A 141,807-nucleotide genomic window follows, 5' to 3' on the forward strand; every position below is an offset into this window, starting at 1 on the left:
TGGGCATCGCCGCCCTTCTTCTTGTAGTATTTCTTCTTCTCCTTTCTTCTTCCCTTCTTGTCGTCGCCCCTGTCACTGTCACTAGACATAGGACATTTTGCAATGAAGTGACCGGGCTTACCACACTTGTAGCAAACCTTCTTGGAACGGGGTTTGTAGTCCTTCCCCTTCCGTTGCTTGAGAATTTGCCGAAAGCTTTTGATGATTAGGGCCATCTCCTCGTTGTCGAGCTTGGAGGCGTCAATTGGTTGTCTACTTGTAGACTCCTCCTTCTTCTCCTCCGTTGCCTTGAAGGCCACCGGTTGCGCCTCGGAGGTGGAAGGCTCGTCAAGCTCGTTGATCTTCTTGGAGCCCTTAATCATGCATTCAAAACTCACAAAATTCCCGATAACTTCCTCGGGGGTCATTAGTGGATATCTAGGATTCCCACGAATTAATTGTACTTGAGTGGGGTTAAGGAAAATAAGAGCTCTTAGAATAACCTTAACTACTTCGTGGTCATCCCATTTTGTGCTCCCGAGGTTGCGCACTTGGTTCACCAAGGTCTTGAGCCGGTTGTACATGTCTTGTGGCTCCTCCCCTTGGCGAAGACGGAAGCGACCGAGCTCCCCCTCGATCGTTTCCCGCTTGGTGATCTTGGTGAGTTCATCACCCTCGTGCGCCGTCTTGAGTAGGTCCCAAATCTCCTTGGCGTTCTTCAATCCTTGCACTTTGTTGTATTCCTCCTTGCTTAGGGAGGCAAGGAGGATGGTTGCGGCTTGGGAGTTGAAGTGCTCGATTTGGGCCACTTCGTCCGTGTCATAGTCCTCATCCCCTATTGATGGTACCTGTACACCATACTCAACAACATCCCATATTCTTTTGTGGAGAGAGGTTAGATGAAATCGCATCAAATTACTCCACATAGCATAATCTTCACCATTAAAAGTTGGTGGTTTGCCTAATGGGACGGAAAGTAAAGGTGTATGTTTAGGAATGCGAGGGTAGCGTAGGGGGATCTTACTATACTTCTTGCGCTCTTGGCGCTTAGAAGTGACGGAGGGCGCATCGGAGTCGGAGGTAGAAGTTGATGAAGTGTCGGTCTCGTAGTAGACCACCTTCCTCATCCTCTTGTGCTTATCGCCTTTCCGATGCGGCTTGTGGGAAGAAGATTTTTCCTTCTTCTCTTTGTGGTGAGAAGAAGATTTCTTCTCCTTCCCTTTGTTGGAGGAGCTCTTCTTCTTCTCCCTCCTTTTGGTGCGGGACTCTTCCGATGAAGTGCTCCCGTAGCTTGTAGTGGGCTTTTCGCCGGTCTCCATCTCCTTCTTGGCGTGATCTCCCGACATCACTTCGAGCGGTTAGGCTCTAATGAAGCACCGGGCTCTGATACCAATTGATAGTCGCCTAGAGGGGGGGTGAATAGGGCGAAACTGAAATTTACAAAAATAATCACAACTACAAGCCGGTGTTAGCGTTAGTAATAATAAATGAGTCCGCAAGAGAGGGCGCAAAACAAATCGCAAGCAAATAAAGAGAGTGACACGTGGATTTGTTTTACCGAGGTTCGGTTCTTGCAAACCTACTCCCCGTTGAGGAGGCCACAAAGGCCGGGTCTCTTTCAACCCTTCCCTCTCTCAAACGGTCCCTCGGACCGAGTGAGCTTTCCTTCTTCTCAATCAACCGGGAACAAAACTTCCCCGCAAGGGCCACCACACAATCGGTGCCTCTTGCCTCGGTTACAATTGAGTGTTGATCACAAGAGCAAAAGAGAAAGAAAGAATGCGATCCAAGCGCAAGAGCTCAAAATAACACGGCAAATCTCTCTCGCTAGTCACTAAAGGCTTGAGTGGAATTGGAGAGGATTTGATCTCTTTGTATGTGTCTAGAATTGAATGCCTAGCTCTTGTAAGTGGTTAGAAGTTGGAAAACTTGGATGACCATGAATGTGGGGTGGTTGGGGTATTTATAGCCCCAACCACCAAAAGTGACCGTTGGCTGGAGGCCTCTGCTCGATGGCGCACCGGACAGTCCGGTGCACACCGGACAGTCCGGTGCCCCTGCCACGTCAGCGTTGCCGTTGGATTCTGACCGTTGGAGCTTCTGACTTGTGGGCCCGCCTGGGTGTCCGGTGCACACCGGACATGCACTGTTTGATGTCCGGTGCACCGGTATGGGCAGCCCTGACGTCTGTGCGCGCTGCGCGCGCATTTAATGCTGCGCAGAGAGCCGTTGGCGCCGCAGAGAGCCGTTGCTCCGCTGGCACACCGGACAGTCCGGTGCACACCGGACAGTCCGGTGAATTATAGCGGAGCGGCTGTCGCGCGAACCCGAGGCTGATGAGTTCAGGAGGCCGAGCTTCCTTGGAGCACCGGACATGTCCGGTGCACACCGGACAGTCCGGTGAATTATAGCGCGCCGGCTTCCGAGAATTCCCGAGGGCGAAGAGTTTGAGTCTGAGTCCCCTGGTGCACCGGACAGGTACTGTTCACTGTCCGGTGGCACACCGGACAGTCCGGTGCGCCAGACCAGGGGTGCCCTCGGTTGCCCCTTTGCTCCTTTATTGAATCCAACACTTGATCTTTTTATTGGCTAGATGTGAACCTTTTGCACCTGTATAACTTATACACTAGAGCAAACTAGTCAGTCCAATATTTGTGTTGGGCAATTCAACCACCAAAATTATTTAGGAACTAGGTGTAAGCCTAATTCCCTTTCAGAAGGTTCCAAGCCGAGTAAGCCACTGGAGCACCAACGTTTGAAACTTTACCCCTGAGGATCAGTTCGAGTCGGCTTACCAAATCAACAGAAGGAATTCTCCTATTGGTAACTCGGGTTGAGTCGGCCAGCCCTCGGTAAAGATATGCCGGATAGGCCCTGTCTTTCAGCGGCTGAATGTTTTTGAAAACGAAATCTGTGACCACAGCTTCGGCAGTCAGACCTCTCTCTTTCAGTAATCCGACTTCAGTAAGCAACACACCTGCCTCGGCCACTTCTTGATCCGTGGGAGACTCAGTCCAACTCAGAGTACGAACGTCTGGCTGTCTTCCTGAGCGGGGAGGGAGAGAATTTCCATAATTATCAATTATAAACCACTCCAGACGCCAACCTTTAATGTTGTCCTTGAGGGGTATCTCGAGATACTCGGTCTTCCGCCCACGGCGCATCTCCAAACTGGCACCTCCGACCAACTGATGTTGCCCCCCCGGCCATCCCAGGACGACAGTGATACAGATATTTCCATAAGCCAAAATGTGGCAGCACGCCGAGATAAGCTTCGCAAAGGTGAACGAAAATAGAGATTTGGAGAATGGAATTAGGGTTCAAATGAGTCAGGTTGATGTGATAAAAATCAAGGATGCCACGGAAAAAAGGAGATATGGGAAGGCCGAGGCCGCGAAGAAGGAAAGGAGTGTAAACTACTGACTCGTGGGTATCTTCGGTTGGGACAGTAGTCCCGTGGCAAGCCCGCCAAGAACAGAGTTCCCGCGGAGGAAGAACCCCGATGGAGACAAGGCGGAGAAGCTCAGCTTCAGAAATTACAGACATGTGGTTACCTGCGAAGGGTAACTGGCTGTTGGGGTCGATTGCGGGGATCACTGCAGCAGACGAGTTCGCAGTTTTTCTCTTGGGCGCCATCTTGCTTCTCACTGGCGAAACAGAGTAGGAGGCGAGTGGCAGAGAAGATTCAGATGCGGAAATGCAAGAACTAGGGCACGGAAAGCAAAGGCGGCTAAAAGCGCGACTCTTAAGGGATATTCTTGAGCCAGATACCCTTTCAAAAAGTGCCCAGTCATCACCCGACGGTCATCTCCGAAATTCCAGCATGCCACGTGGATATCCGACAGTTATTTCCAAGAGAGCCGACGTGCCACCTCATCACTCGGTTATTTTCCTCAAAATAACTTGTAAAGCTGGCTATCATTCGGCGTTACCTCTAAAACGCCGACCACGTGTTCAATCACTCGGCATTACTTCTAAAATGCCGATGCCGACCTTCAATCACTCGGCGTTACCTCTAAAACGCCGACCACGTGTTCAATCGCTCGGCATTACTTCTAAAATACCGATGCCGACCTTCAATCACTCGGCGTTGCCTCTAAAACGCCGACCACGTGTTCAATCGCTCGGCATTACTTCTAAAATGCCGATGCCGACCTTCACTCACTCGGCGTTGCCTCTAAAACGCCGACAACGTGTTCAATCGCTCGACATTACTTCTAAAATGCCGACGCCGACTTTCAATCACTCGGCGTGTCCTCTAACGCGCCGACCACGTGTTCAATCGCTCGGCATTACTTCTAAAAATACCGACGCCGACCTTCAATCACTCGGCGTTGTTTCTAAAACGCCGACCCTGTATTCTGTCGCTCGGCATTACTTCTAAAATGCCGATGCCGACCTTCTATCATTCGGCATTGCCTCTAAAACGCGGATCTTGTGTTCGATTGCTTGGTGTTACTTCTAAAACGCTGATGACAACCTACACATCGCTCGGCGTTGTTTCTACTACATTAAAAGAATCAGTTCAACATTCAGGAAAAGCAACGACAAGTCATCGAAAAGGGGGGATCAACGATAGTTCTTCATTAAAGGGAAGTTAACGAGTTTACAAACCAACTCTTCACGAGTTGGTACTTCCCTACTTCTACTCTACATTATTACTACTACTAAACTACACTAATTACTACTACATTATTCTAACTATACTAAACTATACTAACATCTAAGAAGACCAGTGGCGTCTAGCCACTGGCCCTGCCCCTGCCGCCGCCGCCGCCCTTGGTGCTGCCCTTGCTGCTGCCACCCTTGGTGCTGTCCCTGTTGCCGTCGCCGCCGCCCCTGCCACTGCCGCTGCCGTCACCGTCGCCGTCGTCGTCGTCGTCGTCATCGTCGTCGTCGCCTTCACCCTCGTCGCCGCCGTCCGAGTCCTCCTCATCCGAGGAGTACTCTGACTCATCCGAGCCTTCGAGCCCGGAGCGCTCGACGGCCCGGATGTACGTCCAGACCTCCGCGGCTATCCCCTGGGAGTCGTCCGAGTCATCGGACGACGCCGGGGGAGAGACGGGAGCCGGAGACCCCTCGGACTCGGAGGAGAACTCCTCCTCCGAGTATTCCGAGTCACCGAAATCCTCCGATGGAGGAGTCGGCTCGCGCTTGCGCTTGTTGTTCTTGCCCATGGCGGAAGCAGACAGAGGGGAGGAAAAGAAGGCAGTAAGGAGCAGCGAAGAGATGTGGAGAAACCAGAGAAGCAAAGGGGTTATTTATAGAAGGGAAAGGCAACCGCTCACTTCTAACCGCGGTCACTGAACAGTCGCAAGGCATTCAATAAGCACTTCCACCCATCTGAAGACACGTCAGACGGCGGACGCCGTTTCATGCAACACTACACCCATTGGGACTCCAGTCAACAGCGCAAAGGATATGATTACACTAGCCGTCCCATCGCATTACTACTCAGAGGCAACCGGCTAAAACACTCAGCGTACCAAGCCGTCCCTTGCCCACACCCATTGGGGGGGGGACGCCCAGGAATTATCAGTATATTTTTCAAACGGTCACATCCGTGCAGGGCATGCAGTGAATACCTCAAGACAAAAACGAGATATCAGTAAGGATCAGAGGAAAGCCAAATATAGCCAGCAAAGTACAAGATATGGCCGACAGAAGCGACGTGAAGACTAGACAAAGAACGTCCGTCAAATGTCCAATCAATCGCAGAAGCAAATAAATTGCACTACCTAGCAAGATATGGATGGATTGCAAACTCGGCTGCTCAAGACAAAATATACGCTGACCTCTGCAGCAAAATATTGATGACATAATGCTGACCTCCAAAGCATAATGCAAAATAGCTTCATGCCAGTTTCCACAAGCGAAAGGAAGACCTTCGAATGGATTATCCTTAAAAAATCCATTTGAAGGTCGGGGGCTACACCCATTGGGTGCACCTCCGGTGCACCCCATGGAGTATTATTCTAAGCCGATATAGCGCCGACTTCTAAGGCGTAGAGCAAGACTGAAAAGACCGATCCTCAACCGAGATGTAGGAGCGCGAATGGAGATAACCTTGGGAAGAAGACCTTCGAGTAGATTATCTTCTAAAATCTACTCAAAAGTCGGGGGCTACACCCATTGGGTGCACCTCCGGTGCACCCAATGAAGTCCAGAGTCTTACAATCCAAAATGCCAGCCTCTAAGGCACAAGCACAAAACCAAACTTTGGTCAAACGAGTGATCAGAGCTAGAGAAGACAGCAGGAAGTCATTTTTTGGACCTTGGATCTTTGAGTTGATTACCTCTAAATCAACCCAAAGATCGGGGGCTTGTGGGGGATAGATATCCCCTGGGTCCACTAAAGAAGTAAAAGACCTCACGAAAGGCCCAGGGGCCCAATAATTCGTAAGGTCATTCTTTCGTGGGCCTAGGGAAGGACATCCAACAAAGAAAAGAAGACGTGAGACTGATTAGTGCAAACCCAGACGGCCCACAAACGTCGAACGAATGAATCGCAACAGAGACCCGACTTTCCCGCGCTGAAGCCCCCATGCAACAGAGCCATGCGAGGATAAGTCGGCGAGGGTTACGTAGGGATAAACTCAAGAGGTTCACTATCTTTTAGCTACTTGTTGTTATCATACTCACGTGTACTGCCCCACGGTCGAATATATAAGACCTAGGGGGCACCCCTTCAGAACGATGGCCCCTGTTCTACTTAGCCACACACATAAACTCTCTACGTCCTCTATCCGGAGGACCCTCTTGTAACCACGCTCATATACTCACCAGGACGTAGGGTGTTACGCACTTCTAAGCGGCCCGAACCTGCAAATCTTGTCTACTGTCCCTCGTGCGACCAGCACGAACCATTTTGCTACAGTCGTTGACACCGTCCTACTCCTAAAAACACCTTGAGGGGCAACCCCGGGTGTGCGGTCGGATCCAAAACACCGACACCTCGCAAACGGGAAATTGAAAGGAAAAGCATAACACTGTGGTATTCAAGTTGATCATTGGATCACTTGAGAGGAGTTGAGTGCAACTCTCGTCCGTTGGGACGCCACAACGTGGAGTAGGCAAGTTTTGTACTTGGCCGAACCATGGGATAAATCATTGTGTCTTCTCTGTGTTGAACTCCTTGTGATTATCATATTGTGCAAGATCTTCTCTCCAGCCACTTGGCATTAACTGTGCTAACACTTAATCAAAGTTTTGTGGCTTAAGTTTTGAAGTTTACAGGATCACCTATTCACCCCCCCTCTAGGTGCTCTCACCCGCGCAGATTGCGCGGCCGACCGTTGGCCCGGCCGACCGTTGGCTCACCGGACAGTCCGGTGCACACCGGACAGTCCGGTGAATTATAGTCGTACGTCGTCGGTGAATTCCCGAGAGCGGCCAGTTCGCTCGAGCTAGCCTGGCGCACCGGACATGTCCGGTGCACCACCGGACAGTCCGGTGCACCCAGACTGAGCAGAGTCTTGGCTGCTTGAGCCAAGACATTTCCAGTTGGTCTTTTCCTGTTTCCAGCACTTAGACACAATACATTAGTCTCTAAAACAATGTACTAAGTCTGAAAAACATACCTTTATCCTTGATTTGTACTTTGTCCACCATTTTACACTTAGGCACTTGTGTTGAACACTAAATCACCAAAATACTTAGAAATGGCCCAAGGGCACATTTCCCTTTCAGGTGCACCACCGGATTGCCCGGTGTGCCCATCGACAACAACGTCTGGAATAGTGGTTGGGGCTATAAATACCCCAACCACCACCATTCAAAGTCATCCAAGCTTTCCAACCTTCTCATTCAATATTAGAGCAAAAGCATACACTCTAAGACACAATCAAGACATCAAATCCTCTCCAAGCTCCAAAATCAAGTGCTTAATGACTTGAGAGAGTGTGATTTGTGTTTCTTTAGTTGCTCTTGTTGCTTGAATTGCTTTCTTTTTCTCACTCTAAACTTCTCAAGTGTTTTGCAAAGCAAGCGAGAGACACCTAATTGTGTGGTGATCCTTGCGGGGTCTTAGTGACCGTGTGATTAAGAAGAAGCACTCGACCGGTCTAAGTTACCGATTGAGAGAGGGAAAGGGTTCAAATAGACCCGACCTTTGTGGCCTCCTCAATGGGGAGTAGGTTCCTTGGAACCGAAACTCGAGAAACAATTCACCGTGTTCATTTGTGTTGATCTTCATCACTTGATTTGTTTCTTTCCTCTCCTATCTCTCTAAAGTTTCTTGCTCATATTGTGTTGAGTTGACTCCCAAAGTTATCCGTATTGATTGAGCAACTCATAGCAAGATGAACTATCTTCCGCACTCCGAACTCACTATTATTTATTTCTAACCCTAACCACGGGTGAAGTGCGTGTTCAAAGTTTATAATTTAGAGGTTTCGTCTATTCACCCTTTTAGACGACTTTCAATTAGTATAAGAGCCCAGTGCTTAATTAGAGTTTAACAACTCGAAGCGGAAGAACACGCCAATATGATTATTTAATAAGAATCAGTTTATTTTAACATAAAAAATACAAAAAATCGATTAAAAAAATCTGGCATTTTAGAGGCCCCACTTGCCGATTGCCGAAGCAGCCAGTCGGCACCGCAGCTGCACATTGCGCCGCACGCTCCGAGTGGTGGGCGCCGACTCCGTCCAAAAAGAGGAGCGTCTACGGTCCGCCAGCGAGAACGGGGGGAGAGAAAAAAGACTAAAAATATCGAGCAGCAGGGCCAGGCCAGGCCAGGCCCCAGGAACAGGCAGAGCAGCTCAGGCGCCGCTGCCTCTTCAAAGTCCTCCCAGATTTCCCCTCGCATCCGCCCCGATCTCGCCTCCAATGGACGCGGTGCCGCCCGCGCGCGCGGCGCGGCCCACGAGCCCGTCGCGAGCGCCCAAGGCGATCCGCAGCACCAAGCCGCGGGGCCTCGACGAGGACACCGCGGCGCCGCCCGCGTTCCCCAAGGCCAAGTCCCTCCCCTCCTCCGCCGCCGGAGCCGAGGCCTCGCTCCTCCACCACAACCACCACGCGGACGTCCCGATGGACGCCCGCGTCTGGGCGGGGCTCCCCGACGACCTCCTCGTGGAGGTGCTAGCCCGCGTGTCGCCCTTCCTCCTCTTCCGCCTCCGTACCGTTTGCCGTCGCTGGGAGTCCGTCCTCCACGACCCGGCTTTCCTCGCCGCGCACGCCGCGGTTCCCTCCCACGGGCCCTGCCTCCTCACCGTCTCCAGGGGCGGCAACGGCACCCACTCCCCGCCGCAGTGCAGCGTGCTCAGCGTCCCCCTGCACGCCCGCTACAAGCTCCCCTTCGCCTTCCTCCCCGCCTGGGACCTCTGGCTCGTCGGCTCTTCGGGAGGGCTCGTCTGCTTCTCCGGCTTCGACGGCGCCGCCTTCCGCACGATCGTCTGCAACCCGCTCACGCAGGCCTGGCGGGTGCTCCCCGACATGCACTGCAACCAGCAGCGGCAGCTGGTGCTCACTGTCGACAAGAACCGCCGCTCCTTCAAGGTAATCGCCGCCAGCGACGTGTATGGGGACAAGACTCTCCCCACTGAGGTATACAACTCCAAGGAGAATAAATGGTCCGTGCACCAGATGATGCCCGCGGCGAACCTGTGCTCGTCGAAAATGGCCTTCTGTGACTCTACGTTGTACCTGGAGACGCTCTCTCCGCTGGGGCTGATGATGTATAGAGTGGACGCGGGGCGTTGGGAGCATATACCTGCCAAGTTCCCACGGTCCCTGCTAGATGGCTATCTGGTGGCTGGAGCTCGCACGAGGCTGTTCTTGGTTGGGCGGATTGGGCTATACAGCACGCTGCAGAGTATGAGGATCTGGGAGCTTGATCATGGTAGATCAGTTTGGGTGGAGATAAGCCGAATGCCGCCCAGGTACTTCAGGGCTCTGCTGAGGTTGTCGGCGGAGAGGTTCGAGTGCTTTGGACAGGACAACTTGATATGTTTCACTTCCTGGAACCAGGGCAAAGGTCTTCTCTATGATGTTGATAAGAAGACTTGGTCATGGATTGCTGGCTGCGCTAGCCAGCTGTGCAATAGTCAGGTCTGCTTTTACGAGCCAAGGTTTGATACATCAATCTATTGAGTACGGCAATATGAAATTAATTTTATCGGGTTCAATATTGAGATGCCTGTGCAATGGCCTATTATCATGGATGTCAGATGCGTCAAGTGCCGAGATGGATAGTACTTTCGTTGAGACACTACCAGTAGCAGACTTGAGCTACGAATTTGCAAAATCATATCTTTGCTACAGCAGCTACCATCTGGCACTTCTGGATTACAACATGCAGAATGTTGCCGTTTTTCTACACATGGAGGTCCACTTGTTCCATTCCATTTTGTTATTTCTTGTAAATGATTCTAGGCCTGAAATGAAAAAAGGCATGCAGTTCATTGTCAGTACAATTCCAGTGGTTACTGTGGACTTAGCTCAATCTAGAGTCAAATTGGATATGAGATTGCATTTCTCTACTCAATTGATTTATGCACTACTTCTTATGATATCTTAATAACATCAAATTGCATCTGTTTTCTGTGTTGTCCAAGAAGCTCATTTGTCCTGTGTTCTGACATTACATTTGTACCCTGATTCTTCTAGGATGAACTGATTCATGTTGCTTTTAGCCTTTTACCCGCACCTGCTTTCTTGTTCATGCTCCTTTTTGGTGGCATTGCGTGGTTAGGTTGGGAATTTAATTATTTGAGATTTTTGCGCAGACAACATTGTATTTATATTGTGTACCAACGGCCCTTTAAGAGGAGTTTGGGTACTTTAGTATTGACCACAATCCACATGTGTTGAGGTAGATTGGGATGTAACTTAGTTTAAGTTACACCCCATTCCACCTCAACACATGTGAATTGGGTCAATACTAGAGTACCCAAACAAAACTTAATGGATGCATCTTATTCTGTATGGGTTACTGGTAACTTAGGTCATCTTGGCAAAAAACGAATTAAATCTAGTGGTTCACTTGTTTGGGTTGGTGTTGGATGTGATGTACCAGAGATGCTGTGTAGTTGTCTGAAACTCTGAATCATGCTGAGATTTCAGCATTGGTCCAGTGTGCATTCTTAGACAGTATAGTTAATCAGTTATGCCTTTCACACAACCAATGTATGAAACTCAATGACAAGTTTCATGCATCATGCAACCTGAGAACAATCACAATGTAATGGGAGCAACAAATGGACACCTCAAAGTAAACACTATGTATAGAAGCTGCAACTTCCAGGTTCAGTATGTTTATCTAACTCCCAAGCACAAAGCACAATCCCCATTTATGCAATGGTGACTTGAGTTGCCTTTGTAAATTGCAAAATTGGGAGTTATGGACAGATACAAAGCAATACAGATTCTTAAAGAAGAAACAGAACAAATTTTATCAGTGCTTACCTTAGTGGCTGCTAGCTCATTCATGTGAGGATGACATAAAAAAAGTGCCATAAACCTATAAAAGTGGATGTAGTGTCAGCTGGGAAATGTAATTGTCTTGGCAGGAATTCGATCAATGCTCTATATGGTTGATGAAGCGCAAACCTTGTACAGTGGTGAGTGCTGTCTATGTCTTACTGAGTCACCAGGTCATGGGTTTAAAGCAGTCTCTCCATTTTTGTAGGAGAAGACTTTCTCGGTTTATCCCTTCTCTAGATCCCACTCATGTGGAAGCCTCTGGTACTGAATCTGCCTTTTTTACTTTATATGGTTGCTAAGTGTTTGGCTAATGTGTCGAGATGCTGAACCAAGACATCTGACTATACTAACTGATGTGAACGGTCTGGAAGTTGAATCTTGGACATGATGTGCAGTCCTTTTCATGAGACAGGGTAGTGGCCGATATACAATAGACTGAACTCAAACTTCTTTATACAAGATACATTACTTCAACGCAGTGGAATATATCATCAGAAATCTTACAGGTCATGTGTTCAGTTCTTGTGTTACCAACATTGAGATGAAAAACTATTACGGTAAACATATCTTACAGGTTATATGTTCAGTTCCTGTGTTATTCCACTGGTGACTCAGTAAGGACATAGAGCATAAGAGGGAAAATATGTGTTCAGTTCTTGTGTTACCAACATTGCGTGAGCAGGTTATTTATGGACTTATGGTACCAAGGTAGAGATGGAAAATATATTGTAGTAAATGGCTTATGCATAAGATAGATGACGTTATGCAAATGAATCAATAAATCATGTAAAATCTGAAAGTACAACCCATGAATGGGAGACAATACCACCACTAGATGCATGGTTCAGCTCACAAGCGGAGGGGCTTATTCATCCAAGATCTAAGCAGATGGGATTGCAATTTGCAAACACCCACCTTTACAACATCAGCCTGAACACATTGCTGCTGCTTTGAACCACAGAGCAGAGAACTTTAGTGCACGCAGAAGCAGGACCAGATTGTGACCTGACAATATATACACAGATATCCAGACTTAAATAAGGGGATATTTGCTGAAAAACAATGTAGTTGTTTAGTACTGCCCACATACTTATCAAATTTAAAAAGGCCAAAAAGGAAAGGAAAAAAGAAAAAGAAATGACCATACAACGACGATGAGATGCAACTTTCTCTGGCAGCAAATCCTCTAATCAAGTGTTCTCCAGCTCCAGTTGCACAACAAGCAACTACGAATGGTGTACCAAAGGGTCCTTTGGACGAAGCCCAGCACCCAGAGCCAAACATAGCTGCTAACCCAACCCGGCCATCTACCTGCCAAGTGCTATGACATCAGCCTGCTTTCTTAGCACCAACAGTTCAATGGGATGTTGTCTATGCTACTGCTAGAGTAACATAAAGTTCATGAGAAACACACACTCATGAGTAACATACAGTGGCCAACAGACCTTCAGGGCAATACCACCACTAGATGCACCTGATGCTACATTTCCGTAGCTATCTACACAAATAACCCCAACAGTATCCGTTATGTGATCTGTATTGTCTCCCATGAATGAATCAATAAATCATGTAAAATATTGTAGTAAATAACTTATGCTTTTTAGAAGACACATAAGATTGAACATTGGTGCTGTTGTTCAAATCATGTTATTCTGTAGTGAATCCTTTATTTGCAGCTCACGCTTGGGAATTTGGTTCTAATATTCCTTTGTTGGAAAAAAAAGACTGTTTTTGGCATGACAGCACTATCTGCAGTGGGCCTCGTAACAGGAGTTATGGTTTATTATATTAATGTACCAGGGTTACATTGTGAGTAAACATGAATTGGATTGAGGAAAGATGGAGCATCCTCCAACCAAATACCATGCCGCTGTGGAGATTCTGAAAGGCATGCAATGGCAAAGAGTCCCAGGAAGTTTCTCACAGTAGCGAGGCCGACGATAATTTTAACAGACCACAATAATTACAGAAATGGAGCAATTCGTTTTTTCCCACCGAACATTTACTTTAGATAAATAATATTCAGGGTCAGAAGTCATACTTCTTGTTGAAGGATTATACTTAATTATCTCATGTTTCAGGTCTACTGGTTGATGTGTCCAAAACCTATGTTACCTATGAAAGAACACCGGGTTGGGAAGCGTTTGTTACCTAACATCCCCCCTCAATCATAACTTGCATAAGTTAAGATTGTCTCTGAACAGATCCATCTTCTTCTTCGCTAGAGCTTTTGTAAAACCATCTGCTATCTGGTCATTTGTAGAAATCACTCTCACATCTAGGAGCTTCCTCGCCACTCTTTCGCGCACAAAATGGAAGTCAATTTCAACATGCTTAACACGACCATGAAAGACTGGATTGGCTGTGAGATAGGTAGCTCCAATATTGTCACACCAGATTCTTGCTGTAGGGGGACAAGAAATTTTCAGTTCCTTCAATAGAGACTGAATCCACATCAACTCAGCAGTGGCATTTGCAATAGCTTTGTATTCAGCCTCAGTACTAGATCTTGACACGGTTGGTTGTTTGCGGGCGCTCCAGGATACCAAATTACTGCCCAGAAAAACAGCAAATCCCCCTGTAGAGCGCCTGTGATCAATATCTCCAGCCCAATCTGCATCAGTGAAGGCACTGACCAGCAGAGAAGGTGACTTTGAAATCTTCAACCCATGGTGAAGAGTGTATCGAAGGTACCTTAAGATACGCTTGACTGCTGTCCAGTGATCTGTTGTAGGTGAATGTAAATATTGGCACACTTTGTTCACTGCAAAACTGAGATCCGGACGAGTCAAAGTTAGATATTGTAGGGCACCTACTATGCTTCTATACCGTGTTGAATCATCAGGACCAAGGGGTTCACCATTGTGAAGGCTTAATTTTTCTGAAGTAGAGAGTGGTGTAGTGGTAGGCTTGCAATTTATCATACCAACTCGACTAAGAACATCTGAGGCATACTTTCTCTGCGAGAGGTGAATACCATTATCTACCTTCTGCACTTCTATTCCAAGAAAATAATGTAATGGGCCAAGGTCTTTTAGTGCAAAATCAGTTTTCAGATCCTTGAGCAAAGCTGAGACAACATCCTGAGATGAACTTGCTACAATTATGTCATCAACATATACAAGCAAGAAGATGGTGATACCTTCCTTGATGTAAAAGAACAGAGAGGTGTCTCCTTTGGATGCTTGAAAACCTAGCTGCAATAGTTTGTCACTACCATGCTCTAGGTGCCTGCTTCAGACCATAAATGGCCTTGTCAAGCTTGCAAATGTGGTGTGGCTACAGCTTGTCTTCGTAACCTGGTGGTTGCTTCATATATACATCCTCCTCAAGAATGCCATGAAGAAACGCATTCTGAACATCAAGTTGTCGTAGTGACCACCCTTGTGAAACAGCTAGAGAGAGAATAACCCGAATAGTGGCCGCCTTCACTACTGGACTGAATGTGTCCTCATAGTCAATCCCGTACCTTTGCTTGAAGCCTTTAGCGACTAATCTAGCCTTGTATCTATCCAGAGTACCATTTGCCTTCTTTTTGACCTTGTACACCCATCTACAATCAATAATATTTTTAATTCCTTCTGGTGGAACCAAGTGCCAAGTTTTGTTCTTAGCCAAGGCCTCAAATTCAGCATCCATTGCATGTTTCCAGTTTTCATCACCCAAGGCCTCCGCTAAATTTTGGGGCTCACTAGTGGCAGCCAAACAACCATACTTGATGTGTTGTATTGTACCATTCTGAAGCCGAGTACGAGGTCTCAGATCTATGTAACCACCTGCAGCTGAAGCACTTTCAGTTCCTTCCATGAGAGACACATGTTCTTCTGATTCTGAAGCACTTTGAAACGATGGTGAAGGAGCTGCAGTAGGTTCTTGTGAAGGAACAGCAGAAGAAAAAGATGTTGTAGCAGTTTCTGGTAATGCAGCTGAAGGTGGAGTTGATATGTTCTTCTCTCTTCTCTGGTACGTGGTAGTGATAGGTGGTTTCATATATTGTTTTGTTGCACTCTTGGGCTGAACCTGCTCCTGTTCATGCACTTGAAGCTCAGTACCTATCTCCTGCATTTTGACATCAGAGACCACACTAGGAACAACATCATCAATTGCATTAGCCTCAGTAACATCAGACAAAGTGTGATCAGCTGTATTAAAAATGCCCCTATTGTCAAGGTTGGATGAAGGAAATAAGGTAGAAGGCAAGAGATTAATTTGTGCTCTAAGACGTGCTCCAGCATTTGCATGAAGTTCAGCAAAGGGAAAAATGTGCTCATCAAACACAACATCCCTAGAGATGTAGACACGACCAGTAGAGACCTCTAGACACTTGTATCCTTTGTGCATATTGCTGTAGCCTAGAAAGACACATCTTGTAGAGCGGAAAGCCAATTTTCGAGTATTATAGGGCCGCAGGTTTGGCCAGCATGCACAGCCAAAAACTTTAAGAAAATTATAGTCAGGGGACTGTTTGAACAAGTGCTCAAGAGGTGTAGAATAATCAAGAAGTTTCGTGGGGGTGCGATTAATGAGGTATGCAGTTGCGGCAAAAGCCTCATCCCAGAACTTAAGCGGCATGGATGCTTGAGCAAGGATAGACAACCCAACTTCAACAATATGTCTATGTTTGCGTTCAGCAGGTCCATTTTGCTGATGCGCATGTGGGCAGGACACATAATGAATGATGCCGAGTTTAGTAAAGAAAGAATTTAGGCGCTGATACTCGCCTCCCCAGTCTGTTTGCATAGCAATAATTTTGGTGTCAAATAGGCGCTCAACCATGGTTTGGAACTCAGTAAATCTTTGGAACACTTCAGACTTATGTTTCAGCAAATAAATCCAGCTGAATTTGCTAAAATCATCTATAAAACTGACATAGAATTTTTTCCGACCAACGGACTCGGGGGCTGGGCCCCATACATCCGAGAAAACGAGTTGTAAAGGCTTGGTAGAGACACTTGTTGACACTGGATAAGGTAATTGGTGACTCTTGCCTTGTTGACAAGCGTCACAGACAGACAAACTACTTGACTCATTAGAACATATGATCTGATTATTATTGGCTAATTTTCGAATGATCTGCAATGATGGATGACCCAAACGATTGTGCCATAGAGATGGAGAGGACTTGATGGCGCCAAATGCCCCCCTCCAAGAACTGTCTGATGGAAGGGGATAAAGACCATCTCTGCATCTACCTTGAAGAAGAACCTTCCTCGTGTCCAGATCCTTAATCAAAAAATGATTTGGAAAGTATTCAAGTGAGGCATGATTATCAGATGAGAAACGATGAACAGAAACAAGATTTTTTTTGTGCTGTTGGGACGTGCAAGATATTATTGAGATGCAAGGGTTTAGTAGGGGTATCAATAACAGCATGACCAACATTGCAGATGTTCATACCTGCACCACTTGCAGTGTGAATCTGATCTGTCCCCTTGTACTTCTCATGAGTGGTCAGTTTGTCCAGCTGAGACGTAAGATGATCCGTTGCAGCTGTATCGGTATACCAATTTGTATCGACACCATAGCTGTGCATTGCTGCTGCTGCACTTTTGGAATTTGAGTTGGAATAGTTGTCTTCATCATATCGGTACCAGCACTTGCGGGCAGAATGCCCAGTTCTGTCACAAACCTGACAGGTTATTGTGTTACCATCAGATCTGTGCCCTCCTGGACCACCACGCCTTCCTGGCGCATTGCTGTTGCTGCTGCGACTAGGATTAAACCGGCCATTGCGACCCCGGCCACGCGGGCCAGAACCACCACGACCACGACGGGCAGCAACATTAGCCAATGGCTGGGATCCTCCATACAGCAAAGCCATCCTGCTCTCAAAATTAAGGAGTTGCGAGTATGCCTCCCCAACTAAGACAAAATCCTTCTGTGCAACAAGGGCAGAGACCACAGGGTTGTATTCTTCATCTAGTCCCGCAAGGATGTAGGAGACTAGTTCTTCTTCATCAATGGGCTTCCGAGCAGATGCCATCTCATCTGCAAGTGCCTTCATTTTTGTAACATACTCAGAAATTGACAAGTTACCTTTCCGAGTCATGGCCAATGCAATCCTGGTGTTGACTGTTCTTGCTCGGGACTGCACTGCATAGGTCTGTTCCAGCATGTTCCACACCTCCTGGGGCGTGGTGTAGGATGATACCTGACCCATGACTTCTTTGGACATGGAGGTGATGAGGAAGCCGAGGACCTGCTGCTCCAAGGCAGCCCACCGGATGTACTCCGGGTTGCTTTCCTTCACTGTCTTGTCGCCGTTCTTGACGTCGATCTGCTCTTCAGGCGCCTTGGCAGAGCCATCAATGTAGCCCTGCAGTTGTGCGCCACGAAGGATGGGAAGAACCCGCGCCTTCCAGAGCGCATAGTTCGACTTGGTTAGCTTCTCAGCTATAGTTTGCCCTAGCAAAGGTGTAGGTATAGCCATGGAGGATGAGCTTGCCATGAGATCTCCTGGCGTCTGCTATGGGCTGGGGGTGGCTAGGGTTTGAAGGAGGTGGCTCTGATTACCATGAAAGAACACCAGGTTGGGAAGCGTTTGTTACCTACCGTAGTAGGCCGCCTGTATGTATTTATAGGAGATGGAATACCATCATCAAATTACAAAGGGGATGGCGCCAGCAATCAATCAAATCAATCAAAACAGATTATGATTGATTGGATTCTATCTATAACAGATCTGATTGATTGCCTCAGATTATATCTATAACTGAACAGAACAGATCCTGAACAGATCCTTTCCTAACTGAACAGATCCTGAACAGATCCTTTCCTATCTTTCCACAGGCGCATCACCCTTTCCTTACTTTACAGATACATTCTTAATATTATCTAACAACCTATGCTGTCAAATTTGTGAAACTGCATGATGTTGTAAGCGAATCTGCGCTGATAGAATTAGTCCTTGGCTAAATGCTCTCTATGTTCTGTTTAGTTATCCACCGTCTCTATGATTCTTCTTTCCACTGATGACACGACTAATGACTATTTGTTCTTGTGATGACATCTTGTAACTGTCATCACAGTGTAGTTGAAATCACCTTTCTGACTATGCAGTGTAGGGTTACCTTTCTGATTGGAAGACAAAGAAGGCTTGCAGCTATTTTTTCTTTGTTCCCATTTGTGAAGCTGTCGCTGGAGGCGAGATGAGCTCATGTTACTGGTATTTTAACTGCTCCAGAACAGTTCCAACCTGTGATCTACTTAACCTGTATGCCTTGAAGAGTTTTGGAGACCAAGCAAACAAGCACAGATCCAAGATATTCAACAACAGGTAAGCATTATTTTTCCATCAAAGGTGCAACGTTTACACTGCTCACAGGTCACATCACAAGCTACAAAGAATTTTCAGCGACTAAGAAATTGCATGCTAAAGCTGGAGTATCTAACATCAAGCCAATATACACAGGCTGACAAACATTTATTATTAAGCATTCCCCTTCGTAAACATATAGCTAATAAACACGCGTAGCAGTTCTCCACACCGTCACTACATATGCTTGTGGTCCTATCTACCTGCTGGACATGGCTGCTGCAACCTAGATCGTTGCACAAGGTTGAAGGTGCCACATACGATGATATCTTCATCCTGTACTCACTCCATAAGCAAGCAGTACAAGTAGCACTGCATTTTTTTCTTCTCTGATGCGCTATTGCCCTGCTCAAAACTTGCATGAAGTGCCCAGCCGCTGCTTCATCCTTTGACCTACTGCTGCCCTTGCGCTCTCGTGCAGTGCCTCTTTCAGCAGCTCCTGGAATTTTTCGAGGAATACATCCCACTCATCTGCACTCATATCCGACAGCCTGACAAAACACATACTTGATGGAAGTTGTTCATCGGCACTCCTGTTCATTGCACTTTTTGAGGCATTGCCACTATGGCCCATAGCTTTGCTAGGAACGCTGGATGTATTCCATCCAGCATACAAGACTCGATCAGACTCGTTTTGATCTTCATGGCCATCACTGCCCTCGTCGACACTCTCGACGAGCTTAGACAAAGGGCTTCTGAAACTGGACACCTTGGAACCTGAGCCATTGAACCTCGGTGATCGCACTACATCACTGTATTCTCCTAGCATATCCACCGAGAACTGGAAATCGGTATCTTCTCCATGTTCAGCCGTGGCAGAGAAGGGCTCCCACTCTGCTACTCTCTTCCTGGCCTCCATACACATAACCTCCAGCTGGCTTGGTTCCTCCTCCATCCCTCTGAACTCCCTGGTCATCATCTCGCCTATCTCGGCCAAGCAGAGTCCGAAAGCTGCAGCCTCCTTAAGGAAGATTGTGCACAGGGCCAGTACATGTAGGCAGGCCTCACGTATCATCGGAAGTTCCCGGCGCAGCATCTGCACATCTTTCCTTGGATCAAGATTTCTGATGTACTCGAGCTCTTCCTCAGAGAACGGAATAGAAGCCTGAGCCCAATGGATCCACTCGAAGTAAGGGTCCTCCAAGTTCTCCGGCAAGCACATGCCATGATCAATTGGGAACAGCTCTGTCTGGCAACCAAAGCGGCCTGTGCCACCGTTAAGCTTCCTCACCAGCACATTGCCGGCGTGCCTGTCAGTGTTGAAAATCCGGATATCTAGTATGCCGATCCTATGAACAGCAGCGACAGGGAAGCTTGACGTGCCATGGTCGCTGGCGTCGAAGTCATGGGCTATGAACTGCTGGAACGAAGCAATCTTGCTGTTAACTTGCTGTTGCTGGTCATGAGCCGGTGCCAGGTTTCCTCCATTTACCGGGCAGTTTATGTTGAAAATGGAGTGTGTTATCTTCACCAGAGCCGTGGCAGGAACGTTGGCGAAGTTGTCATGGTCCAACAGGAACGCCGCAACCTCCCTAAACCCCGTCTCTCCCACTCGCACAGATCTCTTGAGGCCCGGCTGACCGAGCGCCCTCCCGACGAACCCCTTGGGATTGTTTGGCGCAAAGGGCTCCTCGTCCGTCGGCTTCACAATAGCAACCCTGTCGCCCAAGACGTTCCTGAAGTAGTACGAGCCACCAAGGCCGCTGCTAATGGGGACCGGATCCACGCCGCTCCTGATGGCAGTCACCACGTCGTCCACGAGGCGCTTCACCCGGGCACAGCTGCTGGAACAGCCGAGCATCTCAACCAGTCCGCTGCAGTCCTTGTGCTCGAAGTCCTTGGAGACGGGGCAGAGGCACGGGGTGGAGCAGCTCCGGTTGATGCTGTTCCGGGTGAGCAGCAGCGGCGAGTCCGGGCGTATGAAGGACAGGTCGTTCTCCAGGAGGCGATCGCCGAAGGTGAGCGAGGTCCCGCCGGTGGGCATGTTGAGCGCGAGCTGCAGCCGGCGCTTGACGGTGTGCGCGTTGTCCCCGCGGTCCAGGTCCATGCCGAGCACGCAGCCGGTCTCCGTCTGCACAAACACCCGCCGCCTCCCCACCGGCGCCGGGGTCCGCTGGAGCTGCTTGGCCTCGTCCCGCCGGGACGCGCCGAAGAGACGCCTCAGGAGCAGCGCCGGCACCTGGCTCTTGATGGCGCTGTCCAGGTTGGGGGACATGGTTTCTTCCTCTTCTTGGTGCGGGTGCGCGCGCCGCCGTGCGGGGAGGACGACGCCGTCAGGGAGAGGGGAAGGTGCGCTCTTGGTGCTATCATTGGATCACGCCTGCAAACCAACCACCACCAGGAGGATGAGGATGGGGGAAACAAAAAAAGAAGGCAAGAATCTCCACTAATCCCTGAAACAAACACGCAAAATTCACGACTTCCCTAGGAATCAACAGTCCGGAACATGAAAAAAAAAGCGGGGGCAAGAATTCAACCGATGCGAAGGAGAGACGGCAGCTCAAATCTCGGCGCTCACCATACGGGGGTAAGGTGCCGGTGGAGAAAGGGGGTAGCCGCGGGGACCGTTCATGGCGCGGCGATCGACGGCGCGGTGCGGCGGCAGGCTAGCGGCGGAGCAGAGCCCGGTCGCTCATTCCATCTGCGCCTGGCGGCCTCTACTGCATCTCCGCAGGCTGCCCAACGAATTCGGCCGGGCTCTGCTGTTTTCTCGAACAGCGAAGCTCATTTCTCTATCGCTTGTCACAAAGCCCCCTCCACTTCACACTAATCGAATTTCGAACGCAGCCGCACCCCGGCCCGGCGCCCCGGGCCGGCCGGGAGCCCGACCTGAAACGAGAAACCTACGAGGGTGTATCCGAAAAGGGACAAATCTGGACGGACACCATGATGGCGGGTGGGCCGCGCGGGCACACCGGATTGGCTCCCCGTGCCCGGAACGCGCCCCGTCCGTCGGTCTCCGGACGGACGGCCCCGACGAGGGCGAAGGGTTTCCGCGGACGGTTTCCTGTGACGTGCTGGTGAGACGGAACCGCGCGGAAAGGTCCGGAAGGGCAGCGCACGCCGTCGGATGGCGGATAGGGGAGGCAGCTGGGCCGTCGGAATCGCGAGGACGCCCGGCCCTCCGCGATCTGGATAAGAGCGACTGGGCCGGCGGCGTGGCTGGATGACGTGGGCCCTGCCTGCCTCCGCCCGTCCTCATGTTGATATATTGCTACTATATGTGGCTTTATTCTGCTGTATTTTACGAGACGTTTTTGTTTTTTTTTGTTTTGGTTAGATAAGAGATGGTTCGTTTCGGCGTCCATGCAGGGTGTGGAATGGATCCAGTTTGTCCCAGTTCGGAAATCGGAATCGGAATAGTGAACACAGATGAGATGAAGTTCCCGGATCTGTACGTAATATGAGCGTTCCCTTCCTGTAATTCTGTGTAGTGTAGGAGGCTTACCTGCTCTGTAAGCTTCCTTGTATTGTTCTACAAAGGCTTTAATACATTATACAGTCAGGTATTATCAAGAAAACAAGAAGAAAAGAAACGGATGGCTACTTTTAAATTAAGTTAACCCATGAATATAATCCTGTGGAAATGAATTAAATCTGTGTCCTGTTATTTCACAATTTCACTTCGTGATTGCCGTCAGCAGGGACGTCCGTTTGTTTTAGTCTTTGTGTGCAGGGAATTTGAAAGTTGAAGATACCCGTGAGGTCTGTCTTTTTCCTTGATGATGATAAAGGGTGTAACAGTCTCAGTCTGGATATGGTTTCGACAGGCATGTTCTGCCAAGCAATAATTAGGACAAGTGATCGATATTGGTGGTGCATAGTTTATGATATACTCTCTCCGTTTTCAAAATAGTGGTCGTTTTACCTCAAAAAATTATGTCTATATTTATATGGACGATTATAAATCTAAACATATATATATAACACATACATTAATTATTGTATGAATCCAGTAAAAAATAAAATAAATTTTAATTTTGAACGGAGAAAATATAGTTGACAACACCGCGACATTATCTGTGCCTTATGTGATATGTTGACATGATCTTATGTGATATGTTGACATGGTGAGTTAACTCCTATTTTTTTTACCTAAGTAAACATGTAACAATACTAACCAAACCAAACATGTAAAAAAAAGGTCTCTACTCGATTCCTCATCTAGCCCCCATGCACATGTTGCAAATTAACATTGTATTCCCATCAAACGAACTCTTTGATGGCTTGTTTGATACTTAAACCCTGAACCCTAAGGGCTTGTTCGTTTTTGCGTTAATCCATGTGGATTGGGTGGGATTGAGTCGGATTAAATCCATAGCAAGTCAAAATCCATCCCAATCCCACCCAATACACTTCAATCCACATGGAATATTAATAACCGAACAAGGCCTAACGTGGAGGAAGGCGGGGTCGATTATTTATGAAAATACAGGAGCCAAATTGAGGGTTTGGTTGAAGTTTATATACACCGTCACAATAAAGGCAGCGAAAACAACGTTAGGGCATGTACAACCCTATTTAAAATAGGGTCTCTTGATATGTCACTAGGAAATTAATTAAAATTACAAAAGACAAAAAATAGACTCTTTAAGAAGAATTTGTATCTACGCGATTCTCCATACACATTATCTCTTAATTGTATTTATGATTCAAAGTCTCAAAGTTGTACTATCTAGTCTCTTAACTGTCTCTTGTATTTGAAAACCATTCCAAAATCTCTAGGTTGTATATGCCCTTATACCTATTGCCTTGAGAACTTTTATGTACTATCTCACCTCTAGATTAAAACGGTGAGAAAACAAATCCTCGTTCCTTACAAAATGATTCTGTACAACCTTCAGTTTAATTGACTATTATTTTGGTCTATAAACTCACTAAAAGATTCAGTTGTATTGCACACTTTTTTGTACTCCTTCCGTCCTATTTATGTTTTGTTTGAATTTTTTAACAAGTTTGATCAGATTGTTTTATTCAGTTTTATGTGAAAACATGAAAAAATTAAAACCATATCTAAAGTGTATTATATGTTAAACGGTATCATATTAAAAGTTAATAATAATGATGATGATGAAATTTTTGAATAAGATGAATCGATCAAACTTGAGATAAAAAGTCAAATAAATTATAAAATCGGAGCGGAGGAAGTATATTTTACTTCCACGTTGAAGTTTCATCTTAACAGTCCCTCTAATTTCTTATTTCTTACAACAGAATATATATAGGGCTTGCTTGTTTTAGATTTTTTGCTGATTCGAACCGCCATAATCGTTTTGATAAAAACGTCCAAAATCAAAGTGAACACACTATCCGTCGAGCCATCGTGATAGGAGGAATCAGTTACTTCCTTGATTATAAACCTTATGGGTTCATTCGTCTTCTTCCGCACGTAAGTCCTATGATACTCAGATTCGCTCTCCTCCACAGCTAGATTCTCAGAAAAGCTCATCATAAAAATACTGAAACAAACATGCTTATAATAGACTAAAAATTTATATTCTCACTAGCAAATTGTATGTGCTTTGCTACGGTTGTTATATACTCAAATATAACTATTGTTTATTTCTAAACACTAAGGTATGTGTGGTTTGGTGGTTAACCCTAATTTTCTGAAGTAGGCTGCGTGGGTTCGAGTGCTCGCTACTATTTTTTGCGCGGTATGGTGGGTGGGCCTAGAGTGTTAGCGCGGACGGTGAAGGTGCCCACATTACGTTCTTAACATATAATAAATAGCATGTGCTTTGCTATGTTCTTTATATATTAGATAAATAGGTATTGAGATATTTATTCAAATATAATTATTTTTATTTTAAACACTAAGGTATGTGTGATCTAGTGGTACCGGTGGGGTCAGGTGCTGGAAAGGCTGGTACAGGAAGGCTGGTACAGGAAGGCTAGGGTTTGGTTCAAAGGGCAGTAACTGAGAGAGCGTTGCGAGGGGGCGAGGCGCGTGGGGCGGGAGAATAGTCGACGCGCGTGGGGTGGGGCTAGAGTGTAAGTGTGGAAGGTGAAGTCTGATATGACCACATTAAGTTTTTAAAAAGAGTAGTATAGAAGATAGTTAGATAGATTAGTATAGATATAGATTTGTGAATCTCCATACATTCACTGATTCTTTGTATGTGTATTTTTCGTCTCACACTAATAGTAGAATCTACAAGTTGGCATAGTTAAAATAAAAACTAGCATGAACTAAGTCTTAGATATAGTGCATATCTACTATATAGCAAAGTCTCTATATTTTCAAAGTTTTAAATATAATTCTAAATTATAATTCGTTTAACATTTTGTTATTATGTTTGCTCGACTCGTCCTATTCATTTTTTTATGAAAAAAGAAAAATTTAAAGCCATATTTAAAGTATATTATATGCTAAATAATATCACAATAAAAATTAATAATAATTATAATTTTTTTGAATAATACGAGTCGCTCTAACTTATAATAAAAAGTTAAAAAATATAAATTGAAACGAAGGCAGTATAATTTAAAACGTTGTAAGTAATGGAAACATTAGTTACACAAATCGTTTGGCTACGCGGCATTCCACGAAGCTGGGGGGTTCGCGTCGCGGTGGAGCGAGGCCGACCAAGGAGCCGATCCATTTGAACCGGAGGCTACCGCTGCCTCAAGGGCCTCCTCGCTCGCTCGCCAGTCGCCACCCGCTCACGGAGACAGAGAGGCCGATGGCGAGCTCGCTGGCCCGCCTGGGAGCGGCGCTGCCACGCGCGCGCCCACGCGCTGCGACCCGCACCCTGCCACCGCCGCGGTGGGACGCCGCGGCGCTCGGCGCCTCCCGCCGCGCCGCACCGAACGGTAAGAGCAACCTACACACCCACCAATTTCGCTGCTAGCGGTGAACGAGAGGGTGGATTGGATGGATCGTCGTGCAGTGCTTACACATGAATTCTCTTGTGATCGAGCCGGATGCCTCGATCGGACCTACTATGTCTAGGTTGCCGGTGTTGTTCTTGGCGAGGAGGACGTAGGTTACTTCCTACTTGTTATTCTGTGTGCCTTTGATCTCACGAATTTTACTGCATCCTGTCTCGTTGGGAGATAATGCGTGTGCAAGTGCATACCCAATTGGCATACCAACGGAGAGGTGAGAATACAGAAGAAAAGGAAGATTGCAGATTGTTACAACGTTCCTCCTAGAAGAAACACTTCCATTGCTGCACCAAGGGTTACTAACAAGTAGCATTTCTGGGCTACTAACTACCAGAAATGTCCTGTTAGGCATGTGCTTTTATGCAGTATAAGATCAGGTTATTAAGCACCAATTGTACATCAGTTTGCAGGTGCCTAGTTCATTCCGACGTTAAAGTAGCCCCTACATCGGACTTCAAGGACAGTAGCAAATCTGAAACTTGGAGGATCAAGATGCTCTACGACGGTGATTGCCCTCTCTGTATGCGTGAGGTATGTAGTTGCGCTAGAATTTTAAGATGCAGTTTCTGGAAGAACATAGCCTCATTTTCCAACAAGGCAATGATTAATGAGCATGTTGAACAAATGGACACATGGCAAATTCATAGTGTTCGGCTGTTCGCTGGTCCTGATTGCAGAAACTAGTTTTTCTGCATCTATTTAGTATCTCAGGGGCAGCATTCAATTACCTTTGATATTTCAAGTGATGATATGTTGAATCCTCTTTTATTAGTTCTCTGAGTTCCACTTCCAGCTACCTGATCTTGATGCGTAATCAACTGTGAGAGTAGGCAGCCATGAACCTGTAACAAATGGAGAGTACAGATTACTTGACCTGCGGGAGGTAAGACAGCCCCCGGGCATTGAATTAAGAAGAAGACCTTCTCACACAGGTCAAGAAAACCCCCGAACCCCTGCCCCACCCATACACAGCGGCATCGAAGCCCATGTGAGAACGACCACGACCGGGGCTGAGCCTTAGACCTGTGCTTTGGCATGGGACAGACGAGGAGATTTTTTTAACCACAGCCTGAAATTCGCTCCCACGGGGAGTCGAACCCAGGACCTGAGGAGTGCTACTCAGACCACCTAACCAACTCAGCTAGAGGCCCTTTCGCGAGAGAGTACAGATTATTGCCTGGATTATTAACCATCGCATGCTGTAGATAAATTCTTGTTGAATTCATGTGATATTTATGTTCTGAAAATGCTTCAGCTTTCAGTTTGTATACCTTGGCAGATACTTCTGGATTAACTTTCCCCATTAATTCTTCACCAGCTCTATACTTTATCATTTATATCAATGAACTTCAGCAGTTCAGCTGGGATATCGGAAGGATTAATTGTATACATGCCACTTAACTTTTACAAAACTAGATGGCTAGTTCATTTTGATGCCATCCCCATTCTTTCAGTGGCACTCAGTGCAGACCATGGAGTTCTCCACCATGAGCTTTTACTATATATTTTAGGACCCTATCACTACTGCTAGAGCATGTTAGAGCTCAATATGCAGCACTATCTCATGAAAGGCACATGCCATTTGACTTATACTTATTCAAATCTGGATGGATTTTCTTAACTGATAATGTTGTTTATGGTTGAAACAATAGGTGGCCATCATACTGATACCACTGCAGCTAAATTTTCATGTACTTTAATGTTTGTGCAGGTAAACATGCTAAGAGAAAGAAACAAATCCTATGGAGCAATAAAGTTTGTTGACATAAGCTCGAAAGATTACTCTCCAGATGACAATCAGGGCCTTGATTATGAAACTGTGCGTATTACTTCAATTTATTTCAGTTTTTTCTCGCCGGTTTATGGTTCCCCATTAGTGAAATTGGTCATGTCATGTTTTGTTTCCTAAAAGGCAAAGGCTATGGTATAAAAGTTACTTTTCATTAATATAGTGGCACACACGTAGATTAACCCTACCAATTTTAGCAAGCACGTTCCACTGAAAAATTGATGACCTTTTTTTCATTGCTTAAACACTTGATTTTGAATATTTTATGACTGTCATTTGTACTGGCACTGTTATGCTGATACTTCAATTGCTTCCTCATGGTTCCTAACTTGTTTCGTGTTCCTAGTTTGTCTGCATTCATGCTTCTATGCTTTCTCAAAAAATCTAAAAATATTAAACTCATCAATAGCCTGGTGTATGATCACCATTTACTCCACTGCTAGCAATGCTATTTGATTTCTCAGTTCCTACCATTCACTTTCTGGGGGAATGTAGAAGGACATCTTATTCGTAATTTGTTTACTGGGACCAGACTGAAAGTTAGCATTTTGTATTATGGCCAAAGAGATAAATATAAGAAGCTAGAAGATCATGTGCATTGTTTATTTAATTTCTAGTAAATAAATTTGCTTTCTCTTTTCAGTCCATGGGGAGGATACATGCGGTTCTTTCAGATGGAACTGTTGTCACAGACGTTGAGGTAGAACATTAACATCATGTCCTGCTGAAGTCGTCTGGGATTTAACTTTGCAATAGGCAGATTGGCTACTGCCTACTGGCTTAGTGCCAGATGAACTGTTGGATAGTTAAATTAGACTAGGCTGACTGTCTGAACATTTTTGCATCAAATGAAGGAAATGACCAGTTGAGTTATACATGTTATTAATGAATGGCTAGATGTTTCTTTAACATAATATTGTAGCACATATGTTTCCCTTGTGTTCACTTGACAATGAGCAACTATGTTAATGCATAGATGAGTGTGTACAAGCCAAAATCAATTTTGTTCTCTTCTAGAGCCAAACAAAATTTAGGTACTGATGTTTTCTTGACAGGATTCAGGACAACATTGCATGCATAGCTTAGAATCACTAAACTGTTACAAACCTTAGTGAATAATGTTTTGAAGCAGTGTTTAAAAGGCGACTAGGCATCCAGGCAAGTGCTGGGTCCGCTCGGACACCCAGGCAGCAAGGCACCGATTCCCAAGGCGAGCTGGGTATGCCTGGATGCCTAGGTGACGCGTTCGAAACACTGTTCTAAAGAACTTGATGTAGAATAGTATGGTCTATCAACATAGTTATTTCGACCAAGCTACAAAAGAGCTCATTCCAAAACATAGTGCTAAACTTAACAGGGTATGAGTGTGATGCCAAGACAAATAAAAGGCCTAGTCAGAATTTGTTTCTTTTTAGTCTAAACATCAGGTATGTTTCATGTGAATATTTATTGTGTTATTATTGCAGGCATTTAGAAAACTGTACGAGGAAGTAGGACTTGGATGGGTTTATGCTGTTACTAAGTATGAGCCTGTAAGTCGCTACTTGCAGAGAGCAAAAATATGATCATCTTGGACTGGTCCATTCACTTCATAGGCTCACCATTCAGCCGCATGCTTTTTATATAAGCAGAACGTCTTCCAACTGAGATCAAACATAAGTTTTATGTTCTTGCTAACACCGGTACTTCTTCATTCACCTTCTAATTTGTTCTAAAAAAACAATCATATTCTAATACTCTGCAGGTAGCTAGCATGGCAAATGCAGTATATGGTTTGTGGGCAAAATACCGTATGCAAATTACAGGTATAGCTGCTAAGAACTATGCACATGGATCAAAACTTCAATGAAATCTAATGCAAATGTGCATTGAATATCTTGCGCATTGGGGTGAACAAATTTGATCACTCTTTTTTCCTACTTTGACAGGTCGACCTCCGCTAGAAGAGATCATGGCATCCCGAAGAGCTGCAGTAAGTTGTCCTTCTGAGTTCTGATCATGAGCTCGCTTCATCTGGCTGAAGCTCTGTAACAATCATACTGGTTGCATGCGAGCGAACATTTCATTGGCTTCGTTTTACTGACTGCTTTGTCCTTCCGCAGGGCGAATGTAAAGATGACAAAGTATGCAAGATGTGAGCATAAAGATGTTATACTGTGCTACATACCTCGCCTCTAGCCATGCTTTATATAGGCTAAGGCTCGTATATATGGCTTTAACAGTACAAATAATCGCAGTTGTATTAGAAAAAAAAAGGTGAATAGCTTATGTAATGGTTTATCAAAGTACATATGATTGTACATTTGTATGTACACTGTACTGGTTCACGCATGTAAAAACGATCCACCACAGATCGAGCTGACTCACATTGTCTGTTCTACCAAGTCGTATGGACTACTACGCGGCCCCAAGCTCACAGTCACATCCTAGTCCATTGTTGTGGATATATAAGCTCATGCACTGCCCGCTGCCGGCTGAGAAGCACAGCTAACGTCCGCAGAGGCCGCGTTGCTTGACGTCGAGGGGGCCTCGGTGCTTGGATGGGCGTCGGCGCGCTTGTTCTTGGAGGCTAACCTGCTGTTCCTGAGCCTGTTGAAGGGCCGCCAGTGCCATCTGTCGTGCGACTTCATGTGACCCATCCCCACCAGCTTTTGTTGCTCTTTTCTCAAGCCCCTTCGAGCGTACCAAGCACCACCTCGCCAGCCTACCGCGGACCTGGAATTCCACAAAGATAACACTATAGGTTAATAATGTCTGTAATTTGTTACTCACGTAACAATGTCACCAGATGGATGGAGCTCCAATGGCAATGCCTGAGCAAAGTAAAAGGTTCAGAACTCAAAGCCAAGCCTGGTCCTAAACCAGTAACTACATAGATCGACGAATCAAGTACCAATTTCATGCATGATGTGTCGATGTGGGCCCCAGTCATTGTCACGTAAGCATGGATCTAATCTTAATTAAGCTTTAGGGCATTATGACCTAACCTAAAAAAGTACTCTCTTTGTTCTAAAATATTAGTCGTTTTAGACCTTAAATGTTATGTCTATATTCAAATGGATGACAATAAATATAGACATATATATAAAACACAAATATTAGTTATTGTATTAATCTGTTAAAATGCTAAAACGACTAATATTTTGGGACGGAGGGAGTAGGTAACATGCCAGGTCATAGAATGAATCACACAAATTCAAAGAGCAGTACTATCGAAGTGGATAAGAGTGAAAGTGCAAAACCAAAGTTAAGTATCAACAGCAAGAACATACCCAACAACCATTGTGGTCATTGCCGTGGCTACACAGGCTGGGGCGCTAATATTGCTGGAAGTGACGATCTTTTTTATCTCTTCATGTTCAACTTTGTGGTTACCCTTCAGCTGTCAACAGATCAAGGAATGACATAAGTAAATATGTCTAGCAGTCAATACGTGAAAAAAGAACAAAAAGAAAAATTGAAAAGGGAAAAGGAAAGCAATTGATCCAACCATTCGGAAACTAGTAGGCAACGTGGTACGGTATTAAAACCTAAAGCATCAAGTTTTCTTTGGCTGGGTTAAGGAGTGCATCTCCAACATCAGAGTGCACCCTAAAAATGAAAATAAGTAACATAATGAAATAGATACAGATGAAGTGGATAGCGGGAGAACACTTTAATCTTGTTGTCAACAGCACAGCAAGGTATATTCTGTTAGGTGTGGCTGGTATTGTAACCTGTGGTAGTTCCCTACAGAGACTGTTTTGCTCTTCCATTTTAATATGGAAAATATGTGTACAGGGCAAGAACAAATGTGCCCTCTATATGACACATACAAAAAATTCTTGTCACTAGTGTCCTCGAGACAAGGGAGAAATCAGCAGCATCCTACTTCATACCGCAAAAAACAGAAAAAAAAGTCCCCTAAACCAGTTTTCCTTGTAACATAGTAGGCGGTTTTCCTGCATGTTCATTTCAACAAAAAGAAATGTTGCTCCAGAAACAGAATAGCACCATGCACGTGTTTCTAATTTCACATGCCCTGAAATTTTAAGCCTACAGTGGAACAATTCAAACTTGCTTTGCTGACAGCTTTGGTCAAGCTAAGAAGTGAGAAATGAGAATGGTCCAAACAGGTGTAAAGGATACAGCTCTGTGTTCAAAGAGTAAATTAAAAAAAAAAAAGCTTTGACTGTATTCCTTCTGTGTGGTGATCTTACTGTCTCTGGTGTGATCTTACTGTCTCTAGGGGTGTGCGTTTGTGTGTCAGTGCTTTTGTGTGAGAGTTTGTGTTTCGAAAGTGTGTGTTTTCAGACCAGTTATCACTTTTCGACTAAAAGACACATAACACTCCTGCATGGCTGCATGTTTGAGAAAATCAGTTTTTCCCTTTTTTGTCAGAGGATATGAGTTTACACAACATCCTATTAACGCCCACACCACCTGCTGGGGTTACCAGCTTATAAACAGAGACCAAATGAGAAAACGACTCGCTTCACCAACAAAAACAGCATTTCTTGTAAATTACTTACAGATGATTCAATTGACTCAAGCCTCTGTTCAATCCTTGATTGTTGCACGTGGCGAAGTGAATAGCCTATAGTGAGGAAATTCACATTGTAAATATTGTGAATCCATCGGAATGAAGCTATTCTAAGAAACATAAGCAATCATTCAGCACATTACAAATGCTTAAAAATGGACATTAGTCACATTATTCTCTGTTATGCAAACTGTTTTACATGCCGAGAACCTACCAGTTGAGAACACAAGTGATGTGACTTCAAATCTAAAAGAATATAATTAAATTGATCAACATGAGTTTAGAGCAATCATCTCGTGCAAATTAATTTTTTTTGAAGGAAATGGCAGACTTCAACGGCCTCATGATATACATCCTGTGGAACATATGGAAGGAGAGAAACCGGAGGATATTCGAAAACAGCGCCTTCACCCCTATCCCATTAGCCTTGAAGATTAAAGAGAACATGTTCACTTTCAAGAGAGCTATGTTCTTCCAGTATTAGGGTTGCTGCAGTGGTTTAGCTGATTTGTGCGGGTCTGTTGGGAGTGTTCCTCACGTTGTGTTTGCTAGTCTGTCTTGTCTCGGTCCTCGGACCTGTACAGTGTGTTTTCTGAACTCTCTCATTTTAATGATTAGGCAGAGCTCCTGCCATTTCAAAGCCTAACTCGCATGGTCCTACAGAAAAGAATCCAACACCAAAGGTAAACTATGCTTTTCCAAGCCTAACTCGTACGGTCCTACAGAAAAATGGGATACAAACAAACTCCAAGTTTCCATCTCAGATACACTGGACACTGCAGAAACCATTGCTGTACAGTTCCCATCGAGTCATTCCCACTCCTATCGAAGTGAAGCATTGTGTGTAACGAAGTTGTAGCAGCATATAAGCTGCACGATTTCAGCCAGCGTACCTCCCACAACTACAGCCTAAAGTGATCGAAACACCCAGCCTGATAAATCCGTATGAACCTCCACACCGTTGATTATTCACACATCACCCACCGAACCATGTCCAATGCTGGAATCTAGAGCAGCAGCTGATCTGCCAGAGCAGGGAGGAGCGTACCTGCCCAAGCCGTGAGGACGGAGGCGATGGAGGTGCCGACGGTGAAGACGATGCGGTGGTTCTCGAACACTTGCTGCGGTCCATTGGAGGGGCGCACGCGTCAACGAATCAAGCGAAATCACAGCGGATACGGTGTGTGTGTGTGTGTGTGTGTGTGTGTGTGTGTGTGTGTGTGTGTGTGTTGGTGAGGGGGCTAGGTTGCCAAGCGTCACCTTAGTGGAGAAGAAGGTGTCGCAGACGGCGGCCCAGGAGTTGGACGCCCGCCTCCGGATGTTGGGGAGCGTGAGCAGCGCGCGCCCCGCGCCGCCCAGCCGCCGCACCACCATCGCCTCGCCTTTTCCGCGTGTTGCTTGGGTGGGGGTGTGTTGAGGCGAGCGGCTTGGCTCCTCTTCCTCCTCCGCTTTCCTTTCCCACGGCGGAGGGAGTCAGGGAGGCCGACCAGTAGGGCTGGGCAAAATACTCGTGGTGAGCTCGCTCGACTCGTGGCCAGCTCGGCTCGACTCGACTCGGCTCGTTTCAATTTTATCACGAGCTGAGCTAACATCTCAGCTCGGTTCGTTAACGAGCCAGCTCGTTAGCTCGAATGAGCTAGCATTTATCTGTAAAATAAAGTCTATACTTGTATTAGATGAATTAATAAGTGATGAACTATGTTAGTTTAGGGTTTAGATGATGTGATATATAAAATTATGAGTATTGTTAGTCTTTTCTAGTGTTAAATTAGTATGAAATTAACTAGCAATTAATTATATTGTTGTATATATATATGTACTAGTCAGTTGCCCGTGCGTTGCGACGACTTACAACAATACCCACGTAAACTATCCATAAAAAAATTCAAGATTTTTTATTGATTGTCTCCGCTCTCTGTATAATATTTTTTTTGATTTGGCTAACTGATGTTATTGTTTACTCCATACAATATGTCGTACAACACGACCAATGAAGTGAGCGATTAGATGAGAGTTAACAACTACTGGCTGAACGAATAGATATTATAAAATGACATAATTCCACCATATAGAGATCAAATAAGAGAAAGTTTGTGAGCTTAAGTTTCTAAAATAAGTCAAATAAAGTCAAACTTATAAAAAAAGATAGGTCAAAATATGGAGTGATTGTTAAAGTCAGGCATCAATAAAAACTGGATGCGCTGCATATAAATTATGCTACTTCGTAACAATTACTAACGTTTAAAACCAACAAATAACCTTTCATTTTACTGTTAGTGTGACAACCATTGTTGCTCCATCCAATTCAGCAACCTCAAACACCATGGAGTCCATTGCATCAATATGGTCTCCGAAACGACCTAATGCTTGCAAGAACCAAGAACGTCGTGTCGTGCTTGGGTTGTAGCCTCGGCCCGTAGTGCTGGCCCGGCCCGACACGATTATATATATATATATATATAATTTTTAAAACGTATATACATATAATATTAAAAACATCTGAGCATGATGTTCTATTGGTTAGACAGCTTCACACAGTGTCTTCCGCCCTTTTTCCATCAGGGCATGGGTTTGAACCCCACCTCCTGCACTGTTTTTTAATATTTTACGCCGATTTAATCAAATGAGCCGACGGTCTAACGGCGGCACAGTCAGGCCGCATGACGTGCCTAGGCCAGAGTTGTGGCTCGCGGGCGTCTGGCCCATGCCGGACCGCCGTTTGGCCATCTATAGGCGTGCAACAGATTAATTTGAAATAGCTGTGAGGGGATATTTGTAAAAGATGACGTGTGACGACCGTTGAAACTGGTGCTTTAAGTATAGTATAGAAGTCAAACTTATAAAAAAAGATAGGTCAAAATATGGAGTGATTGCTAAAGTCAGGCATCAATAAAAACTGGATGCGCTGCATATAAATTATGCTACTTCGTAACAATTACTAACGTTTAAAAACAACAAATAACTTTTCATTTTACTGTTAGTGTGACAACCATTGTTGCTCAATCCAATTCAGCAACCTCAAACACCATGGAGTCCATTGCGTCAATATGGTCTCCGAAACGACCTAATGCTTGCAAGAACCAAGAACGCCGTGTCGTGCTTGGGTTGTAGTCTCGGCCCGTAGTGTTGGCCCGGCCCGACACAATTATATATATATTTTTAAAAAAAACGTATATACATATAATATTAAAAACATCTGAGCATGATGTTCTATTGGTTAGACAGCTTCACACAGTGTCTTCCGCCCTTCTTCCATCAGGGCATGGGTTTGAACCCCACCTCCTGCACTGTTTTTTAATATTTTACGCCGATTTAATCAAATGAGCCGACGGTCTAACGGCGGCACAGTCAGGCCGGCATGACGTGCCTAGGCAAGAGTTGTGGCTCGCGGGCGTCTGGCCCATGCCGGGCCGCCGTTTGGCTATCTATAGGCGTGCAACGGATTAATTTGAAATAGCTGTGAGGGGATATTTATAAAAAGATGACGTGTGACGACCGTTGAAACTGGTGCTTTAAATATAGTATAGATAATATTTTTTGTTCTGGCTCGCGAGCTAAACGAGCCAGCTCGAGCTCGCAAACGAGCCGAGCCGAGCTGATTCTCTGGCTCGGTTGCTTAACGAGCCGAGCCGAGCCAGCTCGTTTCCTTAACGAGCCAGCTCGAGCTCGGTCGAGCCGAGCCGAGCTGGCTCGATATCCACCCCTACTGACCAGCTTACGGAAATACGGAATACGAATATTTAGCCCAAAAATATTTGCTTCTAGCCGTCTTGGAAAAGTAGTGTAGATTGCCGTTTTGGAAAAGTAGTGTGGGTCTCTCGTTGCTTGAGGTTCAAACCCAATTTCTGGGACTAGCCCATGGTTGATCTAGAAATTTTCTATGAGACCACCACGATACTCACCAGCCCAAAATTTGAATAGGGTCTAAATCTGAAGGGAGTCTACTAACCAATGAGTCTTTATAGCTACAATAAATGAGGCTCGGCCCAATGTAGTCAGGTGAAAACGATAAAAAAAATGGATATTTATTTGATTTGACCTTTTCTTTTTTTATGAACAAACATGATATAGAATTCGTAATGCAAATACATATTCTTCTTTCCAACGATGAGCCTATAAATATTTATAAAAAAATAAATCTCAAAATTATCATATACTACCTCTGTCCTTTTTATTTGAGGTGGTTGACTTTTTTTCAAAGCTTCAATCATTCGTCTCATTCAAAAAAATTATACTCAAACGAAACTTAATCTTAACGATAAAACAAATAACAAAAAAAATCTCAATAAGACAAGTGATTCAAGTTTTCTTAAAGTCAATCGTGTCAAATAAAAAAGAATGGACTGTAGTATCTTCTCACATGATAGATATAGAATTTGGGATACAAATTCAGATTTTTTTTATCTTTTTTGTTGTAGGGGTAAATAATGCATAAAACAATTATAAAAAGTATTCTTATTTATAATAATACGATTGATAACGTAAGAAACATTAAATGTCATACAAATCTATTTTAAAATATTAAATTTGTCCAAACAATTTGGTTATACACTTTCATCTACACTTCTCGTACAAATTAGTCTACTTATCTGTAAATTTAGATTAGAGTGGCCTTTTCAGTATTCTAAAATTACCATGTTATTTATAATACCATGATTTTAAAAACTAGAAATGCAATCAAACAACCTATGACATAAAATACTCTTATTTTCCTATAAACTATGAATATTACCTAAAAATTATACATCCCGTCATCCCCTAAGACTTTGGCTAGGAGAGCACTATAGATGAGCAAACGTGCCGCCCAGCACGGCACGGCCCAAATAGGCACGGCACGACTAGGCCCACGGGCCTACCGGGCCGTGCCTGCACAGTCCTGTGTGCCTTGCAGCAGGCCCAGGCACGGCCCAGCGGGCCGTTTTTCGGGCCGGGCCAGCTCGAAAAGCCCTGGCCCAAAGCAGTGTCGGGCCAGCCCGAAGCCCGATAACAGACAAAATACAGTAAAACATAATTCACACAGAAAATATACACAATATTGAGCCGTTAGTGCAATGCCACCTCATTAAAAACCTTTCTAGGTAAAACTTACACCTCGTGAGAAACCCTAGAAAGGAAAAAAAGAGTACGGTCAGCTCAGTTTATAATTCAAATGTTCAAAGTTATTACAATTTACAAGCCAAAGTACCAGGACAGGTCAAGCCAAAGTATCAGGACAGATCAAGCCTAACTGCCTAAGTATCAGACTATCAGGACAGAATGACAGATCAAAACAAAGTATCAGGACACATCAAGTCAAAGTGTTAGTAGCACCAGCATCTTCATCCAGCCAGAGGTCCTTGAAGGACTCCTCTAATTCATTGTCCACCACAGCATGTTGTGACCGCTGTTGGCCTAGCTCCCAATCTTTGATGCACACCAACATCTCCACTGTCTCTGAGTTCAAGCGCCGTCGTCGATCCTCAAGAATCCTGTCAGACAAACTGAAAGTAGACTCCGAAGAAGTAGTTGAGGCAGGAACAAACATAATGTCTCTAGCCATAATTGAAAGAATTGGATAGGTTAGTGAAAGGGAATTAGGTTTACACCTAGTTCCTAAATAATTTTGGTGGTTGAATTGCCCAACACAAATCTTTGGACTAACTAGTTTGCCCAAGTGTATAGATTATACAGGTGTAAAAGGTTCACACTCAGCCAATAAAAAGACCAAGTTTTGGATTCAATAAAGGAGCAAAGGGGCAACCGAGGGCACCCCTGGTCTGGCGCACCGGACTGTCCGGTGTGCCACCGGACAGTGAACAGTACCTGTCCGGTGCACCAGGGGACTCAGACTCAAACTCTTCACCCTCGGGATTTCTCGGAAGCCGGCGCGCTATAATTCACCGGACTGTCCGGTGTGCACCGGACATGTCCGGTGTGCACCGGACATGTCCGGTGCTCCAAGGAAGCGCGGCCTCCGGAACTCGCCAGCCTCGGTTTCGCGTGGCAGCCGCTCCGCTAAAATTCACCGGACTGTCCGGTGTGCACCGGACTGTCCGGTGTGCCAGCGGAGCAACGGCTCTCTTCGGCGCCAATGGCTCTCTGCGGTGCATTTAATGCGCGCGCAGCGCGCGCAGACGTCAGACTTGCCCATACCGGTGCACCGGACATCAAACAGTACATGTCCGGTGTGCACCGGACACCCAGGCAGGCCCACAAGTCAGAAGCTCCAACGGTCAGAATCCAACGGCAGTGATGACGTGGCAGGGGCACCGGACTGTCCGGTGTGCACCGGACTGTCCGGTGCGCCATCGAGCAGAAGCCTCCAGCCAACGGTCAAGTTTGGTGGTTGGGGCTATAAATACCCCAACCACCCCACCATTCATTGCATCCAAGTTTTCCACTTCTCAACCACTTACAAGAGCTAGGCATTCAATTCTAGACACATTCAAAGAGATCAAATCCTCTCCAATTCCACACAAAACCCTAGTGACTAGTGAGAGTGATTTGCCGTGTTCATTTGAGCTCTTGCGCTTGGATTGCTTCTTTTCTTTCTCACTTGTTCTTGTGATCAAAACTCCATTGTAATCAAGGCAAGAGGCACCAATTGTGTGGTGGCCCTTGCGGGGAAGTTTTGTTCCCGGCTTTGATTTGAGAAGAGAAGCTCACTCGGTCCGAGGGACCGTTTGAGAGAGGGAAGGGTTGAAAGAGACCCGGCCTTTGTGGCCTCCTCAACGGGGAGTAGGTTTGAGAGAACCGAACCTCGGTAAAACAAATCCGTGTGTCACACTTCATTATTTGCTTGCGATTTGTTTTGCGCCCTCTCTCGCGGACTCGTTTATATTTCTAACGCTAACCCGGCTTGTAGTTGTGTTTGTATTTGTAAATTTCAGTTTCGCCCTATTCACCCCCCCCCCTCTAGGCGACTATCAATTGGTATCAGAACCCGGTGCTTCATTAGAGCCTAACCGCTCGAAGTGATGTCGGGAGATCACGCCAAGAAGGAGATGGAGACCGGCGAAAAGCCCACTACAAGCCACGGGAGCACTTCATCGGAAGAGTCCCGCACCAAAAGGAGGGAGAAGAAGAAGAGCTCCTCCAACAAAGGGAAGGAGAAGAAATCTTCTTCTCATCACAAAGAGAAGAAGGAAAAATCTTCTTCCCACAAGCCGCATCGGAAAGGCGACAAGCACAAGAGGATGAGGAAGGTGGTCTACTACGAGACCGACACTTCATCAACATCGACCTCTGACTCCGATGCGCCCTCCGTCACTTCTAAGCGCCAAGAGCGCAAGAAGTATAGTAAGATCCCCCTACGCTACCCTCGCATTTCCAAACATACACCCTTACTTTCCGTCCCACTAGGCAAACCACCAACTTTTGATGGTGAAGATTACGCTAGGTGGAGCGATTTAATGCGATTTCATCTAATCTCGCTCCACAAAAGCATATGGGATGTTGTTGAGTTTGGTGCGCAGGTACCATCTATAGGGGATGAGAACTATGATGAGGATGAGGTAGCCCAAATCGAGCACTTCAACTCACAAGCCACAACAATTCTCCTCGCCTCACTAAGTAAAGAGGAATATAACAAAGTACAAGGGTTGAAGAACGCCAAGGAGGTTTGGGATGTACTCAAAACCGCGCACGAGGGAGATGAGCTCACCAAGATCACCAAGCGGGAAACGATCGAGGGGGAGCTCGGTCGGTTCCGGCTTAACAAAGGGGAGGAGCCACAACACATGTACAACCGGCTCAAGACTTTGGTAAACCAAGTGTGCAACCTCGGGAGCAAGAAGTGGGACGACCACGAAGTGGTAAATGTTATTTTAAGATCTCTCATTTTTCTAAATCCCACTCAAGTTCAATTGATTCGTGGTAATCCTAGATATACTAAAATGACCCCCGAGGAAGTTATCGGGCATTTTGTAAGTTTTGAGTGCATGATAGAAGGCTCGAGGAAAATCAACGAGCTTGGCGACCCATCCGAAGCCCAACCCGTTGCATTCAAGGCAACGGAGGAGAAGAAGGAGGAGTCTACACCAAGTAGACAACCAATAGACACCTCCAAGCTCGACAATGAGGAAATGACGCTCGTCATCAAGAGTTTCCGCCAAATCCTCAAGCAAAGGAGGGGGAAAGACTACAAGTCCCGCTCCAAGAAGGTTTGCTACAAGTGTGGTAAGCCCGGTCATTTTATTGCTAAATGTCCTATATCTAGTGACAGTGACCGAGGTGACGACAAGAAGGGGAGACGAAAGGAAAAGAAGAGGTATTACAAGAAGAAGGGCGGCGATGCCCATGTTTGTCGCGAGTGGGACTCCGACGAGAGCTCAAGCGACTCCTCCGACGACGAGGACGCCGCCAACATCGCCGTCACCAAGGGACTTCTCTTCCCCAACGTCGGCCACAAGTGCCTCATGGCAAAGGACGGCAAAAAGAAGAAGGTTAAATCCAACTCCTCCACTAAATATGAATCGTCTAGTGATGATAATGCTAGTGATGAGGAGGATAATTTGCGTATTCTCTTTGCCAATCTTAACATGGAGCAAAAAGAAAAACTAAATGAATTGATTAGTGCTATTCATGAAAAGGATGATCTTTTGGACTCCCAAGAGGATTGTCTAATTAAAGAAAACAAGAAACATGTTAAGGTTAAAAAGGCTTATGCTCTAGAAGTAGAAAAATGTGAAAAATTGTCTAGTGAGCTAAGCACATGCCGTGAGATGATTGACAACCTTAGAAATGAAAATGCTATTTTAAATACTAAGATTGATTCACATGTTTGTAATATTTCAATTCCCAATCTTAGAAATGATAATGATGATTTGCTTGCTAAGATTGATGAATTGAATGTATCTCTTGCTAGCCTTAGAGTAGAAAATGAAAAGTTGATTACTAAGGCTAAAGAACTAGATATTTGCAATGTTACAATTTCTGACCTTAGAACTAAAAATGATATGTTACATGCTAAGGTTGTAGAATTAAAATCTTGCAAACCCTCTACATCTATTGTTGAGCATGTATCTATTTGTACTAGATGTAGAAATGTTGATATTGATGCTATTCATGATCATATGGCTTTAATTAAACAACAAAATGATCATATAGCAAAACTAGATGCTAAAATTGCCGAGCACAACTTAGAAAATGAAAAATTTAAATTTGCTCGTAGCATGCTTTATAATGGGAGACGCCCGGGCATTAAGGATGGCATTGGCTTCCAAAGGGGAGACAATGTCAAAATTAGTGCCCCTCCTAAGAGATTGTCCAACTTTGTTAAGGGCAAGGCTCCCATGCCTCAGGATAACGAGGGTTACATTTTATACCCTGCCGGCTATCCTGAGAGCAAAATTAGGAAGATTCATTCTAGGAAGTCTCACTCTGGTCCTAATCATGCCTTTATGTATAAGGGTGAGACATCTAGTTCTAGGCAACCAACCCATGCTAAGTTGCCTAAGAAGAAAATTCCTAATGCATCAAATGATCATGCCATTTCATTTAAAACTTTTGATGCATCTTATGTGCTTACTAGCAAATCCGGCAAGGTAGTTGCCAAATTTGTTGGGGGCAAACACAAGGGTTCCAAAACTTGTGTTTGGGTACCCAAAGTTCTTGTGTCTAATGCCAAAGGACCCAAAACCGTTTGGGTACCTAAAGTCAAGAACTAAAATTGTTTTGTAGGTTTATGCATCCGGGGGCTCAAATTGGATACTCGACAGCGGGTGCACAAACCATATGACTGGGGAGAAAAGAATGTTCTCCTCATATGAGAAAAACCAAGATCCCCAACGAGCTATCACATTCGGGGATGGAAATCAAGGTTTGGTCAAAGGTCTTGGTAAAATTGCTATATCTCCTGACCATTCCATTTCCAATGTTTTTCTTGTAGATTCTTTAGATTACAACTTGCTTTCTGTTTCTCAATTATGTCAAATGGGCTACAACTGTCTTTTTACTGATGTAGGTGTCACTGTCTTTAGAAGAAGTGATGATTCAATAGCATTTAAGGGAGTGTTGGAGGGTCAGCTATACCTGGTAGATTTTGATAGAGCTGAACTCGACACTTGCTTAATTGCTAAGACTAACATGGGTTGGCTCTGGCACCGCCGACTAGCCCATGTTGGGATGAAGAATCTTCATAAGCTTCTAAAGGGAGAACACATTTTAGGATTAACAAATGTTCATTTTGAGAAAGACAGGATTTGTAGTGCATGTCAGGCGGGGAAGCAAGTTGGAGTCCATCATCCACACAAGAACATCATGACGACCGACAGGCCGCTTGAGCTACTCCACATGGATCTATTCGGCCCGATTGCTTACATAAGCATCGGCGGGAGTAAGTATTGTCTTGTAATAGTGGATGATTATTCTCGCTTCACTTGGGTATTCTTTTTGCAGGAAAAATCTCAAACCCAAGAGACCTTAAAGGGATTCTTGAGACGGGCTCAAAATGAGTTCGGCTTGAGGATCAAGAAAATTAGAAGCGACAACGGGACGGAGTTCAAGAACTCTCAAATTGAAGGCTTCCTTGAGGAGGAGGGCATCAAGCATGAGTTCTCTTCTCCCTACACTCCACAACAAAATGGTGTAGTGGAGAGGAAGAATCGAACTCTATTGGACATGGCAAGAACCATGCTTGATGAGTACAAGACACCGGACCGGTTTTGGGCCGAAGCAGTCAACACCGCCTGTTACGCCATCAACCGGTTATATCTTCACCGAATCCTCAAGAAGACATCATATGAACTCCTAACCGGTAAAAAGCCCAACATTTCATATTTTAGAGTTTTTGGTAGCAAATGCTTTATTCTTGTTAAAAGAGGTAGAAAATCTAAATTTGCTCCTAAAACTGTAGAAGGCTTTTTACTTGGTTATGACTCAAACACAAGGGCATATAGGGTCTTTAACAAGTCCACTGGACTAGTTGAAGTCTCATGTGACGTTGTGTTTGATGAAACTAACGGCTCTCAAGTAGAGCAAGTTGATCTTGATGAGATAGGTAATGAAGAGGCTCCATGCATCGCGCTAAGGAACATGTCCATTGGGGATGTGTGCCCTAAGGAATCCGAAGAGCCTCCAAATGCACAAGATCAACCATCCTCCTCCACGCAAGCATCTCCACCAACTCAAAATGAGGATGAGGCTCAAGTTGATGAAGGGCAAAATCAAGAAGATGAGCCACCTCAAGATGACGGCAATGATCAAGGGGGAGATGCAAATGATCAAGAAAAGGAGGATGAGGAAGAACCAAGACCGCCACACCCAAGAGTCCACCAAGCAATCCAACGAGATCACCCCGTCGACACCATCCTCGGCGATATTCATAAGGGGGTAACCACTAGATCTCGGGTTGCTCATTTTTGTGAACATTACTCTTTTGTTTCCTCTATTGAGCCACACAGGGTAGAGGAAGCACTTCAAGATTCGGATTGGGTGGTGGCAATGCAAGAAGAGCTCAACAATTTCACGAGGAACGAGGTATGGCATTTAGTTCCACGTCCTAACCAAAATGTTGTAGGAACCAAATGGGTCTTCCGCAACAAGCAAGATGAGCATGGTGTGGTGACAAGGAACAAAGCTCGACTCGTAGCCAAAGGGTATTCACAAGTCGAAGGTTTGGATTTCGGTGAAACCTATGCACCCGTAGCTAGGCTTGAGTCAATTCGCATATTATTGGCCTATGCTACTTACCATGGCTTTAAGCTCTATCAAATGGACGTGAAAAGTGCCTTCCTCAATGGACCGATCAAGGAAGAGGTCTATGTTGAGCAACCTCCCGGCTTTGAAGACAGTGAGTATCCTAACCATGTTTATAGGCTCTCTAAGGCGCTTTATGGGCTCAAGCAAGCCCCAAGAGCATGGTATGAATGCCTAAGAGATTTCCTTATTGCTAATGGCTTCAAAGTCGGCAAGGCCGATCCTACACTCTTTACTAAAACTCTTGAAAATGACTTGTTTGTATGCCAAATTTATGTTGATGATGTTATATTTGGGTCTACTAACGAGTCTACATGTGAAGAGTTTAGTAGGATCATGACACAGAAATTCGAGATGTCGATGATGGGGGAGTTGAAGTATTTTCTAGGATTCCAAGTCAAGCAACTCCAAGAGGGCACCTTCATTAGCCAAACGAAGTACACTCAAGACATTCTTGCTAAGTTTGGGATGAAGGATGCCAAACCCATCAAGACACCCATGGGAACTAATGGGCATCTCGACCTCGACACGGGAGGTAAGTCCGTGGATCAAAAGGTATACCGGTCGATGATTGGTTCATTGCTTTATTTATGTGCATCTCGACCGGACATTATGCTTTCCATTTGCATGTGTGCAAGATTCCAATCCGACCCTAAGGAATCCCACCTTACGGCCGTAAAACGAATCTTGAGATATTTGGCTTATACCCCTAAGTTTGGGCTTTGGTACCCTCGGGGATCCACATTTGATTTACTTGGTTATTCGGATGCCGATTGGGCGGGGTGCAAAATCAATAGGAAGAGCACATCGGGGACTTGCCAGTTCTTGGGAAGATCCTTGGTGTCTTGGGCTTCAAAGAAGCAAAATTCGGTCGCTCTTTCCACCGCCGAAGCCGAGTACATTGCCGCAGGACATTGTTGCGCGCAATTGCTTTGGATGAGGCAAACCCTGCGGGACTACGGTTACAAATTAACCAAAGTCCCTTTGCTATGTGATAATGAGAGTGCAATTAAAATGGCCGACAATCCCGTCGAGCATAGCCGCACTAAGCACATAGCCATTCGGTATCATTTTCTTAGGGATCACCAACAAAAGGGGGATATCGAGATTTCTTACATTAATACTAAAGATCAATTAGCCGATATCTTTACCAAGCCACTTGATGAACAATCTTTTACCAGACTTAGGCATGAGCTCAATATTCTTGATTCTAGAAATTTCTCTTGCTAAGCTTGCACACATAGCTCATTTGAATACCTTTGATCATATCTCTTCTATATGCTATGACTAATGTGTTTTCAAGTCTATTTCAAACCAAGTCATAGGTATATTGAAAGGGAATTGGAGTCTTCGGCGAAGAAAAAGGCTTCCACTCCGTAACTCATACTTCGCCACCACTCCGAGCAACTCTCTCTTCTTTGGGGGAGAAATGAGCATCAAGGAAAAGGACTTCATCCTTGGGGGAGAGAGTAAAAGCTCAAACGCAAAAGGACCGGATTTCGTCTTTGGTATAATCTTAACTCATTCATTTATGACCAAAGAGGAGGAACTTACTTCAAGGGCTCTAATGATTCCGTTTTTGGCGATTCATGCCAAAAAGGGGGAGAAATGAGCCCAAAGCAAAAGGACCGCACCACCACCACCAAATTCAAAAACTTAGTGCTTTCCAAAAGTCTTTATCATTTGGTATCCTATTGTGTTCAAAAGGGGGAGAAAGTAGTATTTCAAAAATGGTATATCAAAACCCTCTTGAACACTAAGAGGTGGATCTCTTTTAGGGGGAGTTTTGTTTAGTCAAAGGAAAAGCATTTGAAATAGGGGGAGACAATTTCAAATCTTGAAAATGCTTTGCAAACTCTTATTCATTTACCTTTGACTATTTGCAAAAGATCTTTGAAATGGATTTACAAAAAGAATTTGCAAAAACAAAACATGTGGTGCAAACGTGGTCCAAAATGTTATATAAGAAAGAAACATTCCTTGCATATCTTGTAAGTAGTTATATTGGCTTAATTCCAAGTAACCTTTTCACTTACCTTTTACAAACTAGTTCAATTATGCACTTCTCTATTTGCTTTGGTTTGTGTTGGCATCAATCACCAAAAAGGGGGAGATTGAAAGGGAATTAGGCTTACACCTAGTTCCTAAATAATTTTGGTGGTTGAATTGCCCAACACAAATCTTTGGACTAACTAGTTTGCCCAAGTGTATAGATTATACAGGTGTAAAAGGTTCACACTCAGCCAATAAAAAGACCAAGTTTTGGATTCAATAAAGGAGCAAAGGGGCAACCGAGGGCACCCCTGGTCTGGCGCACCGGACTGTCCGGTGTGCCACCGGACAGTGAACAGTACCTGTCCGGTGCACCAGGGGACTCAGACTCAAACTCTTCACCCTCGGGATTTCTCGGAAGCCGGCGCGCTATAATTCACCGGACTGTCCGGTGTGCACCGGACATGTCCGGTGCTCCAAGGAAGCGCGGCCTCCGGAACTCGCCAGCCTCGGTTTCGCGTGGCAGCCGCTCCGCTAAAATTCACCGGACTGTCCGGTGTGCACCGGACTGTCCGGTGTGCCAGCGGAGCAACGGCTCTCTTCGGCGCCAACGGCTCTCTGCGGTGCATTTAATGCGCGCGCAGACGTCAGACTTGCCCATACCGGTGCACCGGACATCAAACAGTACATGTCCGGTGTGCACCGGACACCCAGGCAGGCCCACAAGTCAGAAGCTCCAACGGTCAGAATCCAACGGCAGTGATGACGTGGCAGGGGCACCGGACTGTCCGGTGTGCACCGGACTGTCCGGTGTGCACCGGACTGTCCGGTGCGCCATCGAGCAGAAGCCTCCAGCCAACGGTCAAGTTTGGTGGTTGGGGCTATAAATACCCCAACCACCCCACCATTCATTGCATCCAAGTTTTCCACTTCTCAACCACTTACAAGAGCTAGGCATTCAATTCTAGACACATTCAAAGAGATCAAATCCTCTCCAATTCCACACAAAACCCTAGTGACTAGTGAGAGTGATTTGCCGTGTTCATTTGAGCTCTTGCGCTTGGATTGCTTCTTTTCTTTCTCACTTGTTCTTGTGATCAAAACTCCATTGTAATCAAGGCAAGAGGCACCAATTGTGTGGTGGCCCTTGCGGGGAAGTTTTGTTCCCGGCTTTGATTTGAGAAGAGAAGCTCACTCGGTCCGAGGGACCGTTTGAGAGAGGGAAGGGTTGAAAGAGACCCGGCCTTTGTGGCCTCCTCAACGGGGAGTAGGTTTGAGAGAACCGAACCTCGGTAAAACAAATCCGTGTGTCACACTTCATTATTTGCTTGCGATTTGTTTTGCGCCCTCTCTCGCGGACTCGTTTATATTTCTAACGCTAACCCGGCTTGTAGTTGTGTTTGTATTTGTAAATTTCAGTTTCGCCCTATTCACCCCCCCCCTCTAGGCGACTATCAGTTAGTTTATGCTCATGCCACCAATTTAAGATATCAAAATCATCCTCATAGGCAGCCACATTGTCACTGTCAAGATAAACAGTTAGCTCACAAATACCCACACCATGTCCACTACTACCTGAAGAACCTGATGCAGTTGAGGATCTAGAAGCACATGTTCCTCCAAAAATTTTACCCCAAGTCTGTTTTCTTTTACCTGTCATACCTGATTGATGTGTGGTTCTAGATGGCCTAGCAGCACCAAACTTAGTTTCATACTTGGCATATAGCTTATACAACTCAGTCTTAACATCAGCAAAATAAGTACTGTAATTATAATTGTTAGATTGAGAAAGCAGTTCAAGAACATTATACAAACCCCTCATTTTAGCTCTAGGGTCTAGAACAAATGCAAAGGAATATAACATTGGTATAGACTTCAAGTACTTCATGAACTTAGCTTTCATTGGAACAACAACATCACTTAGATTAGTATCATGTTCATGTTCATGCAAGTGGCTAGCAAATTCAAGTATGTGATGGATTACCAAAGGACTGGTGGGGTAATAAACACCAGACAAGACAACAGTTGATTCATAAAACAGCTCAAGGAACTCCAAAACCTTTTCAGATACATACCAATGTTGTTCATTCAATAGAGGATAGCCATAGTGTGCATTAATGAACACAGAAAACACAGACTTATATGGCAAGAGATGTTTTAGCATAAGATAAGTTGAATTCCATCTAACATCCATGTCTAAACCAAATTTTCTAGGTCTACAACCTTTTGCTTTGCAGTAATTACTAAATGAACCAATTCTCTGGTTAGAAGAGTTTAAGAAATTAATAGCATTCCTAAACACATCTAAATAATCCTTAAGCCTTTTCAAGCCACATTTCACTATCAAGCTAATAATGTGACAGGCACAACGTTGATGAAGCACACTATAAGTTTTGTTACTGGTATCTGTTGGATCAACATCAGTACCCAAATAACCAGCAAGCATAGGTGACAATGTGAGCATGGCAGTTGAATTAGAAGAAGCATTATCTAAGGTAACAGAGAACACTTTATCAATCATGCCAAAGTATTGAATCACACAAGCAATGCGTTCAGCAATGTTAACACCATTATGAGACACTTGGATCAATTTAAAGCCTATCACACACTTCTTTAACTCCCAATCAGCATTAACAAAATGAGTAACAACAGTAATGTAGTCTTCCTTGGCATTACCAGACCACATATCAGAAGTCAAGCAAATAGAAGACACAGTAGGAAAAACATCATCTTTTAAGTTCTTTAATTTGTCATTGTATAACTTAACCATGTCTCTAGCAGTTGTAAACCTAGATACTCTAACATATCTAGGGTTGTGAGCATGCTGAATGTACTCATCCCAAGCATCTGTGTCAGCTATCCCTAAAGGAAGATCAAGTCTAGCAATCAAACGACAAAGCTCAGTTCTAGCCACTTGAGCATCATATTCCCAGTTTCTAAAAGACCCATCAGGGTTCAAAGCAAGTCTAGTTTGAACCATAGCAGCATGATCAGACTTCTTTTTACATGATTTCTGGTGCCTAAGCAAATGTCCAGTGCCAGCATTAGAATTAGCACTCAACCTAGCTTTGCAAAATTTGCAAATACCTGCAATGCGCACCTTCTTACCATTACGGTTTTCTGTGACTTCAGTGAAGTCATCCCAAACAGCAGATCGACGTTTACCAGTGCTAGAAGAAGTCAATGAATCAAGTTCATTAGAGCCAGCAGCATCACTTACCGGCCCGGGATTAGGAGTGGTATCGACACCGAACAAGGCAGCAGCAGCATCTCCCATGTCATCGACGTCATCGGGAAGCTGCCCTAACTCAACGAGCTCCTCGTTGATGGTTCTAGGGTACCGACCGTTGTCGTCGTCATCATCCATAACCGACTTCTATCTCGGCACCGTACCTCGACGGCAGTGGCGGCACTAGCACGACTCCGTAGTCGGCCGGCGACCTACCAAAGTCCACAAGCAAGCAGCGAGGGTTAGGGTTAGGGATTGGAATGGTCGACTGGTGAGGAAGCGAGGAAGAGTGACATACCTGCCAAGCCGGAGCCCGGAGCCGGAGACGAGGGTAAAGTGCACGACGACGGACGACGCGAGAGGGAGAGCCGGAGAAGAGGAGATTAGGGTTAGGGTTAGGGATTGGGATGGCCGACTGGAGAGGGAGAGCCGGAGAGGGACTTATCTCTGCCAAGCCGCAGCCCGGAGCCGGAGACGATGACGGGGGACGGTGGGAGGGAGAGCCGGAGTCCGGAGAGCAGAGATTAGGATTAGGGATTTGTGATTAGGGTTAGGGATTTCACCGATCAACCGATGCAGAGTCGGAGTCTGGAGAGGGGCGCCACACGGAAGGGGGCCGATGACGAAGATCCGACAGAGACTACGGCGACGGCCGACGGTGAGGCGGTGAGCAGCAGAGCAGGAGGAGAGACGGAGAGGCCGAGGGCGAGAGCGAGACCGCGAGCGCGAGAGAGTGAGGAGACGGAGAGTCGGGTCGGGAGCCGAGGCTATGCGGTGCCGCTCCCCGTACCGGGCCGGTCCGTGCCTGCCGTTCTCTGGTGGGCCGGGTCGTGCCGCCCGGCGGGCGCACCCAGCAGCCCAGGCACGGCCTAGTAAAATGGTCCGGGCTGGCCCGGGCACGAAGCCAACCGGGCCAGGCCGTGCTTGGGCCGGGCCAAAAAACGGGCCTTATGCCGGGCTCCCGTGCTCTGGGGTGCATGCTCATCTATAGAGAGCACCAACCAAGTAGATTGGTGCCGTAAAAAATCGGGTATATCAGACGACGAAGGTCTGCTCGTCTCGTCGATTGTCTTCATTTGTCTGGGATCTCAAACTTTTTTTTCTAAAATTTTGGTTAAACATTCATATAAATATATTAAGATTTTAAGGTGTAGAATTAAATTAATGTTTATAATAAATTTTATCTAAGGATACTCTGTTAATAGTGTCTATACATATATTTATAGTTAGATTTATATAAATATATTAAGATTCTAAAGTATATAATTAAATTAATGTTTACAATAAATTCTATCTACATATATTTTGTTAATATTGGCTATAAATATAGTTAGATTTAGAAATATAACCAGTGTGAATAGAATAGTGATACTCATTTTAGGATAGGACCGGAAAGCATATGTTTTTTCAAAGAGAAAAACTGCCGTCGATTTTGAAATCCAAACCATATACGCCCATGTACCAAAATCATAAAATCATGGCCTGAACTATGGTGGAGCATGTATGGAACAGTTGGTGTCATGCCTGACTTGTCCTGTTTTTACAATGCATTCCGGCCCAGATTTTGTCGTTAAAACTTATTTAGAAAAATAAAACCAGAGTGGTACGCCGTACGCTGTTGATGCATTGCATCTTTGGTCTCGTACACAAACGGGCAAGCATGAACCGATGAACCATATCGCGTCTACCTCGACGCAGAGGCAATATAACAAGCAAAAAAAAAAAAAAAACTCAGAATTGCGGTAGAGATTCGTGTTAGTTCGCCAACATCTCTCTTTTAGATGTTTTCTGGTGTACAAAGTACATACAGAATGACAGCAAGATACAAATCAGATCCAGACATGAGAAAAAAAGGCTGAAACTCTCGACGAGATGACTGACCTCTGAATGAATCCGGAGAGCGTTAAAGAAAAGGAACCATCATCCAATTCTATTGCCATTCGTATCGCGTAGTACATGGCACTACTGCTACAAGCTCACGACAAGTCAAAGCAGAATCCGCCTCGTCCGTGGATCCGATTCCGATCGCTCAGAGACAGAGCCGCAGGTCCGTGCAGAACCCGAGGTCGTGGCCACCGTCCAAGTCGAGCGGCGCCGGGAGGTTGAGATCGAGCGACGGGCGCGCGCGCGACCGGACCGTGGACGCGTCGTCGCCGTCGTCCACGACGGAGGCCGACGACGCGCAGTCGCTGTGGCAGTCGGCGTCGGTGGGCGGCGGCGGCGCCTGCCGTGGGGGCCGCCGCGGCTTCGCAGCAGCACGGCCGCGATGCGCCGCCCTGGCCCTGGGGTCCCCGGCGCGGGGCCCGCTGGAGGACTCGACGGTGGAGCCGGAGCTGCACGTGGGCGCGGGGCGGCGGGAGGTGGTGGTGAGCGCGGGGAAGTTGGTCCTGGCGAGCGGGCCGCGCAGGGCCCGCGCGGCCACGTCGTAGGCGCGCGCCGCGGCCTCGGCCGAGTCGAAGGTGCCGAGCCAGACGCGCGCGCGCTTCGCCGGGTCCCGGATCTCCGCCGCGAACCGGCCCCACGGCCGCTTCCGCACGCCCCTGTACCTCGGCGCCGCGTCGCACATCGCGCGCCTTTATCTACCGCCTGCCGTCGTCGTTGAGTCGTTACAGACCACCGAAAGCAAAGCTCTCCCCGGCGCGCGGATGCGCTCGCTCTCGATCGGGCGAGATGCGGGCTCGACTCGACAGGGCGCCGACGAGCGCGTGAGGGGCTAGCTGGGAGTCGGGTAGGAGAGGGCGCTGCGCTGGTGTGGTGTTGGGGGAGGGTTGGGGGTAGAAGAAGGGCTGGTGGTGGTGGTGGGGAGACGCGGCTGGGGTAGCTTTGGGCAGCCTCTTCCCACCCACCTTCCCCACTGCCTCCCTCCTTCGCTGCCATTACTTTTCTTTTCCGGATTTGACTTCGCCTCACGTCGCGTCCCGGTCTCTGCCCGTCCGTCCATCCGTCCATCCCGACCCGACCCGACCCCGCCCGGCGGCCGCGTTCCGTTGCGAAGCAGCAATAACACGTTTCGGTTTTTGTTCTTTAGCTGCCGCCATTTACTCGCAACGCGACTCCGGCCGCACTACCTCCTCAAAGGCACGGGCTGGCTGACGCAGGATCCGAATCCTATCTTTACCGTGCTGCGGTATTAGACTAGCTCCAACAAGGAGCTCTAAAGTGTCATGTACCTTAAATTCAGAGGACGAGGACGTCTTCTACTCTCTCCAGCAACGTCCTCTAAATTTAGAGAACGCTGTTGGATCCTCTATATGTAGAGTTTCTCTAAACGATTCTCTATCTATATGAATACTTTAAACAACCGATTTAATAAAACTAAAATACGTACAATACATTTGAGAGTATGACAAATACGTATGTACAAAAATTAAAAAAAATTAAAAAATGTCTTTAATATAGGTATTTACATATAGAGGACGTTGTTGTAGAGAAAGTAAATATATGAGATGAAATCTTTTAGAGTAGATTGTAAAGAACGGATATAGAGGATGTATATAGAGGACGTTGCTGGAGACAGTCTTAGAACATCTCTAACACCTTCCAAAAAGTACTTCCAAAACCTCATTTAAAAAAAATAGTAGAAAAAACTATGTCCAACAGCTCTCATTCTATGCTCCCAATTCATTTGATTCCCTAAAACCAAATCTTCCTATCGCAAATATACATTGAGCCACCAACCATGTGTCGCATAAGTCGAGGCGCGTATGGAGAGGAAGTGCAACGTCGGGTACCTGCTTCTTTCACTATTTTTCTCAGCCTATCAAACAAGATTGATGCAAAAATCTTGTAAGAAAGGAAATCCGGTGACCCCATCGCTTTGTCGGTAGATTCTTTTTTATTTTCGGAAAAAAAAACAGAGGGGGGAATTGATCGAACAAGGGCCTGTGTGAACCGATGCTGGGAAACTTGATCTCAGGCTAGATTTCAGAAGTCGCTATGACGAAGTGACGGTGACAGACATTCCATTTCGTGCTCTGCTCCAGTGATTATGGGAGCAACAATGACTATTTTTTGAACAAAATAAGGAATAGTTGGAGTTGAATATGTTTTTTGATCTTTTGAAGAGAGCCCAAATGAACCATACAAGACCGCCTTCTGAGCTCCTAGACAACCTTCACGAGTGATTCCTTCTTAGCATCCTGCCACCGAATTGACCATTTCTACGAAAACAACAGCTATTTTGTTCGGCTGATGCTCCACGCTCTTCCGGCTAGGATTCTGAAAATACGTCATTTTCTTAATTTTCGTAGACTCCATAGAGCAGCAAATGTAAGTCTACTAGTTGTAGTCGATATTATCCGCACGGGTCGTCACCTCTCCCTAAATCCTAGTCGCCACCTCCCCCTCCCCGTCTCCCCCCTCACCGTCGTTGGAAGGGGCGGACGGTCGCCGTCTAGACCTCCAAGGAAGGCGGTGGCTGGACCCTTCTATCCTGCGCGTCTAGATCTTAGCGATGTTGGAGCGCGTGCTCATACGGTGGCAGCAAGCATTTATCGTTACCGTCAACGACGACGTCTCCTCCTACGGCGACGCCTGCTTCCTCCTAGACAGGGAAGCGACGCATGCTGCACCGACCATGGGTGGGCAGGTAGTGGATGGGGGGCTACTCCCCTGCTCCTCGCCCATGCTCTTGTGCCTCGGTCGCCCTATGAGCTAGTTCGCGACTTTGCCTTTGCAGGACGTTCTACCTAAAAGTTGGATGTTGTCTCGGAGCTTATGGTCGTTTGATATTATCCAAGAGCTGGCGGTATGCTGAAATGTGCGTGGAAAGAAGGTGGACGCAAGGCTGGTGATCTTTAACTTTGGTGGGCCTTTTGGGTACTGGGTTCGTCGACTTCGGGGAGAAATCTCTAGGTATGACCTTTGTTGTTTGTGCCTGATATTGACCTTGATGAAAGCATTGTCTGAAGTATCGAGGGTCTTTTCTCGCGGATGAAAATCTTTGATCTGACATCTGTTGGTTGGGTTATGGCAATGACGACATTCTTGTATGTCATTTTCTTCTTGAACACGTTGCTTATGGAGAGCCTCAGTCTCGGTTCTAGACTGTTTGGTTAGTGGATGACTTGAAGACTGCTGTGAGTGATAACTCGCTTTTAGATGAATCTGTTTTTCTTGTTTTTTTTCATTTCTTTTTGGTTGTGTACACCTTAGTGTGTAGAGGTCGGTAGTAATGATCTTGATTCACTTTTATCAGCTTGATATAATTGTCTAAGATTAATAACACTTTCTTTATGAAAAAATCATTCAAAACACCATTCTTCTTGTTAATCAGCTAAAATGACTTATACAATCTAAAGAAGCTCCTAGCTGAGTTAAAAAAAACTAGAACGTGCTTCTCACATCTCACAAGCAACAACACATTAAAAAAACAGGTGCTTCACATATTCCTTCTTGCATAAAAGCGTAAGATATCACACTATAATTTTTGTTTCTCATTAATGGTTTCTATCTGATATAGCTTTTAAAGTCGCATTAGGAGGCTCGGAGGACCAAACCAATTGTTCTGTAAAATGATTCTTGCTTTCGTACTATTACATACGACTACCTTCAAATTGAATACCAGGGTGATTCATTCCTATGTATCCTCTCTATTTTTCTGTCCATCAAACGAACACTTAGGTCTAGTTTGGATACTTTTGGATTGAAGTGGTTTAGAGGACTAGTTAGCATGTAAATTCTTAATGGATGAAAAACTTCCACAATACATTTCAATCCTTCTCATTACTGGAGTACTCAAACTAGGGCTCAGGGATTGTTCGTTTAGATATGTATTGGGGGATTAGGGGATTAAATTCTCTCTTATTCTAATCTCCTCCTATCCATTGAATGGGAGGAGATTTATTTCTCTCCAATCTTCCTCAATCCATCTCTAACCGAACAAGCCCCATGAGGCTTTCTTTGAATAATTTAGTATTGACCATAATTCATATGTGTTGAGGTGGATTGATAAATTAGTTTAAGTTACACTATAATTCAGCTTAATACATGTGGATTGAGATCAATATTAGAGTGCCTAAACTAGGTTAAGAATGTTTTAAATCCTTTCGTACGGTGTCCTTGTCATTTTGTAATGCATGAAAATCGAATCAAATCGTTGCTGCATCTTCTGAGTCGGAAGAGAGTATAGCGTTGGACAGGAAGAGGACACGTGACCCACAATTCTTCTCACGATGCCGGCGCAATGCAGTCTGCATCCGCGCAGCCCCTGCCGTGGCCCCCGAATTTTTTGCATTTTGACAATTCATCGGAAAAAAATTCACGTTTGGATCCTAGAAAATTTTAATGTCATTTTTTGACCCTTTGCTCGGCGCCATAAGCTATGGCGTCGAGACACGTACTACGCTGTCACACAACGGATGTCATGGCGCCGACGTGGCACCGAGCTTGACGCCATAGATCTTGGCGCCGAGCTCAGTTGTGTACATAAAACTTGTTTAGCTCAGTTGGTAGAGCGCAAGACTTTTAGCTTTGTGGTCGTGGGTTCAAGCCCCACGGTTTGCGTTTTTTTAATACTTTTTTTGTCTTTGTCACTGATTTTTTTTTTGTTGTCCAGATTTTTCGTTTATTTTGTCATTTCACATCGGAAGGAAACTTCCAGTCTCAGAATCTGTGAGACAAAAACTTCTGGAGATTGATGGAGTTTCTTATCGCCTACAGAAAGAAATTCAGCTTCTCAAGGCCTTCAATCATATTAAATGTAGAAATTGCCAGGTAGCGGTCTACTGTATCTGGAAGTGCTATTTTAGTGAAGTGTCTTAACTGATGAAACTTTTAATTGGATTTGCTCTGTAGTTTCTATAACACAAGGTTTTTCTATAGTCAAATGGTATTACAGCTATGATCTTGTTGGCTGAGCTTTTTAGACCTTTTGGCTGCCCGCCTGCCCTTGTCTATTGGTCATCGAGTCTATTTTAAAGATGGAGGCAGAGGCAGTAACGTAGGGACATGGTGGTGATGTCTACTGACGGGCCTCTTGGTGCCTATGTCAACCCTCACGGTTGTGTCCACAAGACGATTACAGTCAGCAATGCAACTGGGCTAGCACTCATTGGCAATCCTTCAAAAGTCCACAGCTGGTTTCCTGGGTATGATCTTTTATATTTCATTTACATACTACTAAACTAAACAGTATATTTAATCCACGGATTTAATTAACCTTTCCATTCAGCGACATAAACGAAAAATCTAAAAAAACAACAAAAAGTATTAAAAAATGCCCAGCATGGGGCTTGAACCCACGACCACAAGGCTGAAAGCCTTGCACTCTACCGACTGAACTAGACAAGTTTTATGTACACAATCGAGCTCGGCGCCAAGATGTATGGCGCCGAGCTCGGTGCCACGTCGGCGCCACGACATCCGTTGTGTGACAGCGCAGCACGTACCTCGGCACATAGTCTATGGCGCCGAGCTGTGTTAGCTCGACGCCATAAGCTATGACGCCGAGTAAAGGGTCCAAAAATGAAATTAAAATTTTCTAGGGTCCAAACGTGAATTTTTTTCGAGGAAGGGCTAAAATGCAAAAAATTCGGCCGTTGCCCAGACCCCCGGTCCCAGTCCAGACTCCCGGTCCCAGTTGCAGCGAGGCACCGTGGCCACACACCTCACCCCGACGACCCGATAGGAGCGGCCGATACGATGCGTCGCTGCCTGCCCGGCTGCCCGCCCGCCGACCCATCGCCGTCCGACGGCCCCGCAGATCAGCGCGAGTTCAGGCCTCCCGCCCACGCGGCCGCGCTGGTCCCAGAAGGACGGCGCCGCGTTGTCTCGGTCGCGCACGCACTCGCAAGCCCCGCTACCGCCGCCCCAGACGCGCAGCGCACCGCCTTTTGATGCGACGTGAGCCCCTACGGGGCCCGCTTCCGTTTGACCGCTTCCAAAACGCGCCCGCCATCGCGAGCGGCCGGGCGGGAACCGGGTCAATGGATTGTTTTGGGCCGAACCAGCCCGCCCAGGCCGTAATTCGTTCATTGTGTCGATCCTTCAAAGGTTGGGCCCGCTGTGGAGGCCCAAGAACGCGAGCGTGGTTGATTGGTCAAGGCGCCGCGCGCGTTTGCCGCGGGATGGAGTAGCCGAGCGAGCCCGAACCCGCGGTAAAAGGAGCTGCGTCGTCAGGGTGAGTCTGCTTGTTGCCTTGTTGGTACGTACGTCGCCGGCGGCCATCGCGTTGCCGCCAGAGCGCCGCATGCCACAAAATATAGCCAAGCAAGTGAGCCGTGTCGCAGCAGCTACCACGTCTGGCGTTTCCACGCTGCCCTGGGTTTCCGGTAATCCCGGCATTATCATCTTGCACTAACTCGTCTGCACTGTCGCTATTGCATTACGTACCTTGCACCAACTAAACCCTTCTCCAACCAAGGATGCGGTGGGGCATCCAACCACGGGGGGCGTGCAGGCGGTACACCAAGCAGCAGGGTGCAGCACAGCCGTATGCCCTGTGCCGCCGCTGTCTGTCCGGTCCGGACCTCAGACCGGGACCGTCTACGTTTACGTGGTCATGGGCTCATGGCAGAAGACCCCGTCGCCGTCGCCACCACACAAATCCAAGGCCCAAGGCCCATGGCCGGCCGGTGAGAGTGGGACTCTCTCTCCTTGCCGTCAGATTCGCCATCCGGCCACGGCCATCCCTCTCCTCTCCCACACAGACACAGTAATAGAGGGGTCGAGGGCTATAGGCTCTAGGCAGCGAGGCAGTTCGTGGTTCCCACCCACCAAACCGAACTCCACAACCTCCCCCGTCCTCTTCTTGGCTTCTCCTTGCCGACGCGAGCATTAGCAAACCTTGGGGAAGGGAAGCCGAAGCAGCAGCATGAACTGCGCGTCTGCCATCCCGCAGCTACTCCAAACAGCAACGTCCTAGCCGACGAGAGCCTCCCTCCGCCACCTACCCACCCACCAACTCCCGCCCGTCGCCTCCGCTTGGCTTTTCGTCGAGCAGTTGGTTGGCACCTAACCCCCCAGGGCCGCGGGCCAGTAAGGCGGGAGAGTGAGGCAGAGGCACTGAGCCAAAGCCGGGAGATGAAGAAGCTGTGCCAAGGCGGCAAGAAGGGGCGGCGGGTGCACCCGGCGCCGGCGGACGCGGACGCGGCCGTGGCGCTGCCGGCCGCCGTGCTGGCCCTGGCGTCGGCGCTGACGGCCGAGGAGCAGGAGGTGCTGGCCTACCTCCTGTCCTGCGGCGGCGCGGCGGTCGTGGGCGGCCGCCCGCGCCGCCGCCGCGGGCCCCACCCGCCGGAGATGGGCTGCGCCTGCTTCGGCTGCTACAAGAGCTTCTGGGCGCGCTGGGACGCGTCGCCCAACAGCCACCTCATCCACCGCATCATCGACGCCGTCGAGGACGGCGGCCCCCCGCGCCGCACGCACCGGCGCCGGCGCGGCGGTGGGCGCCGCGGTGGCGACGGCGGCGCGGGGATGGGCATGGACATGGACATGGGCCACCGCCGCCACGGCGAGTACGAGGGCGCCGGCGACGACGAGGAGGAGGAGGAGGTTGGGGGCAGCAGCATGGACAGCGACGTGGACGGGGACGACGCGTCGGTGGCCAGCGAGGGTGACTGCAGCTTCGGCGACGCCGAGAAGAGCACGGTGGGGAGGCTGGTGCGCTTCATCGGGGAGAAGGTGTGGGGCGCGTGGAACTGATCGGGCTGGACTACACATAAGGCAGTCCTTGTAGGTTAGAGGAGGGAGGGAACGAAGGAAGGTGGAGAGACAGACAGCCAACAAGGAGGCGGAGGTCTCGTCAATGTCGGTAGCAGTAGCAGCCGTTTTCCTCTCTTCTTGCAGTCTGATGATGAGCGTGCGAGGATCGAAGGGTAGGGGGTGGGATTATCCAATCCAATTCCACCTCACTTGTCCATCCTCCTTCTCTGTACCATATTTTTGCTCCTTCGTTTCAGTTCAGCTCAGCAATGAACTTCTTGCTCTTTCCCTTTCCTGCATGGTGTCGACTGTTGCTGTTGTGTACTGATTGGAATGTCGTGCCGGTATTTGGTTCTTCCTCCTGCCACGACGATCGAGTATGTAGGATGAGGAGGTTTGGTTCAGCGAAACTTTGCATAAAAGCTTGGCATCAAATTATGCCTTTCCGTTGGAGTAGCGCCGGGCGTTTGGACCGGCTGCTCTCTGCCCCATTGGAGGCCGCCAAGGGGGAGGGAGCTCGCGGTCGCGGCGGTGCCATCCCATGCCTGCACCTGCAGAAGCCAAAGCGAGCAGATGCAGCTCCATTGACCAGCCGCCCAGGGAAAAAGCAAGCTGGTGTGGCTGGGCAGCTGGCTGCGGTCGCGCTTGGAAAGGGCGGGAGGCGCTGGCGGCGTGGCAGCAGCTCGAGGACAACGGAGCAGGTAGATCGAGTGATGACACGCGCGGCACGGCACAGGGGGGCAGGGGAAAGGGACGGTGGCGATATTTCTTCCTCTCGATTTGGAGATAATTGCCATTATGGAAGAAGAGACAAGGGGATTCGACGAAATGGAGGCGTTGGCGTTGGCTTCTCTAGTTTGGAGACACAGACAACAGACAAACTCTAAAATGGATACGAGACAACACTTAGGGCTGCGTAAACAGATATCAGTGTCCTGTCACCGTTTACCGTTCCTGTGTGCAGACGACGTCTGGCGTACTCTAGACCCGACGACTGGGACCTGGGCCAGCGACTCATGCTAGGCGGCTGCGACCCGCTGCCGCGCCGCCGCTGCCTGGCCCCGGCCTCCAAGCTCTTCCGCCGCCCGCTGCCCGTCAACGAGTCGCTCTGGACGCTGTCCGACGACGGCAACGTCCGGTGGAGCCGCTACCACTGCCGTGGCTACAGGTGCCTGTCCGCCAGGAACCAGCGCCGCGACTACGACCGCTGCGTGGGGTGCTTCGACATGGACCGCGAGAGGCAGCGGTGGGCCAACCGCACCGCGTCGTCGTCCCTCGCCGACTTCCTCGTCGACGACGTGCTCGCGGCGAAGCCAGGCGAGGTGCGCATCGGGCTGGACATGAGCGTGGGCACGGGCAGCTTTGCGGCGCGCATGCGGGAGCGCGGCGTGACCATCGTGTCGGCGGCCATGAACCTGGGCGCGCCGTTCGCGGAGACGATCGCGCTGCGCGGGCTGGTGCCCCTGTACGCGACCATGAGCCAGCGGCTGCCGCTGTTCGACAACACCATGGACCTGGTGCACACGGCGAGGCTCTTCGAGGGGTGGGTGGACCTGCAGCTGCTGGACTTCTGAGAGCACCTAGAGGGGGGGGTGAATAGGTGATCCTGTAAAACTTCAAAACTTAAGCCACAAAAACTTGTTAAGTGTTAGCACAATTATGGCCAAGTGGCTAGAGAGGAGTCAAAACACAATAACCACAAGAAATCAATCACAGAGATGACACGGTGGTTATCCCGTGGTTCGGCCAAGTACAAAACTTGCCTACTCCACGTTGTGGCGTCCCAACGGACGAGAGTTGCACTCAACTCCTCTCAAGTGATCCAATGATCAACTTGAATACCACGGTGTTCTTGCTTTTCTTTTCTCAATCCCGTTTGCGAGGAATCTCCACAACTTGGAGCCTCTCGCCCTTACAAAAGATGTTCACAGAGAATCACGGAGCAAGGGAGGGAATGAGCAACGCACACAAGACTTCAAAAGATCAGAGCAACACGCACACAAGCAGCAATAAGAGCTCGCAACACAACTCAAAGAGTACACAACTCCACAAGAGCTTTATATGCTATCACAATGAATCAAATGCGCTAGATCAATGTCTTGGTGCTTAGAAAGGTTGTTGGAATACTTGGTATCATCCTCCATGCGCCTAGGGGTCCCTTTTATAGCCCCAAGGCAGCTAGGAGCCGTTGAGAACACATCTGGAAGGCTATCTTTGCCTTCTGTCGTCGGGCGCACCGGACAGTCCGGTGCACACCGGACACTGTCCGGTGCCCGATTTGTTTCCATAAAAAGCTCATCCGACCGTTGCTTTCTGATGCAGATCTGCGCACAGTTGGCGCACCGGACATGTCCGGTGCACACCGGACAGTCCGGTGTACCTTTCTGACCGTTGGCTCGGCCACGTGTCGCGCGCCGATCGCGCGGCCGACCGTTGGCCCGGCCGACCGTTGGCTCACCGGACAGTCCGGTGCACACCGGACAGTCCGGTGAATTTTAGCCGAAGTCGCCGGAGAAAAACCCGAGAGCGGCTGGTTTGCTCCACGCTGGTCTGGCGCACCGGACACAGTCCGGTGCACACCGGACAGTCCGGTGCACACCGGACAGTCCGGTGCCCCAGCCCGAAACAGCCTTTGGCTGCACACAGCCACTCTCCACTTCCTTTCTTTTCTTCTTCTTTCTGTTTCTTACACTTAGATAAATATATTAGTACACAAAACCCATATACTAAGACTTAGAAACATACCTTTGTTGAAGATTTGCACTTTGTTCATCCATGGGCATTGATTCACATTTAAGCACTTGTGTTGGCACTTAATCACCAAAATACTTAGAAATGGCCCAAGGGCACATTTCCCTTTCAATCTCCCCCTTTTTGGTGATTTATGCCAACACAACATAAAGCAACTAGAACAAGTGCAAAATCACTTCAAATAAAAACTAACTTTGAGATTTATCCAATTTTGGCATATATGGATCATCTTTTGCCACCACTCGGTTTGTTTTTGCAAATCAAACTCAAATCTCTATCTCTAAGTCAAACACACATGTTGAAGCATAAAGAGAGTCATTCCAAAAGAGATTTATCAAAGATTTCAAAAAAAACTCCCCCTAAATCCCATACTCAATACTTCTCCCTGCAAGAAGCCAACTTTTCACAAAAGAGACAATGAGAGAGTTTTGACAAAACAAAAGCTCTATTCTACTATTTTCAAATTTCTCAAGTGGTAGCTGATCCATTTATTGCTTTGGCCTTTATTTTCTCCCCCTTTGGCATCAAACACCAAAACGGAATCAACTTTGGCCCTTCTAACCCCATTGCCTCACCAAAATCTTCATTTAAGATCAAATGGCAATAAGAGTTCAAGAGATGGACGTGGAATAAGTTACCCTCTCATCGGAGTGCAGTGGAAGTCTTTCATGGTCCAAGTCCACCTTTTCCCTTTCAATTCTCCTTCGAGACTAAATCAAGCAAACTCAAGTGACAAGGTTAGTCTCAAAGGGTCAAGTTGTAACACATCTCCCCCTAAACATGTGCATCACTTTGCAACGGACTTGTGAGGTCCAGGGAGTGTTTGTACAACTTGAGCACCACAATAAGCAACAAAATGCAGAATGAACCTGATCAAATGCATAAACACATGTATGCTACAATTCAATCCAAGTTCCGCGAATCTAAGACATTTAGCTCACTACGCAACTTGCAAAAGGTCTTCTCATCTAGAGGCTTAGTGAAGATATCGGCTAGCTGGTTCTCGGTGCTAACATGAAACACTTCGATATCTCCCCTTTGCTGGTGGTCCCTCAAAAAGTGATGCCGGATGTCTATGTGCTTTGTGCGGCTGTGCTCAACAGGATTCTCCGCCATGCGGATAGCACTCTCATTATCACATAGGAGTGGGACTTTGCTCAGATTGTAGCCAAAGTCCCGGAGGGTTTGCCTCATCCAAAGTAGTTGCGCGCAACACTGACCTGCGGCAACGTACTCGGCCTCAGCGGTGGATAGGGCAACGGAGGTTTGTTTCTTAGAGTTCCATGACACCAGGGACCTTCCTAAGAATTGGCACGTCCCTGATGTACTCTTCCTATCGACCTTACATCCAGCATAGTCGGAATCTGAGTATCCAACCAAGTCAAAGGTAGACCCCTTTGGATACCAGAGCCCGAGGCAAGGCGTAGCAACCAAATATCTAAGAATCCGCTTCACCGCCACTAAGTGACACTCCTTAGGATCGGATTGAAATCTAGCACACATGCATACGCTAAGCATAATATTCGGTCTACTAGCACATAAGTAAAGCAAGGAACCTATCATGGACCGGTATGCTTTTTGATCAACGGACTTACCTCCTTTGTTGAGGTCTGTGTGTCCGTCGGTTCCCATCGGCGTCTTTGCGGGCTTGGCGTCCTTCATCCCAAACCTCTTTAGCAAGTCTTGCGTGTACTTCGTTTGGGAGATGAAAGTGCCGTCCTTGAGTTGCTTCACTTGGAACCCAAGGAAGTAGTTCAACTCGCCCATCATCGACATCTCGAATTTCTGCGTCATCACCCTGCTAAACTCTTCACAAGACTTTTGGTTAGTAGAACCAAATATTATGTCATCGACATAAATTTGGCACACAAACAAATCACCATCACATGTCTTTGTGAAAAGAGTTGGATCGGCTTTCCCAACCTTGAAAGCATTAACAATTAGAAAGTCTCTAAGGCATTCATACCATGCTCTTGGGGCTTGCTTAAGTCCATAGAGCGCCTTAGAGAGCTTACACACATGGTCGGGGTACCGTTCATCCTCGAAGCCAGGGGGTTGCTCCACGTACACCTCCTCCTTGATTGGCCCGTTGAGGAAAGCGCTCTTCACATCCATTTGGTACAACCTGAAAGAATGGTGAGCGGCATATGCTAGCAAGATACGAATGGACTCTAGCCTAGCCACAGGAGCGAAAGTCTCCTCAAAGTCCAAACCTGCGACTTGGGCATAACCTTTTGCCACAAGTCGAGCCTTGTTCCTCGTCACCACCCCGTGCTCGTCCTGTTTGTTGCGGAACACCCACTTGGTTCCCACAACATTTTGCTTCGGACGAGGCACCAGTGTCCAAACTTCATTTCTTTTGAAGTTGTTGAGCTCCTCCTGCATGGCCAACACCCAGTCTGGATCTAGCAAGGCCTCCTCTACCCTGAAAGGCTCAATAGAAGAGACAAAGGAGTAATGCTCACAAAAATTAGCTAATCGAGATCGAGTAGTTACTCCCTTGCTAATGTCACCCAGAATTTGGTCGACGGGATGATCCCTTTGAATCATCGCTCGAACTTGGGTTGGAGGTGCCGGTTGCGCTTCTTCCTCCATTACTTGATCATCTTGTGCTCCCCCTTGATCAAGCGCCTCCACTTGAGGTACCTGTTCGTCATTTTCGGTTTGGGGATGCACCATAGTTGAGGAAGAAGGTTGATCTCGTTCATCTTGTTCCTGTGGCCGCACTTCTCCAATCGCCATGGTTCGTATGGCGGCCGCTGGAACATCTTCTTCATCTACATTATCACCATCAACAACTTGCTCTCTTGGAGAGCCATTAGTCTCATCAAATACAACGTCGCTAGAGACTTCAACCAAACCCGATGATTTGTTGAAGACTCTATACGCCTTTGTATTTGAGTCATAACCTAACAAAAACCCTTCTACAGCTTTGGGAGCAAACTTAGACTTCCTACCCTTCTTCACTAGAATGTAGCATTTACTCCCAAATACACGAAAGTACGATACATTGGGTTTGTTACCGGTTAGTAGCTCATACGACGTCTTCCTGAGGAGGCGATGAAGGGAGACCCTGTTGATGGCGTGGCAAGCAGTGTTAACGGCTTCCGTCCAAAAGCACTCGGGGGTCTTGAACTCTCCTAGCATCGTCCTCGCCATATCGATGAGCGTCCTGTTCTTCCTCTCTACCACACCATTTTGCTGTGGTGTGTAGGGAGCGGAGAACTCGTGCTTGATCCCTTCCTCTTCAAGGAACTCCTCCACTTGAAGGTTCTTGAACTCGGATCCGTTGTCGCTCCTTATCTTCTTCACTTTGAGCTCAAACTCATTTTGAGCTCTCCTGAGGAAGCGTTTGAGGGTCCCTTGGGTTTCGGACTTTTCCTGCAAAAAGAACACCCAAGTGAAGCGGGAAAAGTCATCAACAATAACTAAACCATACTTACTTCCTCCTATGCTCAGATAGGCGACGGGTCCAAAAAGGTCCATATGCAGCATCTCCAAGGGTCTTGATGTCGTCATCACATTTTTGGTGTGATGAGAGCCTCCCACCTGTTTCCCTGCTTGACAAGCTGCACAAGGTCTATCTTTTTCGAATTGAACATTAGTTAGACCTATCACGTGTTCTCCCTTTAGAAGCTTGTGAAGGTTCTTCATCCCCACATGTGCTAAGCGGCGATGCCACAGCCAGCCCATGCTAGTCTTAGCTATTAAGCATGCATCTAGACCGGCCTCTTCTTTTGCAAAATCAACTAAATAAAGTTTGCCGTCTAATACACCCTTAAAAGCTAGTGAACCATCACTTCTTCTAAAGACAGACACATCTACATTCGTAAATAGACAGTTATATCCCATGTTGCATAATTGACTAACAGATAGCAAATTATAACCAAGAGACTCTACTAAAAACACATTAGAGATAGAGTGCTCATTAGAAATTGCAATTTTACCTAACCCTTTTACCTTGCCTTGATTCCCATCACCGAATATGGTTGAATCTTGGGAATCCTTATTCTTGACGTAGGAGGTGAACATCTTCTTCTCCCCCGTCATATGGTTTGTGCATCCGCTGTCAATAATCTAGCTTGATCCCCCGGATGCATAAACCTGCAAGGCAAATTTAGGCTTGGGACTTAGGTACCCAACTCATGTTGGGTCCTACAAGGTTAGCACAAATATTCTTAGGGACCCAAATGCAAGTTTTGTCTCCCTTGCATCTTGCCCCTAACTTCCTAGCAATTACCTTTCTATCCTTTCTACAAATTGCAAAGGAAGCATTCAAAGCATGATATATTGTAGAAGGCTCATTAACTTTCCTAGGAATATTAACAACATTTCTCCTAGGCATATTATGAACAACATCCCTTCTACCAACATTCCTATCATGCACATATGAAGAACTAGAAGCAAACATAGCATGAGAAAAATCATCGTACTCATTATTACTCTTATAAGCATTTCTGGTTTGTCTTCTATCATGATACAAGAAAGCATGGTTCTTTTTAGTACTACTAGCCATAGGAGCCTTCCCTTTCTCCTTGGCGGAGATAGGAGCCTTATGGCTTGTCAAGTTCTTGACTTCTCTCTTGAAGCCAAGCCCATCCTTAATTGAGGGGTGTCTACCAACCGTGTAGGCATCCCTAGCAAATTTTAGTTTATCAAAATTACTCTTGCTAGTCTTAAGTTGAGCATTAAGACTAGCTAATTCATCATTCAATTTTGAAATAGAAACTAAGTGTTCACTACAAGCATTAACATCAAAATCCTTACACCTAGTGCAAATTGTAATATTTTCAACACAAGAGTTACTTGCTACTTCTAGTTTAGCAGTTAAAACATTAATTTCACCTTTTAAAGAAGAAATGGTTTCATTACAAGTAGAAAGTTCACCAGAAAGTATTCCATTTCTTTTAACTTCTAAAGCAAGTGAATTTTGTGCACTAACAAATTTATCATGTTCTTCATATAAAAGGTCTTCTTGTTTTTCTAAGATTCTATCCTTTTCATTTAAGGCATCAATCAACTCATTAATCTTAGCTATCTTAGTTCTATCCAATCCCTTGAATAAACTAGAGTAATCAATTTCATCCTCACTAGATTCATTATCACTAGAAGAATCATAAGTATTATCATTACGAGTGATTACCTTCTTTTCCCTTGCCATGAGGCAAGTGTGATGCTCGTTGGGGAAGAGAGCCGATTTGTTGAAGGCAGTGGCGGCGAGTTCTTCATTGTCGGAGTCGGAAGAGGAGCAATCCGAGTCCCACTCCTTGCCTAGATGCGCCTCGCCCTTTGCCTTCTTGTAATGCTTCTTCTTTTCCCTCTTGTTTCCCTTTTCCTGGTCACTATCATTATCGGGGCAGTTAGCGATAAAATGACCAATCTTACCGCACTTGAAGCATGAGCGCTTCCCCTTCGTCTTGGTCTTGCTTGGCTGCCCTTTGTGACCTTTTAGCACTGTCTTGAAGCGCTTAATGATGAGAGCCATTTCTTCATCATTAAGCCCGGCCGCCTCAATTTGCGCCACCTTGCTTGGTAGTGCCTCCTTCCTTCTCGATGCCTTGAGAGCAATGGGTTGAGGCTCATGGATTGGACCGTTCAACGCGTCATCGACGTACCTTGCCTCCTTGATCATCATTCGCCCGCTCACGAATTTTCCAAGTACTTCCTCGGGCGTCATCATCGTGTACCTGGGATTCTCACGAATATTGTTCACGAGATGAGGATCAAGAATGGTAAAGGACCTGAGTAGTAGGCGGACGACGTCGTGGTCCGTCCAACGCGTGCTTCCGTAGCTCCTTATTTTGTTGATAAGGGTCTTGAGCCGGTTGTAAGTTTGAGTTGGCTCCTCTCCCCTTATCATGGCGAATCGTCCAAGCTCGCCCTCCACCAACTCCATCTTGGTGAGCATGGTGATGTCGTTCCCCTCGTGAGAGATCTTGAGGGTGTCCCATATCTGCTTGGCATTGTCCAAGCCGCTCACCTTATTGTACTCTTCCCTGCACAAAGATGCTAAGAGAACAGTAGTAGCTTGTGCATTTCTATGAATTTGTTCATTTATAAGCATAGGACTATCCGAGCTATCAAATTTCATTCCATTCTCCACAATCTCCCATATGCTTGGATGGAGAGAGAATAAGTGACTACGCATTTTGTGACTCCAAAATCCGTAGTCCTCCCCATCAAAGTGTGGGGGTTTGCCAAGAGGAATGGAAAGCAAATGCGAATTCGAACTATGTTGAATACAAGAATAATCAAATGAAAAGTTCGAATTGACCGTCTTTTTGTAGTCGTTGTCACCATCCTTTTGGGAAGAAGTAGACTCATCACTATCGTCGTAGTAGATGATCTCCTTGATGCGCCTTGTCTTCTTCTTCTTTCCTTCCTTCCGTCTATGCCCCGAGCCGGAGTCGGTAGGCTTGTCGTCTTTCGGCTCGTTGACGAAAGATTCCTTCTCTTTGTCGTTGATCACGATTCCCTTCCCCTTAGGATCCATCTCTTCGGGCGGTAAGTCCCTTTGTGAAGAGAACGGCTCTGATACCAATTGAGAGCACCTAGAGGGGGGGGGGGTGAATAGGTGATCCTGTAAAACTTCAAAACTTAAGCCACAAAAACTTGTTAAGTGTTAGCACAATTATGGCCAAGTGGCTAGAGAGGAGTCAAAACACAATAACCACAAGAAATCAATCACAGAGATGACACGGTGGTTATCCCGTGGTTCGGCCAAGTACAAAACTTGCCTACTCCACGTTGTGGCGTCCCAACGGACGAGAGTTGCACTCAACTCCTCTCAAGTGATCCAATGATCAACTTGAATACCACGGTGTTCTTGCTTTTCTTTTCTCAATCCCGTTTGCGAAGAATCTCCACAACTTGGAGCCTCTCGCCCTTACAAAAGATGTTCACAGAGAATCACGGAGCAAGGGAGGGAATGAGCAACGCACACAAGACTTCAAAAGATCAGAGCAACACGCACACAAGCAGCAATAAGAGCTCGCAACACAACTCAAAGAGTACACAACTCCACAAGAGCTCTATATGCTATCACAATGAATCGAATGCGCTAGATCAATGTCTTGGTGCTTAGAAAGGTTGTTGGAATACTTGGTATCATCCTCCATGCGCCTAGGGGTCCCTTTTATAGCCCCAAGGCAGCTAGGAGCCGTTGAGAACACATCTGGAAGGCTATCTTTGCCTTCTGTCGTCGGGCGCACCGGACAGTCCGGTGCACACCGGACACTGTCCGGTGCCCGATTTGTTTCCATAAAAAGCTCATCCGACCGTTGCTTTCTGATGCAGATCTGCGCACAGTTGGCGCACCGGACATGTCCGGTGCACACCGGACAGTCCGGTGTACCTTTCTGACCGTTGGCTCGGCCACGTGTCGCGCGCCGATCGCGCGGTCGACCGTTGGCCCGGCCGACCGTTGGCTCACCGGACAGTCCGGTGCACACCGGACAGTCCGGTGAATTTTAGCCGAAGTCGCCGGAGAAAAACCCGAGAGCGGCTGGTTTGCTCCACGCTGGTCTGGCGCACCGGACACTGTCCGGTGCACACCGGACAGTCCGGTGCCCCAGCCCGAAACAGCCTTTGGCTGCACACAGCCACTCTCCACTTCCTTTCTTTTCTTCTTCTTTCTGTTTCTTACACTTAGATAAATATATTAGTACACAAAACCCATATACTAAGACTTAGAAACATACCTTTGTTGAAGATTTGCACTTTGTTCATCTATGGGCATTGATTCACATTTAAGCACTTGTGTTGGCACTTAATCACCAAAATACTTAGAAATGGCCCAAGGGCACATTTCCCTTTCAACTTCGTGCTCTTCGACTGGGACCGCGTGCTCCGCCCCGGTGGGCTGCTGTGGGTGGACAAGTTCGCCTGCGCGCGCAAGGACCTGGACGACTACATGTACATGTTCCTGCAGTTCAGGTACAAGAAGCACCGCTGGGTCGTCTCCTTCAAGTCCAAGGACGAGGTCTACCTGCAATGGAGATTTGGATGTGTGTTCTCCCAAATCCAATTTTGTCCTCTTCAGTGAATGTTCCTGAATCAGTAGCCATTTATATATATCATGAAGTGGATTGGGAAGGAGCCGAACGAAGTTGAACTGTTGAATGTCAGTGAATCTGATGATAGAGCAGAAGTTGAACAGCTGGAGGACAACAAAAGAGCAGAGTTTGAGTGCAATTCCGGGGGCAAATCGCAATATCCTGGACTGGGATACTCGTGATCCAAGCTTGGGGGCTTTACATGCAAAAAAAATTCAGTTCCGCAATATCCTGGACTGGGATACTCGTGAACAGCTGGAGGTCAAGAGATGTGCAGTCCAGATCGATCAGTATTTGCAGATTGGTGCGTCCACACGAGAGTTTACGGCGGCCCAAACCCCCCAAATCCAGTTACACCCCAAATCGAGTTCGAATTCCGCCCCGACGGCAAGCTCCGCTACGCTAACAACTCCAACTACAAGAACGACACCATGATCCGCAAGGAGGTCTTCGTCTCCCCCTCCGTCCTCTGCTAGGCCAGGAGGATCATCCAGGAGTCTGATGTATGTGGGGCGCACCTGTTTTTCTTCCTTGTTCATCAGCAGCAGCAGCGATTGGGTCCTCGGTCCGCGTATCAGCAGCGGCGAAGGAGAAGCGACGGAGACGAGAAGAGTACGCCAGACGGCGTCTGCGCACGGGAACGGTAAACGGTGACAGGACACTGATATCTGTTTACGCAGTCTAAGTGTTGTCTCGTATCCATTTTAGAGTTTGTCTGTCGCCTGCGTCTCCAAATCAGAGAAGCCAACGCCAACGCCTCCATTTCGTCGAATCCCCTTGTCTCTTCTTCCATAATGGCAATTATCTCCTCGATTTGGCGGCAGACGCTGTGTTGTGCTTGTGTCTGCACCAACATTTTTATTTCCTCATGATTAGGGAAAGCTAAAAGCAGATTAGCTGTAAGCAAGCCTGCTGGAGGTGCGCTGCTTCCTTCCAGGGCATATTCGTTTTGCAATAATGTTTGAGCTTCGGCGCGCGACCCATTCGGGCGGCTTCCAAATTGTTGGTTTTGGTAGCAAGAAGAGGCAGGAGGAGGGAGGGACGGACGGCATGGGTCGGCCTGCCTCTGGGGCTGGAGTTGATGTAGGGATGAAAACGGGACGGATACAGCCATATATATGGTCATTCCGTATTCTATCATAATGTATTTCTCTCGGATACGGGACCGGATACAGGTAGTTAAGATTCGGGACGGATACAAGACGTGACCGGGTAATAATTCGGACGGGTAAGAAACGGATAACTGATACTACTCGAGTATGTACCGGATAATTGTCGGGTAGTTCATCTGATGATATTAATTGTCCAACCATCCATAAGTTAAGCAATACATAATCATGTATATGATAGATCAAATGTAAGAAAGGAAACCGGTAAAATTGACATCATGCAGTTCAAAGTTGCTTATCACAAGGACATTGTAGAACCAACACCGCAATATTTAAAATTCATAAAATATTCTAGTTTCACTAAAAAAATTGCAAATAAGTTACAAAAACTAATAAACATTTTATATGAAGATAACTCAAGTCCTCGTATGAAAATGGTAAAGTGAAGTACTGATTATGTTGAAACTTGGATACTTACACTAATTTCACAGGTAACTCATACAAATAAGTGAAAGTGAAAGGAAAGAAACGTGGGCATCTTATAGATCTTATGATCCAAACATATTTTATGGTTACATATGGACATATGTTGTATCTTCGTAAAATTTCACGTTTTTTTGAGGCTACTTATGTATTATTAATTTCTTGTCATAGAAAATCATCAAAATACAATTAAATTATTAAAATATTATTTAAACAAAAAAATGATGTATTACAAAGTCATAGATCTCTTCAAGCTCTACAATTTTCATATAAATTTTATCTTCATCCGATTTCATATGTAAAAGTTATGATTTTATAACTATATTATGCAGAAAAAGAAAAAAACGGGTACCCGAATTCCGGGTATCCGTATCCGACCCGGGATTTTCGGGTACTGACCGGGTATTAGTGATTCCGTATCCTACCCGTATCCGAGGTTTAATATCCGGGTAATACCTGTATCTGTCCCGACAAACAAAATACTCATATCCATATCCGAAATTACGTCCCGTATTGATATCCGTATCCGGATACCCTTCCGTTTTTCATCCCTAAGTAAGTTGATGCGAGTAGTCGCTCTCGCTCTCGCCGCGGCGTGGGGTACGTACGCCTCCCTCCCCTGTTCATGTCGCTTTGTGCACCATGCCGTGAATGCGGCGACGTGCCCAGTCAGTAGCGACAGCGACAAGACGATACGGACGGACGCAGTGGTGTGGGGCTAAAATTTTGCCGCATGTAGTTTGGTAACTTAATTTCTCGCTCAATTTTCCAAACTAGCCCATACGTACTCGCTTATTGGGGGGGGGGGGGGCATTTCTATACATTATGAAAGCCGGTAAGAAACGTGCATTCCTAGCCTTCCACGTCAATTGAATTATTTTCAGCCCCACGATCATCAATCAAGGGCTTGCGTCCAGTAGCGAGTAAAAAAGATAAAACTCTCCACTGCCTCTCGAGAGTTCCGTCCACACATGCTTCTGGATGCCTCTCCTCGCTTCATCCACCTCGTCTCACTCCGGCGTCTTCCATTTGACCTCCGTGCCTTCTCCTCTTGCTTGTGGCCACAGTTTGAGCCATGCATGCCGCGCCGACATGGTGAGCAAGAGCGACGGCCAGTAGAAACCGCTCTCGAACGCGACGCTGCAGCAGGCACAGGCGAGGTCCCGCTCATCCAGATCACACCGGCTCATCGACGACAGCAATGCCTTCTCGGGCGCCACCGCCGCGACGCAGTCCTCGCACATGTCTCCGGCGTCCATGAGCCAGCGGTACGTGCTGCAGTAGCCAAGGCGCGACATGTCTTTAGCATGCGCATCACACAGCAAGCGGCGCTGGCGCTTGACGCCCCACCTCCGCTGACGCCTCTATGGTACAGGTGGGTCCCGAAGAGGCTGCCGATGCCGAGGCGGGAGCAGAGCGCGCATGGCGGCGCGAGGCTGAAGAAGCCGGCGAAGCGAGCTATGAGGATTAGGATTTTGGTTTTAAGGTTTTTTTAGCTCGAGCATCCTTATAAAAAATTATTTCAATGGCTGTTTCTTTAGAGCTAGTTTGGCAACTCTATTTTCAAATAGATTTCCATTTTCCCAAGAAAAAGTTAACTAATTTCCCTTGAAAAATAAAAATCCCTTGGAAAAATTTAGTTGCCAAACTAGCCCCTATATTATTTCTCTATGTGTCGCACTACATTATAAATATCAAGTAATTGTAATGGTGCTTCTTTCCTTTAAATATGCGTATTAATTCTTGCAGCATTTAAGTTTACATGCACATTTAGTGTATCTATTTACGTAGTGAACTGCCAAATATCATGTGTAAAGCTATTTTTACAAGTTTATTAACCACATTTCTTGTCACGCGCAGGGCAATTTTTCCCAATCACTATATGCTCATATACTCTTCTCAAATATTGATGTGGTATGCGAGTAACAAAACAAAATTAAAGGTACCTACAAGATATTGACCATGGATCTCTATTGTTTGTAGCATGATATATAATTCGAATGTGTGTTAATCATGGCCAGGTCGCACAATGTGTCATGCTATATAGTAAATATCAAATAATTGCAATTGAGCTTCTTTTCTGTGAATAAAATTCAGCTCAACATAAATAGGTTTAGTAGTGTGTGTTTAGTGTTAATATTTTCATGGCATTTGTTATTAACAACTTTGGAACTAAGTTGATTATATCTCTACTCATACTTTTATTATTTCCCTTTTTACATCGATAATTTGTACATGTGTGTGCTTATTCATTTTCAGAGATCCTGATATGAGTTTTTTTCTCTCCTCAACAGGTGAGTTGTAGGTACTATCTGTCTATTGTATGATAGTTACGCTTATAAATTCTATATGTGCAATATATTAATATTGTTGCTTCGATGTTGATTGCTTTACAACAGTTTACTGTTGCTCAAGCCATTTATTTTCTTTTCGAAATCTGCGCTTTCATACATATTATTAGTTGTTGGCCACTTACTGTTAGCAAAAAAAACTTACCTAAAATCTAAGAGCTTAGTTGATTGTATTATTAACCATACATTTATTGTTTCTCTTTACATCAAGAATTTTCACTTATGTGTGCTTATTAATTTGCACAGTTGTTAGCATGGCTTTTTTATTTATCTTGCTCCCTACAGGTGAGTTGTATGTACTATCTACCTGACCAACAACATTTACGCTTACGAATTATTTCTATGTGATCTATTAGTATTTCTTGTTCGCTATTGATTGCTTCACACATCTTTGTTGTTGCTCAGGTCATATTTTTCAATTGTACGTTTGCATACAGACTAATAGCTACGCACAGTCCATTTGTTGTTATCAGAACAACAAAAAACTTATATGTGCACCGATATATTTATTATTTGTCTTTGCATCGATGATTCACATGGATATACACTTATTGAGTTTACAATTTTCCATAAGATTGTTTTATTCCTTTGCAGGTAAGTTCTAAAGCATGTCTCTTTAATTGACACTATATACGTTTATGTATTTTCCAAACAAGTTTAAAGTCATATAGGTTACTTTGTGGTTGATTAATATATTATGTGTGGTAAAGTATATATTCTATGCGAAGAAGTGGAAACGACCTCATCGTTGATTGCGGTGTTCCGGTACTCGCTGTTCTAAATTTTTTGCTACAGTAAGGTACCCCTCCCTCCTTGATTGTAGGTAATTCACACATGAGTTTATGTTTTAGGTTGTTTTTTCCTGGAATACTCTATGTCGACTAAACAATTTAGGTTCTTTCGAGTTACATTACATCGATGTAATCTTCACACAAAGTCTCAACAATATTTGGTTGCTCACTTACACCCCACCCTAGATTAACATGTTCTGAATTTTCTTTGTTCACTGCTGCAATTGACACATGCTAAATGGCAATTTCTTTATAATGATCCAATTGAGTTTGTAATTGCACATGTTTTTGCCAAGTTTCATCAAGTACTGCTCCAACAGAACAAGCAATCATGGAATATTGAGCTAAGGCACTGGAGTCTCAAGAAAAGGTCTAGGAATCCTAAGAATGGATGGATAACGATGCTTAAATATGGATGACATCATTTATGTCTTGATAACCATCTACAGGCCGGTGATAGTGTTTTTTGACGTTCATTCATGGGGCTCACCTTTCTAATGTGTAAGAAAGAAAACTACGTTGATCTTAATCTGAGTTGTGTGTTGATGGTCGATGTAGTAAAGAAGGGGCACTTAGACATTGTTGTTCATGGATTTATGTACTGCCAACAAACCCTATCTTCTGATTCTTATAGGTGGTGCCTGGTTCTAATGGCTTGCATGTATTTTATGCATTGACTACATGATAAGAACCGTGCACGTTGTTGATGACCCAATTATTACCTCTGAATCAAGGTAATGTTTACCTTTAACGTGTTGTCTTTTGTTCCATAGAATCATTGTGGATGACTGTTTGTAAAATTGCTATGGCAAATATTTACTGTTATCATGGTATATAACATCAAAATTTTGTCATGAATTCTCAAACTTTTGTTTGTAAATATTTTAGCATTTGTATCTGTGATGAAAATTTAATGCATCAGTCACATCAAATCGTTAATGAACTTTTATAATAAGCAATTTAAATGCTATGTCGTATGCTCTATTAATATTAACAGTTACCATGTTACAAAATTTCAAAACTTCATATCGCTAAATTCAAATGTGCGCGCTGGCGCGCGCCAATTCACTAGTTTCTATACATTAAAGACGGACGCAAAGCTCCGCAGCCACGCTATCCACGACAGCTGAAAAAACTGTAGCCGTCAGATTCTTGATTTACGGTCTTTACCATAGTGAGGGCCTGAGGGGAACTGGCAGCTTCTAAAGGCTCCTCGAATATGCCAGATCAAACATCGATGTGGCATTTTATATATCCCACGCACAGTCTGCCTCGCCGGTTCCGCCCTCTCTCCATTGACCCACCTTGGCCTCATCTCGACCGACTAGGCAGCCACACGACGCTCGGCCTCTCCACCGTCCGCCCTTGCTTCATAGTGCCAGCAACGGCTCCATCCACCCCTTAGCAGCTGATGCATACGTCTAGATCCCATGAGTTTCCCAAATGCGCATTAGGTTGCCCCACCTCCAGAGAAGCGGCGTTGATCCGCTCGCCCGCCTGCGGAACAGCAGGTGACGGCCCACACATCAGCAACACATGGCTCACGCCACTGCGGCTTTCCGGGGCCGCCGCGTCGCCGTCGCTGGGTGCAGCCGGAGTTGGCAGCCGGTCTATGGCTTCATCGATGTGGGCTGTCCCGTCGCTGCAGCACGGCGGGTGGTCTTAGTTTCGGACACGGATTTCGGCTGCCACCTGCATCCCACACCCAAAACAGTTGTCCACTTCGCAGGCGGTCGTGCGCACGACGCTGGTCTTTTCTCTCGCGAAGCATGTGGTGGCGGCAGGTCAACCAGCACAAGGAAGCTTCGTCAGAAGCCGCGGAGAAGATGGATCGAGGAGGATTGGAGCACTTGAGCCATATCCATGGTCGGTGTTCCCACACTCTCATGTTCTGATTTGAAGATGCTATGTAAGTTGTCCCATTTCATATGACCGTGCCTATCCTGAGATGTCGTGTGCTTCTGTTAGATCCATTTGCAAGGATGAATTAACTTCCGTCTTTAGGACGATTTAATTTAGCTAATGTTGTTTGTCTCCCAGATCAGAGGTTAGAGTTTGGTCATTTTTCAGCTTGCCGGATGGGGGCAAAGTCATGGTGGCATGCTACAACCATGTGTGTGGGTACAGACAAATTATGTACATAATCTGAGGTTATGTTGGGCTAATTATTAGCTAGCTAATTTTAGTTGGGTCTAATAAGCGGTCTAAATTTGGTAGCAAAGTCTCCAACCAGTTGATAGCCGGTCATATCTAATTTCAGCTAATTTGATTTGGACATGATTCTACCATTTATAGTTTGCCAAATTAGAAACTAGCCATGTGCATCGAAACATGTCCAGGTTTGGTTTGGTTTGAACATGGTTCTACCATTTATTGTTTGGATACTTCAATATACAATGCAATTAGTGTCGTGATACTATCAAAAAAATTCAAAATTTACTTATATCTGAAATGTGCGAATTTTAACGAGATATGTTCTTTGAAATCATGGTTATTTGCCAAAGAATAATGTTCGGCTTAGGACAAATTCATACAACCTGATTTTCTCCTACCTTAAACTTGATTGGTGTGATGGGAGTTGTGAGACACTAATACCTAAATACCTGATTGTCTGTCATTTTTACCTACCTTTTACTGATTACTGCTCTCTATGTGTACATTTATTCTAAATATGTATTTGTTCATATGTGCGTATATTTAACAATACATACTATTGCATGGTTTGTCTGTATATAAAGAATAATGTTTGGCTTAGGACAAATTCATACAACCTGATTTCTCCTACCTTAAACTTGATTGGTGTGATGGGAGTTGTGAGACACTAATACCTAAATACTTGATTGTCTGTCATTTTTACCTACCTTTTACTGATTATTGTTCTTTATGTGTACATTTATTCTAAATATGTATTTGTTCATATGTGCATATATTTAACAATACATACTATTGCATGGTTTGTCTGTATATATATACGTAAGATCCATGCGCAGTCCGTGCGCTAACACAATATGCTTTTGTTTGTGGGCATATGCATATGTAACAGGTTACACATCAACATACATGGACATCTACATGGTGTTCAATAGAACATGTAAAATCCATGTGCAGTGTGTGCACTAACACATTATGCTTTTGTTTGTGGTGCATATGTAGCAGGTTAGGCATCAACATACATGGAGTTCAATAGAACAGGAGTCATGGATTGTGCATTTTATATTATTATTACAATTAAAGGACAAGATGGGAAAAAATGAATCTCTACAGTTTTCCAAAGAATATGAAAAAAGTGAGGTACATGTTTTACTTTAATTTAGAGATGCATACCTTCTATAACATTTACTCTTTACATTTGCAGATTGAGTAGTCAATTTTTAACACTGTTTTCTGCATTACGCAACATACTTCTATAGTGTTGATATGCCATTTTGTGTCCTTTTAAGACCGGTATTTTGTTGTCTCAACAAATTTGCATATATATGCCTAATCTGCTCTCAAATGTGTAGCTTCACGAACTCACTGCAAACTTCTTTATTTAAGCACATTATTATTTTGATCCAACTAAGATCAAATTTCGATTGCTTTAACTAGCTGCGACCAGAACCATTATAATAGTGTCTAGGCTCCTCATAGTGCTAAGTTCGTAAATTGCAATGTTCTACGGCAATTTTGTACTAACCAACTCTACACACCGGAACAAAACATGTCTACGGTGGTGGAACTTATTACTCAATACAAAACAACATGAAGCACGAGTCGTCCTCTTCCACCATTTGATTAGGTTGTACCCACTTAGCATTAGGCTTAGTGCTCGATACAACAACTTAGTAATATTGCCATTTTAGAGACGAATATATGGAAGCATTAACAAGTAACTGGATATCTTTTTCTAAAGTTAGAAACCAATAAGCTTCGCATTTACTACTCTACACAACATATACAGTCTGAAGAAACAAACGCTACATATAGGAAAAAGAGAATAATAAACTCCATAAAGATTAAACACAATCATAAGAAGCGCTGCATATTTTGGTTATGTTGATCTCCGATAGCCTTTAAGACCAATATTTTATTGCCATATGAAATTTGTACATATGGTTGATCCACTCTTAGTACGCTGCTGCATAAACTCACTTTAAACTTTCGTTGAAAGTACCATTTTTTGTGGCCGTTAAGACCAATATTTGTTTACTTCAATACATGCATGTATGCACACCCTCTGCAAGCAGAACCATTATAATATTGTTGCTTCTAGGGTGCTTATGTTGTTATATTTATAGACTGAACTGTTTTGATACTATATACTATTGTTGCTTCTATACATCTAAAGCTACACTTTTTAAATGGTGTAAAGAAATCAACCAAAGACTCGCGCAGGGCGCGAGCAAATTACTAATGAGATAAAACAACGGTTGAATCAAATATCCAGCAACAAACCAATGCTGTTCATTGAAAAGCTGATAGCCATAGTGTGAATTCAAAATCTTTAGCCTATCAGATAAAAGATCTATCAACGTACTCTCGTCGATCGAAGCCGCCCGTACCAGTCTTTTGAGGAGGAAATTCCTGGTCACGGAAACGAGAGCATTTCTGCACACAACGATGATAGTACGCCGTCTAGTTGTTGCGGCCCTTTTTATTTATTGTACCTATGGGAGTATTATAGCAGCTCTAGTCTCAGTCATTAGTCAAAAAGGGCCAGTGTCAGGTGATCACTACTACAGCTTGTACGCACAGTATTGGTAATCTAGAGAGATTGCTAAGCTTCTAGGAGGCTGCCAAAGGATAGAATCCTGAATGGTAGTAAAAGAAAAAGGAAACAACAGAAGCCGTAATAAAACGTGGTGAAGAAGAAGATGAGAACGAGACAGGGCGCAGTCAAGCGATGCGATGCCATGCGATGCGGGCGGCTAGCACGAGGTCCGCGGCTCGGGGCTTTTGGCCTTCTTTTAGCGTTGGAATCCTCGAAATCCTGCTGCGACTGGGATGCGTCGCATTCTCTGCGGCCCTTTTGTTTTCCGTCACCAAAACCGGCTGCTCCTGAGCTCGCTCGTTTTATGGTCACAATTCGGATCCTTCAGCGAGTATCTTAGCTTGGCTCGTTAATGTAATTGAGCTCACTCGCTAGCTCGAATCAACTGGCATTTGTCAGCAAAGCAATGACTGCACTTGTATTAGATAAATTAATAAGTGATGTACTGTGTTAATTTGGTGTTGAATTTATGTGGCACACGAAATTGTGAGTATTATTATACTTTTTTAGTGTTATTTTAATTTGAAACTAAATAGTAATTGATTATAGTAATTGATTATATTATTTATATACATTGTTGGTTCTCTAGCTCAATTCCTTGACGAGCCGAGCCGTGCTAGGTCTCTGACTCAATTCCTTAACGAACCGAGCCGAGCTAGCTCGAGCTCAGGCGACCCGAGTTGAGCCGACTCAATATCCATCACTACCGCTCCCCTTCCATTCTATTCCCTATAACTTCTCCATAAGGTTCAGGGGTTGTTTGCACATTAGGTTAAATTTTAGTTCCTGTCACATCAGATGTTTGGATGCTAGTTAGAAATATTAAAATATTCTAATTACAAAGCTAATTATACAAATAAGGACTAAATGAAAAGATAATCATATTAAGTTTAATTATTTCATGATTCATATGTCTGATGTTACAATAAACATTTTTAATCATGTATTAATTAAACCTAATATAGTTGTCTGGTCTTTTATTCTTCATACACGTAACTAGGTTTATAATTAAACTATATTTAGTATATTTAGGGGATGTTTGATTCAGCCAACTAAAGTTTAATCCCTATCAAAATTGAATGTTTGAATAATAATTACAGATATTAAGTATAATATAATTACACAGATAAATACTAAAATATGAACCTATATTTAATACTCATAATTGATATTTAAATATTTAATGTGACATTGACTAATATTTAATCAAAGGAATCAAACACCCCCTTAACTAAGATATTAGTCGCATCCCAATAATGGGCGGTCCCGTAACTCTTTGATTAGATGGAACATGGGCTATGATGATGTCTATATTATTGCTGCTAGCGCAGAATAATATATTCCATACTATGTTTTATTTTACGTTAATTTATCTAACTACAACGGTGTTTGGTAAGCAAATTAAATGTCACTTAAGCTTACTAACTAAATGCTACTTCCTCCTTTTTTTTATTTGTCACGTTTTAATTTAAATATAAACTAGTGAGTGACAAATATTGATATCGGAGTTGGTACTGTTTATCCATGTTCACATAAAGCCGTTCCACTTTTGTCCTAAACGAAATACTTGCTGAGTGCGGTAAATATTCACATTTGCTCCCCTTTTACAGTAACTATGTTGCACCTATTACAAATTGCTTTTTAGGAGGAGGGGATATGGAAATTATACATATGTCGTCGTCGTTCCACTCGGACTTTTGAGCGTTTTTATTAAGTTATTTCAGTTTCGTTAAAGGCTTGGTCTATAATAAAAGTTTAACTATTTATTCTTTAAAGGACCGTGTTGTGATATTCACTAATAATATTGAGTTGTGTATGTTGTTTTTTAGTTTCACATACATAATTTTCGTCTAGCTATTCTTTTAAAACTAGATAGGACATGTAAGGTGGATTTAGAATTGACTTACCAGAGGGCTTACTTGGTTAGAAGGAGATTAAAGAGGATTAAAGAAAATTAAATCTTTTACTATTCAAACCTAAATAAACCTAAATATAGAGTGATTTAATCCCCTTAATCCAATGCAACTGAACAAGACCTAAGAGCATCTCTAATAGTGTTTTAAATCATTTCCATCTTAAAAATATATGTCTCAACATATAAAAAACAACTTCAATAGTGTCATATTTTATTTTTTTAAATATAGGGCACACATGAAGTGATTCAAATATACCACACGCCAAACTAGTGACATATCCTTGTTTTCTACTCAATCTTCAATATTTTATTTCCTAATAATGTAATTTAAATTCTGAAATACATGATTTAGGGCTTAACCGTTGGAGCGTAATTTGTTTTTAATGCTTTAAACACTTTAAATATAGTTTTTTTTATTTTTTAGGGCAATATTTTGAGTCATGCTCTAAATGGTCAACGGAACATGGTGGGTCTCGTTACCTCAACACGAGTTTAGGAACCTCCTTCTAAAATTCGGTGAGTTATAGGTATAAATGGTCAAACACATAGCCTAGCCGGTCACGGCGGCATGCCGATCCATGTGAACAAATTTATGTCCAGCAACTCAATTTTTAAGAAACCAACTTTTATTTTTTAGCTAGGAGAGATTAGCTTATTAGTTTTTAAGAAAATGTGAATCTAATTTATATAAATTGAGTTATAAACTAATATGTTTGAAACCATCTTAGTTTCCATAAACCAGTTTTTTTAAAAAGACTGTGTGGTTCTAAACAACCTCGCTTTAAAATTTCGCGAGTTGTAGATGGCCAAACAGGTAGCCCAACGTGGCACACCAAGCCATATGAATAAATTGTGAAAATTGTCAAAAATATATATAGTGTGTTCAAACCGATGCCAACTCGAGTAGAAAGGTTAATCATCTAACCGGTGCGCGGTTCAAATTTTAATTATGTTATACAGAAAAGATATATATTAAAGTACATGACTAGTCAAGCTAAATTTTGAGCTAAATTTTGACTACTCAACACCAAAATAGCTCTTCAACGGACTATCCATCTAACTCGTAAGCTATCCAACACTCTAAATGGACTTCCTCACAAACTAAACTTTAATAGCCATTTCGACTAACCATACTAGATACATAGTCTGTTAGAGTGAGATGCAACATATAAAAAATGTAATCTTTATAAAAAAGTAAATAATTAATTAATTTTAAAATAAAACATGCCAGACCGGACCAGCAATTACTCAGGCACGGCCGGGTCCATTTGGCCATCTTTAGATGTATGTTTTACTATAAATGGCACCGCCATAGTTGGATGCAAAAAAAAGCATTATTTTATTATATAAATTGAAGATATTTGATGTCATTTTTATGAATTTTCATGTAAGCCGTAAGCACAAATGCATGGTATATCCTGGGCTTCTGGATACCAGCAGTGAGTAGGAAAAGAACAAGATGGCTTGTGTGCAGCACATAGGCATCAGAATTGCTGATGATCGCATCAGCAGCGACGCATGAAACAGAGCTCAAACGACGACTCCAAAACCGAGCTAGTGTGGCCCTGCGGACAGATCTGAGCCTGGGAGCGTCTCGTATTCGTAGTTTACGCCACTGCCGCGAGTCAACAGCACTCTCTCGGCGTTCCCTTGCTGCCTTGTTTCTTGCGATGGCGTGCTACAAAGTACAAGAACGTTGCTCTCGCCCTCCTTGTCGTGTGGAACGACGGCCAAACAATGCAGCTATTGGCGCGTCCGCCGCCGCACCCGCACGCATTTATATGAGCCGCCGTGGCGCCTGGACGATTGCCGTGTCATGTCCCAGCTCCCTAATCGTTGTGTTGACGACGCCCGCAGGTGACAGCCGATATCGGGATTCGACGTCACTAAGCTCGTCGGTGGGCCAGCCGTCGCGGAGTGTGCGCCGCTAGCTGTTGGTACATACGTCGTAGCCGCATGGCGTGCACCGTCTCCTGCTCGCGCGTCTTCGTCGTCAGGTGCTCGGCGTCCCCCTCGGGTGGCGGTGGCGGCGGCAATGCCGTGAGGGTGAACGGCGCGGCACACCGCGCGCCGCTGCAGGTCGGGGCGGCGCTGGAGACGTCCATCAACAGGTCGCTGGCGGAGCTGAGTCCGCCGCTGCTGCCGCTGCTGCCCACGGACGACGCCGGCGAGGAGCGCAGCCGGCAGAACATCCCGACGGAGAAGCAGACCGTGGACCCGTTCCGGCAGGCGCTGATCGTGGAGGGCGGCGTGCGGTACCAGCAGACTCTGGTGGTGCGGTCGTACGAGGTCGGCCCCGACAAGACGGCCACTCTGGAGACGGTGCTCAACCTCCTCCAGGAGACCGCGCTGAACCACGTCTGGATGTCAGGGCTGCTCGGCGACGGCTTCGGCGCCACGCACGGCATGATCAGGAACAACCTCATCTGGGTTGTCTCCAGGATGCACGTCCAAGTCGACCAGTACCCGATCTGGTAAATTCACGGCACGGACCCATTGCATGCATGCATCGTCTGCGCTCATGATTCATGACAGACAGGCTTATCTCGGTCTGTCCCGTTGTTTCAGGGGAGAGGTGCTGGACATCGATACCTGGGTGGGCTCGTCGGGGAAGAACGGCATGCGGCGGGACTGGCTCATCCGTGGCCGCAACTCCGGCGACGTCTTCGTCCGCGCAACAAGGCAAGCTAGCCTGGTCCTCCCGACCGAACGTTAGACATCGCCCTGTGCATGCAGCAGATGATGATGAAGGCAAAAGTTTTCTGTCATCTCCCTGCAGCACGTGGGTGATGATGAACAAGGTGACGAGGAGGCTGTCCAAGATGCCGGAGGAGGTCCGGGCCGAGATCGCGCCGTGGTTCATCGACCGCCATGCCATCTACCAGGAGGAAGCCACGGACAAGATCATCAAGCTCGACAGCAACGCCATGTACGTCGACTCCGACCTTAAGGTTAGCTCACCTTGCTTACTTCGCTAGGTATGTATGGAACCAAACAAACTTGTCTTGCTCTTAACGAAGTTTTTGTACTAGTTTCCTAGGACAAAGTTGGACCAACGAAAACGAGTCTTAGATTAATGCAAGTGAAGTGACACATTGTTTTTTTGCTCATATAACTGTCTCGCATGTAACGACTATAATTTAACACAGTAAGATTAGCTAAGTTGTTTTACTCGGAATAAAATTGAGGTGATCCATAAGTTGATATGAATGTGGCACTTATTTGTAGCCCAAGCGAAGTGATCTGGATATGAACCACCACGTCAACAATGTCAAATACGTGAGGTGGATGCTTGAGGTAAAGAAAACCAATTTTCTACAGTGCCAAAACATTGCTGCCTTGACGTTTTACTTCTGGTACAACATACTCTCTCCGTCCCACAGAGGATGTCGTTTGACTTTTTCGGTATGAAGTTTGCCGGCTCGTCTTATTCAAAAAATTTCATAATTATCATTTATTTTCATTCAGATTTAGTTTATCATATAATTTACTTTAACTATGAACTGAATTTTTCTATGTTTTCACAAATGTTTGAATGAGATGAGCTGGTCAAACTTGATGTCAAAAAATTCAAACGACATCCTTTGTGGGACAGATAGAGTACATAGCTATGCTGGTGAGAAATCAAGAGAGTATGGCTCAAGCACAAGAATACCTCATGTTACACACATACCTCTTCTGTGCTATGCAGACTCTTCCTGATCACTTCCAGCAGCAGAACCAGCTCAGCAGCATCATCCTGGAGTACAGGAAAGAGTGTGGGAGCTCAGATGTCGTGCAGTCCATCTGTCAACCTGATGACGACTCGATTCCACCGCAAGAAGATGTCAGTATGGCCATCGGGCCTTCGCTCTCGCCGGAACTCATCAGTGGCCACCACAGCTTGGCAGGTGCGCTCCAGCACAGCCCGATGAAGTACACGCACCTTCTGCAGCTGAAAGCAGGCGACAAGTACGAGGAGATTGTGCGAGGGAGAACTACGTGGAAGAAAAAATCATATAAAGCCCCCTGACGTGTCTCTTTGAAATGTGCTTTGCTATACTATTAAAAAAAGAAGGAAAAGGTTGGATTCCACTACTATTTCGTAGTTAGGCCCTGCCCGGTTTCGTTTATAATCCACCTATGGATGAAAATAAACGAGAATCCCACCAAACGTCTAAATTATTTTCGTTTCTTCACAGAATCAACAGTTCAACTGTTGAACTAATAAACGAGAATCGAATAATGAACACAAATTCCAGCACGAGTAGCTGAGTGCGGGCTCCCAAGCTAGTCCCCATCAAGTCCAGCTCCAGCATCAGCTATTCGTTGCCAAATTGATATGTCTCATATAATGAAGACTAAATGCAAGGATCAACTAACCGGCCTTCTCTTGAGAGGCATTTAGACGACTCTTGATCCATGACTCAAGATAAAAGGGAAATATGCCTGTACAAATGCACACGGAAACTTCAGATCTTGGGTACTGGCAGCAACTCAGCTCAAATAGACATACCGAAGGTCCTTTCAAGTGAAGAAAAAGGGGAGCATTACAGAAAGCTACCTTGAATCACAGTTAACACCCGTACTCTGCAAAAAAAAATGGTGGACCAGCTTGACCGGCTTCAAACAAGACTACTTTGTCAGCCATTCCATCGATGCGACCAAAGAAATGGGTCTGAAAAGTTGAAAGAATGAGAAGAATAGTCAAATAAACTAACGATCATATTGAAACTTCGTTTTTTAAAAGATTTTGAAAATTCAAATTTCCTTTCAAGCTTATATTCATACAGCAAAGAGTTCATCTCTCGCTCTTCAAAGTTGACTGAATGTAACGCAAGTGCATCTTGATTTCATCCAAAAATTACATTATGAGAAGTCAATGCTATCTAATATTATCCCAATGGGTATTGGCCTTTCAGCCTTTCTTAATGCAACAAACTGACGTAGCACATGTCATTTAGAAGTTTAGGATAGTTGTGTGAAGAAACATTTCAAGAGTAAAATTCCTGACGAGGTTCTCATAGGTGTAATATGCATACACATGAGTTATAGAATATATAAATTTAGAAGTGTAATTTAATTTCCAGCATGCGATGTTTGATCCTTCTTTTGAGCTTTTTTGGTTAGGAGTGGATTCAAGTGGATTGTGAACATTAAATCCATTGTTGGTCAAAATTGAATAGAAGAGATCTAATCCCCTCAATCTCTTCCGATCCTCGTGCAACCAAGCAAGGCTTTCAGGGAACAGAAGGGGGGAAGGGTCCACTGCGTGTACTATAATTATATATACAATGTCATAATGCCCAGGGTAAATAAGAGTACAAGACCAAGGGCTGCAAACTTCATAAGAATAGCAAAGACCACATAAGCATAGATATCTTCAGAACCACCTTTAGCAAGTGATCAATTAATTATCTATTCTGAATCTAAATAAACATATATTCCTCTAAAATCCACTCATTCAGCAAACCCTGTTCTCGTTATAAATAGCCTTTTCCCTATCTTGATTCCTATCTCCAAAAGTCCTAAGATGGGCATATATTCCTTCCCTCAACTTGAGCCTACTTGCATCAAACTTGATATGTAAGGTTCGTCCATATCACCTACATTGAACTAAAACTATACCACATCGATCAGTAACCAGTGCTACCAAGTACATGCAATGTGCTTCTGCAATCAAACTAAAACTGGACAGAATCTTTAAATAAATGATTGTTCCTTGGGGTGGTCACACAAGCATAGGTAGAGGTCCCAGGCTTTCACCCGTGTTCCAGTGCAGTTAGTTTCGAACAAAAAGGTAGCGGTAAGGTGCCAAAGATCAAGCATCACCAGTCTTGTCATTCAGCAAATTTACCTTTTGGTTGGCTGCACGTCAAACTAAAAAGAAGGTACAAAGGGATGAAAGTATTGATTACCTTCCTCGCTTCAGGTGAAATCCTCTCACTGATGAACCGAAAGGCACCCACCTGCTGAACACTGCTCCTCCACCTAACTTCTTCGGATAAAGCAAAACACTAGCTAATGTCAGAGCACCTGCAGAGCAACATTCTACTGCTTAGTTTACAACACTTTGAAGGAGCAGTGTGCATCTTGCAGAGCAAAAAACTAGCAATAATCTTCTTAACTCTTTGACTGAATCCACAAACAAATATGTTATCAGGGTGGATAGATACCATCGGCTACTTCCCTGTATCATGGCGTGCACATCTTGCATAGCCTTGAGAACCCCAGTCTCATCTTGCGGCAAACTCTACTCGTTCGAAATTGAAGTTAGATCAAAATTCCAGTGCCGCGTTGGGCTACTTCATTACTGACGGCATGGGGTGAACTCACCAGCGCTCATGGGAAGCTCGTGGACAACAAACCACGATGGCATGACAAAACCATCTGCCAAGAGCAAAAAAAAGAACTCTCCTTGTACCAGCTGATGTTGACTCGAAGCAATTCCTACGCACAGGAGTAAAAGCGCCTATGCACAGGAGTAAAAGCACCTACACACAAAATTTGAGGTATGGCGGATTTTGTACATAACTACATGTACAAAATTTGGTTCACTGGTTGACTCCTTTTTTCTCTTTATCAAATATATTGTTAGGCTAAACATCAGATATCAGGCATGCTTGTATCTAATATCTATATTGACCTATCTCCCTCAATCAACAACTACTAAGCTTTCCACTAAATTATATATTTCAGAGGACTGAGTGATTGACCTATCTCTCTCAAGCCGCAACCCACAAGCAGATAACTATACAAGGCCTTGCGCCCCTGCCCCTTTAAGCCGGCAGCGGCCAGCGTCTTCCTCTCATCCGCCCGCGGTCCACGGAGGCGCAGCGCACTAGCGCAGTGCGCAGCGCGGCAGAGGCGAGCGCAATGTAGGCGCAGGCGCGCAGCTGCGCCGAGGGGAGTGCAAAGGCAAGCGGGAGCCAGAGCCGCGGTCCTGTGGAGGCGCAGAGGCGGAGCGGGCGAGCAGCCACTGGACGGCCCACAGCGGAGAAGCAGGCAACTCCTTCTCCATGACCGTGACTGCAGTTTTGCTTTATATCTAGAAGATAAAATGCCGTGGAAACCAGCATGCAATTTGATTGAGTGCAGCATAGTCTTCTAAATATAAGACAATACACAAATCACATTATAACATGTAAATATGTCATCTAATTCTATGATCAAATTGATCATCAAGAAACATAGATACTCATGCACAAAATGACATATTTGGGCATCACAACACTAGTACAAATCATAAGATATGGATAAAGAGAGCATATAATCACCTTTTTCTTGCTGATGAGATAATCAAATTCCACCAATGAAAGGGGAACTAGCTCCTCTATATCTGCTAGCCATGTGATCTTCAGTTTTGTTGTTTTCACAGATCCCTCAAGATTTAGTTCTCCAACTAGTTCAGTAATTACTCCACACTCCACCTTGATCTCTTTAACAGTAGCATTCCCCCAATCCATAAAGGTTACTTCCTCACCCTCGGTAGTAGCTACCACATCAGCAAAATCGAGCCAAAATTCTGTTGGCAAAGGTTGTAGCCTTCTTTCCAGCACCCTAAAATTTCTTATGTCTTGGTAAAATTCGATTATTCGAATAAATGGCCTGGACCATTTTGAAGAGTAAAGATGACACACTGGTCTTTTAGCACAGAAGTATGCCTTGCGCACACTGGATCAATTATCTTCTTGTTGATTGTCCAGAGTTTATCCCACTACATGAGATTCAAATTTTTTGATGCACCCTTCAACAACAAAAAAGAAAGATATGTTTTAAAAAAAAGTATATGTGAAATCAGGACTAAACAATCAGGAAATATGAAGGTAAAGCAAGAGCACATTAGCACAAAGGTGTACCTGTTGGAGTATAAACTGTATCAATGCCTCAACCTTCAAGCCCAGAAATACTATGCCTTGGACAGTGGGAAAATGTGGGTCAGTCCGATCTTCAACCTTCTTGTTTTGTACAAACCAAAGAAGCTTTCACTTGCTTAGAAGAGTGTAAACCCTATGGCAACAACTCCAAGCAAGTTTCCAATCAATCCTGCGGTGAGTTTTTTATGAAGCCAATTATCTCGTGGAGTATCCGAAAATCGTAATAATGCTTCTTGCATCATAGTTTACCCTCAGGATATATGTGTTTCACCAGCAGTCTCTGCAGCTGCAATCACCTTTCTTAATTGTGTGGTACCTATTGACATCCCGTACTACAATTACTCTGTCGATCACCATGCTAGCATACTTGAAGAATTCATGGCAATGAGCACATATTCTCAAATTCTTAACTATTCTCAACACCTTTCCTGATGGTGCAGCACCACTGATCAACCCATATGCAAGGGCCAATCTTTCACTATGATGCCCAAACCCCTCATCTGTCTCCTTGTACCCTAACTTCTCTACCTCTAGAATCAATTCAGTCAGTTTGTCATATATTTCTAGCAGCTGTTCATGTCTTCTTTCGTTTGCAACGAACACATGTACCAGCCCTCTAACCTCAATCCAACTCCTGCCACCTTCCTTCCTGACTCCATGGTCCCTCATTGCAGTCCATGCCTCAGCCTCCTCGTTCTTTTTCCCAGCAGCTGAGTAGACGTTGGCAAGCAGGACATAAGCCGAGTCATCCTTGGGATTAATCTCCAGAAGCCTCTGTCCCATGGATTCTGCCAGGTCAACCTTGCGGTGAACCACACAGCCCATTAGAAGCGTCCGCCACACTGCTGCATCCGGTTTGCATGGCATTGTACAAGCAACACTCTCTGCATCCTCTAGACGCCCCATCCGTGCCATTGCACCCACCACGCAAGTATAATGCTCAAGGCCAGGCTTCACACTGTACTTTGACTGCATTGTTTCCAACCAAAACTCAGCTTCAGTGGCTGCTCCGGCATTACTACATGCCGTGAGAACAGCAAGGAATGTTAGCCCATCAGGAGCAAAACCCAGCTCCATCATCTGGTTAAACAGTCCAATGACCGCTTGCACATCTCCCTGCTGAGCATGAGCAGACAGCACCGTGTTCCATGTAATCAGGTTCCGGTCAGCACCCAACCCCTTAAAAACCCTGGCTGCATCATCCACACCTCCAGCCTTACCATAAGCATCCACCAGGGCAGTCCCAACACACACATTCCCATCAAGCCCAACCACCACCGCATGCGCGTGAATCCCACAAGTCTGCTCCAGCACAGCAAGCCCTGCAGCAGCCCGGAGAGCACCGGAGAGTGCATACATGGTAGAATCAACAGCATTTACACGCATGCCAGCGAAGACACTGAGAGATTCTTCGTACCACCCGTTCTGTGCAAGCCCAACAATCGTAGAGGAGTAGCAAACGGGGTCCCGGTTTGCAACAGGGATTTCATCGAACAGGTGGCGGGCGGATGCGGGTGAGCGGGCGGATGCGGGTGAGCGGGCGGATGCGGGTGAGGGTAATAAGGCAAGAGGCGGAGTAGGGGGACGACGATAGGGCGAGCTTGAAGGCGAGGGCGTGCACGTGGGGTGCAATGGACGGCGGCATGGAGCGGAGGAGTGAGGAGAGCGGGCCGTCGGCGAGGAGAGCAGGCGACATGCCGAGGACGCGGCGGAGGAGCGGGAGCACGGAGGCCGGGGAGGAAGCGGAGAGGGAAGAGAGCGAGGAGGTGAGTGAGGCGGCAGTGGGGCGGAAGTGGAACGGGAGGCGGGAGAGGAGGTGCAGCGAGAGGGATGGATGGTAGCGGGAGAAGAGGAGGTTGTAGGCGGTGCGAGAGGACGATGCGGTCTTGATGAGGACCGCGTGGAGAACGGCCGGGTCGCCGCCCGCTTCGGCCACCGCGGAGGCCGAGGCCCTGAGGAATGCGGCCAGCCGGCCATGGCGAGCATGGGCGTCTAAGGCAGGGTGCGATGGGCGGCGGCGAGGCGGCATGAGAAATTATGAGATAATTGGATTTTTGTCACTCACAATGTTGTCTTTTTATTATAATTAACACTGTATCTATAAATTATGAGTCAGCTGGGTCTATAAAATGTAAGTCTGATGACAATTTTAAAAACTTGTTTCTTGCTGATAGTAAATATCAGAATCTCTCGAAATTATATGAACTCCCAGATGGTGAATCAATCAAATAAAAATACATGAATTGAAACTAGATAAAAACATATAGCACTCAGTTATTTTGAAAAAAAATACAGATTGACACATACAGTATCAGGGATCACCGTTACAAAGTTGCAGACTCGCAAGAAACAGATATAGAATTGCAAAGCAGATATCATATTAGAATATACTCCTGTCCTGAGGATGATAGTGAACTGTGTGAAACACAATAGCTGTTGCTGCAGTAATTTGTGCACAACTAACAATGCATCAACCATCTCTAGGTCCATGCAACAACCCGAGGTTGCCATTGGCAGCATCCCCACCCAAAGCTAACTAGGATACAAGTGGTATGCTGTTTGAAGTAGCAGCAAGGCTAGAATCTAAAGAAAACTTCTGTGCATGTCACCAGATTTTATACCCGCTCTTTTGTATGTATGACATGTGGGACCGGTAACACATAAAAAATGAGTATATTTTCTAATGGCATCTGGTTCCTTAAAACCTGAAGCCATTTCGAGCTCTCCCCGCGTTTTGCGGTCGTTGTTTTGCAGAAAGGCCCTTCGTCTTTTCGCGATTCAACCCGCCGTCCTCGCCCGAACCCCAATCAGGTTCGGTTGGCGCCCCGTCGCCGTCCCCCGAGCACAAACCCTAGCTTGTTGCCGCCGCCTCCGCCTGCTTCGAAGCCCTTGACTCGCTTCACCGCCGCGACGAGCCTCTCAACAACCTCCGCCACAACGACGGTCACGAGCCCCTCCACCGCCTCCAACTCGTCGCCTCGGCCCACCGCTTTCTTACTAGGGCGGCACCGCTGTTCGCGCGGAGGAACAAAGATGCTGCATCCGCATGGACTTCGCCGCCACTGTCCTCCTCGAATCTACCTCCGCCTCTTCCGCCAACGTCGCTGGCAAGGAGATGTCTGGCCGCCACCTCGCCCACCGCGCTACCCCAACATGAACTCCTCCTTGCTCTGCAGGAAGTCATACCTCGCGCTCCTCCACATGGTCCCCTGTGTCCCGCTCAACCGCCTCCTCGACAACATCCAGGAGGTTTTGGTCGCCACCAGGCTCACCCTCCTCTTCCCCGTCGTCCTACTCGCGTTTGCCGCGTGAATCTTCCACTTCAGCTAGGCAAGTCCTCTCCATCTCCCTCTTCCTCCTCCTCCTACTGTCATTGCAACTTTTCCCCTTTAGTATGTGAAATGGTGGTATGTTATGCGTTTGCAACATGCAAGTTTCACAGATGTTCAAATAATGCAACCAGATATTCATATAATGCACAGAGCCGACAGTGGGGTGTGCGAGGGATTGCTCGTGGTTTTGCTCCTGCATCTCTAGCGTAGTCCGCATCTCGTGCTTCTACCTTCCTGTTTCTATTGATGCATCTCTCTTGAGAGATACACTCAAATCTCCAGCCATCCTCTTCATAAGACAAACAAACCAGGCATTTTGTCCATGGATGTTCATCCTTCAAAGGTTAGTTTGTTACTATGTGTTGTTTGGATATTGTATATCCATTTGCTGTAATGGCACAAAAATTAATCGCTTATAACTGGCAGTGATGCATTTTAATTATGGAAATTAGCATCCCACACATGGCTGTTTAAATGCTACAAAATCCTTGTCTTAGCTGGCATATTTAGCTTTAGGCGGTTAAGGATGATTTGTGTCCCATTACTTTATGCCAAGTGTTTCAAGTGTAATATGCCTGGATGATGTATATGTCTGAACAGGAAAACCAGTGTTTGTTCTTGATGCAAGAGCCTTCTCAGAAAATATTGAGTTATACCAAATTATATTCACAAGTTTTCAGTTGTCATCAGTTCATCAAGATTATTTATGTACCTATACCTTTAATGGGAACCTTGTTTTTTAACTTTAATGTAATTGAGTTGATCTGGAATTTCATTCTATTTATCCAGCTACCTTGTGGATTCACAGGATGTTGCAACTAGGGGTATCGATACAAATGCGGTAATCTTTGATCGGTCATCTGGTCAAATCTTGTGCACGCTTACTGGTCACTCAAAGAAGGTATTTCCTCATGTGATTTTGAATTTTGTTGTAGTTTCCTGCAAGCTGTAACATTGTAACTTCCATTACACAGATAACCGCTTTGAAGTTTGTTCCACGGGATCAACTCTTTGTAACTGGATCAGCAGATAAGGCAATTTCCATTTACCATAGGTTTAGGTAACCACTGGAATAATATGGGGGGTGCGAGGGATTGCTCGTGGTTTTGCTCGTGCATCTCTAGCGTAGTCCGCATCTCGTGCTACTACCTACCTGTTTCTGTTGATGCATCTCTATGTGATTGTAACAACCAAGAAGCATATGTGGCCTCTATTTAATCCACCATAAAAGAAGTATTTGGCGCGTTGGCCCTATTTCTTTTCCGGTGATCAAGTACACTTGCAATATCAGAAATGGTGCTTTCAACTGTTCCCTTTTTAAATTTATGTCCTATTTTTTGTGTTACAAAATCATGTTTCTGTTTTCATTTTACTCAATCGGATTGCAGCTAATACATTTTTTGTTCAAACTCATTATGTTTTCATGTTTGCATTTTCCTATATTTTTTGCCTTTGTAGAACATATACTATGGAATTGAGATGTTTGGTTCTACATATAGAGTGTAGGCATTGAATAAAATCAGGTCTGCATACTTATTTTTGTGCAATCAAAGTAGCTGTTAGCGGGTTCCTAGAATGACAATGTTGGTTTGGTTGAGAAGGATCTTGGAAATCAGAAAGTCTTGCTCTCAGGCATCAATCTCGATGAGGATGCAAAACCAAGAGGGGACAACTGTGAACAGTGGTCATTGTTCGTCGGCACTGGTAAAACTCTGCACAAATCACCAACAAACGCTTATACTGCACTGAATATAGCAATTTGATAACTTGCAATGGTCTATCTTATTTGAATTATATCTGCTCAGCTCAAGCATCATTGACGTTGGCGCTGGCCTCCTCTGTACAAGGCCAGGGGTAAGTGCCTTCCTCCCCTTTATTAGCTGATTCCTCATCCTCTCTGTCTCTTGTTTGTATTTTGTAGACCTGGATCCGAGATATCGCCAGCTCCCTCTTTTTTGTTTTGGCCCTCATTGCTCTTCCCTACCACCAGACACCGTTGTAATAGAGTTGTTGATATCGATGTCGTCCGTGAACTGACTGTCGAGAAGGCCTCCGTGGATACCTAAGGCATGCAGCTCCTCATTACTTTGGTAATTTGTGAATGCCTTGCTTCTGTGAATATTTTATAGTAATTTCCATGTGACTGCATTCACAACTTGGTGTAGTGTGCACAACTTAATGAAATTTATATGTGAATAACTTAAATATTGGTGCCCATTTTAAGGTGTACTGACCCCAAGGCCGGTGCTGTTGACCCCAAGGCCGAGAACAAGGTGCTAGATTGAAGATGGCGCAGAACATTGCCATCTCGCTGCTCGTGCTGAATGTGATCAAGAAGAGGTCTGCAACGTGCTCTGTGATGGTGAAAAAATCCTCGCTGCACTACTTGCTAGAATTCAGTCATTTTGATTTGCTGCTTACATGCTGCATTTTCACGCCCGCATAGGATTAGTTTTGCTTGTGAGTTGTGTCTGACCATCTTTAGCTTATGACTGGACTACAGGCTACAACCATGCTTGTTCGTATATTTAGTATATTTAGCTATGTTTCTTTTTGGCGATTTAGTACCCACTATACCTATGCCTGTGGAAGTCTAGATCACCATCTCTTCAGGAGTAAGCATCTGGCATCTGCTACTTTATTTTAAGCATATGTTGCCAGCTTCAGATATGTTCTTGACAACACTACCATCTAGAGAAATGTGAAAATATGTTGTTACATGGGACTATACATACCTACTGTATATTTAGACCTGACACGAATCTAAGTATATAGGAAAACTGCCAACTATTTATTAAAAATATAGACTTATTATATGGAAGGATCGGGTGACAAAGGTATGTGCTTTTCTTTTGGTTGCTATTGTTCAGTTCTCCAATCACTTATCATCTGTGCTTCTCATGCAGGCTATAGAGAAGATAAAATCTGCCAGGAATAAATCATCGCAAGGAAGGTGAGTATCTCTTGGCATCTTGTACAAACTACAAAGTGCAGGTGAGTATATTTGCTTCTTTAAATTGATCTTACTGCCCTAAAACTACTAATTCTCGACTTCATGTGACCATACTCGATTTTTTTTCAATCCAGTTGCCACCACATCAGCACCACTGCAACGGAAAGTACCTCCAGAAAATGTGACCCCAACTTTCATGATTATATGTTATTCTTAGCCTTCTCTGTAGTCATCAATTCTAGATAGGGCATCTCAGTCTATGCAGGCCAGGTAGCAATTAGGTCAATAGAAGCTGTATCTTACAAGCATGTCCTCGAGACACATGGCAGCACTTTTTCATTTAAAGTCATATGTTACTCATCTAAATGCACTATAGGGTTGTTCTTCTGCATGCCAGTTGTGTTTGAAGAGATTGTGTAAACAAAACTTAATTATTATGGTTGTTAGTTCTTAGTTCATGTCTGTACAACTTCCTCCTGTTCTTTAAAGCATATATGTTGCAAACTTTAAGGCGGTTATGTTGCTGTTTTGCACTTTGCCCGGTAATGTGCTTGATCCAATGGTCGAGCTCAGTGCTTGTGCAAAGCACACATGCTGTCCACGGGAATAGTCACCACAAACGGTTGCAAGTGGAAACCAAAACCTTGTTCGTGGAGGGCGGTAATGTTTCACGTGATCTTGTTTATTTGTCTCTGGTCAAGCGCCCGATAGGGCGCCTCTTTTCTAGTATAGTGAATTGCCCCTAGAATCGATGGTTAGGGGTACACCCACAAGCTTTGAAGCACAAATTATCGAAATTGGTGGGGGTGTCACGAGAGAATGTCAAAGATGCCTTGATTGATCATTTTGCTTTAAAAATGCAGGAACCTAAAACCAGCACGAATACTTTTCTAGCCGGTACTGGTAACCCGACGGATAAATTTATCCACACGAGTACGAGAGTATGAGTAAGATTATATATCCGCGACTTTATATGAGTAATCTGATGAGTATATTTTTTCTGGACAGATATGGATATGAGATGATACTAAACGATGAGTACATACCCGTTGCCATCTCTAGAAGTTATTTGTACCAAATTGACTACTGCTGGGCCGAGAATTGAAACGTCTCAGGCCCATATCACCTGCTCGCCGTAGCCTAGCAGACGTTTGGCTGATAGGACCGCGCAGAGGACGTTCATGGAGTAGTTAGATTTAGGTAGCCCTTCCCATCCTCCATGGCACTAGCTTTTCTGGCGTCGTTTCTTTCCCTTTTTGTTTTCTTTGATCACGTCCTGAACATAAGCATATCTTGGGTTTATCACCTTTCTAGCTTCAGATGACACCTTTTGAGCGAATGATTTACTCAGTGGAACTAAACCACTGAAGACAGCACAACCACCTAATAACATGTTTGGTTTGAAATGGATTAGAGAGATTTGAGGAGATAAAATCTATTTCTATATAAATTTATATTTAATCACCTTCAATCCCCCTCAATCCATTTCTAACTAAACAAACCTAAAGGTTTAGAGTAGAGTAGAACACTTGCTATGGCTAGAGCACCTATAAGAATGGAAAACAAGTTGTATTGGTAAGACCTTAAATACTAAATGCAGATAACTTACCTTCTTGGCTCATCCCACAAATAAAGATGGTGTTTGGTTAACGTAAACCGATTTATAAAAAAGTCGTGAAGACCAATAATACTTTTGTTTGGTTAAACACTTTTCAACAGTATCTATCCAATCTAATTACAACCATTACCGCTGGTAAAGAATCTCATTACCAATCCCATTACAACGCCTAAACCAAACAACACCTAATATGTATGACGGACTCGTTCCCGCCGCTACTTCTTTGTCTAGCAATTCTTGCACATACACAATAGCTTTGAGGAATTATTTCTCATCTCTAACAGTTTTCAAACCGGAATAGTGGAATAAATCATTCAAACCGCATGTGTTAGTAGTATCGAAACAAAGCAATTAGCTATACAGAATGCAGAAGGAAACTGTTCTTCATTTTCCTTTATTTAATTTGGATGTGTAGTCTACATAACAACAGTTTGACACCATAGGACATTGGTTCTATCAGGCTACCCTCCTCTGATCAGCCATTCAAGATCACGAAAGTTCTCAGTAAGCCATAGGACTGAGTTTGGAAAAACGTGGTTTCTAACCCACGGAAATGGTACAAAATTTACACATGAAAATAAGAACTTCTAACAAAAGGCAAATAAAGAAATCACAAGAAGGTTTGTCAGAGCAGTAGGAACAAGAACAAGCGGCGGCGGCGGCGGCTATCTGGAGAAGAGATTGAAGACCCCGCAGAACAACGACTTGCTCTTGCTCCCCGTCCCCGTCCCCGTCCCCGGACGGCCACCCTTCTTCTTCTTCTTCCCCGGGCCTTGTCTTCGTCCGTGTTCGTCCTCTCCCACTCCCAGAACGGTCTCCGACGCCCACCGCTCGCAGTGCTCCAGTTCGTACGGCGCCAGAGTGTGGCCGAGCCTGTCGTATTCCTGCGCTCGCCACAAATAAGATGAATCAAGCAGATCGTGCTTAACCGGGGAAGATATGAGCCAGAGCCTTGTACCTTGAACTCGCATGCCATGCCGAGTCCCCGCAGGAACTTGACCCCGTCTCGCCCTTCCAGCCTTCCTGGACCGGGATCAGCGAGTCGGCGCCCCCGTGGATCCACAGAACTGGCGTCTGCGCTTGACACGCCACATGTCACCGTACCGCCGAATCATACGCAAATGCTCCGTACCCAGATGAGGGGGCGCATTTGCAGCAGCGACCATATGTAGTACAACACAGACAGAGAGGTAGAAGAAGCTCGGTGCTATATATGCTACTAGTATAGCACTTACCTTCTTTGCTTCGTCTGTCACTCTGGCAGCGAAGGAGGAGGAGGAGGAGGAGTCGAAGGGGAGGAAGCCACTGAAGACTGCGCAGCCGCCCAGAGTCTTAGGGTAGAGCAGCACGCTTGCTATGCTCAGGGCACCTGAAGACATGCGTGTGCATTGCGTTTCAGCTGCAGTATACATTGAGCCCGGCCGTCCGTTGCTTTGCACGGCCTGCTTCAGTAGTGTTCGATCCTATGGAGAACAGAACGGCAGGAAATTGCAGGCATCAGGCGAGATGTACTGTACGTACCTCCTTGGCTGAGCCCAAACACGAACACGTCCTCCGGGCCTGTCCCGGACGCGATTTCCCTGTCGATCATGGTGTGCACGATCTGGACAGCTCTCAGCACATCCTCCTCACCCCTCACGGATCTCTTCACGCACGCACGCACGCAAACACATGGTAAGAGCAAGGACGAAGCAGCGCAGGGAAGAAGAGAAGCAACGGGTCGGTTTTGGCTTACTGAAGTAATGGGCGCGTCGTGGATGTCGAACCACGAAGGCATGCGCATGCCACCTGCCAATTTTGTAGCATACGGAATCGCTGTCAGGGTCAGCACTAGCAGCAGCGAGGAGCAAACGGGCGTGATGGCAGGCACCGACGGTTGCACGTGACGGGGGCGGTGGGCGCGGTGGGGAAGGCCCAGCGGGCGTCGCTCAAGGCGGCCGCGGAGAAATGGTCGGCGATGAACTCGTTGGCGCGGCCGCAGTCGCCCAGTCCGTGCAGCCACACCACGAAGCCGCCGCGGCGCACCCTCCCGGTCCCGGCCCCGGACCCCGCGGCGGGCGGGCGCTCCTCCTCCATCCGTCTGGGTCTGAGCTCGGGGACGGAGACGACGACGCCTCCGCGACGCAACACCTTGACCTTGAGGGAAGCGATCGAGAGGAGACAAAAGATGGCAATGCTTTTTTCCATGGCGCGTGTTGACTTGCCACGCGGGGAGAGTTGACATTGACCAAACGAACCCGCCTTTCTGGGGCACGTTTGGTTTTGGTTGGGTGTGCACTCAGACTGCACTTCAGCTGTGCAAGATGATTCCTGCATCAATCTAACTCTACAGAAAAGAGATTAAAAATGCATGCCTCGCAGCTTCTGGCTGTTGTCATGTAGCTTGACGCTTTTGGCGTACAAGTGTCTCTGAATCGGATCAGATGTTCATATATGCAAGTAATGCAACCAAACAACAGCACGATGCAGTACTTGCCATAGAACCACCAGCACCATAACAAAATTTATTGGTAACACACGTGTTTATATGCACTGAGATGGTCACTGAGGACCCGTACATTTCATTATTCAGCTGCTCGCTATGCCGGCCCGGAATAATAGTGTACACACAGTTCAAGCCAGGAGACCACATACTTTTCTCACCTAGCAACCAATACAGAGATCACAAACAACCGGGCGCTTCATCACTACAAAACAGACGATTCATCGATACTCGGGCATGCGTGGGTTAATTGACGAGAGTATGGCTCCTTCAGGCTTCAGCGCACAAATAGACTGTCGTCTTCTCAGTCCTGATCGAATGACTGAATATGCTCGACGACTTGCTCGATCGTCTCAAACTGGTGTCTTCCCTTGAGGATCGTCTTCGCACAGTTGAGGGCAGCACGCTCGCACTCTGCTCTCTTGCTGGCATCCTTGATTGACTCGAGATCCTCTACGTGAGCGATTCCGACTATTCTCCTGCGTGCAGAAGAGCCAAGTTTTGGAAAACAACATTCAGGTGGAACACAAAACAAAATATATAGAGGGATGCATAGTGTTTGAGGTTGGTGTTAAAATGTGGCTTATAGTTCTTGCGAGAAGGCGTTTTCATTTGGAGAAGTGATGAGCAAACATTTTGAAAACTCTATATACTTTTTTCACAGCACAGCATGCCTAAACAGCCTCAAACATAACCATCGTTTTACTTCTCAGTTGCTCTCGTGAAAGCTGACTTCAGAAACTTTCTTTGGTTTTATAACGCTCAGTTGCACCAAAGAAAAGATGCTACATCAAAACATTATCCAAAACTTTTTTTATTATTTGGCCTGAGTATCCTTTTGTCATTTCAGTCGAAAAGACAGTCATTATGTCTCATAGCAGTCCACGAGTTAGTAAAAGAAAGTGATTTTAATTACAAATATTCTCTTTAAGGAAAAAACACATCATTCACAAATCTGATCTGCAGTTAGTCAGTTACCTGATCATTTTGGCTGAACCAAACCCAAGGCTATCATGAAATAGGTTTGTCATGTACTTCTTCTGAACAACGCTCAAAAGCTTTGGCTTGTTGTATATATCAGGCAGGTATGCCTCCCCATTGCTTTCTTTGTGTTTATTCCATAGTTCAACAAACTTTTTCTGGAACAAATTCCACGACTCTTCAATTGTCTTCAAGATCCATTTCTTGTAAGCCTGCAGAAGATAATGAACACTAACTAAGTTCATGCGCGGAACAGAATAAAGATAAGTTTTGGATGCCCTGTGATAATCTGACACTTTTGCCACTGCCATTAAGGGTGTCCCCAACAAGGCAATTTGTGCCTGCTATTTTAATGCTGACGAGAACGTCATCTGACGTGGAACTATAAAAGGAGAGAGAGGACTCGACAGTGACGAATAAATTGTCGATCAATTGGGACCGATAGCCTGCAAAAGACCTGAGTGCCTGTACCATAACCCGTGTTGCTGTAATTTCCCTTCTCTCACTTCCAGATCAGCCAGCTACATCTCCATCACCGTTGCGGACATCCTAAGGTTGGGGTCACCAGCCCATCTATCTCACCGTCTATAATTCAAACTCCACTCTGTGCACAGTATGTTAACAGAGTTTCGCACATCCATGTACACGCTCTAGTGACTTCAGCCTAAGTAATTACTAAGTACTGAAAATGCCATCAATCATTAAGTTATCCAATGCAACCCATATTTTGGCTGCTATGTTTTTGTCTGCCAAATACTACCCTCTTTATGCTAAACATCACTATTTCTTTGATTATCCCCAGGTACCAGGAAATGACTATTTCTCATACAAGACATTAGCATCATATTCCAAGCATCTAGTATCCATCATAAAAGTAGACCCAAAGAAGACTCTTAAGACATTTGGCTGACATTAACCATAGTAACTAAGAAACAAGCTAAACTACACAAAGCAACCCAACTGTGTTTGACACCAAGATAACATAGAAAGGAGAGAAGAATTTAGTAAGGACAGAAGCCAAGTACATGTATGAGTAAACCATGTATAATACTACCATTGGAGACTTGGAATTATAAAGGGTGCAAAATTAACAAGCTAACAGATTCATGCATACCTTACGATCATTCGCTTGATCAGCATGCCCATTCTGTGCATAGTATGCCAAAATCAGGTTTCCAAGGAAGGCTCCAATATCAAAACCCATTGGCCCATAGAACCCAAATTCTGGATCAATGACTTGAGTTGAACCTTCGGTCACCATGATAGAACCAGTGTGGAGATCTCCATGAATCAGAGCTTGAGCTCTCTCGATAAACCTGCAGTTGGAAACCAAAAAAAGTCACAATTCCCATGTACAGAAACAAAACACAGGTGGCCACTAATTTCAATTCAGTGAGGTAATTACATCGATTTCAGCCCAGCTACTTCCAACTTGAGCTCATCATCCTCGCGAACTGCCTCAGCATCTTTGTCGAGATAAGGCGAGGTCCACCGATTAAATTTGGAAACACGGTATGGGTCCGAGAACACAACTTGCTCCGTGAGCCTACACATCTCCACGTTCGCAGAGTACTTAGCAACTGCAACAACAGCACACACCATTGCAAATCCCGTCCAGTTAGTGCGCATCTCCCCTTTACAGGCATGGCCACGTGCCCACGTACCAGCGACTGGGAGCCAATTGCCAAGTCGACAAGCAATTCAAACAGCAGTGAAGCAGCTCACCTCCGTTCTTATGATCCGTGGTATTGTTATAGAGGAGGGAGGTGAAGAAGAGCGTCTTGGCCATGTAATCGGACATGTGGTCGGCGAGCAGCGGGTACTCGACACCGGCGACGAGGCCCTTCCGGAGGATGATGTGCGGGGGCTCGATGTAGCGCATCCCCATCAGCGACAAGGTCCGGTCGAAGTGGTACACCTCGGGGGTGTGCTCCGGGCACAGGCGGCCGTGCTCCCGCAGCGTGGAGGCCTCGAAGTAGGCGCGCTCCCGCGTCATGGGCCACGAGTCCCCCACGCAGCGCACGTACGGGAGCGCCTGCGTGTTCCGTTTTCCGCCCGAGCGCGGCGCCGTCAGAGTGAGAAATGATAAGGACGCGGAGCGGAGCGGGCCTGTGGGGGTGAGGGTCGGACGGACACGGACCTGCTTGACGACGATGGCGCCGGCCTCGGACTGCACGATGTAGACGAAGTTGAGGTTGCCGTCGCCGACCTCCTTGATCTCGATGGAGTCTAGACTGCCACCGCCGCCGAGGCGGGAGGCGAGCGCCGGCGTGGCCTTGATGTAGGCGAGCAGGGACGCCTCGTCCAGCGGGCGGAAGCCCTGCTCCTCCTCCGCGGCCATGGCTGAGGCTGACTGACAGTCGGGCGATGCGCCGGCGAGAGGAGAGGAGAGGAGAGGAGAGGAGTGGTCAGAGAGGAACCGTGTGGAATCTGCGCCCTTGTGGTGGGGTTTTATGTAGAGTTCTTCAGTTCCCTGAACCTGGACTTGCTTTGGGCAGGCCGGATTCTTGCCTGCATTCGAACAGTCGAGCTGAATGTGACATCATACTTACATGATAAACCCTCGACTTTGAAGAGCAGACCAAATGCAAATGGGACATGTCTTATTTTTCCTTGTAATAAGGGAATAATAAATATACAAAGTTGGAATTCTAAAATATTTGCATAATGCACGTATAAACATATCTACCCACTACCAAAACACACATACAAGACATGTTTCTATGACTATGAGCATCTTAGCTACTCATCCTCATTCCGTATTTAAACTCTATTATGCGGATAGTTCAGTTTACAGTTAAAAAACAGTGCAAAACAGTGTTTTGAATGACCATATGAATAAACTGTTGCAGTTAGAAGAACCAACAAAATCTCGAAATTAAAAAAAAATTCCCCATAGGTGTCTCGTTATCGACGATAATATTATCTACCACTGAAAACACATCACCATTAAATCTTGAACATTCGCTCATACGAGTATCGAGAACTTTGAACATTAAACTTTGTAATCATCTGACTATAAGACATTTCATAGTTAAAATTTCAAATATACCCAAATACAAACTCATATTACGAATTTATGATTGAGACATTTCAAAAACAAAATCTCACACCCATGTGGTGCACCTCCAATTATCTGTAGTCGTCTGTCATCTTTAAATATGATCCCAGTGTTTGACATGTGTTCACATATGCTGGTCATTTTCTTTGTGGATGTGTAACTTTTGATTTGCACGAATCCTAATATAAACTTAATAGTTGGATAATCAGTGTTACAACACAATCGTGGAAAAACACCTTGGAATACATTCCATTTCCATCACACTTTATACAACGTAAATTAAGGTAGATTACATCGATGATCAAATTGGTGGTATTCTTGCTTCGACCATCTATTGTTTGTTTGAACTTAAAAATCATACTGAAAAGACATCTATCAGTGTTTGCTACCACAAAATTCACCACATGTTAATCAATGTGGTAGGTTTATTCGTAAGACTCGAATGATGAATTGTGATGGTGTACAAGACACGGGATACAAATCTAGACACGTTCAAACATCCAACCAAAAGATTGTCCCGCTAAATGAGCCCTAAAAAGTTGATGGACTCACACGAGGGCTCATGGGTCTATGTCCGCCCTAGCGCGCTAGGAGCGTCCGACCGATCAAATGACCAAACTTTTCTGTCCGACCAAAAGATCATTCCAATAAATAAACCTCGACTGAGTCCACGAATTTGCCCAAGGGCCTAGGAGCATGTGTCTGTCCTAACGCGTCGAGTGCGCTCGAACGACGAGATAGTTAAAAACATAACTCCAAAAATACCTTACATAGAGTTTGGGCCCACGAGATGCACTAAGGACACCCTAATTTACACAAAGGCAAACGAAAAAAACTACCATAGCCCAAAAGATCGACCCACTTTAAAACTTAGGCCATCCCACTTGTCAACCCCTCTAGCTGATTTCTCAAAATAATACAGGGCACATGCTACGTACATCGGATGCACTGCGTGAGCCGATCCATCCGCTTTCAAAAACTTAAGTGATTAGGCCATTCTCACTTGTCAACTGCTTAATCGATTTCATGAATCTGAGGGCTACATCCAACAGGCACATCGCGCGTGACCAGACGACCAAAGTCGGCATAAAAATTCTAGCGAATTGCATCGTCCGCTGAAGTCAAACATGACATGAACAACACCAAGAACCAAGAAAAAACTGTAGAAGAACCCTCGACTGGGTATTTTGAAACTCAACCTATGGCTCATGGTCTACTGACGTATGCTCATACTAGGGGTACCTCAAGACGGCCCAAATACCACTAAGATAGAAGCCCTAACCTCGTAACCTCGATTGGGCCCCCGAACAAAATAGGCTGCCCTCGATCAGGTCAGCCCCCGACCACACCGACAACGACCTGGTCGGCCCCGACCAAAACTTCCCCGACCAGGTCACCCTGATGGCCTGATCATACCATCCCCGCTTGGTCACCCTACCTAGGTCAGTTTCGACTTCTAACCATTCGAGCACGCTCCTGACTAGGCGTGCATCGAATAAAAGCAGGTACACTATGAAGGACTTCAAAGAAAACCATGGCCAACTACTCAATCATTCAAAGGACAACAAGAAATTACGGGACACTATGGGCCATGTTGCAGGTCTAAGGTGGTCACACACCCATAATAAGACAAGATAGGAGAATGGAACTTTGAGACAAACCACCTGTGTGACTCCCTCATATACGCCCCCTCACAGAGAAGCTTCGAGCATACCTCTCTAAGACCCAACTAGACCCTAGTTTGGTTAAGTGAGAAGCGACATGGCCTTGGGAGCCAGGCATGCCGACAATGGTAGACCCTAAGAACACATTATATAACTTCAACCCATATGCATGAGATAGCACACTCTAGCAATTTTTCTATGTAACGTGGTCACCTGCTCTTCCAGCTATTTAAGGGGAACCTGACCTCCCACATGGGCATTGGTTGATCTATTATTTTTCCGACTAAGTCCAAAAGATACACAAACACGAGAGCTTTGGCTTCGTCTTGTAACATGTTCAAGTAACAACAAAGATTTCAAAATCATATTGGACATAAGGAACCTTTTCAAACCGGTCTACAAAATTTACTTGTTGTTAGTTTAACACCACGACATATCTCTTGCCTTGAAGCATTGCATTTTGTATTTATTGTTCTTCTTTTCTAAGTTAGGCACTTGATTAGCACTTGTTTCCATCACCATCATATTTACGGTTGTTATCTTTGCTCAATTTTAGTTGTAGACTTAACCTGACTTAAATACAACACTAGAGTACATGTTAGTTTAATAGCTGTCATAATTACTAAACATGTGACTTTCAAAATCATCACTCAAGTCATTGAGAACACTAAACGTCACAACAACTATGCATCTGATGTCTATACAATATGTCCAAAAAACTTTAGTTACTATAAAAGCCATTTTACATGCAACATTACAAACCCTAGAACATCGCAAACACACACTTCATATCAATGTAAAACATACCAGTCTAACACCTTCAAATCAGGAGACCAACCCATAATAGTCTAAAAGCAAATCTTGTACATAGTGGTTTAGACCCTTCAAATCGCTATAAATATTAATAGGATGAGCGAGTCATACCTCATATACTACACCACTAAAAGAAGCTCACAAGTAAACATAAGTCTATGACCATCAGATCATGCGTATAACCATGTAAAACATTGTTTTATACTGAAAGTCGCCTAGAGGAGGGTGAATAGGCAAATCTAAAATTTATAAAGTTAAAGCACAACTAGGTGAGTGCTCGTGCGTTGCAACGGAACCGTATAATAACACGATACCTTATGTACTTATGTGTTATATTGTCACAGAAACATATAATACAACAATAACTTATGTACAAATGTGTGTTATACTGTTATGAGAAAAGATTTGAGCTTGCACAAACACACTATTTTTACCTCTAACTTACAATAGAGTCATAAATCTTTGTATTTATAAGAAAGAAAAGAATGTCCGAAGTACAAGCCTTCCTGTAAAGGGAGGATGAGACCCACCAAATAAAAGATTTACATCTATGCTACTAAACAAAAAACGCAAACCCCAGACACACAGTACGCCTAAAAATAATCCATATGACTCCAAATCAAACAAACGCATACTATTGATTCTAGAATTTCACCATTTAAAAAAAAATAAATGAAGGTTAACCTTACAATACAAAATAAACTTCCATCTTACGAGGAACAATAGATTGTTTCTATGAAACAAATGCAAGTACTGTGAGGGTATGGCGGCGTGGTGGCCGGGTCGGGGTCGACGCAGTTTGTGGGGTCTCATACGAAGAAAAAGGTATCTACAAGTCAAGAATCAAGTAAAACCAGATTCTTAGTCATATTCTCCAGATGTAAAAAGTAAAAGTGGCCTGCAGCATATTGTGGGGCAATCTCCTGTTACGTTTTAAAAATGATATATATCAGATGGGAAAAAGAAGATCCAAATCGAGAAGAATGAGTGTCTGTTCCATCACTAAACTAAAGTACATGTAGATTTACTAAGAAACCTGAGTGGCCGAAGGATTTCAATCCAACAACAACTGTAAGCCAGGCTGAAGCAATGATTGGACTCTTTGCTGCATTTAGACATAGCAAATCAATACCTGGCCCCAGAAAGCCAATTGACTGCAGAATAGTCAGGAAGAGAAGTTAATGCAACAGGAAGTGTACATTTGAAATGACAAAACCAATATTGAAGAAAATAAATTGCCAGTGTTGATGAAAATAAATTGCCAGTGTTCATGTAAGACTTAACATGTTTGGTTAATATTTAATAGATGACAACATATCAGGAAGCATGTCACCTTTTGGTAAGAGCACGGAGAGGTGCACAAGATCATACGAATAAAACAAATGAAAACTTTACTGACTTGCACTACTATTTTTTGTTGAAGCAACACACCTGCATTATCTTCCGTGTTAAAGTAATGTCTGTACCATTTCTAATAAGCATGTCTGATACAATACCAGCCACATAGCCTAAAACTGCCATCATCACCAAGGGAGTGCACTGAACCAAGCTGCTTCTCTCAGATTGACATGATATATCTAATCACCACGAAAGCAATATCAAGTTGAATACTGGGAAAAGTAATTTATAGCATCTAACAGTGGCCGAAGGTGAGTGCCCGTGCATTACAGAACCCATGTTTTTGGTACTGAGTGGCCGAAGGAAAATATAGCATCTGACAGTTGCTGTTGGATTGAAAAACACATGTTTTTCAGGCTGTAACACTATAGCACTCTGCTTCAATTTTCAATCCAACAGCAACTGTAAGCCAGGCTGAAACACATGTTTTTCAGGCTGAAAATATAGCATCTGACAAACTGAACTTCGTCTTTCAGTAACAAGGTGAAACACATGTTTTTCAGGCTCCTGAAAATTTTATAGAAAAAAAAATCAAAAGTGCTATATAATGGGCCATTCCATGGTAGACATAATGAAGATATTACACTTCCAGTTTCAAGATGGGGATTACACTAACCTTTGCATTCATGATGGTTGAGTTGACCACAACTGATGCTGACAAAACATTGTCTGAGAAAAGAGCATAATGGTAAAGATCAAGATTTTCCAAGTTCTCGCTATTGGGGAACTTTTTTCTCTGGAGAGAGAAGGTAATAATCAATTGTTAAGCGCATAGAAAGACAATGGATGCCATTTGGGATTGTCTTAGCTGCAAGCTGGCTAAGGAAGGTGCTCTACTTCTTCAAGCTCCGGACCTGCTCATCTGCTGACTGAAGCATTGCTCTCAAACGCTGGGTAATTTCCTTGCAATCATACAACAGATCCCTTGCTTTTGATAAAACTTGGCCCGTTGCTTTGATTCTATCTGAAGCACTGCAAATTAAAGAAGAGATGAATCAATAGAGAAAGAGAAATCAGTAACACTGAAAATTTGGGCCTAGACAGTTCGAGCAGGCACCACCTCTTCGGAAGTTCAGCATCAGTAGTAGCTTTCCCAAGGGAGCGCTGGCTTTCATTGAGTCTTGCTAGCAGCTCCTGATAGAGATCAAGTTTGTCCCTAGATTTGGCAAGAATAGAATATATTCTGGCCATGATCATTTGATCTCGCATCAGACAAACCCTTGAATCTGCCTTATCATTTTCATTTTCACGTCTCCAGATGCTATATTTTCCCAGCACTGCAGAATCAACAGCTTTTGAGCGTTCAATACCTGTGTTCTCAAGTTTAACTAATGCTTCATCATCCTGCTGCACTACTTCCATTTTGTTCCTTACACCAATTCTCCCCCTTAGCTTCTACAAGTAGGAAACATGAGAATGATCAGGATAAGGTGAAACAAGATTACATTTTACAATGCCTGTAAAGCCATGAAAAAATAACACAAACAAAATGTAAAGCCATGCACTATTTTCTGTGGATCTGTCTCCATCAGTTTGGTCCAAGGCATGAAGAATTTCTCTTTTTATCTCGTAAGACTGCATTATGAGCAAAAGAATGACTATTGAGGGGATAAGTTAAACAAAACACATATATTAACTTTGGATAATCCCGCAGAGAGCTCTGCATCATCTCCGAATAGAAGCGCTTGAGTTCGCTCGCCATAAACTGTGCATCCTTTTTCTTTTCCCTGTTTCTTTGAATCTGGATTTGTTTAAGTATTGTTGTCTCCCTTCCCACTAAACCTTGCATTCTTTAGTAAACTATGTACACTATATATTGTTGATTGAATTTTGGAGATAGATTGTGTGGATGTGTTTGGCATGAATAATTTTCTGTGCCAGTGCATTTTCTGGATCCATTTTCTGAAGCTTGCTTTTCTATGAGTATCATGTGATTTTTGCACTATTTGTGATTTTATCATGCTTTCTTCAGAGGCTTGCAAAAACTTTTATAAATGCTACAAAGCAATGTTTAGTGGACAATCTGTGTGGAAATCTCGATGCAATTGTTTGAGGCAAAGAGCCTTTCAATGGGACGCTGAAATCATGCACTCGAGAAAGGTGTGTATGTATGCTTGTATTCAAAACATTTTGCCATAGTGACAGATGCACTCGATGCCTCCCACTTTCCAGTGAAAAAAGTGTAAAATTAGCATCCACTATCCCCCCTCCCAGAATGTCACTACCTATTGACAGAGCCAACACATGAGGTTAAGAACATTGCTTTTTCTGTATTTTTTAAATCCAGTCTTGCACTCTATCAAGTCGCAACACATTTAATTCTCAGTTAATTTTTAAAATTTTGATGGTGCACAATTGTTTATTTGGCAAACCTATACCTAATATTGTCTTCAATGCATAACATTATATTTTAGATTCAAAATGGAAGAACAAAAGTACTCACAGGTGTATCTGCTAATGGAACATTAAGCGCTTCCATCGTTCCACATAGATAGCCCTGTTCAAGATCACAATCGTGGATGTGTACATTCACTTTCCATGCTTCATCTTTCTGCAGGCTTGAAACATTCTGAGTTCCAAAAAAAGAATGAAAGAAACATACAACCAAATTTAGTCGATGACAACCCTTCAGGCTTCAATTTGTGTCCTCAAGCGTAGAAGGAAGTATATAACTATATATGATTGCAATTGTATCACTGCAACCTTGTATTATATACAAGAGTACATCTACATTTTAGTCTAAGGATAACATTGAACAAACAGAGAGTACACAATAGAAAAGGAAGATTTCATTGTTGACAAAATAATTATTCAAAGGGGCTTCTTTTTATGAAAGGGGAGATTCACAAAAGGTTGCATTGTTGACAAAACAATAATTCAAAGGGGCTTCTTTTTATGAAAGGGGAGATTCATAAAAGGTGTTAGCTAATACCAGGTCACTAAAGTGTTTCTCCTCAAATTTTGCCATGTTCAGATCTTCTAAAAGTCCATTACGCGAAAATTCCACACCCATCCTTGCCTCCATTTCATCTCTTAGAGGCCTCCTAGCATCATGTATTTTTAATAAAATTGGTAGTGACAAGAGTAATAAGATGGTATTAACCTAGAAGCACAGGTCACCCACCATTTTCGACCTCCACTATCTTTAGAGCCTCTTTTAGAGATGTGCATTGTTTTTGAAGTTCCTCACATATTGCTATTGTTTCTTCAATAGTATTCTTCAAGTCAGCCACTGTATGAAATAATAAAATTTTAGCCAGAGAAATGTAGAAGGAAGTATATATGATGCAATAATTTCAAAAGGTTTGTATCTATCTCAAAATGTTGTTTGTGTGTCGCCTCAAGATGACCACTGATCTTCTCGTTCTCGATTTCAGAAATATTTGTGTCTTCTGTCCCAAGAAAACCTTTGATACATTCTCAAAGTTTCTTGATGTATTCCATCATTTGCTCGCTTTTCCCCTGCGCAACCAGAGAAACTGAATTACCAAAGATAGGAGGTCATACAAATGAAACAGTGAAGTTTGACCTAAAATATGAGATATCAAAACTTTGCAAAAGCTAATGGGAGCTACTTTTTGTGGAACCATCATCAATACCATATGCAGAAGCTTATCATTTTGATGGTTAAAATATTAAACCATCTTTGTTTTTACTGGTTGAAGCCTTTATTTTCTTCTTCCAAAAATAAACCAGAGTACTGGCGGTAGTGCCGGTGCTCCGCGGCTGCCCGACCATGTTGAACGGAGCGCGTGATCTGGTCCCTCAGCTCGTCCAGCTTGCGCAGTTGCGCAACAGCTCGACGGGGTCCTGCTGCAGCGCGGCCTAGTCCGCGCGCCCCTCGGGTCGTTGCATTGCGGCCACTCCACCCAATCCTCTGCCTGTACTTCATCTTCTTGTGCAGTGCAGAGATGTTCAAATTTAGATCAGTACATGTTCAACCACGGTAAGGCTACAATGGTAAAAACAAGTTATGTATATCTAAAGGATTCAACCACATTTCTGAATTAACAAAATATTTAAAAAAGAAAAATAATCTACCTGATAGGTTTTGTAAAGATTATTGTAGCTTCCAGTAACTCATCACTGCTTCCAATGCATGAACACGTACATGCTGGAGTTATTCCTTGAATAAGTAAAGGAGCAATACATAATGCATCTATAATAAAAAAGGTAACGTATTTCTATGTATGGAATCCTAGATAAGGATAATTCTACTCCTAGTTTACTTGCTTCTAGGATATGTTTGAGTTCATCTCTGAAAATGGTAATAACCTAGAATCATAATCTCCATCTTTTATATGCCTGTAACAGATCTGTATCAATATAAGGCACCCAGAATATGATTCCAAGACAGAAACATAGACATATATGCTACTTTACCTATTTGGAGAAAGGGACCGAGATGAGGGAGTAGAGAATTGTGATGGGCCACCACTATCAATAGCACTTTGTTCGCCTAATCACCTTTTAAATGCAGCGACACCTTCTTCCTCACTTATCCTAGAAGTTTATCAGATATCATCCTAAGCTTTGCTAGTAACAATTTTCTGTGGAGCATAAAACCCAACAAAAAAAGTAGGTAGCATGGAAGGTACATGAATGCTTGAATATCATTAGGCTGAAAATGGTAGACCGAGATCATGGTATGAAGAACACTATGCCTCTGGTAATACTCAAAAAAATTAAATTCAGCATGGAACAGAAACAGACTTACCATCTTCTGTAGTTGTTGTGTTTTCCTCATCAGTTATTCCTTGATACAGTTATTCTCTTCCAACTGAAAAGGAATCAAACCACTCAAAAAATCAAACTAAGCTGGTATTATAGATCCATGGCACTGGGTACAAGAAAATCAAGATGAAAGCGCAGATCTAGATATGAGTAGGCAGGATCCATACCTAGGGGTGTGGTTGAGTAGGCAGGATCCACGGGACAGGCGTTGGCAACATTGTTGGCTGCTTGCAGGCCAAGCGTCGTGGGCATTTGCTAGATACCTCGTTGGAGAAGGTGGATTGTGGAGACGTAGGTGAGTGTGGCCTCAGTCTGCCGCAACGAGACCGACGAGCAGTGAAGCGAAGGAAAGAAGATCCAGATCTCCATCTGCCCGCAAACGTGGGGACACAGACCTCGACGGTTGTCATCGCTTGAGAAGCACCACGATTAGCAGCGAGCAACAGAGCATACCGCGCGGAAGCGAGCCAACCTAGAGGAAAGGGAGGGGAAGCCAAGAAGCAGTCACACACTCACGGTCGGCTGGTCGGCAACTGCACGGGGAAGACCACGACATCGCTGGAATATCTGGCCAGTTGGATTCCTTCGGCAGGGGCACGGTGGGGGTGGATGACATCTGTGGGCGCGAGATCCGGTGTCCATGCGCAGGCGGAGGCACGTCAGGAGCGGTGGGGTCGAGGGGCATCGTGAGCGGGTCAGATACCGGGAGGACGGTGGCAGCCGTGGAGGATCCTAGGAACGGCGCCTTCCATCAATGGAGCGTGGATGGGGGCGATGATAGCGGGGGTAGCGCAACAGAGAGCGGGGCGAGGGAGGATGTCAGAGGCGGGGGCAGGGCGGGGGCACGGTGGACGCCCTCACTGTGATCTTATGATGTAGTAGAGACTACAAGCCGGGGTTAGCGTTAGAGATATAATCGCGAGGTTCAAATAAGGCGGATGACACGGTGATTTATTTTACCGAGGTTCGGTTCTTGCAAACCTACTCCCCGTTGAGGTGGTCACAAAGACCGGGTCTCTTTCAACCCTTTCCCTCTATCAAACAGTCACTTAGACCGAGTCAGCTTCCTTCCTTAATTTCCCGGGTCACTTAGACCCCGCAAGGACCACCACACAATTGATGTCTCAGACCTTCCGGAGTATGGCTCGACATGCCCTCGGGCGAGTCAGAAATACGCTCCTTCTCTGAGGTTGGCCTCGAGGGAGCCATGACTGCGTCTCTCGCCCGAGGTTAGCCTCAGACGAGTCGTGTTTGCGTCTCCTGCCAGGGGTTGGCCTCGGACGAGTCATGACTACGTCTCCTGCCCAGGGTTGGGCTCGAGTGAGTCATGACTACGTCTCCTACGAGAGGGTGAGGGCCGCCGATGACATGACTCAAGGGTGTCTCGTTGAGGAGGCAAGCTCGATCCCTATGGTTTGGGAAAAGAAGTTAGGTCGTCTGGTGGGGAAAAGGAGACGAGCTGAGAGGAGTTGGACGGGGAGGAGGCGGGATGGAAGGGGATTGGCGGGGGTGGCGCGTAGAGGCGTGAACGTGTCATATACGTATGGTGTAGGGAAGTGTTGGTGAGAGCACCTAGAGGGGGGGGTGAATAGGTGATCCTGTAACACTTCAAAATATTAAGCCACAAAACTTGGTTAATCGTTAGCACAATAATTGCCAAGTGGCTAGATCGGAATCCTCAACAAAACACAACAACCAACAAGGATCAATCACAGAGATGACACGGTGGTTATCCCGTGGTTCGGCCAAGACCAACGCTTGCCTACTCCACGTTGTGGCGTCCCAGCGGACGAGAGTTGCAATCAACCCCTCTCAAGCGGTCCAAAGACCCACTTGAATACCACGATGTTTTGCTTTGCTTATCTTTATCCCACTTGCGAGGAATCTCCACAAATTGGAGTCTCTCGCCCTTACACTTAAAGTTCACAAAGAAGCACGGAGTAAGGGAGGGAAGCAACACACACAAATCCACAGCAAAATGTGCACACACACGGCCAAGAATCGAGCTCAAAAGACTCTCAAAGTTCTCACTAGAACGGAGCTCGAATCACTGAGAATGACAAACGAATGCGCAAAGACTGAGTGTGGATGATCAAGAATGCTCTAAGGTTGCTTGGTGTATCCCTCCATGCGCCTAGGGGTCCCTTTTATAGCCCCAAGGCAGCTAGGAGCCATTGAGAGCAAATCTGGAAGGCCATTCTTGCCTTCTGTCGTTTGGCGCACCGGACAGTCCGGTGCACACCGGACACTGTCCGGTGCCCGATTTCCTTCCTTAAATAGCGAAGCCGACCGTTGGCGGCCTTGGAGCCGTTGGCGCACCGGACAGTCCGGTGCTCCCTTCTAGCCGTTGGCTCGGCCACGTGTCCCGCGCAGATCGCGCGGCCGACCGTTGGCCCGGCCGACCGTTGGCTCACCGGACAGTCCGGTGCACACCGGACAGTCCGGTGAATTATAGTCGTACGTCGCCGGTAAATTCCCTAGAGCGGCTAGTTCGCCCAAGTCAGACTGGCGCACCGGACACTGTCCGGTGCACCACCGGACAGTCCGGTGCTCCCAGACTGGGCAGGTTCTTGGCTGCTCGAGCCAACTCATTTCCGATCCGATTTTTCCTGTTTCCAGCACTTAGACACAATACATTAGTCCATAAAACAATGTACTAAGCCTGAGAAACATACCTTTAACCTTGATTTGTACTTTGTCCATCCATGGGCATAGATTCACATTTAAGCACTTGTGTTGGCACTCAATCACCAAAATACTTAGAAATGGCCCAAAGGCACATTTCCCTTTCAATCTCCCCCTTTTTGGTGATTTATGCCAACACAACATAAAGCAACTAGAACAAGTGCAATACCACTTCAAATAAAACTCAAATTTATTTTGATTCAATTTTGGCATATATGGATCATCCTTTGCCACCACTTGGTTTGTTTTTGCAAATCAAAACTCAAATTTCTATCTCTAAGTCAAACACACATGTTGAAGCATAAAGAGAGTCATTCCAAAAGAGATTGATCAAGATTTCAAAAACTCCCCCTTTTTCCCATAATCAACACTTCTCCCTACAAGAGACCAACTTTTGACAAAAGAGACAATGCAAGAGTTTTGACAAACCAAAAGCTCTATTCTACTATTTTCAAAGTTTCTCAAGTGGTAGCTGATCCATTTATCGCTTTGGCCTTTATTTTCTCCCCCTTTGGCATCAAGCACCAAAACGGGATCAATCTTGGCCCTTTAACCCCATTGCCTCACCAAAATCTTCAATTAAGAGCAAATAGGCAATAAGAGTTAAAAGATGAACTTGGAAAAGTTACTCTTTTCATCGGAGTGCAGTGGAAGTCTTGCATGGTCCAAGTCCACCTTTTCCCTTTCAATTCTCCTTCGAGACTAAATCAAGCAAACTCAGGCATATGGTTAGTCTCAAAGGGTCAAGTTGTAACACATCTCCCCCTAAAACTGTGCATCACTTTGCAACGGACTTGTGAGGTCCAGGGAGTGTTTGTACAACTTGAGCACCATACTAAGCAACAAAATGCAAAAAGGAACATGATCAAGAGCATAAATACATGTATGCTACAATTCAATCCAAGTTCCGCGAATCTAAGGCATTTAGCTCACTACGCAGCCTGCAAAAGGTCTTCTCATCTAGAGGCTTGGTAAAGATATCGGCTAGCTGGTTCTCGGTGCTAACATGAAACACTTCGATATCTCCCTTTTGTTGGTGGTCTCTCAAAAAGTGATGCCGGATGTCAATGTGCTTTGTGCGGCTGTGTTCAACAGGATTTTCCGCCATGCGGATGGCACTCTCATTATCACATAGGAGTGGGACTTTGCTCAGATTGTAGCCAAAGTCCCGGAGGGTTTGCCTCATCCAAAGTAGTTGCGCGCAACACTGTCCTGTGGCAACATACTCGGCCTCAGCGGTGGATAGGGCAACGGAAGTTTGTTTCTTAGAGTTCCACGACACGAGGGACCTTCCTAAGAATTGGCACGTCCCTGATGTACTCTTCCTATCGACCTTACATCCAGCATAGTCGGAATCTGAGTATCCAATTAAGTCAAAGTTAGACCCCTTAGGATACCAGATCCCGAAGCAAGGCGTAGCGACTAAATATCTAAGAATTCGCTTCACCGCCACTAAGTGACACTCCTTAGGATCGGATTGAAATCTAGCACACATGCATACGCTAAGCATAATATCCGGTCTACTAGCACATAAATAAAGCAAAGAACCTATCATGGACCGGTATGCTTTTTGATCAACGGACTTACCTCCTTTGTTGAGGTCGGTGTGTCCGTCGGTTCCCATCGGAGTCTTTGCGGGCTTGGCGTCCTTCATCCCAAACCGCTTTAGCAAGTCTTGCGTGTACTTCGTTTGGGAGATGAAGGTGCCGTCCTTGAGTTGCTTCACTTGGAACCCAAGGAAGTAGTTCAACTCGTCCATCATTGACATCTCGAATTTCTGCGTCATTACCCTGCTAAACTCTTCACAAGACTTTTGATTAGTAGAACCAAATATTATGTCATCGACATAAATTTGGCACACAAAAAGATCACCATCGCAAGTCTTAGTGAAAAGAGTTGGATCGGCTTTCCCAACCTTGAAAGCATTAGCAATTAAAAAGTCTCTAAGGCATTCATACCATGCTCTTGGGGCTTGCTTAAGTCCATAGAGCGCCTTAGAGAGCTTACACACGTGGTCGGGGTACCGTTCATCCTCGAAGCCAGGGGGTTGCTCTACATACACCTCCTCCTTGATCGGCCCGTTGAGGAAAGCGCTCTTCACATCCATTTGGTACAACCTGAAAGAATGGTGAGCGGCATATGCTAGCAAGATGCGAATTGACTCTAGCCTAGCCACAGGAGCAAAAGTCTCCTCAAAGTCCAAACCTGCGACTTGGGCATAACCTTTTGCCACAAGTCGAGCCTTGTTCCTTGTCACCACCCCGTGCTCGTCCTGTTTGTTGCGAAACACCCACTTGGTTCCCACAACATTTTGCTTGGGACGAGGCACCAGTGTCCAAACTTCATTGCGCTTGAAGATATTTAGTTCCTCTTGCATGGCCAACACCCAGTCCGGATCTAGCAAGGCCTCTTCTACCCTGAAAGGCTCAATAGAAGAGACAAAAGAGTAATGCTCACAAAAATTAACTAATCGAGATCGAGTAGTTACTCCCTTGCTAATGTCACCCAAAATTTGGTCGACGGGATGATTCCTTTGAATCACTGCTCGAACTTGGGTTGGAGGTGCCGGTTGCGCTTCTTCCTCCATCATGTGATCATCTTGTGCTCCCCCTTGATCACACGCCTCCTTTTGATGAACTTGTTCATCGTCTTGAGTTGGGGGATGCACCGTTGTTGAGGAAGAAGGTTGATCTCGTTCATCTTGTTCCTGTGGCCGCACTTCTCCAATTGCCATGGTTCGTATAGCGGCCGTCAGAACATCTTCTTCATCTACATCATCACAATCAACAACTTGCTCTCTTGGAGAGCCATTAGTCTCATCAAATACTACGTCGCTAGAGACTTCAACCAAACCCGATGATTTGTTGAAGACTCTATACGCCTTTGTATTTGAGTCATAACCTAACAAAAACCCTTCTACAGCTTTAGGAGCAAATTTAGAATTTCTACCCTTCTTCACTAGAATGTAGCACCTGCTCCCAAATACACGAAAGTAAGATACATTGGGTTTGTTACCGGTTAGTAGCTCATACGAAGTCTTCTTGAGAAGGCGATGAAGGTAGACCCTGTTGATGGCGTGGCAAGCCGTGTTCACGGCTTCCGACCAAAAACGCTCGGGGGTCTTGAATTCTCCAAGCATCGTCCTTGCCATATCGATTAGCGTCCTGTTCTTCCTCTCTACCACACCATTTTGCTGTGGTGTGTAGGGAGCGGAGAACTCGTGCTTGATCCCTTCCTCCTCAAGGAACTCCTCCACTTGAAGGTTCTTGAACTCGGACCCGTTGTCGCTCCTTATCTTCTTCACCTTGAGCTCAAACTCATTTTGAGCTCTCCTGAGGAAGCGCTTGAGGGTCCCTTGGGTTTCAGACTTATCATGCAAAAAGAACACCCAAGTGAAGCGGGAAAAGTCATCAACAATAACTAGACCATACTTACTTCCTCCTATGCTCAGATAGGCGACGGGTCCGAAGAGGTCCATATGTAGCAACTCCAGGGGTCTTGATGTTGTCATCACATTTTTGGTGTGATGAGAGCCTCCCACTTGTTTACCTGCCTGACAAGCTGCACAAGGTCTATCTTTTTCGAATTGTACGTTAGTCAAACCTATCACGTGTTCTCCCTTTAGAAGCTTGTGAAGGTTCTTCATCCCCACATGTGCTAAGAGGCGATGCCACAGCCAGCCCATGCTAGTCTTAGCAATTAAGCATGCATCTAGACCGGCCTCTTCTTTTGCAAAATCAACTAAGTAAATCTTGCCGTCTAATACACCCTTAAAAGCTAGTGAACCATCACATCTTCTAAAGACAGACACATCTACATTTGTAAACAAACAATTATATCCCATATTGCATAATTGACTAACAGATAGCAAATTATATCCAAGAGACTCTACTAAAAACACATTAGAGATAGAGTGCTCATTTGAGATTGCAATTTTACCTAACCCTTTTACTTTGCCTTGATTCCCATCACCGAATATTATTGAATCTTGGGAATCTTTGTTTTTGACGTAGGAGGTGAACATCTTCTTCTCCCCCGTCATATGGTTTGTGCATCCGCTGTCGATAATCCAGCTTGAACCCCCGGATGCATAAACCTGCAAGGCAAATTTAGGCTTGGGTCTTAGGTACCCAACTAATGTTGGGTCCTGCAAGGTTAGCACAAATATCCTTAGGGACCCAAATGCAAGTTTTGTCTCCCTTGCATCTTGCCCCTAATTTTCTAGCAACTATCTTCCTATCCTTTCTACAAATATCAAAAGAAGCATTTAAAGCATGATATATTGTAGAAGGTTCATTTACTTTCCTAGGAACATTAACAACATTTCTCCTAGGCAAATTATGAACAACATTTCTCCTACCAACATTTCTATCATGCACATAAGAAGAACTAGAAGCAAACATGGCATGAGAATCAAAGGCATTATATGCATTACAACTCCTATAAGCATTTCTAGATTGTCTCCTATCATGGTACATAAAAGCATGGTTCCTTTGCACACTACTAGCCATAGGGGCCTTTCCTTTCTCCTTGGCGGAGATGGGAGCCTTATGGCTTGTCAAGTTCTTGGCTTCCCTCTTGTAGCCAAGTCCATCCTTAATTGAGGGGTGTCTACCAATCGTGTAGGCATCCCTTGCAAATTTTAGCTTGTCAAATTCATTCTTGCTAGTCTTAAGTTGGGCATTAAGACTAGCTAATTCCTCATTTAATTTAGAAATTGAAACTAAATGATCACTACAAGCATCAATGTCAAAATCTTTACACCTATTACAAGTTTCAACAATTTCTACACAAGAATTAGATTTACTAGCTACTTCTAGTTTAGCATTTAAATCATCATTAAAACTTTTTAACTTAGCAATAGTTTTATGACAAGAAGATAATTCACTAGAGAGCATTTCATTCCTCTTAATTTCTAGAGCAAGAGATTTCTGAGCTTCTACAAATTTATCATGTTCTTCATACAACAAATCCTCTTGCTTTTCTAACAGTATATTCCTATCATTCAAGGCATCAATCAATTCATTAATTTTGTCTACCTTAGTTCTATCTAATCCCTTGAATAAGCATGAGTAATCTATCTCATCATCATCACTAGACTCATCCTCACTTGAAGAAGCATAAGTACTAGTATTAGGAGTGCTTACTTTCTTCTCCCTTGCCATGAGGCAAGTGTGACGCTCGTTTGGGAAGAGGGATGACTTGTTGAAGGCAGTGGCGGCGAGTCCCTCATTGTCGGAGTCGGACGAGGAGCAGTCCGAATCCCATTCCTTGCCAAGATGAGCCTCGCCCTTTGCCTTCTTATAGTTCTTCTTTTTCTCCCTCTTGTTCCCTTGATCCTGATCACTATCATTGTCGGGACAGTTAGCAATAAAATGACCAAGCTTACCGCATTTGAAGCATGAGCGCTTCCCCTTGGCTTTGGTCTTGCTTGGTTGTCCCTTGCGACCTTTAAGCACCGTCTTGAATCTTTTGATGATGAGAGCCATCTCTTCATCATTAAGTCTGGCCGCCTCAATCTGTGCCACCTTGCTAGGTAGCGCCTCCTTGCTTCGTGTTGCCTTGAGAGCAAGGGGTTGCGGCTCGTTGATCGGACCATTCAAGGCGTCGTCCACGTACCTCGCCTCCTTGATCATCATTCGCCCGCTAACGAATTTCCCAAGAACTTCTTCGGGCGACATCTTGGTGTACCTGGGATTTTCATGAATATTGTTCACCAAATGAGGATCAAGAACGGTAAATGACCTTAGCATTAGGCGGACGACGTCGTGGTCCGTCCATCGCGTGCTCCCGTAGCTCCTTATTTTGTTGATAAGGGTCTTGAGCCGGTTGTATGTTTGTGTCGGCTCCTCGCCCCTTATCATCGCGAACCGTCCAAGCTCGCCTTCCACTAACTCCATTTTGGTGAGCAAGGTGACGTCGTTTCCCTCATGAGAGATCTTGAGGGTGTCCCAGATCTGCTTGGCATTGTCCAAGCCGCTCACCTTGTGATACTCGTCCCTGCACAAAGAGGCTAACAACACAGTAGTAGCTTGTGCATTTTTATGAATCTGTTCATTAATAAACACAGGGCTATCCGAGCTATCAAATTTCATTCCACTTTCCACAATCTCCCAAATGCTTGGATGGAGAGAAAACAGGTGAGTACGCATTTTGTGGCTCCAAAATCCGTAGTCCTCTCCATCAAAGTGAGGGGGCTTGCCAAGTGGAATGGGAAGCAATTGAGCATTTGAACTATGCGGGATGCGCGAATAATCGAAAGAAAAGTTTGAGTTAACCGTCTTTCGTCTATCGTGGTCGTCGTCGTCCTTTTGGGAGGAGGAAGATTCGTCGCTGTCGTAGTAGACAATTTCCTTGATGCGCCTTGTCTTCTTCTTCCTCCCGTCTTTTCTTTTGTGGCCCGAGCCTGAGTCGGTGGGCTTGTCATCATTGGGCTCGTTGACGAAAGTCTACTTCTCCTTGTCGTTGATCACCATCCCCTTGCCCTTAGGATCCATCTCTTCGGGCGGTTAGTCCCTTTCTTGAAGAGAACGACTCCGATACCAATTGAGAGCACCTAGAGGGGGGGTGAATAGGTGATCCTGTAACACTTCAAAATCTTAAGCCACAAAACTTGGTTAATCGTTAGCACAATAATTGCCAAGTGGCTAGATCGGAATCCTCAACAAAACACAACAACCAACAAGGATCAATCACAGAGATGATACGGTGGTTATCCCGTGGTTCGGCCAAGACCAACGCTTGCCTACTCCACGTTGTGGCATCCCAGCGGACGAGGGTTGCAATCAACCCCTCTCAAGCGGTCCAAAGACCCACTTGAATACCACGATGTTTTGCTTTGCTTATCTTTATCCCACTTGCGAGGAATCTCCACAAATTGGAGTCTCTCGCCCTTACACTTAAAGTTCACAAAGAAGCACGGAGTAAGGGAGGGAAGCAACACACACAAATCCACAGCAAAATGCGCACACACACGGCCAAGAATCGAGCTCAAAAGACTATCTCAAAGTTCTCACTAGAACGGAGCTCGAATCACTGAGAATGACAAACGAATGCGCAAAGGCTGAGTGTGGATGATCAAGAATGCTCTAAGGTTGCTTGGTGTATCCCTCCATGCGCCTAGGGGTCCCTTTTATAGCCCCAAGGCAGCTAGGAGCCGTTGAGAGCAAATCTGGAAGGCCATTCTTGCCTTCTGTCGTTTGGCGCACCGGACAGTCCGGTGCACACCGGACACTGTCCGGTGCCCGATTTCCTTCCTTAAATAGCGAAGCCGACCGTTGGCGGCCTTGGAGCCGTTGGCGCACCTGAGAGCACCTAGAGGGGGGGTGAATAGGTGATCCTGTGAAACTTAAACTTATAGCCACAAAAACTTGTTAAGTGTTAGCACAATAATCGCCAAGTGGCTAGAGATGAGTCTCAACAAAACACAATACCACAAGAGATCAAACACAGAGATGACACAGTGGTTTATCCCGTGGTTCGACCAAGACCAACGCTTGCCTACTCCACGTTGTGGCGTCCCAACGGACGAGGGTTGCAATCAACCCCTCTCAAGCGGTCCAAAGACCAACTTGAATACCACGGTGTTTTGCTTTGCCTTTCAATATCCCGTTTGCGAGGAATCTCCACAACTTGGAGCCTCTCGCCCTTACACTTGAGATTCACAAAGAAATACGGAGTAAGGGAGGGATAAGCAACACACACGAATCCACAGCAAAATGCGCACACACACGGCCAAGAATCGAGCTCAAAAGACTATCTCAAAGTTCTCACTAGAACGGAGCTCGAATCACTGAGAATGACAAACAAATGCGCAAAGACTGAGTGTGGATGATCAAGAATGCTCTAAGGTTGCTTAGTGTCCTCCTCCATGCGCCTAGGGGTCCCTTTTATAGCCCCAAGGCAGCTAGGAGCCGTTGAGAGCAAATCTGGAAGGCCATCCTTGCCTTCTGTCGTCTGGCGCATCGGACAGTCCGGTGCACACCGGACAGTCCGGTGCACACCGGACACTGTCCGGTGCACACCGGACACTGTCCGGTGCCAGATTTCTTTCCTTAAATGGTGAAGCCAATCGTTGGCAGACTTGGAGCCGTTGGCGCACCGGACATGTCCGGTGCACACCGGACAGTCCGGTGCCCCCTTCCGACTGTTGGCTCGGCCACGTGTCCCGCGCAGATCGCGCGGCCGACCGTTGGCTCGGCCGACCGTTGGCTCACCGGACAGTCCGGTGCACACCGGACAGTCCGGTGAATTTTAGCCGTACGCCGTCGGCGAATTCCCGAGAGCGGCCAGTTCACTTCGAGTCAGCCTGGCGCACCGGACACTGTCCGGTGCACCACCGGACAGTCCGGTGCCCCAGACCGAAACAGCCTTTTGGCTGTACACAACCACCTCTTCTCTTTTCTTCTTCTTTCTGTTTCTAATACTTGGACAAGTATATTAGTACACAAAACCAATGTACTAAGACTTAGAAACATACCTTTGCTTCTTGTTTTGCACTTTGTCCATCCACAATCATGAATTCACATTAAAGCACTTGTGTTGGCACTCAATCACCAAAATACTTAGAAATGGCCCAAGGGCACATTTCCCTTTCAATCTCCCCCTTTTTGGTGATTTATGCCAACACAACATAAAGCAACTAGAATAAGTGCAAAAACACTTCAAATAAAACTCAAATTTATTTTGATTCATTTTTGGCATATATGGATCATCCTTTGCCACCACTTGGTTTGTTTTTGCAAATCAAACTCAAATCTCTATCTCTAAGTCAAACACACATGTTGAAGCATAAAGAGAGTCATTCCAAAAGAGATTGATCAAAGATTTCAAAAACTCCCCCTATTTCCCATACTCAACACTTCTCCCCACAAGAGGCCAACTTTTGACAAGAGAGACAATGCAAGAGTTTTGACAAACCAAAAGCTCTATTCTACTATTTTCAAAATTTCTCAAGTGGTAGCTTATCCATCTATTGCTTTGGCCTTTATTTTCTCCCCCTTTGGCATCAAGCACCAAAACGGGATCAATCTTGGCCCTGTAACCCCATTGCCTCACCAAATTCTTCAATTAAGAGCAAAATAGGCAATAAGAGTTTAAAGATGAACTTGGAAAAGTTACTCTTTTCATCGGAGTGCAGTGGAAGTCTTGCATGGTCCAAGTCCACCTTTTCCCTTTCAATTCTCCTTCGAGACTAAATCAAGCAAACTCAAGCATATGGTTAGTCTCAAAGGGTCAAGTTGTAACACTTCTCCCCCTAAAACTGCGCATCACTTTGCAACGGACTTGTGAGGTCCAGGGAGTGTTTGTACAACTTGAGCGCCATACTAAACAAAAAAATGCAAAAGGAACATGATCAAAGGCATAAACACATGTATGCTACAATTCAATCCAAGTTCCGCGAATCTAAGACATTTAGCTCACTACGCAACCTGCAAAAGGTCTTCTCATCTAGAGGCTTGGTAAAGATATCGGCTAGCTGGTTCTCGGTGCTAACATGAAACACTTCGATGTCTCCCTTTTGCTGGTGGTCTCTCAAAAAGTGATGCCGGATGTCTATGTGCTTTGTGCGGCTGTGTTCAACAGGATTTTCCGCCATGCGGATAGCACTCTCATTATCACATAGGAGTGGGACTTTGCTCAGATTGTAGCCAAAGTCCCGGAGGGTTTGCCTCATCCAAAGTAGTTGCGCGCAACACTGTCCTGCGGCAACATACTCGGCCTCAGCGGTGGATAGGGCAACGGAGGTTTGTTTCTTAGAGTTCCACGACACCAGGGACCTTCCTAAGAATTGGCACGTCCCTGATGTACTCTTCCTATCGACCTTACATCCAGCATAGTCGGAATCTGAGTATCCAACCAAGTCAAAGGTAGACCCTTTTGGATACCAGAGCCCGAAGCAAGGCGTAGCAACCAAATATCTTAGAATCCGCTTCACAGCCACTAAGTGACACTCCTTAGGATCGGATTGAAATCTAGCACACATGCATACGCTAAGCATAATATCCGGTCTACTAGCACATAAATAAAGCAAAGAACCTATCATGGACCGGTATGTTTTTTGATCAACGGACTTACCTCCTTTGTTGAGGTCGGTGTGTCCGTCAGTTCCCATAGGCGTCTTTGCGGGCTTGGCATCCTTCATCCCAAATCGCTTCAGCAAATCTTGTGTATACTTCGTTTGGGAGATGAAGGTGTCGTCCTTGAGTTGCTTTACTTGGAACCCAAGGAAATAGTTCAACTCGCCCATCATCGACATCTCGAATTTCTGCGTCATTACCCTGCTAAACTCTTCACAAGACTTTTGGTTAGTAGAACCAAATATTATGTCATCGACATAAATTTGGCACACAAACAAATCACCATCACATGTCTTAGTAAAGAGAGTTGGATCGGCTTTCCCAACCTTGAAAGCATTAACAATTAGAAAGTCTCTAAGGCATTCATACCATGCTCTTGGGGCTTGCTTAAGTCCATAGAGCGCCTTAGAGAGCTTACACACGTGGTCGGGGTACCGTTCATCCTCGAAGCCAGGGGGTTGCTCCACGTACACCTCCTCCTTGATCGGCTCGTTGAGGAAAGCGCTCTTCACATCCATTTGGTACAACCTGAAAGAATGGTGAGCGGCATATGCTAGCAAGATGCGAATTGACTCTAGCCTAGCCACAGGAGCAAACGTCTCCTCAAAGTCCAAACCTGCGACTTGGGCATAACCTTTTGCCACAAGTCGAGCCTTGTTCCTCGTCACCACCCCGTGCTCGTCTTGTTTGTTGCGGAACACCCATTTGGTTCCCACAACATTTTGCTTGGGACGAGGCACTAGTGTCCAAACTTCATTGCACTTGAAGTTGTTGAGTTCCTCCTGCATGGCCAACACCCAGTCCGGATCTAGCAAGGCTTCTTCTACCCTGAAAGGCTCAATAGAAGAGACAAAAGAGTAATGCTCACAAAAATTAACTAATCTAGAACGAGTAGTTACTCCCTTGCTAATGTCACCCAATATTTGGTCGACGGGATGATCCCTTTGAATCACCGCTCGAACTTGGGTTGGAGGTGCCGGTTGCACTTCTTCCTCCATCACATGATCACCTTGTGCTCCCCCTTGATCACACGCCTCCTGTTGATGAACCTGTTCATCGTCTTGAGTTGGGGGATGCACCATTGTTGAGGAAGAAGGTTGATCTTGTTCCAATTGTTCCTGTGGTCGCACATCACCAATCGCCATGGTGCGCATAGCGGCCGTTGGAACGTCTTCTTCATCTGCATCATCAAGATCAACAACTTGCTCTCTTGGAGAGCCATTAGTCTCATCAAATACAACGTCGCTAGAGACTTCAACCAAACCCGATGATTTGTTGAAGACCCTATACGCCTTTGTATTTGAATCATAACCTAACAAAAACCCTTCTACAACTTTGGGAGCAAACTTAGAATTTCTACCCTTCTTCACTAGAATGTAGCACTTGCTCCCAAATACACGAAAGTAAGATACATTGGGTTTGTTACCGGTTAGTAGCTCATACGAAGTCTTCTTGAGGAGGCGATGAAGGTAGACCCTGTTGATGGCGTGGCAAGCCGTGTTCACAGCTTCCGACCAAAAGCACTCGGGGGTCTTGAACTCTCCAAGCATCGTCCTCGCCATATCGATTAGCGTCCTGTTCTTCCTCTCTACCACACCATTTTGCTGTGGTGTGTAGGGAGCGGAGAACTCGTGCTTGATCCCTTCCTCCTCAAGGAACTCCTCTACTTGAAGGTTCTTGAATTCGGACCCATTGTCGCTTCTAATCTTCTTCACCTTGAGCTCAAACTCATTTTGAGCTCTCCTTAGGAAGCGCTTGAGGGTCCCTTGGGTTTCAGACTTATCCTGCAAAAAGAACACCCAAGTGAAGCGGGAAAAGTCATCAACAATAACTAGACCATACTTACTTCCTCCTATGCTTAGATAGGCGACGGGTCCGAAGAGGTCCATATGCAGCAGCTCCAGAGGTCTTGACGTGGTCATCACATTCTTGCTGTGATGTGTTCCTCCCACTTGTTTACCTGCTTGACAAGCTGCACAAGGTCTATCTTTTTCGAAATGAACATTGGTTAGACCTATCACGTGTTCTCCCTTTAGAAGCTTGTGGAGGTTCTTCATCCCCACATGTGCTAAACGGCGATGCCATAACCAGCCCATGCAAGTCTTAGCCATTAAGCATGCATCTAGACCGGCCTCTTCTTTTGCAAAATCAACTAAGTAAAGCTTGCCGTCTAATACACCCTTAAAGGCTAGTGAACCATCACATCTTCTAAAGACAGACACATCTACATTTGTAAACAAACAGTTATATCCCATATTGCATAATTGACTAACAGATAGCAAATTATATCCAAGAGACTCTACTAAAAACACATTAGAGATAGAGTGCTCATTTGAGATTGCAATTTTACCTAACTCTTTTACCTTGCCTTGATTCCCATCACCGAATATTATTGAATCTTGGGAATCTTTGTTTTTGACGTAGGAGGTGAACATCTTCTTCTCCCCCGTCATATGGTTTGTGCATCCGCTGTCGATAATCCAGCTTGAACCCCCGGATGCATAAACCTGCAAGGCAAATTTAGGCTTGGGTCTTAGGTACCCAACTAATGTTGGGTCCTGCAAGGTTAGCACAAATATCCTTAGGGACCCAAATGCAAGTTTTGTCTCCCTTGCATCTTGCCCCTAATTTTCTAGCAACTATCTTCCTATCCTTTCTACAAATAGCAAAAGAAGCATTTAAAGCATGATATATTGTAGAAGGTTCATTTACTTTCCTAGGAATATTAACAACATTTCTCCTAGGCAAGTTACGAACAGCATTTCTCCTACCAACATTTCTATCATGCACATAAGAAGAACTAGAAGCAAACATGGCATGAGAATCAAAGGCATTATAACTCCTATAAGCATTTCTAGATTGTCTCCTATCATGGTACATAAAAGCATGGTTCTTTTGCACACTACTAGCCATAGGGGCCTTTCCTTTCTCCTTGGCGGAGATGGGAGCCTTATGGCTTGTCAAGTTCTTGGCTTCCCTCTTGTAGCCAAGTCCATCCTTAATTGAGGGGTGTCTACCAATCATGTAGGCATCCCTTGCAAATTTCAGCTTATCAAATTCATTCTTGCTAGTCTTAAGTTGGGCATTAAGACTAGCAACTTCATCATTTAATCTCGAAATTGAAACTAGGTGTTCACTACATGCATCAATATCAAAATTCTTACACCTAGTACAAATTATAACATGTTCTACACAAGAATTAGATTTATTTGCTACTTCTAATTTAGCATTTAAATCATTGTTAACACCTTGTAAAGTAGAAATGGTTTCGTGACAAGAAGATAATTCACTAGAGAGCATTTCATTCCTTTTAATTTCTAGAGCAAGAGAATTTTGTGCACTAACAAATTTATCATGCTCCTCATATAAAAGATCCTCTTGTTTTTCTAGTAATCTATTCTTGTCATTCAAAGCATCAATCAACTCATTAATCTTATTAATTTTAGATCTATCTAATCCTTTGAATAAGCATGAGTAATCTATCTCATCATCATCACTAGACTCATCCTCACTTGAAGTATAAGTACTAGTATCATGAGTGCTTACTTTCTTCTCCCTTGCCATGAGGCAAGTGTGATGCTCGTTGGGGAAGAGAGATGACTTGTTGAAGGCGGTGGCGGCGAGTCCTTCATGGTCGGAGTCGGAGGAGGAGCAATCCGAATCCCACTCCTTTCCGATATGTGCCTCGCCCTTGGCCTTCTTGTAATGCTTCTTCTTCTCCCTTTTGTTCCCCTTTTCCTGGTCACTTTCATTATCGGGACAGTTAGCAATGAAATGACCAATCTTACCACATTTGAAGCACGAGCGTTTCTCCTTTGTCTTGGTCTTGCTTGGCTGTCCCTTGCAACCTTTAAGTGCCGTCTTGAAGCGCTTAATGATGAGGGCCATCTCCTCATTATTTAGCCCGGCCGCCTCAACTTGCGCCACCTTGCTTGGTAGCGCCTCCTTGCTCCTCGTTGCCTTGAGAGCAATGGGTTGAGGCTCATGAATAGGACCGTTCAACGCGTCGTCCACGTATCTCGCCTCCTTGATCATCATTCGCCCGCTTACGAATTTCCCAAGAACTTCTTCGGGCGACATCTTGGTGTACCTAGGATTTTCACGAATGTTGTTCACCAAATGAGGATCAAGAACGGTAAAAGACCTTAGCATTAGGCGGACGACGTCGTGGTCCGTCCATCGCGTGCTTCCGTAGCTCCTTATTTTGTTGATAAGGGTCTTGAGCCGGTTGTATGTTTGTGTTGGCTCCTCGCCCCTTATCATTGCGAATCGACCAAGCTCGCCCTCCACCAACTCCATCTTGGTGAGCAGGGTGACATCATTCCCCTCATGAGAGATCTTGAGGGTGTCCTAGATTTGCTTGGCATTGTCCAAGCCGCTCACCTTATGGTACTCGTCCCTGCACAAAGAGGCTAGCAACACAGTAGTAGCTTGTGCATTTTTATGAATCTGTTCATTAATAAACATGGGACTATCCGTACTATCAAAGTGCATTCCACTCTCTACAATCTCCCATATGCTAGGATGGAGAGAGAACAAGTGACTACGCATTTTGTGACTCCAAAATCTGTAGTCCTCTCCATCAAAATGAGGAGGTTTACCAAGTGGAATAGATAATAAATGAGCATTAGTACTTTGAGGAATACGAGAGTAATCAAAAGAAAAGTTCGAATTGACCGGTTTCTTTCTCTCGTAGTCGTTGTGGTCGTCGTCCTTTTGGGAGGAAGTAGACTCATCGCTGTCGTAGTAGACGATCTCCTTGATGCGTCTTGTCTTCTTCTTCTTCCCATCTTTGCGTCTGTGGCCCGAGCCCGAGTCATTGGACTTGTCATCCCTTGGCTCGTTGACGAAGGACTCCTTCTCCTTGTCGTTGATCACGATTCCCTTCCCCTTAGGATCCATCTCTTCGGGGGGTTAGTCCCTTTCTTGAAGAGAACTGCTCTGATACCAATTGAGAGCACCTAGAGGGGGGGTGAATAGGTGATCCTGTGAAACTTAAACTTATAGCCACAAAAACTTGTTAAGTGTTAGCACAATAATCGCCAAGTGGCTAGAGATGAGTCTCAACAAAACACAATACCACAAGAGATCAAACACAGAGATGACACAGTGGTTTATCCCGTGGTTCGACCAAGACCAACGCTTGCCTACTCCACGTTGTGGCGTCCCAACGGACGAGGGTTGCAATCAACCCCTCTCAAGCGGTCCAAAGACCAACTTGAATACCACGGTGTTTTGCTTTGCCTTTCAATATCCCGTTTGCGAGGAATCTCCACAACTTGGAGCCTCTCGCCCTTACACTTGAGATTCACAAAGAAATACGGAGTAAGGGAGGGATAAGCAACACACACGAATCCACAGCAAAATGCGCACACACACGGCCAAGAATCGAGCTCAAAAGACTATCTCAAAGTTCTCACTAGAACGGAGCTCGAATCACTGAGAATGACAAACAAATGCGCAAAGACTGAGTGTGGATGATCAAGAATGCTCTAAGGTTGCTTAGTGTCCTCCATGCGCCTAGGGGTCCCTTTTATAGCCCCAAGGCAGCTAGGAGCCGTTGAGAGCAAATCTGGAAGGCCATCCTTGCCTTCTGTCGTCTGGCGCACCGGACAGTCCGGTGCACACCGGACACTGTCCGGTGCCAGATTTCTTTCTTTAAATGGCGAAGCCGACCGTTGGCAGACTTGGAGCCGTTGGCGCACCGGACATGTCCGGTGCACACCGGACAGTCCGGTGCCCCCTTCCGACCGTTGGCTCGGCCACGTGTCCCGCGCAGATCGCGCGGCCGACCGTTGGCTCGGCCGATCGTTGGCTCGGCCGACCGTTGGCTCACCGGACAGTCCGGTGCACACCGGACAGTTCGGTGAATTTTAGCCGTACGCCGTCGGCGAATTCCCGAGAGCGGCCAGTTCACTTCGAGTCAGCCTGGCGCACCGGACACTGTCCGGTGCACCACCGGACAGTCCGGTGCCCCAGACCGAAACAGCCTTTTGGTTGTACACAGCCACCTCTTCTCTTTTCTTCTTCTTTCTGTTTCTAATACTTGGACAAGTATATTAGTACACAAAACCAATGTACTAAGACTTAGAAACATACCTTTGCTTCTTGTTTTGCACTTTGTCCATCCACAATCATGAATTCACATTAAAGCACTTGTGTTGGCACTCAATCACCAAAATACTTAGAAATGGCCCAAGGGCACATTTCCCTTTCAGCACCGGACATGTCCGGTGCACACCGGACAGTCCGGTGCTCCCTTCTAGCCGTTGGCTCGGCCACGTGTCCCGCGCAGATCGCGCGGCCGACCGTTGGCCCGGCCGACCGTTGGCTCACCGGACAGTCCGGTGCACACCGGACAGTCCGGTGAATTATAGCCGTACGTCGCCGGTAAATTCCCGAGAGCGGCTAGTTCGCCCAAGTCAGTCTGGCGCACCGGACACTGTCCGGTGCACCACCGGACAGTCCGGTGCTCCCAGACTGGGCAGGTTCTTGGCTACTCGAGCCAACTCATTTCCGATCCGATTTTTCCTGTTTCCAGCACTTAGACACAATACATTAGTCCATAAAACAATGTACTAAGCCTGAGAAACATACCTTTAACCTTGATTTGTACTTTGTCCATCCATGGGCATAGATTCACATTTAAGCACTTGTGTTGGCACTCAATCACCAAAATACTTAGAAATGGCCCAAAGGCACATTTCCCTTTTAGTTGGTAGGAGCTGTGATAGTAACAGAGAAGGAAGACGTCGTTGTGTGGGTGTCGAGTTGTATTTCGAATGGGCCGTGGGCCGTATTTTTGTGTGGAACTGTAGATGGGCTAGCCCAGGGAGGGTGAAGATATAAGCGGTAATCAAACAGAGACGAGGCAGGAAAGAAACAGAATACAAATTCCATCTCAAACTCGGTGTTGTCGTTCCCTTGGCGGCGATTCCTGGTGCTCACGTCGCGACGATCTTCGTCGACGGCCACGGGCTGTGACAACTGGTATCAGATTCAGGCGTCCTCGGCGGCGTGCGGAGCGAGACGCGCTTCCTCCGCGGCGCTCTATTTCGGCGTCGCGTCTTCGCTACTCGGCGACCTTCGACGGGAGGTCGGCTTGGTGTTCATGGCGGCACATTGGAAGCGTGGTGGTGGTGGCGGTGATTTGGATTCCACTAGCATGTGGCAGCGGTAGAGAACAACGCTCACGACCTGTTCGACATAAGGTCTAAGTGCCTTCCTGTAGTCTGGGCTTCGCGTGCACTGTGAGTTGGTGTTCGATTTTCTCTATTTGGAAACCGTGTATATCGGTGCCTTCTGGAGTCTATGGTGGGAAAGTCGAAGGAGGAAGGGGATCGGTGGGAGGAGTTGATGGCGAAGTTGGAGCTGTTGGCAGAGAAGGTGGCCGGTGTGGAAGGAGTTCAACAGCAGTTGCTGGGGATAACGGGTGAAAGTCGCCTAGAGGGGGGGTGAATAGGGCGAAACTGAAATTCTCAAAAATAATCACAACTACAAGTCGGGTTAGCGTTAGAAATATAATCGAGTCCGCGAGAGAAGGCGTAAAACAAATCGTAAGAGAATAAGGAGTGTGACACGCGGATTTGTTTTACCGAGGTTCGGTTCTCACAAACCTACTCCCCGTTGAGGAGGCCACAAAGGCCGGGTCTCTTTCAACCCTTACCCTCTCTCAAACGGTCCCTCGGACCGAATGAGCTTTCTCTTCTCAATCACTTGGAACACAAAGTTCCCGCAAGGACCACCACACGATTGGTGTCTCTTGCCTTAATTACAAGTGAGCGTTTGATCACAAGAAAGAATCAAGAAAGAAGAAAGCAATCCAAGCGCAAGAGCTCGAAAGAACACAAGCAAATCTCTCTCTCTAATCACTAGGGCGTTGTGTGGAATTTGGAGAGGATTTGATCTCCTTGGTGTGTCTAGAATTGAATGCTAGAGCTCTTGTAAGTAGTTGGGAAGTGGAAAACTTGGATGCCATGAATGGTGGGTGGTTGGGGGTATTTATAGCCCCAACCACCAAACTAGCCGTTTGGTGAGGCTGTCTGTTCGATGGCGCACCGGACAGTCCGGTGCACACCGGACATGTCCGGTGCGACAGCCACGTCACCAAAGCCGTTGGGTTCCGACCGTTGGAGTTCTGACTTCTGGGCCCGCCTGGATGTCCGGTGGCGCACCGGACATGCACTGTAGATTGTCCGGTGCGCCAGCATGGGCGTGCCTGACCTCTGCGCGCGCAGCGCGCGCATTTAATGCGTCGCAGGTAGCCGAAATAGCCGTTGCCCCGCTGTTGCACCGGACAGTCCGGTGAATTATAGCGGAGTGGCCGAAGTGAATTCCCGAGGCTGGCGAGTTCCTGAGGCCGCTCTTCCTTGGAGCACCGGACATGTCCGGTGTACACCGGACAGTCCGGTGAATTATAGCGGAGTCGCCTCCGGAATTTCCCGAAGGTGGCGAGTTTGAAGTCGGGGTCCTCTGGTGCACCGGACATGTCCGGTGGCACACCGGACAGTCCGGTGCGCCAGACCAGAGGTGCCTTCGGTTGACCCTTGCTCCTTTATTTGAACCCAATACTTCGTCTTTTTATTGGTTAAGTGTGAACCTTTGGCACCTGTATAACTTATGCACTAGAGCAAACTAGTTAGTCCAATATTTGTGTTGGGCAATTCAACCACCAAAATTAATTAGGGATTAGGTGTAAGCCTAATTCCCTTTCAATCTCCCCCTTTTTGGTGATTGATGCCAACACAAACCAAAGCAAATATAAATGTGCATAAGTTGAACTAGTTTGCATAATGTAAGTGCAAAGGTTGCTTGAAATTGAGCCAATATAAATACTTACATGATGTGCATGGATTGTTTCTTTGTTTTTAACATATTGGACCACATTTGCACCACATGTTTTGTTTTTGCAAATCCTTTTGTAAATTCTTTTTCAAAATCCTTTTGCAAGAAAGTCAAAAGTAAATGAATAAGATTTTTGCAAAGCATTTTCAAGATTTGAAATTTTCTCCCCTTGTTCCAAATGCTTTTTCTTTGACTAAACAAAAACTCCCCCTCAAATAAATTCTCCTCTTAGTGTTCAAGAGGGTTTTAAGATGACAAGTGTTGAAAATACTACTTGCTCCCCCTTTAGAATACAAAGAGATACTCCAATTGAAAAACATTAAATTTTAAAATTAGGGCGGTGGTGCGGTCCTTTTGCTTTGGGCTCATGCTTTCTCCCCCTTTGGCATGAATTGCCAAAAACAGAATCATTAGAGCCCTACGAAGTACTTTCTCCTCCTTTGGTCATAAAATAAATGAGTGAAGATTATACCAAAGTTGGAGAGATGCTCGGAGTGACGGCGAAGGATGAGTAGTAGAGTGGAGTGGAAGCCTTTGTCTTCGCCGAAGACTCCAATTCCCTTTCAATATACCTATGACTTGGTTTGAAATACACTTGAAAACACATTAGTCATATCATATATAAAAGAGATATGATCAAAGGTATACTTGTGTGCTATGTGTGTAAATTAGCAAGAGAAGTTTCTAGAATCAAGAATATTGAGCTCATGCCTAAGTTTGGTAAAAGTTTGTTCATCAAGAGGATTGGTAAAGATATCGACTAATTGATCTTTAGTGTTAATGTAAGAAATCTCGATAGCCCCCTTTTGTTGGTGATCCCGAAGAAAATGATACCGAATGGCTATGTGTTTAGTGCGGCTATGCTCAACGGGATTATCCGCCATGCGGATAGCACTCTCATTATCACATAGAAGAGGAACTTTGGTTAGTTTGTAACCGTAGTCCCGCAGGGTTTGCCTCATCCAAAGCAATTGTGCGCAACAATGGCCTGCGGCAATATACTCGGCTTCGGCGGTAGAAAGAGCAACCGAATTTTGCTTCTTTGAAGCCCAAGACACCAAGGATCTTCCCAAGAACTGGCAAGTCCCCGATGTGCTCTTCCTATTGATCTTACACCCCACCCAATCGGCATCCGAATAACCAATCAAATCAAATGTGGATCCCCGAGGGTACCAAAGCCCAAACTTAGGAGTATAAGCCAAATATCTCAAGATTCGTTTTACGGCCGTAAGGTGTGATTCCTTAGGGTCGGCTTGGAATCTTGCACACATGCAAACGGAAAGCATAATGTCCGGTCGAGATGCATATAAATAGAGCAATGAACCAATCATCGACCGGTATACCTTTTGATCGACGGATTTACCTCCTGTGTCGAGGTCAAGATGCCCATTGGTTCCCATGGGTGTCTTAATGGGCTTGGCATTCTTCATTCCAAACTTGGTTAGAATGTCTTGAGTGTACTTCGTTTGGCAAATGAAGGTGCCCTCTTGGAGTTGCTTCACTTGAAATCCTAAGAAATACTTCAACTCCCTCATCATAGACATCTCGAATTTTTGTGTCATGATCCTACTAAATTCTTCACATGTAGATTCGTTAGTAGACCCAAATATAATATCATCAACATAAATTTGGCATACAAACAAATCATTGTCTAGAGTTTTAGTGAATAAAGTAGGATCGACCTTGCCGACTTTGAAGCCATTAGCAATAAGGAAATCTCTAAGGCATTCATACCATGCTCTTGGGGCTTGCTTGAGCCCATAAAGCGCCTTAGAGAGCCTATAAACATGGTTAGGGTACTCACTGTCTTCAAAGCCGGGAGGTTGCTCAACATAGACCTCCTCCTTGATCGGTCCGTTGAGGAAGGCACTCTTCACGTCCATTTGGTAGAGCTTGAAGCCATGGTAAGTAGCATAGGCCAATAATATACGAATTGACTCAAGCCTAGCTACGGGTGCATAGGTTTCACCAAAATCCAAACCTTCGACTTGTGAATACCCCTTGGCCACGAGTCGAGCTTTGTTTCTTGTCACCACACCATGCTCGTCTTGTTTGTTGCGGAAGACCCACTTGGTTCCTACAACATTTTGGTTAGGACGTGGAACCAAATGTCATACCTCGTTCCTCGTGAAATTGTTGAGCTCCTCTTGCATCGCCATCACCCAATCCGAATCTTGTAGTGCTTCCTCTACCCTGTGTGGCTCAATAGAGGAAACAAAAGAGTAATGCTCACAAAAATGGGCAACACGAGATCGAGTGGTTACCCCCTTATGAATGTCGCCGAGGATGGTGTCGACGGGGTGATCTCGTTGGATTGCTTGGTGGACTCTTGGGTGTGGCGGCTTTGGTTGTTCATCCTCCTTGTCTTCTTCATTTGCGTCTCCCCCTTGATCATTGCCGTCGTCTTGAGGTGGCTCATCATTGTGTTCTTCATCTTTATCAACTTGAGCCTCGTCCTCATTTTGGGTTGGTGGAGATGCTTGTGTGGAGGATGGTTGATCTTGTGCATGTGAAGGCTCTTCGGATTCCTTAGGACACACATCCCCAATGGACATGTTCCTTAGCGCGATGCATGGAGCCTGTTCTTCACCTATCTCATCAAGATCAACTTGCTCTACTTGAGAGCCGTTAGTCTCATCAAACACAACGTCACAAGAAACTTCAACAAGTCCTGAGGACTTGTTAAAGACTCTATATGCCCTTGTGTTTGAGTCATATCCTAGTAAAAAGCCTTCTACAGTTTTAGGAGCAAATTTAGATTTTCTACCTCTTTTGACAAGAATAAAACATTTGCTACCAAAAACTCTAAAATATGAAATATTGGGCTTTTTACCGGTTAGGAGTTCATAGGATGTCTTCTTGAGGATTCGGTGTAGATATAACCGGTTTATGGCGTAGCAGGCGGTGTTGACCGCCTCGGCCCAAAACCGATCCGGTGTCTTGTACTCATCAAGCATGGTTCTTGCCATGTCCAATAGAGTTCGATTCTTCCTCTCCACTACACCATTTTGTTGTGGAGTGTAGGGAGAAGAAAACTCATGCTTGATGCCCTCCTCCTCAAGAAAGCCTTCAATTTGAGAGTTCTTGAACTCCGTCCCGTTGTCGCTTCTAATTTTCTTGATCCTTAAGCCGAACTCATTTTGAGCTCGTCTCAAGAATCCCTTTAAGGTCTCTTGGGTAAGGGATTTTTCCTGCAAAAAGAACACCCAAGTGAAGCGAGAATAATCATCCACAATAACTAGACAGTACTTACTCCCGCCGATGCTTATGTAAGCAATCGGGCCGAATAGGTCCATGTGTAGGAGCTCCAGTGGCCTGTCACTAGTCATGATGTTCTTGTGTGGATGATGAGTGCCAACTTGCTTCCCGGCTTGGCATGCGCTACAAATCCTGTCTTTCTCAAAATGAACATTGGTTAGTCCCAAAATGTGTTCTCCCTTTAGAAGCTTATGAAGATTCTTCATTCCAACATGGGCTAGTCGGCGATGCCAGAGCCAACCCAAGTTAGTCTTAGCAACCAAGCAAGTGTCGAGTTCAGCTCTATCAAAATCTACCAAGTATAGCTGACCCTCTAACACTCCTTTAAATGCTATTGAATCATCACTTCTTCTAAAGACAGTAACACCTATATCAGTAAATAGACAGTTGTAGCCCATTTGACATAATTGGGATACAGAAAGCAAATTGTAATCTAAAGAATCTACAAGAAAAACATTGGAAATAGTATGGTCAGGTGATATAGCAATTTTACACAATCCTTTGACCAAACCTTGATTTCCATCCCCGAATGTGATAGCTCGTTGGGGATCTTGGTTTTTCTCATATGAGGAGAACATCTTCTTCTCCCCTGTCATGTGGTTAGTGCACCCGCTGTCGAGTATCCAACTTGAGCCCCCAGATGCATAAACCTACAAAACAATTTTAGTTCTTGACTTTAGGTACCCAAACGGTTTTGGGTCCTTTGGCATTAGAAACAAGAACTTTGGGTACCCAAACACAAGTCTTAGAGCCCTTGTGTTTGCCCCCAACAAACTTGGCAACTACCTTGCCGGATTTGTTAGTTAAAACATAAGATGCATCAAAAGTCTTAAATGAAATGTCATGCTCATTTGATGCATTAGGAGTTTTCTTTCTAGGCAATTTGGCACGGGTTGGTTGCCTAGAGCTAGATGTCTCACCCTTATACATAAAAGCATGGTTAGGGCCAGAGTGAGACTTCCTAGAATGAGTTCTCCTAATTTTGCTCTCGGGATAACCGGCACGGTACAAAATGTAACCTTCGTTATCCTAAGGCATGGGAGCCTTGCCCTTAACAAAGTTAGACAAATTCTTAGGAGGGGCAAGTTTGACATTGTCTCCCCTTTGGAAGCCAATGCCATCCTTGATGCCAGGGCGTCTCCCATTATAGAGCATACTCCTAACAAATTTAAACTTTTCATTTTCTAAGTTATGCTCGGCAATTTTTGCATCTAATATTGCTATATGATCATTTTGTTGTTTAATCAAAGTCATGTGATCATGAATAGCATTAATATCAACATCTCTACATCTAGTACAAATGGAAACATGCTCAACACTAGATGTAGAGGGTTTGCATGAATTAAGTTCAACGATCTTAGCACGCAAGATATCATTATTATCTCTAAGATCGGAAATTGTAACATTGCAAACATCTAGTTCTTTAGCCTTAGCAATTAAATTTTCATTTTCTACTCTAAGGCTAGCAAGAGAAATGTTTAATTCTTCAATCTTAGCAAGCAAATCATCATTATCATTTCTAAGATTGGGAATTGAAACATTACAAACATGTGAGTCAACCTTAGCATTTAAACTAGCATTTTCATTTCTAAGGTTGGTAATAGTATCATGGCAAGTACTTAGCTCACTAGATAATTTCTCACATTTTTCTACCTCTAGAGCATAAGCATTTTTAACCTTAACATGCTTTTTATTTTCCTTGATTAGGAAGTCCTCTTGGGAGTCCAAGAGGTCATCCTTTTCATGGATGACACTAATTAGCTCATTTAGTTTTTCCTTTTGTTCCCTGTTAAGGTTGGCAAAAAGAACGCGCAAGTTATCCTCCTCATTGCTAGCATCATCCTCATCACTAGAGGTTTCATATTTAGTGGAGGATCTTGATTTTACCTTCTTCCTTTTGCCGTCCTTTGCCATGAGGCACTTGTGGCCGACGTTTGGGAAGAGGAGTCCCTTGGTGACGGCGATGTTGGCGGCGTCCTCGTCGGAGGAGGAGTCGGTGGAGCTCTCGTCGGAGTCCCACTCGCGGCACACGTGGGCATCGCCGCCCCTCTTCTTGTGGTACCTCTTCTTTTCTTTCCTCTTTCCCTTCTTGTCGTTATCCCTGTCACTGTCACTTGATAATGGACATTTAGCGATAAAGTGACCGGGCTTACCACACTTGTAGCAAACCTTCTTGGAACGAGATTTGTAATCCTTCCCCTTCCGTTGCTTGAGGATTTGGCGAAAGCTTTTGATGATTAAAGCCATCTCCTCATTGTCGAGCTTGGAGGCGTCAATTGGTTGTCTACTCGGTGTAGACTCCTCCTTCTTCTCCTCCGTCGCCTTAAATGCCACCGGTTGTGCTTCGGACGTGGAGGGTTCATCAAGCTCGTTGATCTTCTTGGAGCCCTTGATCATACATTCAAAGCTCACAAAATTCCCGATAACTTCCTCGGGGGTCATTTGAGTATATCTAGGATTACCACGAATTAATTGAACTTGAGTGGGGTTAAGGAAAATGAGTGATCTAAGAATAACCTTAACCACCTCGTGGTCATCCCACTTCTTGCTCCCGAGGTTGCGCACTTGGTTCACCAAAGTCTTGAGCCGGTTGTACATGTCTTGTGGCTCTTCCCCTTGGCGAAGTCGAAAGCGACCGAGCTCCCCCTCGATCATTTCCCGCTTGGTGATCTTTGTTAGTTCATCACCCTCGTGCGCGGTCTTGAGGAGGTCCCAAATTTCCTTTGCATTCCTCAACCCTTGCACCTTGTTGTATTCCTCTCTATTTAGAGAGGCCAAGAGTATGGTTGTGGCTTGGGAGTTGAAGTGCTCGATTTGGGCCACCTCGTCCTCATCATAATCCTCATCCCCTACGGATGGTACCTGTGCTCCAAACTCAACAACATTCCATATACTTTTGTGGAGTGAGGTTAGATGAAATTTTATTAAATCACTCCACCTAGCATAATATTCACCGTCAAAGGTTGGCGGTTTGCCGAATGGAACGAAAAGTAATGGAGTATGTCTAGATGTACGAGGATAGTGTAAGGGGATCTTACTAAACTTCTTACGCTCTTGGCGTTTAGAAGTTATGGAGGGCGCATCGAAGCCGGAGGTCGATGTTGATGAAGTGTCGGTCTCATAGTAGACCACTTTCCTCATCCTCTTGTGCTTGTCCCCACTCCGATGTGGCTTGTGAGAGGAAGATCTCTCCTTCTTCTCTTTGTGGTGAGAAGAAGATTTCTTCTCCTTCCCTTTGTTGGAGGAGCTCTTCTTCTTCTCCTTCCTCTTGGTGCGGGACTCTTCCGATGAAGTGCTCCCGTGGCTTGTAGTGGGCTTTTCGTCGGTCTCCATCTCCTTCTTGGCGTGATCTCCCGACATCACTTCGAGCGGTTAGGCTCTAATGAAGCACCGTGCTCTGATACCAAATGAAAGTCGTCTAGAGGGGGGGTGAATAGGGCGAAACTGAAATTCTCAAAAATAATCACAACTACAAGCCGGGTTAGCGTTAGAAATATAATCGAGTCCGCGAGAGAAGGCGTAAAACAAATCGTAAGAGAATAAGGAGTGTGACACGCGGATTTGTTTTACCGAGGTTCGGTTCTCACAAACCTACTCCCCGTTGAGGAGGCCACAAAGGCCGGGTCTCTTTCAACCCTTACCCTCTCTCAAACGGTCCCTCGGACCGAATGAGCTTTCTCTTCTCAATCACTTGGAACACAAAGTTCCCGCAAGGACCACCACACGATTGGTGTCTCTTGCCTTAATTACAAGTGAGTGTTTGATCACAAGAAAGAATCAAGAAAGAAGAAAGCAATCCAAGCGCAAGAGCTCGAAAGAACACAAGCAAATCTCTCTCTCTCTAATCACTAGGGCGTTGTGTGGAATTTGGAGAGGATTTGATCTCTTTGGTGTGTCTAGAATTGAATGCTAGAGCTCTTGTAAGTAGTTGGGAAGTGGAAAACTTGGATGCCATGAATGGTGGGTGGTTGGGGGTATTTATAGCCCCAACCACCAAACTAGCCGTTTGGTGAGGTTGTCTGTTCGATGGCGCACCGGACAGTCCGGTGCACACCGGACATGTCTGGTGCGACAGCCATGTCACCAAAGCCGTTGGGTTCCGACCGTTGGAGTTCTGACTTCTGGGCCCGCCTGGATGTCCGATGGCGCACCGGAGATGCACTGTAGATTGTCCGGTGCGCCAGCATGGGCGTGCCTGACCTCTGCGCGCGCAGCGCGTGCATTTAATGCGTCGCAGGTAGCCGTTGGCGCCGAAATAGTCGTTGCCCCGCTGTTGCACCGGACAGTCCGGTGTACACCGGACAGTCCGGTGAATTATAGCGGAGTGGCCGAAGTGAATTCCCGAGGCTGGCGAGTTCCTGAGGCCGCTCTTCCTCGGAGCACCGGACATGTCCGGTGTACACCGGACAGTCCAGTGAATTATAGCGGAGTCGCCTCCGGAATTTCCCGAAGGTGGCGAGTTTGAAGTCGGGGTCCTCTGGTGCACCGGACATGTCCGGTGGCACACCGGACAGTCCGGTGCGCCAGACCAGAGGTGCCTTCGGTTGACCCTTGCTCCTTTATTTGAACCCAATACTTCGTCTTTTTATTGGTTAAGTGTGAACCTTTGGCACCTGTATAACTTATGCACTAGAGCAAACTAGTTAGTCCAATATTTGTGTTGGGCAATTCAACCACCAAAATTAATTAGGGATTAGGTGTAAGCCTAATTCCCTTTCAACGGGCATGGCCGAGGGGGTTGCATGGAAGGCCAAGGAGGAGAGGGTCCAGGGGGCGCAAAATTTGGAGACAACACATGAGGAGGTGCGGTGCATGACCAGGGACATGGAGATGGAACCTGAGGAACTGAGTTGGGTGGATCCTCGATCTGGAGAACAGAAATTGGAGACAGAGCTTACCTCTCGCGTGCGTGCGTATTCATTGCAGGAGGCGGCGTCCATCACAGCGTCTGACGAGCTCATGTCCCGGCGATCACGCCGGTGGCTAGGAGCCAACCCTGCTCCAGTTGAGATTAGATATGGAGAACAAGGGCGTCGGTGTGGTCTTAATGCTCAATGTGATGGAGGTATGACCCTTCCGGTGTTCGATGAAAGGCCACTTGAGAATGTGATTTGGGATGATGAACAACAACAGTTAGATAGAGAGATGGATGATCTGTTGGAGTATAATCAGGTGGCGTGGGATGAAGAGTTGGTACATGGGGTTGAGTCACATGATAGTAGATGGCAGTTAGTAGATCATGCGGAATGTCAGATTGCCATGGATGAGCATTTGCTTCCTATGTTGGGCTCTTATAAGGCCGCAATAGTGACAAAGGATGATGAAGAGAAGTACAAGCAAGTAGCTGAGTTAGCTTCCAAACTAGTAGTTGAAGAAGCTGCGTATC

At 45.5% G+C, this 141,807-nt stretch overlaps 11 protein-coding genes, 1 long non-coding RNA gene, 1 other non-coding gene and 1 pseudogene across 17 annotated transcripts; 6 read left to right on the forward strand and 8 right to left on the reverse strand.

The window, feature by feature from the left end:
• The first annotated feature begins 8,714 nt into the window (after window positions 1–8,714).
• LOC100193493 (F-box/kelch-repeat protein) lies at window positions 8,715–10,518 on the forward strand. The gene has a single exon (NM_001138607.2). The coding sequence runs from the start codon at window positions 8,812–8,814 to the stop codon at window positions 10,072–10,074; it is 1,263 nt and encodes a 420-aa protein (NP_001132079.1). The 5' UTR covers window positions 8,715–8,811; the 3' UTR covers window positions 10,075–10,518.
• Window positions 10,519–12,230: 1,712 nt separating this feature from the next.
• LOC111590288 (putative threonine aspartase) lies at window positions 12,231–12,981 on the reverse strand. The gene is made up of 3 exons (XM_023301205.2): window positions 12,852–12,981; window positions 12,554–12,717; window positions 12,231–12,411 (listed from the first exon to the last, which is right to left on the reverse strand). Exons 1-3 carry the CDS (start codon window positions 12,954–12,956, stop codon window positions 12,324–12,326), a joined length of 357 nt encoding a protein of 118 aa, XP_023156973.1. The 5' UTR covers window positions 12,957–12,981; the 3' UTR covers window positions 12,231–12,323.
• Window positions 12,982–17,232: 4,251 nt separating this feature from the next.
• On the reverse strand, window positions 17,233–17,371 carry LOC111590366 (small nucleolar RNA Z247). The gene has a single exon (XR_004853495.1). It is a non-coding gene; the product is annotated as a small nucleolar RNA Z247 (small nucleolar RNA).
• Window positions 17,372–18,669: 1,298 nt separating this feature from the next.
• LOC100285439 (phosphatidylinositol 3- and 4-kinase family protein) lies at window positions 18,670–21,517 on the reverse strand. 2 transcript variants are annotated; one of them, XM_020545113.3, is made up of 2 exons: window positions 21,199–21,517; window positions 18,670–21,041 (listed from the first exon to the last, which is right to left on the reverse strand). In XM_020545113.3, exon 2 carries the CDS (start codon window positions 20,934–20,936, stop codon window positions 19,071–19,073), a length of 1,866 nt encoding a protein of 621 aa, XP_020400702.1. In that variant the 5' UTR covers window positions 20,937–21,041; window positions 21,199–21,517; the 3' UTR covers window positions 18,670–19,070. The 2 variants fall into 2 exon arrangements, with proteins under 2 accessions (XP_020400702.1, NP_001151804.2); NM_001158332.2 differs by having other exon boundaries at window positions 18,674–21,041; window positions 21,240–21,455.
• A 3,759-nt stretch (window positions 21,518–25,276) lies between these two features.
• LOC103642177 (OSJNBa0043A12.15-like protein) lies at window positions 25,277–29,785 on the forward strand. 2 transcript variants are annotated; one of them, NM_001352257.1, is made up of 8 exons: window positions 25,320–25,537; window positions 26,016–26,143; window positions 27,324–27,431; window positions 28,045–28,101; window positions 28,868–28,933; window positions 29,146–29,206; window positions 29,330–29,373; window positions 29,504–29,785. In NM_001352257.1, exons 1-8 carry the CDS (start codon window positions 25,408–25,410, stop codon window positions 29,537–29,539), a joined length of 630 nt encoding a protein of 209 aa, NP_001339186.1. In that variant the 5' UTR covers window positions 25,320–25,407; the 3' UTR covers window positions 29,540–29,785. The 2 variants fall into 2 exon arrangements, with proteins under 2 accessions (XP_008663716.1, NP_001339186.1); XM_008665494.2 differs by lacking the exon at window positions 28,045–28,101 and having other exon boundaries at window positions 25,277–25,537; window positions 29,504–29,763.
• On the reverse strand, window positions 29,543–33,408 carry LOC103642176 (uncharacterized). The gene is made up of 5 exons (XM_020545831.3): window positions 33,184–33,408; window positions 32,972–33,044; window positions 31,913–31,977; window positions 30,674–30,783; window positions 29,543–30,116 (listed from the first exon to the last, which is right to left on the reverse strand). Exons 1-5 carry the CDS (start codon window positions 33,295–33,297, stop codon window positions 29,855–29,857), a joined length of 624 nt encoding a protein of 207 aa, XP_020401420.1. The 5' UTR covers window positions 33,298–33,408; the 3' UTR covers window positions 29,543–29,854.
• A 17,320-nt stretch (window positions 33,409–50,728) lies between these two features.
• LOC100279571 (uncharacterized) lies at window positions 50,729–51,526 on the reverse strand. The gene has a single exon (NM_001152568.1). It carries the CDS (start codon window positions 51,384–51,386, stop codon window positions 50,850–50,852), a length of 537 nt encoding a protein of 178 aa, NP_001146040.1. The 5' UTR covers window positions 51,387–51,526; the 3' UTR covers window positions 50,729–50,849.
• Window positions 51,527–57,355: 5,829 nt separating this feature from the next.
• LOC103642179 (uncharacterized) lies at window positions 57,356–58,754 on the forward strand. The gene has a single exon (XM_008665495.3). It carries the CDS (start codon window positions 57,842–57,844, stop codon window positions 58,457–58,459), a length of 618 nt encoding a protein of 205 aa, XP_008663717.1. The 5' UTR covers window positions 57,356–57,841; the 3' UTR covers window positions 58,460–58,754.
• Window positions 58,755–59,000: 246 nt separating this feature from the next.
• On the forward strand, window positions 59,001–70,178 carry LOC103642960 (uncharacterized; annotated as a pseudogene). The gene is made up of 3 exons (NR_159413.1): window positions 59,001–59,215; window positions 59,424–60,025; window positions 69,028–70,178. The product of NR_159413.1 is annotated as an uncharacterized protein (transcript).
• An 11,929-nt stretch (window positions 70,179–82,107) lies between these two features.
• On the reverse strand, window positions 82,108–90,548 carry LOC103642182 (pentatricopeptide repeat-containing protein, mitochondrial-like). Its single transcript, XM_020545538.2, is given in 8 exon segments — window positions 82,108–83,541; window positions 83,625–83,699; window positions 84,337–85,091; window positions 85,207–85,320; window positions 86,561–86,678; window positions 87,920–88,389; window positions 88,502–90,049; window positions 90,051–90,548. Coding segments are annotated over 2 exon segments (1,761 nt in total). The 3' UTR covers window positions 82,108–83,541; window positions 83,625–83,699; window positions 84,337–85,091; window positions 85,207–85,320; window positions 86,561–86,678; window positions 87,920–88,389; window positions 88,502–88,786.
• On the forward strand, window positions 82,620–84,737 carry LOC103642183 (palmitoyl-acyl carrier protein thioesterase, chloroplastic). The gene is made up of 5 exons (XM_008665498.4): window positions 82,620–83,137; window positions 83,232–83,345; window positions 83,443–83,614; window positions 83,892–83,960; window positions 84,355–84,737. The coding sequence occupies exons 1-5, from the start codon at window positions 82,620–82,622 to the stop codon at window positions 84,673–84,675; spliced, it is 1,194 nt and encodes a 397-aa protein (XP_008663720.1). The 3' UTR covers window positions 84,676–84,737.
• A 2,113-nt stretch (window positions 90,549–92,661) lies between the features above and the next one.
• On the forward strand, window positions 92,662–95,452 carry LOC103642181 (uncharacterized). 2 transcript variants are annotated; one of them, XR_002749392.1, is made up of 7 exons: window positions 92,662–92,752; window positions 92,826–93,555; window positions 93,657–93,705; window positions 93,842–93,941; window positions 94,076–94,213; window positions 94,758–94,845; window positions 94,939–95,452. It is a non-coding gene; the product is annotated as an uncharacterized lncRNA (long non-coding RNA). The 2 variants fall into 2 exon arrangements; XR_002749391.1 differs by lacking the exon at window positions 94,939–95,452 and having other exon boundaries at window positions 94,758–94,909.
• Window positions 95,453–96,787: 1,335 nt separating this feature from the next.
• LOC103642184 (probable inactive carboxylesterase Os04g0669700) lies at window positions 96,788–98,728 on the reverse strand. Its single transcript, XM_020545932.3, is given in 7 exon segments — window positions 96,788–97,306; window positions 97,381–97,437; window positions 97,440–97,496; window positions 97,658–97,791; window positions 97,944–98,067; window positions 98,158–98,210; window positions 98,297–98,728. Coding segments are annotated over 7 exon segments (957 nt in total). The 5' UTR covers window positions 98,610–98,728; the 3' UTR covers window positions 96,788–97,087.
• Window positions 98,729–98,775: 47 nt separating this feature from the next.
• On the reverse strand, window positions 98,776–102,395 carry LOC100283015 (uncharacterized). Its single transcript, NM_001155917.2, has 6 exons — window positions 102,026–102,395; window positions 101,611–101,920; window positions 101,291–101,465; window positions 101,000–101,201; window positions 99,883–100,097; window positions 98,776–99,383 (listed from the first exon to the last, which is right to left on the reverse strand). The coding sequence occupies exons 1-6, from the start codon at window positions 102,224–102,226 to the stop codon at window positions 99,209–99,211; spliced, it is 1,278 nt and encodes a 425-aa protein (NP_001149389.1). The 5' UTR covers window positions 102,227–102,395; the 3' UTR covers window positions 98,776–99,208.
• Between the last annotated feature and the right edge of the window lie 39,412 nt (window positions 102,396–141,807).

This window comes from Zea mays, chromosome 10, assembly GCF_902167145.1.
Source record: "Zea mays cultivar B73 chromosome 10, Zm-B73-REFERENCE-NAM-5.0, whole genome shotgun sequence".
Lineage (NCBI taxonomy): Eukaryota > Viridiplantae > Streptophyta > Magnoliopsida > Poales > Poaceae > Zea > Zea mays.

Excerpts from the sequence above, each read along its gene's own strand:
- LOC100283015 (NM_001155917.2), bottom strand. The coding sequence starts at position 102,226 with ATGGCCGCGGAGGAGGAGCAGGGCTTCCGCCCGCTGGACGAGGCGTCC. Across the intron at positions 101,921-102,025 it reads GCGCCATCGTCGTCAAGCAG|GCGCTCCCGTACGTGCGCTG; the intron begins GTCCGTGTCCGT and ends CGGAACACGCAG. Across the intron at positions 101,202-101,290 it reads GTAGCTGGGCTGAAATCGAT|GTTTATCGAGAGAGCTCAAG; the intron begins GTAATTACCTCA and ends TTCCAACTGCAG.
- LOC111590288 (XM_023301205.2), bottom strand. The coding sequence starts at position 12,956 with ATGGGAGACAATACAGATCACATAACGGATACTGTTGGGGTTATTTGT. Across the intron at positions 12,718-12,851 it reads GTGGTGGTATTGCCCTGAAG|GTAGATGGCCGGGTTGGGTT; the intron begins GTCTGTTGGCCA and ends AGCACTTGGCAG. Across the intron at positions 12,412-12,553 it reads AGTTGCATCTCATCGTCGTT|GTCACAATCTGGTCCTGCTT; the intron begins GTATGGTCATTT and ends ATATATTGTCAG.
- LOC103642179 (XM_008665495.3), top strand. The coding sequence starts at position 57,842 with ATGAAGAAGCTGTGCCAAGGCGGCAAGAAGGGGCGGCGGGTGCACCCG.
- LOC103642177 (NM_001352257.1), top strand. The coding sequence starts at position 25,408 with ATGGCGAGCTCGCTGGCCCGCCTGGGAGCGGCGCTGCCACGCGCGCGC. Across the intron at positions 26,144-27,323 it reads GCCCTCTCTGTATGCGTGAG|GTAAACATGCTAAGAGAAAG; the intron begins GTATGTAGTTGC and ends ATGTTTGTGCAG. Across the intron at positions 29,374-29,503 it reads TGGCATCCCGAAGAGCTGCA|GGCGAATGTAAAGATGACAA; the intron begins GTAAGTTGTCCT and ends GTCCTTCCGCAG.
- LOC100285439 (XM_020545113.3), bottom strand. The coding sequence starts at position 20,936 with ATGTCCCCCAACCTGGACAGCGCCATCAAGAGCCAGGTGCCGGCGCTG.
- LOC100279571 (NM_001152568.1), bottom strand. The coding sequence starts at position 51,386 with ATGTGCGACGCGGCGCCGAGGTACAGGGGCGTGCGGAAGCGGCCGTGG.
- LOC103642176 (XM_020545831.3), bottom strand. The coding sequence starts at position 33,297 with ATGGTGGTGCGGCGGCTGGGCGGCGCGGGGCGCGCGCTGCTCACGCTC. Across the intron at positions 31,978-32,971 it reads CGTCCTCACGGCTTGGGCAG|GCTATTCACTTCGCCACGTG; the intron begins GTACGCTCCTCC and ends TCCTCACTATAG. Across the intron at positions 30,784-31,912 it reads TTGAGTCAATTGAATCATCT|CTGAAGGGTAACCACAAAGT; the intron begins GTAAGTAATTTA and ends ATCTGTTGACAG.
- LOC100193493 (NM_001138607.2), top strand. The coding sequence starts at position 8,812 with ATGGACGCGGTGCCGCCCGCGCGCGCGGCGCGGCCCACGAGCCCGTCG.
- LOC103642183 (XM_008665498.4), top strand. The coding sequence starts at position 82,620 with ATGGCGTGCACCGTCTCCTGCTCGCGCGTCTTCGTCGTCAGGTGCTCG. Across the intron at positions 83,346-83,442 it reads GTCTTCGTCCGCGCAACAAG|CACGTGGGTGATGATGAACA; the intron begins GCAAGCTAGCCT and ends ATCTCCCTGCAG. Across the intron at positions 83,961-84,354 it reads ACGTGAGGTGGATGCTTGAG|ACTCTTCCTGATCACTTCCA; the intron begins GTAAAGAAAACC and ends TGTGCTATGCAG.